The sequence below is a fragment of the Tachypleus tridentatus genome, chromosome 1 (genome assembly GCF_004210375.1).
Source record: "Tachypleus tridentatus isolate NWPU-2018 chromosome 1, ASM421037v1, whole genome shotgun sequence".
NCBI classification, from domain to species: domain Eukaryota; kingdom Metazoa; phylum Arthropoda; class Merostomata; order Xiphosura; family Limulidae; genus Tachypleus; species Tachypleus tridentatus.
In genome coordinates, this window is record NC_134825.1 from 52,872,512 (window position 1) to 53,003,068 (window position 130,557).

The 130,557-nt window shown below is 33.3% G+C and overlaps 3 protein-coding genes and 1 long non-coding RNA gene across 6 annotated transcripts in view; all 4 read left to right on the forward strand.

The window, feature by feature from the left end:
• Positions 1-14,514, forward strand: part of LOC143232447 (uncharacterized) — a 29,657-nt gene extending 15,143 nt beyond the window's left edge. Inside the window, exons 8-15 of the mRNA XM_076467915.1 lie at positions 2,827-2,904; positions 3,516-3,631; positions 3,841-3,996; positions 4,294-4,476; positions 5,003-5,142; positions 5,496-5,720; positions 6,416-6,475; positions 10,068-14,514. Of these exons, the coding sequence (XP_076324030.1) occupies positions 2,827-2,904; positions 3,516-3,631; positions 3,841-3,996; positions 4,294-4,476; positions 5,003-5,142; positions 5,496-5,720; positions 6,416-6,475 (958 nt within the window). The 3' untranslated portion in view covers positions 10,068-14,514. The remainder of the gene's footprint in view (positions 1-2,826; positions 2,905-3,515; positions 3,632-3,840; positions 3,997-4,293; positions 4,477-5,002; positions 5,143-5,495; positions 5,721-6,415; positions 6,476-10,067) is intronic.
• An 11,725-nt stretch (positions 14,515-26,239) lies between these two features.
• LOC143248747 (uncharacterized) lies at positions 26,240-27,959 on the forward strand. Its single transcript, XR_013027166.1, has 2 exons — positions 26,240-27,392; positions 27,714-27,959. It is a non-coding gene; the product is annotated as an uncharacterized LOC143248747 (long non-coding RNA).
• A 34,675-nt stretch (positions 27,960-62,634) lies between these two features.
• On the forward strand, positions 62,635-115,631 carry LOC143248752 (Na(+)/H(+) exchanger protein 2-like). 2 transcript variants are annotated; one of them, XM_076497439.1, is made up of 12 exons: positions 62,635-63,207; positions 88,653-89,113; positions 91,669-91,925; positions 95,202-95,419; positions 100,530-100,732; positions 102,547-102,636; positions 102,868-102,941; positions 105,687-105,902; positions 106,224-106,392; positions 109,517-109,727; positions 110,074-110,274; positions 111,064-115,631. In XM_076497439.1, exons 1-12 carry the CDS (start codon positions 62,853-62,855, stop codon positions 111,588-111,590), a joined length of 2,982 nt encoding a protein of 993 aa, XP_076353554.1. In that variant the 5' UTR covers positions 62,635-62,852; the 3' UTR covers positions 111,591-115,631. The 2 variants fall into 2 exon arrangements, with proteins under 2 accessions (XP_076353554.1, XP_076353563.1); XM_076497448.1 differs by lacking the exon at positions 62,635-63,207 and adding an exon at positions 79,376-79,672.
• Positions 115,632-122,380: 6,749 nt separating this feature from the next.
• The window catches only part of LOC143248766 (zinc finger protein 341-like), a 14,102-nt gene continuing 5,925 nt past the window's right edge, over positions 122,381-130,557 (forward strand). Inside the window, exons 1-8 of one of the 2 annotated variants that reach the window (XM_076497458.1) lie at positions 122,381-122,528; positions 124,653-124,739; positions 126,152-126,363; positions 126,531-127,175; positions 127,506-127,670; positions 128,292-128,378; positions 129,624-129,761; positions 130,332-130,531. In XM_076497458.1, coding sequence (XP_076353573.1) covers positions 122,498-122,528; positions 124,653-124,739; positions 126,152-126,363; positions 126,531-127,175; positions 127,506-127,670; positions 128,292-128,378; positions 129,624-129,761; positions 130,332-130,531 — 1,565 coding nt within the window. In that variant the 5' untranslated portion in view covers positions 122,381-122,497. Of the gene's footprint in view, positions 122,529-122,714; positions 122,773-124,652; positions 124,740-126,151; positions 126,364-126,530; positions 127,176-127,505; positions 127,671-128,291; positions 128,379-129,623; positions 129,762-130,331; positions 130,532-130,557 lie in introns of those variants that run through there. The other variant, XM_076497467.1, reaches the window with a different exon arrangement.

The window sequence follows — 130,557 nt, forward strand, 5'->3', positions numbered from 1 at the left end:
AAAGCTAAATTTTGATGCCAGGTTGTTGTTATGAGTAATTCCAATATTTTCTTATTTAAGAGAAATTAAACCTAGCTTGTTTAAATGGAAATAAAAAGACATCAAGGAAATTGTTAATATATAAGAGAAGCAGTTACTTATAAATTGTACTGTCTGTGGTTATTTTTAAGTTGCATAGCATTTGTTATACATGAAATAAAGTAACACACACACACACACACACACACACACATATATATATATATATAGAGAGAGAGAGAGAGAGAGAGAAATTAACACTTACAAAAGTCAAGAAAAACTCTGTCAAAAATGGGACTGTGTTAGCAAAAAGCAAGTACAAACTTGTGATAAATTACATTTAAGTAGAGAAAACAAGCTTAAACGAAAAACAAAAGTAAATTTAAAACTGTATAAATTAAAAGGATCCCCAGGGTTCAGTTTTTAATGTGGAATATAAAATATGCCCTGAGTTTTGGAGGTGACTGTGAAAGTAGGAGTCACATTGCAGTGGGGATACACCATCTGTCTGTCTTAACCTCCCTCTGCCATTCTCACGCAATGAAATGAGTGTTCTACTTCTACAGTCACCTCCAAAACTCAGGGCACATTTTACAGTCATGTGAAAAAGTTAGGACACCCTATGAAAGCCTATGTATTTTTGTAACATTTTTGGATATATAGGTACTTAATCTCAATTTTAACAATATTGAGAGATTATAGGAATATAACTAAACAATTAAAAGTGAAGAAAATACTTTTCAAGATCTTCTGTAAATGTAATTCTACAAAAATGCATATTCTAACTGAGGAAAAAGTTAGGACACCCCCACATTTATTCCCACTTAAAATGGCCCAACTCACACACAGGTGTATCACACCAGGTGCACATGATTAGAAGATTGTTACTCAGCATTTTGAATGAGGCTTGCCCTATTTAAACCTCAGACATTTAGTTTGGTGTGCTCCTGACTGTTGAAGTGAGAGTGAGCACCATGGTGAGAGCAAAAGAGCTGTCTGAGGCCTTCAGAAAGAAAATTGTAACAGCTTATGAGTCTGATAAGAGATGTATAAAGATCCCAAAAGATTTTGAAATCAGCCATACCACTGTCTGGAAAATAGTCAACAAGTGGAGGGCTTTCAAAACAACTGCCAACATGTCCAGGTCTGGTCATTCAAACAAGTTCACCCTGAGAGCAGACCACAAGATGGTAAAATAGGTCTTCAAACACCCTAACGTGTCATCACAGGACCTACAGCAGGCTCTGGCTTCTGTTGATGTGAAAATGCATGCTTCTACAATCAGAAAGATACTGCACAATTTTAACTTGCATGGAAGATGTGCAAGGAGGAAACCTTTGCTCTCTAAGAGAAACATCAAGGCCAGACTGATGTTTGCCAGAGAAAATGTAGACAAAGACTAGGATTTCTGGAATAATGTTCTTTGGACAGATGAGTCCAAAATTGAATTATTTGGACACCAGAACAGAGGACATGTTTGGCGTAAACCAAATACAGCATTCCAGGAAAAGAACCTCATACCAACTGTGAAGCATGGAGGTGGAAGTGTTATGGTTTGGGGCTGCTTTGCTGCAGCAGGACCTGGACAGCTCACAATCATAGAATCCACCATGAATTCTACAGTGTATCAGAGGGTGCTTGAGGATCATGTGAGACCATCTGTATGAAAATTAAAGCTGAAGCGGAACTTGACCCTGCAACACAACAACTACCCAAAACATACCAAGGACTGAAAACTAAGAAATGGAGAGTCCTGGAACGGCCAAGTCAAAGCCCGGATCTTAATCCCATTGAGATGCTGTGGGGTGACTTGAAGTGTACATGCAAGAAACCCCTCAAACATCTCACAGCTGAAAGAATTCTGCATTGAGGAGTGGGGCAAACTTTCTTTAGACTGATGTCAGAGACTGGTAGATAGCTACAAGAAGCATTTCACTGCAGTTATTTCAGCCAAAGGGGGTAACACTAGCTATTAGGGGGTAGGGTGTCCTAACCTTTTCCTCTGTTAGAATATGCATTTTTGTAGAATTACATTTACAGCAGATCTTAAAAAGTCTTTTCTTCAGTTTTAATTGTTTAGTTATGTTCCTATAATCTCTCAGTATTGTTGAAATTGAGATTAAATATCTATATATCCAAAAATGTTACACAAATACATAGGCTTTCATAGGGTGTCCTAACTTTTTCACATGACTGTATATCCCATGGTATAGTCTGTATACTGGGGATCCTTTTCATTTATGCAGTGTCTTTAAATAATTTTTTTTAGCTTATTTTGTTCTTTTATACATGTGTGTGTATATGTACATAGTTTTTCCAATTTTTATAGTATTATCTCGAAAGAAGTATATTTATTGAATATTCTACTAAATTTTGACTAAGAAATGTTGACTCCTTAGACAAAGATATTATTTTAGTAATTTCTAACAAAGAATCACATAAACAAGGAGTTATTGATTAATTTAGTCTTTTCAACCAAAAATGTGGAAAAGTTTCTATTAGTTTTCAGCTTAAGTTCTCTAAACAGATTTGTTAAAATGTTATGAGTTACTTAGATAATTATTCATCTGTAGTTATGGAAATAGAATATTGGCTTCTAAAAAGTTATCATACATATTTGTAATAAAGAGTTATAGGAAATGTATTTAGGCTAAATGTAAGTTAAATTTAAAAAGCAAATTACATAAAAAAATTAATTTGTATATTTGCTACATTTTTAAAGTTATATGCATGTATTTATGTTTATATAAGTTTGTTCTCTTGCTTTCTGTAATGACTAATTTTATAATGCATTTTTATGATGAATAGGGTGTTCAAGGTAAATGGTAGCAACTACAAATCAACAGTGACTCCTGAAACTGAAAGTCCTAACACTTTTCCCCCCTGGTAAACTTTCACTTTATATAAACTCATTTATTTAAACTATCTATGTTCCAAATTATTTGTGAATACGTGACTTTTTCGATTATTCTCTATTAACTTATGACTCAAACAGAAAAAAAAACCTATAATAGCAATAATAATAACTCATTCCTTTCTCTATTTTTCAAGCTTTACAAGTCATGATTTTTTACTTTGGTGGTCAGCATAACCCTAAGCTTATGCCTAAGTGACCTATGCATTAATTCGGCACTACTATCGATATTGCAAAATATATTTATTAACTACTTTTGGGATATCCAGTGTATTTTGTGTAGAAAAATTAGTTATTTCATCCATGTTTTATTAGTTCTTAACACTGAATGCTGTAGCAGACAAAAGTACAAAATTACTCAATATCATGAAGTATATGGACTGCACTGAAAGTGAATATGATAAAAACGAATTGATAATTTTAAGATTAAAATATTTTTTTAAAAATTGTATAATGAACAATAATGATGCTTTTACTGGTGACACATAGACATTAATAAGAAAAAGTATTAATAAACTTATAAATATATGTATATATATATTTAAGAAGTTTTTTAAATTCAAGTGTATGATACTTGATTCAGTATAACAACAATTAGCATAATAGCAATAACAATTTTAGTAATACATGTACCAAAACTCCACAATCTAAGGTACTTTTGGGTTCAGGTGAAAACTCCTTTCCAAAATACTAAAGGCAGTAAACTCTTCATCATTAAAATAAGCACAGAAGAAGTTAATTTGGTTCCCTTAATTGTATGACACCTCAAGCAAAACAAATTTAACTCAAATTTAGTGTGTGTTTTTTTGTATGAATCACTAGGACATCTGAAAAAAACATGTACTAAAATAATTTTGTCAAGCTAATAGATTTCATAAACTAAATAGTATTATTTTATATTTCTGTAGTCTCAAAAGCCCAACGAGTAAGCTTCAAAATTAATGGAGACTACAAGCTTCTAGTTGGTGATAGAAAAAGTGAATTTCTTAAAAAATTGAAGGAACAGCTAGCAAAATTACTAAATATTGCACCATCTGCTATACGTAACTTGGATGCACAACCTGGTAGGTTGAATTTATTTTTGACCAGTATATCATGTGTTGCTCTTGGTTTGTGATATTACTGTTATTTATCATAGCTTATAAAAACAAGTGTAGTAATAAGGTAGAAAATAGTAAACATATGTCTGGCCTTATCCAAAGCAATGGAACAAATAATTTATTTATTAAGAATTTAATTATTTATGCTTCATATTATAACTAGTACTATATGTGAATAAATATAGCTTGGATTTTCATGCTTTATATAATTTTATTGTTTAATTGAAAATAAACATTCACATATTTCTTTTCTGTAACAAGGATCGGTTGAGGTCTCCTTTGACTTGGATCCTAATCAAGTTGATATTACATCCATTATGGAGACCATAACAACAATGATATCAAATGGGGAGTTTCCCTTGAAGGATTTGAACAACCAAGTGATAGAAATTGAGATAGATTCACTAAGTTTTGCCACGCCTCGTCCTGCAACTTTATCACCAGGTAAGTTTGCAAAATGTCAGGGTTTATTGTCAAAAAATTGTGTTCGTGTATACATTGTACAAACAATCAGTCTTAACATAACATAATGTTTAGGAACATCAAGAAACATATTAGCTCATTCTGTCCCGTTCTCTAAACTAAAACTATTAAATAAATAATTAAAACATTAAAGTCAGCCCTTATTATTCATATAGTTATCAAGTTTTCTCTCAATCTCACTTTACAACATCCAAAGGTAACTCATTCCATAAGCCAATCACTCTAAAATATAAAACTGTATTCATTTTTACTGCATTTTTTAATATTTATGTCCTGAAAGATCTGTCTTCAGTACTCACAACTTTATAAGAGAAATTAAACTATTCCAAGAAGGTCATTATTTGCACTTTAAGAAATTATTTCTATGAGATGTGCATATTTTGTTTTTTACTGTTAACCTGATAAATAGTGTTGTAGAACTTTATGAATTAACGTTTTTTTAGTGTTTGGTAATTAAAACTTCTGTTTCATTGCATGTATTTACCAGAGGTTGAGAAAGCCAGAGAAAGTAATGCTGCAATTATTGCTGGTGTGATTGGAGGAGTAGTGGTCATATTAATCATAATAGTTATTGTGATAGTAGTGGTAAGAAAGAAAAAAGCTAGAGAAAGAGTGGAACCAGATATGGTAAGAAGTTGGTATTATTATTGTGATAAACTTGTAGTATCTTGTGACTTTACCATCGATTCAAAAGTACCTTTTCTTAAGTACAACAATAAGTGTATTTTTTCCCAAATTCCTGATTGCTGTTTTCATTGTATAATGTCAGTCCTTGATATGAACCAGGATATGACTGCTAACTTATTGCTTAAAAGAATAAAATTTATGAGTCAGGGCTTCTCAGTTATATCATTTTTTCTGGTTATGAAACTCTTTTGCACTTCTATATGCTGTAAGTACAAATGTTATTAGCTGATATGTAGACGTTTGATTTATAAAGCAATATGTATTACATAGTAATGGTTCAAATTTTTTATTAGCCTGTAATGAACACATTGAAACCAACGTATCGAGCATTTACTTATGCACCAACATTACCTGAAAATAAAAAGAAAAGTACTTCAGTATCATCTGTAGACAGTGGAATGAGTTCAGTAGGGAGTAGAAACTCTTCCAGGGGGAGCTACCAGTCATCATTATCGTACACAAGTCAAATTCCCAGCGAAGATGTAATTATAGGAAAATCTGTTGCTCCTCCAGATCTGGTGAGCAAGCTTGTTACTTGAGAGTGACATTGGACAACTTTATCTATAAGATCCTTAGAAGTCACTTGCGTCTTGAATACAGCTACAACTGTTGTAAATCCTCCTCTTATTTTAAAGTTGTGATCAAAACCTTAAATATCGACATCATTTTAAGCTATACAATGATCTGTTAAATGCTGTGTCAAATGGAATGTAATTTAAAAATAGGTGTAATTAAGGTTAAATATAATTGGATTAAAAAGAGTCATAATTAATTGGAAACTAATGATAACATCTTCCAAAAATTTACTAACCTCTACTTTTATTTTTAAGAAAACATTCAAAAATGGTGTTTATGGATCACATGACATCCTGACTACTTTCTTATAGGAAGCTGTTTGAAACATTGAGCAGTTGTAAATATTGTGAATTTAATGAATAGAATTAGAACTATAGTTAATTCTTGAACTGTGAATGAAGCTGTATGGTTATAACATAAAAACCAAAAGTAAGGTTTTTGTTTGTTTCATTACATTTAGCAAGAAATATTTATATAATTGGGTCTTTAACTTAAATTCAAAGAAGGAAAGATTAGTTGAATCTTTAATAGAAAATATTAATCTACTGATAAACCTATAAGAATCCTGAAATCCAATAGGTTATTTTATACTGAATAAAACTTAAAGGAGTAACATAATACCATACATTCTTTGTAGGGACCAAGAATTCAGATGTCATCTGTGCCCAGATTAGTGGCTCCAAGCTACAGAAAATAGGTAAGTAGGATATTGAAATTCGTTTATTAATCATTATTTGTAACACATTCCATAGTATGTGACTATTTTTGACTGACACATTTCTTAACTCTTTCTACCTGGATCTTCTTTACTACTCATGATAGAAAGTTTTAGTGTCTTACATTCAAAATTTTATTTAACTACTTTCTGTTTATGTGAAACCAATTAGTATATATAAAATCTTAGTTAATAATCTATACTTTAATAATATATAAGATATAAGTTCCTTATTCAACAATAAAATATTTTCAAAAACCTAAATTTCCCCTAGTATGACATATTTTCTCTAAGCATCTTGTCTTCTCTGTTTTTTCCCACCACCCTTTGAAAGAGTAAAACATAAAATGTGAATTACTCATGATAGAATCATAACTGCTCAGACAAATCATAATTTTTGTAGTTTTCAATTTTGTTTTGCTACAGAGCAATCAGTAAAAAATCAAACCCTAACCCTTCTGTCACATACTCTCTTTCAGGATATGTTCATAGTTCTCTCTTATGTTTAATTTTATATATATATATATATATATATAACTGATAGAAAGACAAGGTTTTCATACACCAAATGACATACTGCATAACACTATTTTATGAACAGTTAATATTCAGTTTCACTTAGAGTACAAGCAATATTCCAGTGAGAAACTTAATAACTAGCTTGGATGAATTTGAAAGAGTTCTTGCCAGACAAATTGTGAGAGGTAGGTTAAATTGTGTACTTTTTAAATTATGTTTTTTGATGCATAATTTAATTGAAAAAAAAATTATTTATTGCATTAATACCATAAGTATTAAAAAGTAGGCTTAAATTTTCTTGACAATCAATGACAAAAAAAAAGGTTAGTTAAGATTAGATTAGGTAAAATAAATAATAATAATATGATAAAAAATGTTTCACAAGGCAAACACACAAGCAGCATGTGGGTAATGAATTATGATAGCATAAAGTGAGCTGTGATTGCCCCGAGTGATTCACAATTTATAATGGCATGGATAGTAGTGAGATGCAGTTCAAAGGACATTAGAATAATAAAATTTAATTATAAACAGATGTGTACTATTATTAATTTAATTTCATGTTACAATTTAAAGTTATTCTAGAAAGAAAAAAGGGTGATTTAGATTTAATTTATATTTGGTGGTTACAAGGTTAGTAAATTCAATGATCTTGGTTTAAGTTAAGGTAGAGAAAATAACAGTTTAAATAAAAGGTTTTAGGGATAACACAAAAGAAATTTGAGAATTTGAAGACGAGTAAAAGTATTTTAATCTTAATATGAAAATTGCTTTGCATAGGAGTATTTAAAACAAATACTTAATATATTAATAGACAAATCTCTATTTTATTAAAATACTTCACCAAAAAACATTATTTTTGTTTGTGAAAGACTGACAAATTTTGTGAAGATATAAGCACTATATTGAGTTTGAAGTATTTCATCAATAAAGACTTTAAACAAACACAAAGAGGTCAAGTGTGATCAGTCAAATTTACCTAGCTCATGTTTAAAGAATTAAATGTTTGAAAATCTGATGGTACAGTCAGAGGTAACCTGGTATCATCAGAACAACCCTGACTATTTTAAACATAATGCATTTACATATCTTTTTTTTATATTCCTTCTCATTAATTTTTTTAAACTTTATTTTTGTTTCAGAATGCTGTAAAAACTGAGGTGGGCAATGGCATTATTTTAATTATCATGAGCATTCATAAAAATAAACTGTTGAACTTGTTTTAGAATTAATTTCTTTTTTAGAACATAAATTTTTTTTGGTTATGATGCTGTAAGTTTAAACAATAAAAAAATTAATGATAAAAATCACTCTAGACTGCTGTGTAATCTTACTGTAATGGACATAGCATGCATGTATGACTGTATCTAGGTATGTGACCAAAATAATAAATAGTGTGGTGCCATCCATGAAATGTCACCACAAACAAAAATCCATGAAAAACTTTCACACTTTAGGTATTAAACATTAAGGCAATTAGAAAAATAACTATGGTATGTGCAACACCCATTTCTTTTTCACAGGACACAATTTTAAATAAAAATACTCTCCTCACAATGAGAACAGTTTTCATTAGGACTTTACATAAGGGTCCAATTGTGTAAATTGTAAATATATTACTAAAAAAATAGAGTTTTTAAAATAAATCTGTCAATTTTTAATAAAGGATATCACTTTTAATATATAAAAACATTGCAGTTTATATCAGTACAATCGGAATACTTTTCCATGTAGTACTTTCCAGAAAAATCCTTTTTTTTAAATAAATGTTCACATTTTATACATTTTTTCAATTATGTATGAATACTATGATTAGTAATTACTAGCACAAACAGATGACTGTATTGTGACATTTCTTCTAGTTCTCACAATTATTATTTTATCTCCTTGATGTTATCTAGAATTATATTCAGTGGAGTCAAAATAGAGATTTATAGTTTGGGTAAATAATGTTTACAGTATCTAATTCCTATTTGAAGGTTTTTAAATTTCAAATTTTTTATTTAACTTTTTTTTGCAAGATCTTTTTTATGCCTAGCTGATAACTAACTTCAGACATTGTTATGATTATAAACATAGCTTATTAACTAATTGATATGGTTCATGATGATTTACTGTAACTATTGACTATTTGATTGCATTGGTTTAAGATGCAAAATATTAAACTACAGTTGGAGATTTGTTTGAAAATATAGTCAGCATTAATAGTTTGTGTGTAAATAAATTTGCTATGCATAATGCATAATAATGGGCTAATATGTATTTGGAGTAAGACACATCTCTCTAAATACGTATAAACTTTCATCAGCAGAAAAGTAGCCTTTTTGAATAAAACGTATATTTCACAGATTAAATAAACCTTTGTGTCTTTTAAAGTAATTATTCTACAAATATGTAAAGTAAAATTTAATATTACATGTACTGTTTTTCATATTACTCTATCATACATAATATAAGAGTTGGTTTCCTAAAAACACCAATTATATAGTGTACAAAGTGCTGAATATCTACATTTTTCAGTCATCTAATGTTCATCCATTACTGGCTGGTAATTCCTGTTTCACCCTGTACATAAATGTTTTAAATAAACACCAGGTATTGGTGAGAAAACTAAATTCAAGGAGTAATCATAACATCATTTAAACTAGAATTATGATGTTTTTTCAGCTTATGTAAAATATAAGAGAAATAAATTAGTTTTTCAATACCTCTACAATCTTTGTATTATCCCCTTCAGTATTATACAAAAGGTTTGGATACAATATACCAAGCTGTTTTTGTTGTAGAATTGCAAGAGAATAATAATGATAATAATAACAAGAATTATACGTTCTATTTTGAGCAGGTTTTATTTTCATCATACGTCTAATGTTTGTGTATTTTGTTTTCCTCCCTTTTTATATGCTTACAGCTTTAGAAGGTTTCAAAGTGTCATTTGTACTGAATCTTTGCTGTTGAAGGTGCTATTTGCCTGAACTTTCTATTAAGACTTTGTGTAATATCTGTAGAATGAGTGACAAATTAAGTCACTTAATGAATATTTTATATTTTGCAGACCCAAGGGGCAAGAAGCACAACTTGGCTCATCATGTGCACAATATCTTCAGTATTCAACTACTGTGTTGTATTCTATGTATGGATGTCTGAAACTAACAGTGATTCCATTCTCTTCATGTATCACATTATTTATTTATTTGCGAGATAAAGAATTATTTATAAAAGGATAACTACAGAACTGTTTCTAATGGTTACATTAATTACTCTCATTGTTAAAATGTGTGTATATATATATGTATATATATATATATATATAGAGAGAGAGAGAGAGGTTGGTATAAACTTTAAGTTATGAAAGATTATTGCTGAATGTTTTTGCAAAATGCCTTTGCATCTCATTAAAACAAAAAAAAGACTTAATACAAAACAGTAAATTGGATAAAAGAAGAACAAAAATACTTGTATGAGTATATAAGTATGTATAAATGCATGGACACACACACATACATACATATTTATATATATATTTTTATATAGATAAAATAGCATATATGTTAATTTTAACATCTGAGGGAAAGAAAGCATAACTTAGTGATGAACAAACAGGTGAACATCTCTTCACCTTGGTTAATATTATTAAAAACTGCAGAAATCTAGGCTAAACACATAAAGTTATGAATTAAGAACTGGCCCGTAAAACTAACGTACGAGCTTAATTGTTACAGTAAAATTGTTGCAATTATATATTAATCATTGTAATTATCTAAGTTTAATTGTTAATAAATTACTAATGTTTCTTAATTACTGAATATGAATTAGTAATTAGTATCAAGTTATTGAAAATAATTCAGCATTAATTAATAATAATTAAACTATGTTGATTGTATAGGGTGCTAAGCATGACAGTAATGAATTACAACTTAGAATGAGTAAAGGAAAAATGTGCCATAGTGTCAGAAGTATCTGTGAAAGTAGGGCCCAACACTCCATATCTAAAAGTACCATTCACTGTTTGCAACTATTTGTAAGAAGGTAGTTTCTGCTAATGAAACAAAAAAAAAGGTGAAGTAATTAAAAATGAAACTGTACAAACATACCAACAAACTTTAGGTTTATTTTATACTGTTCATATCCATACGTGTCTGTTATGGGAGTTGGAATGTTAACTTCAGTTAAAAAACTTTACTTACCAACCTCAATGATCCTTTTTTTTTATTCTCCTTTCTTGCATTCTTATTTCATTAATAGCAGTTAGCTCACCACATTTGATTCCATATGATAGTTTTAGACATGGGATATTGTGGGTTTCAACACCCGTATCTCCACTCTTAATTTCTATAGGTGAGATGTGTAAACAGAATGTGATTCTTCCCATTGCACATGTTTCTCCTTTTAAAGATGACTCTCTTACTACTGTAAATTTTACTGTTCATACTTTTTAGTTTGTACTGTAGTTTTGTTTACCTGTCCTTTATTTGTCATGCCTTTTTGTTGGTTTCATTTTTGGGGTCATTTCATATATCAAAATGAAAGGCATTCTTCATAACATACTTTTAATATAAACTTCAGTAAAGTTACAAGTAAAGTGAGCCATCAGCTTACACCTGGTTATAGTATTAAAAACTACTTTCCACAAACATTGTTGATTTAAATGATATTACTGCACTGAATAATATAATTTATGACACAAATTTAGTTTCATATTTTGCATACTTAATAACTAAAGTACCATGCCTTTTTTTTGGTTGGTATGTTGTAATACTGTATTAGCCTCAACAACTAGTCTAAATTTTTTAAATCAAGGTCACAAATATTAAATGTTGCAGAAGGCTTGTTATATACCTTTATCACAAGTGTAAAAATGGATTCAAATCTGTAACTCTTTCACTGCTAACCAAAAATAACTAAAAATTGTTTGAAATATTATGTTTATAAAGTTTGTGATCACACAATACATTTTTCATCATGTGATTTAATTTTACATTTAAAAAAATTTCTTCAAACACACTAAGTTCTTATAGAAAGTAAAACTTTATGTAAGCTATTATTACTTAAATGCCAGCTCATGAACGTATAGCTTCAACAAAACATAACAAAAAACTGATGATTTGATAAAAGAAACCAAAAAAAAGTATTACCTGTTACAAATTTTGAAGTAAAATGTGTGTGTGTGTTTGTATTATTTTTGTGGAATTCTTATGTATATGGATTAGACTGTACCCAAAGTTTTTCTTCACAAAACCAGAAAGAGATTGTTGATTGTTATTAATTGTTTTCATTACCTGAATTTAATATCTGAAAAGAGATCCTTTAAATATTGTTGTGGCTACACACAAAAAAATATCTTAAATGTTTTGTGGAGCCAATGTGGAAAGTATTATTGTATTTTTCAATAGTTCTTGTGGTGTTTACAAAAGTTAACATATCTGTGCAGTTCTTGCTGTAATTAAGTAAAAGTTTCTTTATTACTACTTACTTTTTTTTTTTTTTCAGAAATACCATAAGTTCAAAATGTATATTGAAATCTATGGCAAGATTTATATTAAGTACTTCTGAGTTACTGCTTTAAATGCATATCTTACAATACTACTTGATCATTAAGTACATTTTCATATGGAGTTTTATTTATAAAAGATTATGGTGCCTCATCCCTCGCATGCTATCCTAACTTTGTCATACTAGATTGCACTTATTATATATACTACAAACAACATTCTTAATCATCTATAATATGTGTAGTTAAATTTAAAAAATACACAGCCCATCCAAAGTTTAATTATGATTTTCCAGAATTCCTATACGAATTTATCATTATATCTTCTCGAGGCTTAATTACAACAAAAATGCCAAATTAAGCACATGTATATTTTTTAAACTTTACAAGTTTGTATAACTTGAATGTGTGAAAGAATTCTTTTGTAAATAAATGTTAACACTAAATACAATATGTAGAAATAAATACATTTACAGCCACTATGTACCTAAAGATGTGTGTATGTGTATATATTTCTCTCTTTGTACTTGCATCACTACTTGTAACTTACTGCAACCTTTTTAAACTGTTACTTTATTATAATACCAGTGGTCATTAAAGTATAAGAAAATGTCTTTTTTTTTTTTCTTAAACATTTATAACCAATAAAATTTAGTGACATTTCGCTATGAGGTATGTGTATATTTTAATAAATATATCTGTGGTGGAAACAGTTTTTTCGTGGAGCATTTTTATTCTTTTTTCTAATATTCTGATGTAATATCTACATCCAAATTCAAATGATTTAGGAATATAATTTCATATTATTATTGTCATGTTAGTGTTCTAGATGACACATAGAACATTACAATACTTTTCATTGCTTAAAAGTAGAAAATACAAGTATAAAAATAAGGAAACAAAGATAATTTTTTTTATGTTTTGTTAGATAGTAAACAATATCAAGTGTAATTTATTCTTACAGGCAGTTACTTCAGTATAACATTTTTTATGTCCAACTAGAGTCTGCTTAATTTTTTTGAATATCAGAGTTTTACTCAGATTTTACATTCTTGTAAGTATTTAACATGTTTCAGTGAGATTTTACATTCTTGTAAGTATTTAACATGTTTCAGTGTGTATCAGGTAGTACTTCACACATAAAATAACCTAGATAATTGAACTATTGTTGGTTTGGTAAAATCTATCATTATTAAAAAGTAAGTTGGAAAACAATCTGTTAAGTAAACATGAATGTTACAACTTAAAAAACATTTAATTTTAAATGTATTTTCCATTCCTTAATGTTGTAAATACAGAATTTTCATTTTGTTCTCTGTAGTTTAATTTTGCAATGAAAATGTTTGTGTTTAAATTATTCCTGGTGTAAATCCTTTTTAAAATTATTAGATCATGTTTTTTTACATTAAAATAAAACTTCGCTATTAATGGGATTGTATATATTTATAACTAGTAAAGGGGTTATCAGGTATATGTTTTCTTGATTCAGAAGAAATTATTACAGGCACAAGAGAAAAACGTTTATCACTGTATTTTAATCAAATTTCATAAGCATTTTATGAGATCATACTTCCAACAGTAATTAAAATCAAGTCATATCTGAATATATTCTTGAGAGGCACTTATAAGAACCTTTTGATATAAAGCCTTGTTTGTTTATTTATTAATGTGTTTTTAAGTTTAGTATATTAATTATAATAATGCACTTTGTAAAAACTTACTTCATCATTCAAGTCCTTGGGTTCAGGTTAAATAGGTATTAAACATGTGTAATCAACTCAAGTCACATGTTTTTTGAAGAAGGCTATAAATAGTTTGTTTCTTAATATAAAAACGAACAGATACTTGAAAGTGTGTAAGGAGTTGATAAGCAGACATTGACTTTTTCAAACAAATAAAAACATACTATCAGCTTATAAAAATATGGCGTGATAAATGATGCCAAAAAGATTCCTGGTAAAACCTGTTAAATATAAAAGTGTGTGTACTGTTGCATGTAACCTAATAAATATAAGCATATTGAATCTTAAATCTTCTCTTGTGTATTATATATCTGTAAATGTAGCATCTTATCTATTTAAGTGGTAAATCAAGACTTCTTATAGTTGCAGTCTACTAAATTGTAAGACTATACATATTGGCTAAACATTTTGCTAAACATTTTTAAAAGTTTTATTTTTCTTCTTCAAAGCCATGTAACTCAATAATTTATGCTTTCAAATTACAGATGCTTAAAAATCTTAAAAAACAAAACAAGTATTTTTTTCTGAACAGATCAACCGTGAATTAAAATTACAAGTTAAGAAGGAACAGTGATATATTATCTCAGTTTCATCTTACTGCAAAACACTAAAGCTAAAACGATGTCACCTTCTGTAACAAATAATCTTGCTTAATTTATATTCAGATTTATTCTTTATTGTTTCAAATAATTTGGATATATATTATTATCATAAATTATTACTTGTTTTCATGCTTCAGTTTTGAAATGGAGCACTTCTGAGTGAGCCACTCAGAAAATCAGTAAATGAGTCTAAGGGCTTATAATGCTCAAAGTTGGATTTTGATACCAGTGGAGGGTATAGTACAGATATCCCATTATGTAACTTTGTCTTTGAAGATATCTGAGAAAAAGAGAAGCATATATTTGCATCTTTTGAATAATATAAACTATCTGCTAATTCATAATTTTTATCTTAAGTCTTATCAGCAGGTTAGTTAGTAGTCCAAAGCCTTTTGTGATGTGCTTTTATGTTAAACAAAGCTGTTGCAATAATTTCCAGTTAGGTTTGTATTACTTTATATGTTTTAAACATGCATTTTACTAGAGAATAAAATGTATGATTTTATATCAGTAAATTGAACGCCCTAACTTTTAAAAACTCATTTTTCTTTCTTTCCTAATTACAGTTTTGTTGCTGAGGTATTATAAGGTACATTTAAAATGAACAAGTTACTAAAGCACAAAAACGAGAGATTTGCTAAGAGTTGTAACATGAAGAGGAAATATTTATGACTTAACAAAGATATTAGGGAAATTGACACAAATACTAGATAAATAAAAATTAAATTATTTTATTGATAAGTTTTATTTTAATGGGGAGAGCAAGTTATTTTATTAGATGTCTGTGACTTGGTGGTAATAAATTTGAACAAATACACAGACAGCATACAATCCATTTATTTTAAAATAATATATTCAAAACATATCAAACATATGTACAAAACTCTTCATAGAAAATCGCAGTTATATCTAAAGCTGTATCACAGTTCTAAATAATTATTTTTACTTGTCAAATTTCCAGGCAGGCTGGTTCAATTACTTTATAACCTACTTGACAAGAGAAATTTTTGTTTACTGTGTTTCCTACTTGCTTTAGAACCCAACTGACAAGAATAATTTTTGTTTACTTTGTTTCTTACTATAAAATCTCCAATAAATTAACATACATTATTCTGTGGGTTACCACAATTGTATCCAGAACTTCAAATAATTATCTTTTTTTTTTTTTCGTTTTTAATCAAAGTCAACACAGAAAGGTTCAATTACTTTAGGACACCATTTGACAAGATTAATTATTATTTACCACTGTCAAACTGTGATACCAATTTTATATATCACCCATTATGGTGGCTCAGCATGGCCAGGTGGTTAAGGCACTCGACTCATAATCTGAAAGTCGTAGCTTCAAATCCCCGTCACACCAAACATGCTTGCCCGTTCAGCTGTGATGGTATTATAATGTGATGGTCAATCCCACTATTTGTTGGTAAAAGAGTTGGTGGTTGGTGGTGATGACAAGTTTTCTACCCTCTAGTTTTACACTACTAAATTAGGGAAGGCTAGCACAGGTAGCCCTCATGTAGCTTTGCAGAAAACAAAACAAAACCCATTGTGGTTAAATTAACAATCTGGCAGTCTAACTTCACTTTCACTAACTTAACTTGTTTTCTGAATTAACCTCCTGTGTGTTCACTGGGTCACATATATATGCTTTGCCAAATTGAAGCCTAGAACTTTCTACAGACCACAATATTCTATGATATAATAATATTCACTTAAGGCAATTAGAAAGATACAGAAGGTTTGAGTAATGTAACATCAAATGTATTTACACAATGTATGACTCTTACCATGTTACTTAACAAAATTTGTCACAACTATCCCTTTTAAATACCCTTTAACACATTTATTATGAAAACTAAATAATCAGTAAATAAGATAATAATTTTTGCACTAAACTGTCTTGTATATCTGACAATAAATAGATGGCTGCCATAATAACATCTAAACTGTTCAATTGTGTTTTAAGATTGGTTAATCTCTGGTTGTGGATTAGAAACAGAAAACTTCATCAGATTAATATCGTTGCACCTCTGACTACAATATCGGTTAGCAAATCTAACTTTCAAAGCTTTCTTTAGAAATAAATATATATTTATTATAACTTCCCAATATATCATGCCATCAGATAAACAAAATTAATGTAAAAGGGAAACCAGGATTTCCAACTTCTCCATTTCCACACATAACCAACATCCCAGAAAACTCATTGAGCTCAGGTAAACAAGTTGTATTGATATGGAAAGTAGAAAATTCTTTCACGCAACTTACAAAATTGAGCAAATCATGTTTTTCTAGAACTTATGATTAAATGCTGACACCTATACTATAATGTAAACTGTGTGAGTAAATTTACATATATTCATAAGCTGTAATACGAGGCAGTTTAGTTTATGACACATTAATTTTAATAGTGTTTAGTCATCCCTAAATCGCCTATAGATAGATAGCCTATTGTATGGCTTTGCCCCCAAAAAAACAATCAATGTTTTTCACTTCTGTTATTTTTGGATGGCCCCTAACTTGGCAGATCAAAAGAGAAGTTGTCCCCAAAGCCCCATTGTGCTTCAAATGTATTTCTGAGTGGTCTTATAATACACAAAAATCGAGAAATCGGAAGTAGGAGAGAACAAACAAGTAGTTGTTTCATTATTTGATCCCATCTGAAAATATTCCTTCATTGTTGTTCTCCTCGTCACACCAAACATGCTCGCTCTTTCAGCAATGGAGGCGTTATAATGTTACGGTCAATCCCACTATTCGTTGGTGAAAAAATTGGCGGTGGGCAGTAATAACTAACTGCCTTCCCTCTAGTCTTACACTGCTAATTAGGTACGGCTAGCGCAGATAGCCTTCGTGTAGCTTTGCGCGAAATTCAAAAGAAACCAAACCAAAAGGTTCTATCTAGTGGCTAATTTAAAGAGTTCAATATATAAATATATATACACACACATGCTATATATATTTCTGCAGGGTCACAGTAAATGCTCTGTTTCAAGAGTAAATACAATTAAGAGTAACAAATGTTATTTCTTGCTTTTCAAGTTCATATATCATGCAGTGTTGTAGCCTGCAGAGTGCAGAATTCTTCTCGCGATTCAAGCAGTAAATATGGGATTACCGAGGCAGTAAAAAATTCAGAACACATTATATACAGTACAATATTTTATTAAGTATATATTATTCATGCCTTATGAATGAAATAATTATAAGCATATTTAGTTGAACAATTCAGCCAAACTTTGTCAAAATTAATATTTGGTCTGCGATTACCTTGTACATCAAGGCATCTTCAAGTCAACTATGTAACGACAGTAAAAAGTGCAATATTAGGCGTCCCTTAAGGGACGTCATTTTATTGTCTACTGATTGACTGACAGATAACACGCTACTGTACAGTGGTGCGTGTGGTTAAAATGGATGACTCCTCCAGGTGGCTTTCTGAAAAACAAATAACACAAAACCTCCCATATCTCTTAATTTTATAAAGAGTTTATGTTGTATAATATTCTAATATAAAGTCCTCCCAAAAAAAGCTAATAAGGTGCTCTCTCAGCTGCTGCGACTAAATGCACAAGTTAATTCTTGAACTTAGAAGTAAGTGGCACAACTGAGTCATCTAGCATGACTTTGATATTTGTTTCGTTCTTTTTAAGATCTTCAGTGACTGTTTAATTTCTTCACCCTCACAAAACAATGGAAAAGTTTGTATCACATGAAACTGGCTTGTCTGGTTAATAGACACTGTACACAGTAGTTGTGAATGATGATTTTGTTCACTTGTATTTGTTTATCTCCTTTGCTGTTCGAGTTCGACTTATTCTAAACATGAGGCTTTTAGAACCTGCATTTTACGTTTTTAAAACGTATATCATGAACATTAGTTGACCTCAATACTACACTAATATAGTTAATACTTAGTGGTATTTCCAAAGGATGATCCTCTTAGAAATATTTGCTTCTTTAATTTTGCACATTTCTACTAGAGGGCTATCTGCACTAGCCATTCATAGCTTAGAAGTGGTAGATTGGATGTTTGTTTTTAATTTCGCGCAAAGGTACTCGAGGGCTATCTGCGCCAGCCGTCCCTAATTTAGCAGTGTAAGACTAGAGGGAAGGCAGTTAGTCGTCACCATCTACCGCCAACGCTTGGGCTACTCTTTTACCAATGAATAATGTTATTGACCACCACATTATGACGCCCTCACGGCTGAAAGGGCGAGCATGTTTGGTGTGACGGGAATTCGAACCCGCAACCCTCGGATTACGAGTCGAGTGCCTTAACCACCTGGCCATGCCGGGCCTAACCATTGGGACAGCTGGAGCATTTTTTAATTTTATTTTTGTTAACACTGCACCAGGCCCAGCATCTCTTATCTCTTCCAGCAAAACCCACTACTTACTGATTGTTTCAATGTGAAAAGTGGGACATACTCATACCATATTAATGGAAACAACAGGACCGCTGTTCCTGCAAGTAATGCTTTGACAGGACATTGAATACAGATAACATCATATCTCGAGGCCTTATCACTCTGATCAAGTTTTCATATTCTCTTTCAAAGGTTGCCTTCTGGTTGTGTTATCAATGACTGATTCATTTTGTGTCCGACAGCATCTGTGAATGACTTTGTGTAAAGTTTCATAATATATGTAAGCAAAACTTCACAAACGTATTCTACAATACTCACTTACTAATTCCACAAGTCACTACATAGACAAGTATCTTTTGAGAGACTGCTTTAAGCATGTGTGCCCATACCATAATAGCCTACACAGGCTACTTTCATAAACTATCTATCAACAGTCACGGTTCGATAGTGTGCTATCTTTTTGTAGTGAAACTCAATAGTATTTTAATGAAATAATGAAAAAAAAATGTTCAAAATAAGAAAACGTACATCTATGACAAAAACTTGATATTACTTTGCAACGCTTTGATGCAAAAGCCCTTCATCAGGCGAAGGGCTTTTCCCCAAAATGTTGCAAATTATTAATATAAAGTTTTTGTTATAGACGCATGTTTTTACTTATTTTGAACACTTTTTTCGTTATTCTATTATTTTTCTACGTCTTGTGATCTTTTCTGTTGGTGAATATGATGCACAGCCTACTTCTACCTCGGATATGCCACAGTCTTCACAAGTTTATGTGGAACCACTGAGAATAACACTAATTTGCCCACTCTGATCTAGAAAAGACTGCCTTATGATAGCATAAAATCTATAATAAAACAGTCAAGAAAAGAACTTTCCAATATGGAGAGTGAGTCTGGCAGTGGTATGTACCTACAGCATAACAGATGTTAGGTTCTGGTTTGACTGATTTACGCCTAGTACTCATACAAGTTGAACAATCCATTGACATATGAAATCCAGCATTCAGAGAATAGTACTGGCTGATTTGTACAATCACTGATTAAAAGGAAATTATAATCCTCTTTCTACAACATATTATGCGATATTGATCTTGTAGTCTAGGCACCACAGAATGTGATAATTATTTAATTGTTATAGTTATTTGGTCGAGAAATCAGTGGCTGAAAAATCTTTGTTGTTTCTATTTTCCTTTCCAAGCAATTTAGTGATGTCCAGAAGAACATCATTCGATTATAACAACTAGAACAACGATTTGGTGGAAATTTCAATGCCTGAAGGGAAAAAGCTTCTGTGGCCCCTACAGTCCAAGCAAATTAGTGGTTTCCCACTACGAAATGTTACCCCAACATCTTATGAAAATCGCACCCTCTTATTAGAGTAGTAGAAATTTCCCAAACTGGTAACAAAATTCTTTAGAAATAAATACTTTACTGTTTACTTAACTACGTATGACTTCTCCATGTGCAGTGAGGAAGTTATATTCTTCACAGTGAGTAGACTGGATGACTGTAAACATCAATGAAGTATGTCTTACTGTACCATTTCCTTGCTATGACATAAACCAACAGGAGTGATACAGTGTTTCAACAGTCTGTTGTTGGCGGTCATTTTCAACAGTAAATACACACTTATTGTGAACTATTGTATATAGAAATAGTTAACTTGAAGATGTTTTTATGCATAAGATAGTCGTAGACCAAACATTATGGCCTCCCTCCTAAAGTGATGTCTAGGTATCGACAGTAGCTGCACTTACTACAACAAAGACACCAGCGAAATGATTGAATAGTTCTGTACGTTAACTAGGAAGCAACTTGTTTTGGGTAGGATCTCACCTATACAACTTCATCCTTCTCATTCTCATTTGCTCACTTTATTGTTGGTTGGCATTGCAATTCATGTTGGCAAAATTTATCCACCACTGACACCTTTTTACTGATTCTCAATGTGACTAGGCTCATCTCTTCTTAGATAAACTCCATTCTTTCCCACTGATACAACTCCTACTGTTTGCTAGTCATCTCCCTTCATGAAGTAGTTCCACGATTTGCTACCAGTCATCCTCATTAGTTTGACTTGTGAACGTTTACCATTTTCTCTGGTGGCAAAATAGCTCTTTTTGATGAAACTTATTCACTGATAGTACCACACTTCTGACTTTCTAGTAAAAACTAAAACTTGTAACAATTATTATGCAATGAATTATCAGTTAGTTATTCCTATCATTAGCCATGTTTTCGGCCCTATTTCTTCATGAGTATTTGTTTTCACTACGTGCTTCTTATTTGAACTATAATGTATTTCTTTTGAGCATTACTTTCAAGTTACTGGAATCACAGTAATAAAAGCTGCTAGTCGCTGTGAGTTTTAGCTCAAATTCGTATTTAAAATCTAGGAGAAGCAGGTCTTTTTATTACACACGCTCACCAGTATGGTTAAAACATTGCACTGTTGTGCCCAAAGTGTTTTGGAGAGAACTAGGTTTTATCTCGGAGTAGTTTTTCTTAATTATTGTTAATCTAAAAGGGCAATCAAATTACCTTAAGGAGCCAAAACCACCTGTTAATGTTCCTTCAAAATGGCCTGAAGCAAACCAATATTGATGTTACTTTATACCTTTGAAAAGAAACAGTAGATTTTGATACTTGTGTAAAGCATGTTTCGATCAATGGCTAACAGGTGAATTCAACATTTTACAATTGCCTTTTTCTTACAATAATGATCCTTTTATATAAGAATTTGAAGTTCAACTTGCCAATTAACGAACATACAGATTGTTAGGTTTTATATGGCCACAATTCTTTACACATGAACGTACCTTACTTATCATTTGATCATCACATACTAGACTGGTTGTCACTGCCGCACCCAGTATCTGGTAGGACTTTCACTTTCTTGTTCTCAATGTAACCTTCACCTATTGGCATGTTGTGACTTGTTGGCACTGATCGTTGTTTGTCACGTTTCAATAACTACTGGCACTGTTGATGCACTTGCTTACATTAGTTGACCATCAGTCATGGACTGTATAGTCATGGAAACAGCACATTTTTCTTGTGGTGAATCAGATTACTTGTCTCTGATCTATTTATTCTGGCAACAGCATCCATTGTGATAGTCATTATTTTCTTATTTTTTGTGAGAACCATCTTTGTAGATAGCTCCAGCTGCTTTATGTTAAAACTTCTGCTGTTGCTTATCGATGACAGACTTACACTTTCTTTGATAACAAACATCGCATTTCTTCTCCTTTTTGTCTGTTGATGTCTTATCATCTTTGGTTATTCTTGGACTTGCCAGTTATACTTCATTCATGGATTTTCATATACTGTTTTGCCAGTTTGATCATATCGTCCACATCTTTTGGTACTCTTGCCTTTAGGAATAGTGATATGTCAGTGGAGTATGAGATCACGAACTGTTTGCATATTAGTAGATCTGTCAGTTCTTCAAAACTCTTTTCATACCCTTTGCCCTGTCAGCCCACTTTGTGAAGCATCACCATAAATGTGTCACAAACTAAAATACAGTTTCTTTTGACGTCATGCTTGCGTACACTTGTAAACCTTTTCCTGTGAGAAGTGGGATGAGATAGACTGTCCAGTCACCTCTGTCCCAATTGTGACTTTGGGTATATCTTTCATATTTCTTCAGGAATACATCCATGTCGTCTTTCTGTTCATTAAATTTGGACAGTTTGGGTTGTTTAGCTCTGACTCCATTGTCATTCTTGAGTCCTTCATTTTTTTGGTGTATGAGTTTTGTGATTTCAGTTCTTTTTCTTTTTTTCAATTGTGCTTTTATTCTCTCTCTCTTTACTTCTAGTCCTTCCTTTTCTTTTCATTCTTTCTCTTTATGTTTATTTTTTTCTTTTAGTCTTCCTCCCTCTCTTCCCTGTTCCTCTTATTCTCTCTTCTCTCTGAAGTTAGTTCTTATTATTGTTAAACAAATTCTTGAATATCACTATCTTTTAGCCCAAGTCACTCTTCTCTCTCAATGTCCATTCACCAAAATCAGTCAACATGGTTATATAGCATGTTTGTAATATCTACACTATTTTCGCGAGCATTATCATTTTGTGCATATATTGGCCTACTTCCACTGCTGTTCACATTTTCTTCTACTGCCATTTACCGCTGCATAATCCTGACATGGCTAAAAAAATGTCAAGTTTTATGTGGGACAGGAGTCTTTATAATAGGTGCCTGTGATTTGCTGGCGATAAATTTCAACAATAAATAAATAGGTACGTGGTACACTTGTTTTAAATAATTTATTCCAAACAAGTTAAATGTATGTAAAAACAAACTTCTTTACACTATTGGTTATCATAGTTATATCCAGAACTTTGAATAATTGTCTTTTTTTTTTTCGTCAAAGTCAATATATACTTGTTCACTTTATGTCACCCTGTGGGTTACCACAATTATATTTAGAGCTTTAAATAATTCTCTTATACGTCAAACATTCATACCATTTGATTCAGTTATTTTCGAATCCAACTGACAAGACGGATTATTCTTCTTTACCTCTATTATTATAATTCCAGCTGTAAAACCTTCATTTTACCAGTCCACCGTTATAGCTATACTGATAATCGTGCAGTCTAACTTCATTGTCACTAACTTTCTTTCTGTATTTGTATTTATAATACTCAACAGAAAAATCTAGAAACTTACAGTAAGATAACATCAACGGTATTAAAAAGCCTAATACAACAGTTAAATTACAAACACAACGTCCGACTCGTAGAGAATTAAGTAAAGAAAGTGGTTATAACTATGGATTCTAAAATAATTAACTTTCATCACGCTTGTCTTGAAATTTAAATCACCTTTAAATATTAAATCACTAAATAAACAGAAATAATAACTTAAAACTGAACAGCAGGGGGGGTCTTGTTTGGGTTGAAGCTACCCCAGAATTAGACTTAGCTTCATCTGTAGCCCCCTGCACCAAATGAACAATTCTCACTGTTCACTTACCAAATAACACATTGCAGCCTCACCTGAACCCTCTCACCAGGAATAAGGTGACGCCTCCTTGAGAGTATTTAGCACTGATGCTACTAACTTATTTTCAAAATTTTTAGGTACATAGGTTTTTCTTTCATATGTATTTATCATCTTTTAAACAGCTTTTATGGTGAATAACATAACGAAAAATACACCAGACTGACAGCATACTTCCAATAAATATCATGACACAAACGTTTCCAAATGCCCAGCAATCTTACTAGTATAATGCTAAGATACACATTTTATGAGTTTCCTGGAACAATACAATTCACCATCATTAACATAGGAGACAAAAAGGAAAACATAATATTATTATTCACATTAAAAAAAATTAATGTTGCGATTTTTATCATACGACTAAATTATAGCTTTGTGTACGCTAAAGAATAAAGTTTGTTTGTTTGTTTAGAATTAAGCACAAAGTTACACAATGGGCTATCTGTGTTCTGCCCATCATGGGTATCGAAACTCAGATTTTAGCTGTGTGAGTCCGCAGACATGCCACTGTGCCACTAGAGGGCTTGTTGTTTGTTTTTGAATTTCGCGCAAAGCCGCACGAAGGTTATCTGCACTTGCCGTCCCAAATTTAACGGTGTAAGATTAGAGGGAAGTCAGTTAGTAATCACCACCCTCCGCCAACTCTTGGGGTACTATTTTATCAGTGAATACTGGGATTGACTGTAACATTATAATGCCCTAACGGCTGAAAGGGCGAGCATGTTTGATGTGACGGGAATTAGGACCCGCGACCCTCTGATTACGTAGTTAATGAATAAAGAGGGATGTACACTGAAAGCAGACTGGGTGTAAAACCATTGTTATAATCACGCGAGCTGAGTGATCAGGTCAAGGCATAGACATTCCTAACTTGGAGCTACTGAACTAAGAATTGGGTAACTACGTGGTTAATCATAAGATAAGGATTTGACACAGTTAATTAATGATTAAGATCATCAGATGGGGCTAGTGCATCAATGTGACTTTCTTTTATTGGTTACGGAGAAAGGATTTGCTCTTAAACATAGTAACTGAGCGTGGCTTAGTGGCCTTTCTGCATATTAGAGTGTATATTCAGCTTAGTAACTATGCCTACAACCAGTGGTGGGATTCAGGGGGTTCGCAGGGGTTCGCGCGAACCCGTTCTTAAAAATTTTTGAGCTTAGCGAACCCGTTTATGGCTTCAATTATACCGTCGAATTGTTGATGTCGTGGAAACTGATTGCGTCACACTTCATCACACATTTCGACAAGAAAGATTGAATGAGAAAATCACAGACCGTATTATTGACAAAGTTCGTCAAGTGAATGCAGTCAGTTTCTTAATTGTCCATACGTTGAACCCCATCTCGTCGATGTAGATGACACGGGGTGCGCGAAATGCCGTCTCCATGAACCACAGGGCATAGTCTTTCCTTTCAGCCTTCACGTCAGGCCGATTTCTGTCGGCTGGGACGGCTTGCAGTTTCTTCAGAGTGAAAAGCATTCCATGACAAATTTTCCCCAGATGTTGTGGGGTGACAGAAGGCTTATCTGGAAACTGTCTCCGGAGCTCAGCACCACAGATAATAGATAAAGTAGATAGCCACACTTCTCCAATTTGCATGTCGGCGCGTGTGACCGTTTTCCTGTTACCATTCCCGCTACGGGGGAAAATCGATAGAGTAAGTAACTCGCTTGCCTGCGCTGCAGTCATGTCGGCTTATGCACGAGTCATCATAAGCGTGCATTCGTTTAAGCCCCATTCATAAGTTAAAGAAGATCGTATAGTAGGCCTACATGTCTTCACATCAACGTAATAAGTAGATTTAATCATTTCCATACTTAGAGCTGAAATAGAGCACTTAGTTTGAATAAATTAAGACGTACTATATTAAGGCACTGAAAGGGCCTGAAGACCGAAGAATACCAAAGAGTGGCAAAGAACAAGGTCACTGTGAACCGCGCGCGGGCTACGCAACACCCCCATAACTGCGGAGGTGACGTAGGCTTTGTCCTTGTGCACTGACCGGCGAACAGGAGTGTGCTCTCCGCAGAGACCTTGAGAACAATAAAGAGTCACGTCCGGCAGGGAATCTGAGGAGGGAACGTCACAAGTGTGATTGAAACAATGGTCAGGTCACTCTAGCCTCAAAAAGTTTGTTTATTGCTTCTCGCAAAACTTCATGTAAAAATTTACCAGAAACTCCGTTAACAAGAAAATACGCAAGAGGCAATTTCCAATACGACTTAATCCCTACAGTTGAAGTTGAGGTGCACCTTTTCTTGATAGGCGGTTGCTGAAGACGGTCAGGGAGGTCAAAAATGCTGGGAACGGCGTTTCCATGCAGTCTTTTTCGCGATAATATAGAAAAAGAACAATCTGAATCGATAAAGCAGTCAGACTCAAAATATTTCGAACAGAGGACAGCCGATTTGGAAGGATTAAAATTTTCCCGCCGTGTGGCTAAAATCCATTTTGTACGTAATTCATGATCTGATGGAAACCGGTGAAAAGAAATTTCTGATCCCTTCACACGATAATTTCGGCAGTTAAACGCATTGCACGTTCTTCGATTTGTCCTCGAGGTTCGTTCAGAATTTACATTAGCCATTCTATTCAATCAATAAAAAATAAGAGTGGAGACGACGCAGATGATGCACGAATGACGTGAAGACCACAGAATGAATTCTACATTCAAGTGATTTACTTGTAAGTACGAAGGAAACACATGGGCAGACACATGTCGGTTGCAGCCGCTTGTGGCAAGCGTTACTTACTCTATCGATTTTCCCCATCATCAACTTTCTCAATAGAATTTTGGTCACAACGCGGAAGTCAGTCTGGCTATCTATATTATCTATTATCTATGCTCAGCACTCAACTTTGTCAGCTTATTCATCTCGTCATAATGCTTTTTCGGAATGCGCGCAGCTAGCTGTCTGACTGATGGCTGGCAAATCACAATTCAGCTAGTGTGACGTGGCATCGAATAGAATGCTTCTGTTGTTAGTCGATGTTCGACGTGTCTTTAGCCATCTTTGAAACAGTATTTACTTTAACGGACGAAGGGTCTAACTATGATTGATTTCTCGTTTCATTTGTATATAATCAAGTCCCTTGAAATTTGACTCATTTATTCTCGAATACTTTTCGTGGAAGCATCATAAAGTAAGTGAATTTCTATTTAAATTGTGTTTTCAATCCATACGTAAAGTTCAATTAAATTGTCCTAAGGCGGGAATTATAAACTACAGTTTCACTCAGCTGTAGCACATCTTTTATTTCGGAACAAAGAAAGGTAATTTATTATTTTCTTTTCAACTTTTCTGTGTCTAATTCCATTTATAACTGTATTGTTTAACTATCAGTCTAATTTAGTTTTAAATTATGTTTCAATATTTACGCCTCACTCTGTAAAAGAAAGTAATTTAACATAAAGACCTTACATAAGTTTTATAGTGAAGGTCTTAAAAATACTTTTCATTTCAGTGCTCGGACGTCGGACCCTAAAATGAAGAGACAAAAGGATATGGATAGCTTTTTTCGTAAAGTTCCTAGAACCGAACCTTTAAAGCAAGATGCAAATGACGATGAAACAAAGTTAATTTTACGGCATTATTCTAATGAAAGTTGTACTGCGAATGTCGCTGAAGGTAAATGTGAAGAAGTTGAAACACTCGATCTTCCAGATTGCTGGAGTATAGAACAGTATATGAACTTCAAGGAAAAGTACGATGGGTTGATTGTTCGTAGTAAAATGTTGGATGTGATATATGTTCCAAATTTTATTTTAAATTAGTGAACATGAAAGGAATTCACATGTCACAAGAATGGGTCACTTGCAGTGTTCAACCTTCTGGAAGAGATAAAAAAATTCAACAAGCTTCCCTAAGAAAGAAGATGAATAAACACTTTTCATCAAAAGCTCACAGCATTTGTATTACGCACCGAAAAGATCGTGCTAATAATTCGATTGAGAAATGCATTGACAAATTGAACAGCAAGTATGTGGATTCTACTAATAGAGTTTTAATACAATCTACAGTCTAGCAAAAAGAAATCGTCCCTTTTCTGATGTCAAAGATGAGATTCAGCTTCAAATGAAAAATGGAGTAGATTTGGGTATTGGACTCCATTCTCAAAAAACTGCTGTGAAAATAACAGATCACATTGCAAATGAGATAAGGAAAGAGGTATTCACAAAAATTATTGAACAGAAATTAAAGATCTGTGTCATCATTGATGAAAGTTCAACCATATCCAGTAAGCCCGTACTCGTTACTTTCTTAAAGATTGAATACTGCTATATATCTCCAACTATTTTTTTGGATTTGGTCGAATTGAATGGACGAGGAGCAGAAACAATATACACGTCATTGTTGAACAGTTTGCACCGTGCCGGATTCGATAATGAATATTTGAAAACTAATTTGATTGCTTTCTGTTCAGATGGGGCAAGCGTAATGCTTGGCCGTAATTCTGGAGTGGGCGCTCGATTTAAAAGCAATTTCCCAATATTATCATTTGGCATTGCCTAAATCATCGATTACAACTTATTTTGGATGATTCTGTCAGAGAAGTAGAACAAGTGAATCACTTCAAAATATTCATGGATAAAATCTACACAATCTTTCACCAATCAAACAAAAACCAAATGGACCTTTTCAAAATTTCAGAAGAACTTGGTCATCAAATTCTGAAGATAGGAAGAGTTTTGGGACCAAGATGGGCTGCTTGCAGTTTGAGATCTGCACTTGCTGTATGGCGTGTTTATCCAGCATTGTACAGATATTTCTCTAGTGACACGAAATTTTCAGGAATGGCTGCGCGTCTTGGCAATACATATTTCTTTCATGATTTGGCACTGATGATAGATATACTGACAGAAATTTCTTTACTTTCTGATGCCCTTCAAGCTAGATGTTTAACCTTGTCAAGAGCTGAGAAACTGATAAAGAGATCTATTAAGGCTTTTGAAATACTGAAAGAAGGTATTGGAACATTTGAAAAAGAAATCGACGATAGAATTTCTTCTGATGAATTTAAGGATATCCATTTTATCAAAAAATAATAGATTTGTTAGACTTCCTCGTAACAATTTACTTGATGTAATAATCGAAAATATGAAAAAAAGGCTGATGGACTGCGATCATTTAATATCCAAGAACAATGACCGGGAAGCTGACAACAAACTTCATGAATTGCTGAACTTGCTGGAACCAAATACTTGGAATATTCAGGAAATTGTTGTCCCATGGAAAGCTGCGGAAGAAAAGTTGAATGGCTTCTGTAAAATATTTCATCACAACATTCCCATTAATGATTTTCGTGATTATGTGGAAAATGTCCTGAAAGATTTTAATAATCCTGTAATTCCTGAGAGTATACAAAAGGCGAAAACCATTATGAATACGATTGCCATCAGTTCTGCAGAGGCAGAAAGAGGGTTTTCAAGAATGAATATTATATACTCAGATAAAAGAAGCCGCCTCACAGTAGAAAATGTCAGAAACCTATTGACGATTAATCTTATTGGCCTTCCTTTCGATTTATGGGATGCTACTCCTTTTGTTAAAACATGGCTTCGCAATAATCACAGTGCAGATGATAATAGAGTGAAACAGAAAAAAACGGACAAATATGATGACAATCAATTGACTATTTGGAAATTTTTAAAATGAAATAAATAAAAGATTTTAAAGCACTTTTTCCATTATTTTCCTTTTCAAATGATGTATCAGTATAGACTTCCGGAAAAGTAAGAGAACCCGTTATTATTGAGGCCTTCCCTTGAGAGAACCCTTTCTTAAAATTTTTGAATCCCACCACTGCCTACAACCAAGGAAAGACAAAGGCTGTAATGCTAATAGTTTATACTATTATCTAATTAAAATTGCGTTTTATTTATTAGCGATTCTACTATTATTATTTTAGTAACAGTACTCTTCTGGAAAATTATTTACTGAAAATATCTGTTACAACAAAACATCAATAATGGCAGAATGTTTTACTTGTTATATATCGAATATTTAAGAAACATTCCTGGCAAGTAGATATTATATGGAAACCTTTCTTTCCTTGTTTCTTGCCTTCCATTGACACAGTAGCATGACTGCAGATTTACAGTGTTGGAAATCGGGTTTCGATAGCTGTGGTGGGCAGAGCACAGATAGCCCATCGTGTAGCTTTGTGCTTAAATTTAAACAAATCAACCAACATTTACTTTCACAAAACACATGAGTTAATGCACAGTGACTCATATTTATTGTACATTTGAATAACAATAAAGCATGAGTAAATTGTATAGTCATCAGATATTATACAATATTGCCTTTAATTGTGGCATCTGAAAATTTCTTAGTTAATCTACTGGATTACCACCGAGTTATTCAGCATCGCTAATGAAAGTCTGGAATACCAAGGGTAAGAGGCAACTAAAAATATACTTCAGAATTAGAATCGAAATGGGCGGGACACATCGCTCTGACCAAAAGACAAGAAATGAACCGAAAGAATCATAGAATGTCAGCCCCACAGAGGGAAGAGATCAAGAGATAAGGTACACAGAAGACGGCATGATGACATCATAGAGAAGAGGGCATCACATAATTGAGGAATACAGCAGATAGATGTATTTATACGTCTTTGGCGGAAGGCTACACCGTGCAGTGGCGGGCACAGCCTAAAGTGAATGAACAAAACATCTGTACCTGTCTATTTATCCGTTATCTAGTTATTCCTAGGATCATTCTCAACCAAACTTTGTAGGATGATAGTTTGGTTCAAGGGGTTAATGAAGGGTTTCCAACACTTCTATTCCCATTATTGCTGTTATTGAGCCTTTATTATCTTTGACAAAAGCTAATGTTAACTACATTCTTAGATATTGCCACGTCCTTACACAAAACAAAAAACACGTAAGAAAAATGTGTGTGTGGGTGGTCACACAAACATCTTATATATCTCAGAGAGTGCGCTAGCACTCCTATATTTCGGAGTGCAATAAAAGCAAAGTGATTGTCATTATCGCAATAACGGTTTTATGACACAAACGCAGCTGACGTTTCAACTGCAACAATCATAATAAAGTTGGTATGAAGAGCTGTTTCTTGAATTATATCCATTTCCTATTTAGACTCCTAACCCTTCAATTTTTGCGGTCAACAAACGTCAATTAATTAATCACGTAAAACACTGTAAAAGGATATCAAGAGCTAGGTGTTCAAACAGAATAACAGACATACACCTATCGTATCTTCTATCTCTTTCTACAAAATCATCTTGACCATTGCACACTGTATACCATGTTTTAGGTATATACACATCAAGCTCTTAAAGTTTATACAAAACGTATGGTAAGGTAATAATGAATAGTATAATAATATGTTATGTTGTAAATAAATTGGGAGAAAGTTATAATTTTAGTGCTATTTATTTATGATAGCATCCACTTCAACGTTTAAAAACAATCACAGCCTAAAGGAGTACCTAATTGTTGTATTGACTTTTTAAGTTAAGCACAAAGCTACACAATGAGCTTTCTATTTTTAGCCCCCCACGGGTATCGAAACGTGATTTCTAGCAGACATACCGCTGTGCCACATACCGGGTACCTGAGCTTCTTTATTATAAGATACCACTGGTTACTCTTTTCAGAAAGTATGCAATAAGTAATGACGCAAAATCGTTGATATTTTTCTTCAGAGCTCTACCCTACTGCGGATGTATTCATGATTACAAGAGGAGTTAGTTGTTTTGAAAGTCAGCTTCTCACATTTTTACTAATTTGGGGATAGAAGAACACATTATATTAAACCACCAAACTACATTGTTCGCTAATATACTAAGAAAGCCACAGCTATATCAGGTTGCACAGTGGCCTTTTTATTGCAGATTTGAGAATATATATATATATATTATTTTATAATATAAGTAATTTGGAACATTAATTTCTTCTCGACAAACACGAATGAACATAAAAACATAATATTACTCATAAACTGTCCATCTGTGGATCAGTACTAAGCCTCTGGGCTTACAAGGCTAAAATCCTGATCTCGATATATGTGGTGGGCAGAGCGCACGCAGCTCATTGTACAGCTTTGCTCTCAAAACAAGTATTCATATACTTTTTTTATTTAATTGAGGCGTATTGTTGAACATCTGTCAACTTCTATGATGATCAGAACAAACCATTCTATCTTAAGAAACATCCTATTTTATGAATCAAATTCAAAATAAAACTAGTATAAATGTTGATTTGTAACGATTCATAATGCAGTTACAAATTTGGACTTATAGATATAGAAATAAAATATTTTTACTTTATTGAAACATTCTTTATTTGTGTTTAGTATTAGTCCCGTCCTACTAACTTATAAAATAAACTTACACCTTAACTACCACTTCTTTAATATGTGGAAATTATCACGAAAACCAAGTCCGCGTCAGATAACAGAAAATACCTACTGTTGAGAAATCAGTTCAGGAACGCCAACTAACTACAATTTTATAAAATAAACCTCTCTCTTGCCTTGTATTTTTAGTAAAGTCATTCACTGTCGCTGTAAGAAAAAGGCTCGAAGTTTTCAAAAAAGGAATAAATGAAAGAACCTTCAGGGATTGCGTTTCAATAAAAAGTCAAGAAATCCTCTTTTGATTTCTGAGTATTAGAATATTAATAAATTGGCAAACAACAATTATAAGCATAATAAAATAGCTTATTTTGTAGGAACGTACATATTTCGATAGAATGTTCTGTAGACACATGAACTATGATTTTCAAAGTATATCACTTTATTATGCTTATAAGTCGTTGTTTGTCAGCTTATTATTTGTTACGTATTATAATTTATCTCGGACGAGCTTTCAATTTATTATGCTATGTATTACGATTTCAAATATCCTGAAGCTCAGTTCAATTATGATGTAAATTTAGAAGTTAATTAAATATCGAGATGTATTAAAGTTATGATATTTGCCAACAAGATTGATGCACGCAATTTTCTTTCTTAATACAAATATATTTTCGTATAAAAACAATAATATAATTTAAAATAATAGTTTTTACAAATAATGAATTATATACAATAGTTTTACAAACTTATAAACAATATTGAGTATTTTATTTGATCTGAAACTTCCTTAATATCTTATCGGGGGTTCACGGTGCGAGCGAATTCTAAGCTGAAATCGGTGCAATTTACTTAACGTCTCCTTAAAAATACTTACGTCCGACGTTAATCCTTTAAAGTTAAACTATTTGTAAGGTTCGAAATCTATAAACGTTCCTGGTCAAATATCTGTAGTTTCCCGATTAATGAACTTAAATCACAGTTATAGCTTCCGAGGTTTATAGTGTACAAAACTGTGGCAAACCAACAATTATAAACTTTAAGCGAGGTTCTCGAAATTTCAGTTGGCAACAATACCAGTAATCACTAGTATTTACATACACAGTACATTGTTAATTTTTACGTTTGAAAATCTTATACAACTTTAGTTGATAGGCGGGAATTTTGCAATATCGACTTAATAGTATAAGTTACATGCATTTCTAAATATATATTTAACTAAAGCAAACATTGATGATAAAATAAATATATAATTGTAAATCTGTCACACCTCCCTCCTTAGACAATTTTTAACTAAGATATTAGATATATATATATGCATTGATAATAATACATTAATAAAGTAACGTACAATTTCAGTAATCAGTCAGTATATAGCACAATCAACACAACTAACCTTATGAGCATAAAATTACATAGCACGTGAGAGTGCATCAGCACAGATGTTATCAACCTCTTTGACATGTATTATCTTCAAATCATACTCTTGTACTGTTAAAGGGGGTTTTATAGATTATGCAAATGAAATTTGAGATTTTTTCTTAACAAGAAATCACTTTACACTCAGACTAGTTAAAATAAAACTCGATATATTGACAGACAATTTTTTTCTAAGTTTAAGAAAACTACTTCACTAAAAATATGATTTTTTATGTGTAAATGAGTTATAATGTTTACTGAAAATCTGCCAAATTTTGTGAATATATACATACTATGTTAAAAGTTAGTAGTATCAAAATTATAAATAATTTAAACGAATACAAACAGATCACGTAGTCGGTTAAATTGACCGAGACTATGTTGAGAGAATGACAAGTGAAATGAACTAAAAGAGTCCCCTTCAATGTTAGACGCACACGCTGCATCCCCTAAGGGCCGGCCCTCTTATTAAGCATTCTACATTTTAATTTTGATATTTGTCATATAATAAAACTGATAAGTACGAATGCAAAAACACAGATTAATTAATATAGTACTGAACAAGTAGCAGAGGTTCTCCTAGATATCAATGATACTTCTGGCTGAAGCATCATTAGTACTGGATGTTATTATTCACAACTAGAATAGGTGATATTCTTTGATAGATTGTTTAGGTAGAGTATTCATGATGAAACTTTGTAGAATGGACGGCAACTGCCTGTTGTGGATATACAAGCGTGGAGGGTGACGTTTCGAAAGCTTTCCACCTTTTGTCTTCAAGTCAGCGTGTATGTAGGTTCTGACGGTCTTTTACAGTATCCTGGTGGATTGTAAAGAACGTGTTGTGATTGGTTGGATTATCATTGTTTCTGATTGGAGGAGAGATTTCCTGTAGATTCACTAATGGCAGCCACAGATTACTTACCTCTAATCCGGAATTTCTGTTAAGTGAAGGCTTAATAGTGTTAATATAAAATGATTCATTGATATTTATTGTCTTCCAGAATTTGTCTGTGTCGATGACTCTAGTTTTCTCCCAGTTTATTCTGTGTCCAGTTGACGTGGCATGCTCTGCAATGGCTGAAACGCAAGATTCAATATTGTTTGTAAGATAATAAAACTTTTGTAAATAGATAATTGGGCCTGGCATGGCCAAGCGCGTAAGGCGTGCGACTCGTAATCCGAGTGTCGCGGGTTCGCGCCCGCGTCGCGCCAAATATGCTCGCCCTCCCAGCCGTGGGGGCGTTATAATGTGACGGTCAATCCCACTATTCGTTGCTAGAAGAGTAGCCCAAGAGTTGACGGTGGGTGGTGATGACTAGCTGCCTTCCCTCTAGTCTTACACTGCTAAATTAGGAACGGCTCGGTGCAGTGGGCTAACAACCTACTCACTTAAATACTTGTTGAAGAATCCGCAAGCGATTGCGGCCCTATGTTCCTAGATAGAATCTAATGGTGATAATTAACTAACTAAATAGATAATTATTTGTAATAACCGTTATTGTAAATTGTATTATTATTTGTATATTAAAATTATTTCTATTTAAAAAGAAAATTTGTTTGTAAGTATCATAAATTGGATACATATTGACATTTATTTCACTTCTAAATGTAAATTACAATTTAACCCAGTTTCAAGCTGTTTGAAACTGCAATACGTAACAGGTTCAATAAGTTATACTTAGGTTAGAATTTTCTTAATTATGAAAAAGCACATTAGTCTATTATGTTCCTTATAATATTCAACACATAATGGCAAATGCCTTTTTAATTGAACAATATGAACGTTTGGGTATAAAGACAAAATTTTCATTCAGTTGTTTGATGTTTTCCTTAAATTTTAAATTCAATTTATATGTTTTTGTCAAATGAAATGGCCCGGCATCGCCAAGTGTGTTAAGGCGTGCGACTCGTTCGCATCCTCGTCGCGCCAAACATGCTCGCCCTTTCAGCTGTGAGGGCGTTATAATGTTACGGTCAATCCCACTATTCGTTGCTAGAAGAGTAGCTCAAGAGTTGGCGGTGGGTGGTAAGACTAGCTGCCTTCCCTCTAATCTTACACTACTAAATTAGGGACGGCTAGCACAGATAGCCCTCGAGTAGCTTTGTGCGGAATTCAAAAGACAAACAAAAAATTAAATGAAATAATATATGTTCATTTAATTTATTCCATGTTTTTACTTCTGTGTTTTTAAATATATTTTTATATCTGTATTGGATCGTTTTTTAAATCGTGTTATTGATATCTTTTAGCCTATAATTCCGCTTCTGTTTCTGACTGTTTTCGTTCATTATAATTTAAATATTCTCACCTAAGGTTGTGACATGCGTAGGATTAAATAGCGCGTTCTGAACACAAAGATAATAGGCATTTCCGGATATAATCTTAAACGGAAAATGTGTAGGTGAGGATAATGTGCTAAAAACTATCAGAACCGTCGACAGTCTGGTGCCTGTCACATTTAGAATTGATACAATTAGAAATTGGTATTCTCAGCTAGCTGTTATACGTCATCAGATGGTGAAATTATTCTGTGTGAAAACTTAATAATCCACTCATGAGTTTTATTTTGAAAATCTTTATGAAAGAAATGAAAACAACAACAACAAAACAAACAAACATGGCAGTAGGTATGCTAGTACATTCTAGAAAGTATCTGGAGGTGGAGAAATATGACTGACATTTTATTACTAAGAATATCTAAATAACTTTTTATTGTAGAACTATAAGGTATATTTTAATCTATGCCACAAAATGAAATGGACGTTTCTTGTTTTGCTTTTTACAGAGGAAAGAAATAGAAGGTTTAATCAGAAGTAATACATCACAAAACTGTTTGCTAAACACTTTAAGTTTGGAATTTTTATTTTATTTTTTAAATTACTTTTTGTTGTTATAAAGGCGATGACATACCAAGGTTATTGCGTCAAGTCAATGCAATTTCCTGCTAGTTATGGAATTAAACTGAGTTGTTGTTAAGTGTTATCTTTATTTCGTTACGGTATGTTTCATTCTTTTGCTAAGTATGTAATATGTCATTATATTGATTGATTTTAAGGTATTCGTAATACAGCTAACAAATAATCTAACGCTTCACTTATTTTTTGTCTTTAATATAGGTATACATATTTTACTTGAGTCTGAACGTCATCTTATCTCAGGCTAAACAGCAATATTGTAGCTCCTCCATTCACTTCAGGTCCAAGCACAGCTATCTTCATTTAAAACTGGTGACCAGAGGGAGATTAACCACTAAACAGCTCACGTCTTTTATATAGCTACCTTAAACCGAAGAATAGAAATGACTGTCATTATTTTAACAACCCCATATCTAAAAGTGAGAGCGCGTTCAGCGATTTACCTCATCTCGAGCCTCAGACCTTGCGACCACGAACCCGACAATCTAACAACTAGACTACCGCTTGCCCACAAATTTCGCTGTAGTGCTAAATATATAATATACCATTTCTCGTATTACAGTCATTAGAAATTCAAACAATTCAAAAGGTTGACTACTTTTTTAAACTTTACGTTATCCAAAATTGAACAGTAATTTTGATATACTAGTGTACATGCTGTCATTTTTTTATGTTGATTTTTTACTCTTCAATAACATGATATTGAAGTCGCCAGCTGTGTCTGTTTTGGTTTTTAAAAATTAGATGTTTTTAGACATATGCTTTGAATATTTTTGAGTTGACTATAGGTTCAACTTGGTGACACTCCCTTTAAGGGTAAGATTCAACTGTATGCTAGTTGAGATAACGGGGGAAAGAATGTACTAGCCTTTGATTTAATAAAGTTATTGATACTCTGGCTAGCACATGTTTTTATGCCTACACAATTATTTATCCTCTTAAAATTGTGGTACTACATTCACTTGTAGGCTATTGCTGTTTGTACTGTAAACCGTGGTAACTGTCATTAAAGATTTCTAATGAAATATGTAGTCTGTCGTATTCTCTGTGGTACAACTGCCACACTTGTTTGTTTGTATGGCACTACCTCATTTGGGTGATAGTTGTGACAGTTGGTTAGTTGCGATACTAACAATAAAAGGAAAGTTGTGTCAATCCCTTTCAAGGCCTGATAAATCTACCAAGTGAAAATTTCCACCGTTATTGAAACAGTAACAGTTAACCTGAACAAGCTGCGTGATCCTCCATTGGGCAAAGTCTGTGCTGTGGATGTAGTGCTTCCATATTATGTCAGGTTTTATGTCTCATAATTTGTTTGATGTGTGAGATAGTGACATAGCAAACGTTTTAAGTAATGGCATGCCATCTGTGGTTGAACAGTGGCTCAGATAAATTATACAAATGGTAGTATATTACCGTCAGAAGCCAACTTATCAAAGTGGCCCATGTAATTGTAATGTTCAAGATATGCAAAATATATATATAATTTCATTCATATATGTTGACCAACACAAAGCACATCAAAGAAATAGAACATGACTAAAGGTCAACCTGTACTGGAGAATACCTTAGTTTGATTAGTGTGTTGAGACTTTATGAAAAGTAATTAATAAACACAAATCAAAGAAGCAGTAATACTGTTGGTTTCGTTAGTGCAAGGAAGGAACAATACAGTTTTGATATTGTAATGTTCCATAGGTATTGAATATTGCTGGAAGAGATGAAATTAGTAGTGTTCTAATACATGTGCACATAAACATAGTTTGAACCATATTTTGGAAGTGTTGGTGGGTTGTGTTTTAGTTTCGAGGTTTTGAAACTCAAGTGTAAATCTCAATGTCTGTGAAGCTCAAGAAGAGCATGTCTCAGTGTGACGAGTCTATACTCAGGAATGTTTTGTTTGTTGTGCAGAAATATTTTAAACATTCAGAATTTAAAATAGTTTTGTGGCCTAACAGAGCACATTTTGTAATAAATGTTTCTGTAGACTTTTTAGATGTTTTTGAAAGTTTTTTTACTACAGTTACGACAGAAAGTGTTCGTACCCCTGCGTCCCAAGTGGTTTTGCTCATAACTTAAAAAGTATCGCGAGTAGTCTAATAGACGTATAATATATTATACATATCATACTAATACACATCTACATACATTTTTATGTAAATTAAACGACAAATAAACTGTTTATACACAAATAACCAAAAATAGGAGAAGCAGAATGTGTTCGTACATTTCAGAACGTGTGAAAAAACTGATATTCCCGTTAAAATTTTGTTTAGTTTGACGAATAAACTACATTATACCATTCCAGAAATAGACACTGGGTTCATAATTATTGTAATTTAGCCAGCAAAAAATATACTTCCGGCAATTTAGCGCCGTCTCCGTCATTATCTGCTTGGTCATCATGGCGAAAGAAAACAACTGTCCAGTGATTTAAAAAACCCAATTATTGTAAAATTCAAGTCTCGTGTGTCTCTTTTCGGTATTGCTACACAACTTAATGTGCCGAAATCTACTGTTAAAAGCATAATTGTCAAGTTTAAGCTTACAGGATTAACTGCTGAACTCCCTCGTTCCGGACGCCCCACCAAAATTCCAGAGAGAACCAACAGGAAAAAGTTCTCAAAGAAGTTAGTAAGAACCCTCGTTTAACACGTAATGACATACAGAAACTGGGAAGAGAAATTGGGGTTGAAGTAAGCACCTCTACAATTACGAACATGTTACGCTCTTCTGGGTTCAAAGCATGCCGTCCTCGTAGAACTCCATATTTAAAGCCTGTTCATTTTGAAGCACGATTGAGGTATGCAAGAAAGCATGTAGATAAACCCTTTACCTACTGGAAGAGTATTATTTGGTCAGACGAGACTAAACTCGAGCTTTTCGGCCATAATAATGTTCGCTCTATTTTCCGTAAGAAGAAGGAACGAAATCTTCCAAAGAACACCGTCCATACAGTTAAACACGGAGGTGGCTCGATCATGCTATGGGGTTCCTTCAGCTCTTCTGGTGTAGGCAGCCTTCACCGCGTCAACGGAATCATTAAAAAAGAAAAGTGAGTTGATATATTAGACACTTATATCAAGAACGATGCTCGAAACTTGTGGCTTGGGCGTCGTTGGATCTTCCAGCACGACAATGACCCTAAGCACACATCGAAATATGTGCAATCCTGGTTGCAGAAGAACCATATAAACGTTCTAGAGTGGCCATCTTAGTCACCCGATCTCAACCCAATTGAAAACGTTTGGCATGAGTTGAAAACCAGGGTTCATCAGCGTCATCCGAAAAACTTGCAAGAGTTGGAGGCATTCTGTAAAGAAGAATGGAAGAAAATACCATCGAGTACTGTCAAAATATCATGGAGGGCTATGAGGAGAGATTGCGCCAAGTAATTCACCTGTTGTCTACTGAACTTTCGAGAATTTCGCCTAAAGATTATAAATCGACGAGCCAAGGGACAGAATATGTTGTTGATCAGCTATAGTCAGTATGCTATAAGCCTCGGAAACCATAATTGTGATTAACGTTTATTAATCGGAGAACTACACAATTTGACCAGGAACATTTATAGGTTTCAAACATTATAAACCGTTCAACTTCAGTGAATTAATTTTGGACGCTAGTGTTCATATGAGGATATTAGATTTACCCTGCGGTAAAAAACATACGTGTTCCTGTGAAGCAGTTAGAGAACTGTACCTGCGTATCAACAACATAAAATTAATTCTCTTTCCGTGAACGTCGATAAAGGGTTCAGTTCCAGACCAGATAGAAGACTCAGTATTGTTTGTAAAACTATTCTATATAAACCATTATTTTTTGTAATAACTGTTATTGTAAATTGTATTGTTGCTTGTATATAAAAATATATTTGTGTTAAGAAGGAAAATTGCGTGTATCAATCTTGTTGGCAAATATCATAAATTTAATTCACATCGACATTTAATTAACTTATTAACATTCAATTAACTTCTAAATTAAAATTAAAAATTAAAATTTCCGGTTATTCGAAATCGTAATACGGAATGTACGTAACATAATAAATCGGAGAGTCGTCCACGGTAAATTACAGTATGTAATATGTACTAGTCTATGTTACAAGGGAAAGGAAACGCAGTTGTAGGGCATTTTGGTATTTGATGTTCTGGCTAGCCATACTCTTATTTTTTCTTTTTACACCTACACAGTCTCTTTTTTTGTTATAATTTGCGGTATTACCTTGAATTGTGTTACTGGCTATCGTTATTTATAATCCGTGAAGGCTTTCTTCAAACATATTTCAACATATTCTCTGTAAAATATGTGACCTGTCTCATTCTTTGTGGCCCAGTCGCCACACCTGTCGTTAAACAAACCAACACTCGAGATTCGCGAACCTCCTTCTTAGTGGGCCTGGACTTCTCTTCCCTGCCGGAAATCCTCAATTCACTTATTTTTTATTTTAACATATTTATATAAAGCCCAAGAATCATATTAGTTATGCAATGAATGCTAGTTAATCATAGTGAGGGTTTTGCAGAATTTGTTTTTTTCTGTATTTTAATTTAACTTTGCAACTCTAATTCTAACTTGGTAAAAATAGATTTTCACAGAAATTATGCTCGTGGTACTCGGATCCACAAGTAAACACAAATCTAAGTTGAAACACAAAAATTCCTTATTCACACAAAAACAATGTTCTGTTATCCAATTAGCCGATTTTCTTTCCTTGTTTCGTCTGGCTGCTGGGGTTAACAAGTGAAAATTAATAGTCCAATATAAAGTAAGAAGTAACAGAAAGTGACGTAATAATGGAAACACCTGAATAAAATATGGTTGCAAAACAAAGAACATCAGCTTTATCCTGTGATACTACGCAGACGCAAGCTCATGCTTTCGACTTGTTAATTAAGACACAAAAGTATAATTAAAATCAGTGAAGGTATTATAATATTGATCAACAGCATATTCATCCACAAAAAATTTAACCCTTTTCTTTATTTTCGGAAATAGTTTATTTTGCTCTCCAATGGCAAAGCGGTATAACTGCGAACGTACAACGCTAGAAAACCAGTTTCGATACCCGTGGTGGGCAGAGCACAGGTAGTTCATTGTGTAGCTTTAGCTTTATGCTTAATTTCAAACAACATTTCATTTTTGTTTTCTTTTAGACTAGAATAGGCCTAAAGTGTTCTTGATTATTAGGTTTTGCCTTCGCATAATCGTGGACGACATCTTACTGTATTATTCCCGGTTGTCACCGCTAGAAGTGCGCAAGTTGCGACAAATGTCAACTTGTGTGATGCGCTTTCTCGGCCCTAATGAAACTAACCTCGATCGAGCCAAACGAAATATCTTTTGTCACGTAACGAATATTCGCTTGCGTAATACGGGTATAAGGCTATTTTGGCTTTCTTCCAAGAAGTCCATCCCACATACACATACATAGCACGCTAGCTTGAGAATTGATAACACAAGACGCTAAAAGGGTTAGCACAAGTTTACGACCTTGAGACATCGTATCAACGATAATTACATATCTGTGTGCAGAAATTGCTTGGAAATGTTATAGATATATACTACACGCATATAACTGAATAAAGATGCATCCTGTACTACTTATCGAAGAGTGGAATATGTAACTTACTTATTACACGTTTATGAGGCATCAAAAACAAAGCCGATATTATGATCACCTTAAGATTATTTTCAAGTAATACCAATTCTCATTAGCCCTTGCTTCCTGATATGTATTTTTTATGAAGAGTTAAAGTTTAAGTTAATTCTAAAGCTGGCAAGACTGTTTTAACTCTTCTTTTTCGGGATAGAATACGATTAATTTGGGTAAGTTGTAGCTACGCCACCATTTTCCCTGCCTTAAAACTGACTTTATTCTTGTCACGAGTAGTGTTTTATGTTTGTTTGAAGTTAAGCACAAAGCTACATAATGGGCTATTTGTGCTCTGTCCACCATGGGTCAGTCTGCAGACATACCGCTGTGCCACTAGTATGGTGTAGGATATGTTCTATGTTAGCTAGCACGAAATAAAAAATACCAACAAAAAACAACTAAATACAGGTGTTAATAATCACGGGTGACTCCAGAAGAATGTACACATTAGTGTGGAGAATTTGTCCAGCCCTGCAAGACTTCCTTTGCAGAGCATTACTCACTCAAATATTAGCTAGCACGAATTATAAAAAGAATTATTATAATTTATTTACAGCACTTATATTCCAGCTATATATATATTACATACAGTTCAGGAATTCGTTTATTTTTTGTATTTTCATGAACATTAATTTTTAGTAATGTTGATTACGTGTTGTTTGTTATTTGACGCCACAATTAAATTGAAACATGTTGTAGCAAATTATCTGAGTCCTCTATTACATTGTTGTAGTTGTTTAATTGGTTTTCGTTGGCCAAAAGATACTTTCACAGTGGACTGTGATAAGATTTTCTTATACATAATTATCCTGATGTTAAGTTGTTTCGTGAACATCAGAACCATTGCAGTAAGTGAAATCAACACCTTGTGTTTTGATATTCTGTAAGTGAGGTATGCTCTGTTATTTCTTCATTGCTACTTTAGTATTAACTAGAATATTTTTATATACCTCATATAGTTTTATTATTTATTATTATATAGATTGTTTTTGCATTGTTAGCTTAGAACACGGATCTAGGGCTAACAAAACTCCTGAGCTGTCTGAACTTCGTGAAATATTATTAGATTTACGACTTGATTTTGATTTGGTTTGAATTTCTCGGAAAGCTACACGAGGGCTATCTGCGCTAGCTCCCTAATTAAGCAGTGTAAGACTAGAGGGAAAGCAGCTAGTCATTGCCACCTACCGCCAACTCTTGAATTGAAAGTAACAGTGTCAAGTACAACGGTATGTCTCTGCTTACTTTTTTTGGATTTTTTTTCGTTAATGAATATAACTTCCATAGATTATCTCTCTTTAAAATATTTGATAGTTTGTAACATAGAAATACTAAATGAGTCTTCTGTGTTACGGGTACCATATTTGTATAGGAAGTGTTATTTCTGCTAGAGTGGTTTTGTGTTAGTCATACGTATCTAACGCACTGATGCGTTCTGAGATGTGCGGGTGAAAATTCTTCCTCGTTATTCTATACATGCGTCTCTATACGTATTACAAATGATTTGATAGACTACATTCTTGACATGGCACATTTGTCCTGCTCCGTTTTCTCTAACCTAGCATTAATGTTTGACACATTGTGTTTGTGACAATGAGGAATAAACTAATAATTATTTCAGTGTTTTACCTGATTTTGTGTTATGTTGATCGTCAGTTATTACAAATAATGAGCCATATAATAAAGATTTACGAACCCGCAAACTATACTGAGTCTTCTATCTGGTCTGGAACTGAATACTTTGTCAACGGTTCACGAGGGATAAGATACTTTTGTGTTGATATACAAGTGCTCATCGTTTGACAGGAATACTAGCTTATTAGCTCTATTCTTCACACGTGAGCCTTTTCTAATGAAAATATCTAATTTCCTCGTAGAAATACTAACGTCCGAAGTCAATTCAATGAAGTTTGTAATGTTAGAAATCTATAAACGCCCCTGATCACATACTTGTAGTTTTCCTATTGTTTCTTTTGTTTTTTTGAATTTTGCACAAAGCTACTCGAGGGCTATCTGTGATAGCCGTTCCTAATTTAGCAGTGGAAGACTAGAGGGGGGGCAGCTAGTCATCACCACCCACCACCAACTCTTGGGCTACTCTTTTACCAACGAATAGTGGGATTGACCGTCACATTATACACCCCCACGGCTGAGAGGGCGAGCATATTTAGCGCAACGCAGGCCCGAACCCGCGACCCTCAGATTACGAGTCGCACGCCTTACGCGCTTGGCCATGCCAGGCCCGTAAATTTCTTGGAAAGTATTCATTATTTGCATTGTTCAACGTAAATTTCTTAGAAAGCATTTATTATTTGCATTGTTCAATGTAGATTTCTTAGAAAACATTCATTATTTGTGTTGTTCAACATAGATTTCTTAGAAAGCATTCATTATTTGCATTGTTAAACGTAATTTTTTTTAGAAATCATTCATTATTTGCATTGTTGAACATAGATGTTTTAGAAAACATTCATTATTTGTTTCACGGCTGAAAGGGCGAGCATGTTTGGCACGACGGGGATGCGAACCCGCGACCCTCAGATTACGAGTCGCACGCCTTAACACGCCAGTTTTCCTATTAATACGCTAATAGACTGCGGTAGACCAAGAATATTATTATTAAACTGTCTCTTGGCGAGTCTATTTATAATCTTTAGGCGAAGTTCTCGAAAACTCAGTTGGCCCAAAAATGCTGGTAATCATTAGTATTTTACATATATCGTACATTGTCGATTCTTACGTTTAAGAATCTCCCATAAATTTAGAAAACAGACAGGACTTGAGCAATACACATTTAACAATAGACGTTGCACACATTTCTAGATATATATTTAACTGAAATAAAAAATCAATATTAAAATAACTAAACATTAGTTAATCCATTACATTATATATATAAATTTCATTAATATATTTACTAGTGTTGCTGATGTGTAAAAATTTATTATATTGCAGTTCTCACTATTATTAAGCGTTACTATTGTTTTATCCTCAAAAAGTTTAATTTTTCTTTAAATTGAATGGAATTACTGATGATACTAAAAAAATAATACGGGTCTTCTCTTTGATAATAAATGCTTTTTTAATAATTTTCAGACTATAACTTATTAAAATTAACAAATTATTAGCTTTATTATTTTTAGCTCTAGAAATAAATCTGTATGATTATGGTGCTTTGTGTATTTTAGGTCTTAGATAAGAAGATTTAGCAGAATGCACATCGAAGTCTAATAAAATCACAACGTATTCAATATAATATATTTTTTTAAATCAGTGTTAATGTTTGTGTACATATCTATATCCGAAAAAATTAACATGTATTTTTATAAAACCAAACACTATCTCTTTATATAATGTTGTAATATTCATACATTTACACATTTACAAATGAAAACAAACAGCTGCTTTATCGTCGGCAGTGGCGCCTAGTAAATAATCTAAGTATTCAACCATATATTTCTTACTCATAGCATGTTCAGTGTTATTAACAGTGAATTTCTTTACGTATCCGACGCCTTTTTGGATTTTGTATTTTACTTTATTTATCTATTTTTCTAAGTGTGATTAATTTTAAGCTCTCCTTTTTTGTACTACAATTAATTAAAACTTTTCTGAATGCTTACTTGTTTAGAGTGTTTCCAATTAATTGTGCGACATACTCAAAATTGAGGGGCCTGCATGGCCAGGTGGGTTAAGACTTGGGTTCGACTCCCAGTCACACCAAACATGCTCGCCCTTTCAGCCGTGGGGCGTATAATGTCACGGTCAATTCCACTCTTCGTTGGTAAATGAGTAGCCCAAGAGTTGGCGGTGGGTGGTGATGACTAGCTGCCTTCCCTCTAGTCTTACACTGCTAAATTAGGGACGGCTAGCGTAGATAGCCCTCGTGTAGCTTTGCGCGAAATTCAAAACAAACAAAATTGAGGACCTTTATTATTATTTGTTGCTCCGTCATAGCGGGTCCCCCGCTAGTACAGCGGTAAGTGTCCAGATTTACAACGCTATTATCAAGGGTTCGATTCCTCTCGGTGGGCTCAGCAGATAGCCCAATGTGGCTTTGCTATAAGAAAACACACACACACTCTTATAGTGGTATGTTTCTGCACTTACAACACTAGATACTGGGTTTCGACACCCGTGGTGGGCAGTGCATGGATAAATAACTAATTGTGTAGCTTTGTGCTTAACTTCAAACAAATTAAGGAGCGTAGTTTTTTGCTAGTCACAACCAGACTAACAATCCAACAACTTGTTATAGTGTAAATTGCGATGTTGAGAAAATATTTGTTTGTTTGTTCTGAATTTTGCTTAAAGCTACACAAGGGCTATCTGTACTAGCCCTCCCTAATTTAGTAGTATAAGACTAGAGGGAAGGTAGCTAGTCTTCACCGCTCACAGCCAACTCTTGGGCTACTCTTTTACCAACAAATAGTGGGATTTACCGTCACACTATAACATACCCACGGCTGAAAGGGCGAGCATGTTATTGTGACGAGGATTCGAACTCGCGACCTTCAGATTACGTGTGAATTGCCCTAACTACCTGGTCGTTGGGAGAAAGTTGCATTTATTGCTTACAAAATAAGAACATTTTGTTGTTTGTGTTGAAAATTTGAAAGGAACTGAAAAATCTGCTCCCCTTCTCTTTCTGTGACAAGTTGTTGGCCATTGGAAGAATGCTTTGCTGATCTAAACTTTGATCATATAGATCTAATAATCCAAAATCAGAAACAGTTATCTGCAGATAACTCTTATATAACTTTGTATCAACGTACCAAAGTAAATAAATAAATTACAGGAACTTCTAAAATATAACCAGTGTTATATGAAATAACTTATCCCATTTGGCCTCATTTATTCAATTTTTATTATTATTATTTTAATTATTTATTTACTTCAATAGCTTAAAAACATTTTAAGGTTTTTCTTACCAAAATAAATTACAGGAACTTCTAAAATATAACCAGTGTTATACGAAATAACTTATCCCACTAGGGCTCATTTGTTTAATTTTTATTGTTATTATTTTAATTATTTATTTATTTATTTACTTCAGTAATTTAAAAACATTTTAAGGTTTTTCTTACCAAAACGGCGCAGATAACCTAGTTGCTTTGCGCCATAAAACACCAAACCAACTTACCAAAATAATTAAAGAAATTACAGGAACTTCTAAAATATAACCAGTGTTTTACGAAATAACTTATCCCATTAGGCATCGTTTGATAATTATTATTATTATTTCAATTATTTATTTATTTACTTCAATGGCTTAAAAACATTTTAAGGTTTTTCTTTACTTTTAGCAAATCTGAAAATTCTTCTTCATGTTCTGATGTTCTTCATGTTCTGATGTTCATGTGCATATGATGTATGCACCCATTTGAGTTAATTGAGTCAGAGTGTGTTATGGCAGCAAATCTTCGGACAAGCCATTAGAAAAAAAAAGTGAAACCTAACAACTTAGACACGATAATTTATTTTTAAGGGGCCTCTACTAGCACATCGGTAAGCTTGACTGCTTATAACATTAAAATCCGGGTTTCGATACACATGATAGACATAGCACAGATAGTTTATTGTGTAACTTTTTGCATAACGAGTAACAAACAAAACCTTTAAAGGTTTGATATTTCTTTACGGCTCGAATTTTTAAATGCCATTGTTAATTTGTTATAAAACTACAAATGTCCCCAAGTCACCAGTTTGGATTTGCCTCAGTGGGAACTCAAAGAATTTAGCTTGGATCATGCTTGCATAACTAGAATTTACCAAAACAAACGTCAAAATCGCATGAACATAAATTCAAAAATTTCATTACATACGAAAACTTAATAATTTCAATACACTTCTAGCTACAACAACATGTTATACATAGACAAATTTGAGATTTATAATAAGAAAAAGGTAATGAGTTAAATTATTGCTGTTTACTTCCTAAACTGTGGTCTTTTTACACCCTGAACTTAAAAGTGGTTTGTTAAATACCCGAACTTACTTTGGCCAGTTTAATTCCTAAGTTATCAGTGGTCTATTTAATTCCTAAACTTACTGTGGTCTGTCTAATCCTGCCAGATATAAAAGGCTGTTTAGCATAGGTGGTATTAAATAATTTATTTTGTTAGTTAATACTTCATTATTGTTTAGTTTTTTTCATAATAAGAGAGTTGAGAACAGACGAATAGTAAAGCAAGTCTATATATGCGATAAACAGACGTAAGTAATTAACGTAGAGGCTATCCAACGTTGCATACAATCCACTAATGTTGAGGATATAGAGATTTCTAGAAGGCCTAACTGATATTCGTATAAACAGTGGTAAAGCAGACGAAAAAAAAAGCAGAAGAGAGTAAAGACTGGGTTAAATGATAATTTAAATTTACAAGCTCATTAAATGTTGATATGTATCCAATTTATCATACTTTGCGATAAGCCTCTGGTACTAACTCTTATTAACCCGGCATGGTCAGTTGATTAGGGTGCTCGACTCACAATTTGAGGATTGCAGGTTTGAATCCCCATTATACCAAACATGCTTGCTCTTTTAGCTGTGGTGGCGTTATAATGTTTTAGTTAATCCCATTATTCGTTGGTGAAAGACTAGCCTAAGAGTTGGTGGTGGGTAGTGATGACTATCTGCCTTCCCTCTAGTTTTACACTGCTAAATTATGAACGGCTGGCGCAGATAGCCCTCGTATAACTTTACGCGAAATTCAAAACAAACAATACTAAGTCGTATGCTTTGAGAATAGCATAATCCGTATAACTCTTGAGCTACTCTTTTATCAACGACTTTCACACTATAACGCCCCCACGGCTGAAAGAGCGAACATGTTTGGTGTGAGAGGGATTCAAACCCGCGATCCTCAGGTTACGAGTCGAGTACCTTAACCACCTGGCCATGCCAGGCCATTTAGAAGTTAAATAAATGTTGATATGTAAATAATTTATCACATTTGCTAAGAAGATTTACACATACAGTTTCTTTCTTCAATACAAATATATTGGAATATACAAACAAGCCCTCAGTGGCACAGTGATATGCTTGCGGACTTACAGTAGCACTAAAATCTGGGTTTCGATACCTGTGGTGGGCAGTACACAGATAGCTCATTTTGTAGCTTTGTGCTTGATTAGAAACAAACAAGCAAATAAATACAAGTAATAATACAATTTACGATAACGGTGATTACAAATAATGATTTATGTACAAGAATTTTACAAACTTACAAACAATATCAAGTCTTCTTTCTGGTCTGGAATTTCCTTGATATCTTATTAGGGATTCATGATGAGTAAATTAATTTCGAGTTTATGTATCGAGCTGTTGCATATGAACTGTCGGATTTGCATGTGTCAATTTGAAACTCGATTTTTAGTGACTGAAGAAAAGTATTGTCGTAAATTGGTCTGAATAATATAGTACCTTGTCTGAATAATATAGTACCTTATCAGAATAACATAGCACCTTGTTAGAATAATATAGCACCTTGTTTGAATAATATAGTACCTTGTCTTAATAATATAATACCTTGTCTGCTTCATATCAAGCTCACTTTATTTGAGAAAATATTTATTTCATTTTATCACCATGGATAAAATTGATATTCGTGTCACTTTCTTGTATGAATTCAAACCAATGGGGCAACAACAGTTCGTAGTATCTATCATTCATGCATTTGGTGATGACACAGCTAATGACACACAGAACAGCGTTAGTTTAGGAGATGTCGATCTGGTGATAGATTCCTTGAAAATGAACATCGTGGTCAGACAGCTAAAGCGTGAGAGAACTTACTGAAAAACTTAATAATCATTATTCAACAGTTTTCCGACATCTTGAAGTAATTGGTAAGGTGAAAAAGCTTGATAAATGGGTACCTCACGAATTGACTAAAAACTATCAAACAATGTACTTGTTCCTCATTCTTTACTCGCAACAAAAACGACCCGTTTCTCCATAGAAGTGTCACCTGTTGTGAAAAATGGATTCCTTATGACAATTCACGACGATCCGAACAGTGGTTTGACTATGAAGAAGCACAAAAACGTATGTCAAAACAAGTTCTTACATCCTAAGAATTTTATGGATAGTGTTTGATGATAGTCGGCAATTGTGATCCATGATTCGTTCTTCAACCCAGGAGAAACAATTACAGCAGAGAAATATTGTTATGAACTTGAAATTATTCGTCAAAAGTTGTCACGAAAACATCCAGCAACAGTCAATTGCAGTGGACCCACATTGCTTCATGACAATACCGGACCTCAGTGTTGGCAACATGCCCATGAAGGCCTTCTAGTTTCAACAACTTGTGTGATGTTGAGTTTTTGAATGTTGTCCAAAAATGTTACAGAAAATGACAATTTCATAATAACATGAAGGTCAATGATTAGATGGAAAATAAATTTTATTAAAGTTACTCTACATTTTACGGAACTGCAAGCAATAGATCGATTTTACGAAGTAACCAAATTATCGTAAATAAACAAGCATAGTAGATGCACTATTTATATAAATGTGACTCTCACTTAAAACTTTATCGTATATATGTTTTTTTTTAATTAAGATGTTTATATTACTGTTTATCCGTAGTGATATTTTAATAACACGTGAACTTAATGACTAAAGTTTTATTGAAAGATTAAGAAATTATTTTTCTATGGTATAGAATATGGATAGCTAAACCGCGGCTCTTTGAATTATGATGTGCGGCTCGCGGAAATGTGTTGCATGAGCTCCTTTTTGCATCACAATTAATATAAAAGGTAAATAAAAATGTTCAAGCTTTATAATTATTTACTAGGTATAAACTGAGAGTCCACTGGATTAATACGTAAGTTTAATGTTCATAATGAGTAAATATATTAAATAATTTACTTCCTAATTTTAATGTTCATAATGAGTAAATATATTAAATAATTTACTTCCTAATTTTAATGCTAGATTTGAGTCAAGGATTTAAAAAAAAAATTCAGATCAGCAAGGATTACAGAGGAATTGTGCTGGAAAATCAGTAATCGTACAAGGTGGTGCTGACAATGTCAGTCTTAGTAGAAGTGGCTTGCGATCGCGTGATTGTGGCATGTGTGACTGTGTTGCGGGCAGTGAATTAGCGGAGTGTTAGTGTGATACTGGACGCTGTAGAGTTTGGTTGCATTGTGGGTGTTGGAGATAATTGTTTCATTTCACTTTAATTTTTTAGAAGTGTCTGTGAAAATTTTGTGAAGGAAAATGGCGTCATCAAATTGTAAGAAGTGAATGTATGAAGATGAAAACAAAAATTTTAAGCCAGAGTGGGAGGAAGATTTTGCATTCACCGTTAAAGGAGGCAAACCTTTGTGTCTTATCTGCAATCTGTTACTCAGTTATTACAAGGCCAGTAACTTCAAACGCCATTGTAAAACAAATCACAAAAACTTTTCGTCTGATTATCCACCTAAATCAGAATTGTGGAAAAATAAGTTGTGTTGAAATCATCTTTAAATAGCCAGCAGACACTGTTGACAACGTTCAGTAAGGAAGTTGATACAACGACTGAAGCTAGTTTTATTATATCATGAAATATTGCTTGTGCTACACGCCCATACATACTGATGGTGAATTTGTTAAGAAAAATATCGCTGAAGTTGTTGGAGTGTTAGATCCAAATGACACAAAATTTCAGCGACTAATGGCACAAATACCAGCTTCGCGTCACACTACAGAAAGACGTATCTCCCAGATCAGTGCTGATGTTGCAGGCAAAATGATTTAAAGAATAATCTTGCATTCAACTTAGCCTTTGACAAATCTACGGACGTACAAGAAACCCACAACTGGCGGTAATTGTTAGATATGCTTCCTCTGATGTAACTGTGAAAGAAGAGATGTTGGACTTAGTGGCTCTAAAAGAAACAACTCATGGTGTTGACATTAAAAATGCGCTTGACAGAGCCTTAACAAATGCTGATATTCCACTGGATAAACTCGTCAGTGTTGCAACAAATGGAGCACCTGCAGTGGTAGCGAAAAATGCAGGATTAATTGCACTTATGAAAAGTGATCCCAGCTTTCCAGAGTTTCATCCTATTCATTGTGAACACCTGGCAACCAAATACTTCAAGTATGAAGATGTTATGAAATTTGTTCTTAAAATTGTCAAGTTCATTCGCTTAAATGGGAAGACCCACCAACAGTTCAAAAATTTTATTGAAGAACTGGAGCTTAAAGATAAACCAAGTGAAGTCTCTTTCTACTGCAACAGAGCCTATTATTACTTATCTTGAAGAAAATAAAAGATTCTATCCTCAACTGGGAAATGATGAATGGATGCAAGATCTATTGTTCCTTACTGATATAATGAACCATCTACAAACTCTAAACTTGGCACTCCAGGGGAAGGATAAGATTGTTTTTGATCTTACTCAGACAATTTTCAGCTTTCAGAATAAAATAAGGCTTTTTCAAAGAGACATATTGTCAACAAACTTCAGTTACTATCCTAATCTCAAAAGGAGAGTAAATACATTTCCTGATATTGAAATAAAAGACCTCAAACTGGAAGAATCCAAAGATAAGTTACAAGGACTGCTTGATAATTTCCTAGACAGATTTGAGGACTTGCTGAAGCCCTGTTTCGCCTTTCTTGTAAGTCCATTCATGATCGTTTTCTAAGTCTAGAACCTCTGGTTACAGAATCATCTCCTGTGGAAATGGAACCAATAGAACTACAGGGAAACCTGGGTCTAAATATGATCTAAAATTCCCATTCTACAATTGAGTTCTGGAAGCAAGTTCCAGAAATAAAATATCCTAAACTGAAGAAAACCAGTGTGCGACTCATCTCAATTTTCAGCACAACATACTGCTGTGAATCGTTGTACTCTGTAATGAAGTTTGTGAAGTCGAAGCATCGTGCAGTCCTTACAAATCAACACCTGACGGAGCTAATTCATACAGCCTTGACAACGTATCAACCGGAATTTCATCGACTCACAACCGAGATGGAAACTCGCCAGATCTCTACTAGCAATAAATAGTCTGATAATTGTATCAATGTCTGTTTGTGTCAGAAAAATATCATTACAAGACTAAACTTGTATAAAATGGTATCTGATTAAAGTATATCCAATTTTATTGTTTTACACATTTTTCTCCGTGTTTTAACCAGATATTTACTAAGACAAATAAATATTATTAAAAATATCTGTTTCTATCCCTTTTATTTTTGGCAGTCTTATTTAATGTTAATGAAGTGCAAATTTGCATATTTTTCTTAGATGTTTCCTAGTTCATTACCGTGTGAAATACTCTTAATATAGTTAAAACAATTGTGATTATTGAAACTAATATAAATTAACAGTTTTAAAACTACTCACATTAATAAATATTATTACGTACATGTATTTCTTAATATTTATATAAAATTTATGTAACAAAATGTACACGTAACAATAAAAACGTGTGTAATATTTGTTCATGTCTTGCCGCTCTCAAGCATTTGAAGTTTATTGTATGTGGCTCTTATGTTAAGAAAGTTTGACCACCCCTGGTATAGAACAATAGTTAGACTAGTATTGGTTAGTAAGCAATGTAAATATTTAGTCAGTGAAGAGCGTGTACGAGTAGTTAGCAAGAAGGTAAAATGTGTGCAGAAACATTATTTGTTTATGAAGTTAGTTTATTGTAAGTTGCTGTTACCCAATAGGAGTTGTAAAAATCTTGAGGTGGAAAAAAAACACTTTCGTTATTTTAAACGGTCATGGATTGTACTGTTTTGTACTGAATAAAAGAATAAAAAACCCTTTGCTATTTATTGTTAAAGTAAAATATCAAAGGACATTTTTATTGTACAAACTTATAATAAAGCACCTTATGAAAATATTTCTTAACTTAACAAAATAATCCAACTATTTCTGGCGAAAGTTTCATATATTCTATTTAGTTTGTACATTTTTACTATAATATTTCATAGTTATATAATTTCATAGTTTAATTACTTATTTCGGTAAAACAACATAGTTTTCTGTTACACATGAATTGTTTTTGCCTTACTCTCTCCAAACGTACACCTCTATATTTAGATTACATTTTCACTATTTGGAGAATTTCTAAAACTCCCCAATATTTCCTTTACTACCAATCTATTATAATAATACTCAGTTTTCTGGCCTAAAAATGAGCGTGCACGTTACCATCCAAATGTACTTGTGCGCACAATTCAAAGGGTATAAACAAAAGTACGGAGGCAAATAAATATACTTGAGTAGACATTTTGTGCTAAAACATAATAAAAGGTCATTATATGACCTAACGTTAGTCCTTTTTATAAATTTTGGTAAATCGTAGAACAGGAAATATTAGGTGCTTTCAGAAAGTAAACTTTTCCTCTTCAAGGTGAAAATATAAATAAGAAGGAAGTGTAGAACGAGAAAGTCAAAGTAATCTTCACTGTTGTCATGGTACCGGGAACAGGTTGCAATGATGAGAAGTATTTTTAGGCGTGACTGATTTTTCAATCTACGAAAAGACGTGAATAAGGGTGGAAGTTTTGCGTATTTGGTATCGTATGTATATGTATATTTTGAAAATTATTATTTATGGTTCGGTGACTCAGCAGTAAGTTTAAGGGCTTCCAACACCAAAATTCGGGGTCGATTCCCCATGGTGAATAGAGTGCAGATAGCCAATTTTACGTATACATTTGCACTAAAAAACTGATATTCATCGTCAAAGCAAAATTTTCAGAAGACATTTGTATTGTAAAAATTTAAGATGAAACAGTTTACAAAAATATTTCTTTTCTTAACTTAATGGGGCCTGGCATGGCCAAGCGCGTAAGGCGTGCTACTCGTAATCCGAGGGTCGCGGGTTCGCGCCCGCGTGGCGTTAAACATGCTCGCCCTCCCAGCCGTGGGAGCGTATAATGTCACGGTCAATTCCACTCTTCGTTGGTAAATGAGTAGCCCAAGAGTTGGCGGTGGGTGGTGATGACTAGCTGCCTTCCCTCTAGTCTTACACTACTAAATTAGGGACGGCTAGCACAGATAGCCCTCGAGTAGCTTTGTGCGAAATTCCAAAAAACAAACAAACTTAACTTAATAAAATAATCGACATAATTATGGCAGAATTATCACATATTATATTCAATTTGTACAGTTCTAGTTGCCCTCCCCTGTGATACAGCGATATGTCTACCGACGGGTATCAATACAAAGCGGATTTAAATAAGTATTCTTTAACATATATTTTATACAACAACATACTAAAAGGTTATTAAACATTGAAAATGGTCTGACGTTATGTCGTAGAATAACGGTTAAGCTTAGCTTTAATGACTCTAAAACAAAATACGTATACAAGATATAATGTTAATTTATCTATTTATCAAATATAACCCGTACTTAATAAATAATGTCAGGTCTGAGATACGTGGAGTTATAGATCTCGGTGTTTGCAATCAGAATTATTTTGTATTATTCTAGAAACCCTGTATTTAGAGAAGTTCTGTTGTAATCAAATGGCCGAGTGGTTAAGGCAGTGAACTCGTAATTTGAAGGTCGCGGGTTTGAATCCCTGTCACACCAAAATGCTCGTCTTTTCAGCCATGTGGGCATTATAATGAGACGGTCAATCCCAATAGTTGGCGGTGGATGGTGATGATTAGTTGCCTTCCTTCTAGTCTTACATTGCTAAATTAGGGAAGACCAGCGCAGATAGCCCTCGTCTAGCTTTGCGCAAAATTCAAAACAAACCTGTTGCAATAAATAGACTAGTATACTAATTATATATATACATATATGTATATAATTATCAGGTCATCCCTGAAATAATGTCCGATTTTAGGTTCAGAGAATGGATTTCAAACCCTTTTAATGTTATTCAATCAACAGTGTACGTTCTATTATTATTAATTACTTCTTGCCAACTATTCAAAGTTTCTGAATGCCACTTCTATAAATTTATTGGGGTTTGGAGGAAAAGAATGTAGAGAGGGTAGTTTTGACATCATGTGTTCCAAGCTCTTTTCCATCAAGATAGTTCTGCAAACTTTGGAATAGATGACAATCAGATAGGGCAAGGTCTTGGGAATAAGGAGGATGTGTAAGTTTTCCCCAGTCTAGCTCTTCAATCTTGGCAGATGTGATCCTTGGTGTATGGGGCTGTGTATTATCCTGGTGTAATACAACATCTTTACGAATGATCAAAACAGGCGTCTTTTCTTTCAGTGCAACATTCAAGCGGTCTAACTGTTGACAATAAAAATCTGATGTAACCGTTAAATTGAGTGGCAGCAACTCAAAGTGGATCACACCAACAATATCCCACCAAACGCTGAACAAGATTTTCCTAGGGTGGAAGTTCATTTTGAGCTGTACTTTAACCAGTTTACCTGCACTGAGACATTGTCTGCGGCACTTAACATTTTTTTAAATAATATATCAGTTTTTCATTTCAGTCACTAACCTGTCCAAAAAAAGGTGTGTTACGTTCACGAGAGTGAGAGAAGTGGAAATGTTGGCTTCTATTAAATCATGGGAGACCCATTTACCAAATTTTGACACCTTTCCAAGCTGTTGCAGATGAAAGTGAACTGTTGAATAGGTTGAATTAAGCTTCTGTGCTAGTTCTTCAACTGTTACAGCACAATCTTCATCAAGTGCAGCTAGCAGCAAGTCATCATTAAATTCAACAGGACTACCTGAACATGGCACATCACTTAAACTGTAATCACCTGATCTGAACTTCTGTAACCACCTTCAACATTTTCTTTCATTGAGATACTCCGTACCATAAACACCTTGAATGTTTCGTGTACTTTCTGCTGCACTATTGCCTTTTTTAAACTCATAAAGCATTATATGCCTAATGTGCTTCTCAGACACAACCATCTTCATAAGGGTTTAGTTGATTAATGATCTGAAAAAAGTGGAGTTGGGTTAATTTCCTTTATTTGTCTGAACATTTTTATACCTGTCCTGCTACATACTTTAGTCATTAAAACCTTCTACAAAGAGAGAAATTATGATGCACTTTCTGTATTAAATTTTCAGACATTACTTATGGGATGGCCTGATAGTTGTAACAGTTTCTGATCTTGGTTTTGTTATTTGATAAGAGAATCTTTCTGAAATATTTATATCTAAAACATGCTTAAACATAATCAAATATAAATAATAAACAAACGCTTCAATAATTTACTATCAAATTAAGTTTTTAGCCTAAAAAGAGAATTAACATATAGCAACAACTTTTTTGCTACAACAATTCTGGTAAGTTAAGTAACAATAAATAATTGCCAAAGATGGTCAGTTTCTTGAGTGTTTCGATACTCTGGATATTATCTCATAAAAGGTAGTTGTAAAAACAATCATCTGAGTTTCGCCTAAAGTGGCAGAAATGTACAGTCTGAAACACTACCTACCTCTCACACCTTCCATTCTAATTTTTTTTTCATTCGTAAGTTAAGTAACGGTTTTCACGTTATAAATTTATTTTAATGCCTACGCCTAATGTTTAAGTATACTTTCCTCGTTTGGATGTGACGTATAATCTTGATTATATATTGCGCAAGTTCCGCTTTTTCTCGAAATTTGTATAAAATTCGCTAGCGTAAGAATAAACAATATTTGTCTTACGACATTGTTAGAGCTTCGAGAACATCACGTGATTCGTATAAAACAGCTAGTCGAGAGACTGAAGAAGATTATTATTAGACAGCTACAGTCGGTATGCTTTAGACCTCGGAAGTTATACTTGTAATTAACGTTTATTAATCGGAAAACTACAGAATTTGACCAGGAACGTTTATAGATTTCGAACATAAATATTTTAACTTCAGTAAATTAACTTTGGACGTTAGTATTTATGTGAGGATATTAAACATTGTCGTCGACGAAAGTTTACGGACGCTCTATGCAAACTAGCCATGTGTTTGTGTGTGTTTTCTTTTAGCAATGAGGGCCTGGCATGGCCTAGCGCGTTAAGGCGTGCGCTTCGTAATCTGAGGGTCGCGGGTTCGCGCCCGAGTCGCGCCAAACATGCTCGCCCTCCCAGACGTGGGAGCGTTATAATTGTACGGTCAATCCCACTATTCGTTGGTAAAAGAGTAGCCCAAGAGTTGGCGGTGGGTGGTGATGACTAGCTGTCTTCCCTCTAGTCTTACACTGCTAAATTAGGGACGGCTAGCACAGGTAGCCCTCGAGTAACTTTGTGCGAAATTCCAAAACCAAATTCCAATCTTTTAGCAAAGCCACATCAGGCTACCTGCCGAGCCCACCGAGAGGAATCGAACCCCTGATTTTAGTAACTAGTCGTCAAAAGAAGTATAGAAGTATACAAACAAAGAATTAATTTGCTCTCTATAAATGTCGATAAAGTATTCAGTTCTATACCGGATATATAAATCAATATTGTTTGTAAAAGTTGTATATAAACCATAATTTGTAGTAACTAGTGGTATCTGTTATTATAAATTGTATTGGTTTTGTTTGTGTATTAACATACATGTGTTAAAGAAGGAAACTGTGTGTATCGATCTCGTTAGTAAAATCCTAAATGTGATATATACATATTAACATTTAATTAACTTCTAAATTCAAATTCATATTTCCGGTTATTTGAAATAATAATTACTAACGTACGTAACATAATAAATCAGACTCGTCAGAAATAAACTACAACATGTAACAGCTACAGAAAAGATATGTAATATATTAAGTCTTACACCAGATTCATTTTAACCATTCAAAAGAAAAGTTCTTTTCCTAATTTGAGAGAGGACCAAGACTTGTTTGTGTCTTCTACCTACTGGTCGTGTGCACTTTTCATGATTCTTTTCTTTTTAGATCTATGACAAACTTATGTAGTATATAGTATTACTTTAACTTTTAAATGTCTCATCTCTTTTTATTAACTGTAGAAAGTGTTACGATGATAGATTGCTGTTCAATTTTTCAATTTACTTCTACCCAATATTCAATACGTCTCCATCACGCAACCCCAACATGGTCAATTTTGAAACCATGAAGATAGTGTAAAACAAAGAAAAATCGAAGACTATTTATATCACTTTTTGGGACTTTCAGAGAGGCATCTTTGTACTAAATCCAATATAAGTTGTTGACACATTTATGAATATTTGACGAAAACCACAAATTGTACTTTTATCACCGAAGAATTGGGCAAAAGACAAAAATTCAAAAATTATCTACACCTCTGTTTGGACCCGTAAAACGAATATTTTTGTATCAAACTCTGTAAAAATTGGCCGAAATACAGCGGTATAATTGACCAAACTCTTCAAAATTATCATTTTTATGAGCTCAGAACACTCTCAAAAACTCTTATTTTTTATGATAAAAAGTAAAATTCGTGTCAATCTCCATCTTGATCACTCTACATATGACTGCACAAAAGCCCGAAATGTTCATTTTAGGATTGTTTGGCATTTGACCCTACAACATCCTTAAAAAAAACTAATTAAAAAATGGCAACTGGTCATATGGGTCCAAGGTCTATTAATTCTCGCACATATCAACCAAGAAATGAAGAAATTGTGGTCGATTATAGAGTGTTTGGAAGAAGAAAAAATAATAGAAAACTAGTATGTCTCTCTTGGGTGACATAATAAAACACTTTAACTTCAACACTGTGTTTTGTCTATTTCGCTTCATCTGTAACAATTGTTATACCTGTCCCTTTACATATTAGATCCACCAGCATCTATGATGTAGGTTTACCCTTAAAATACTACACCTGAAAGTGAATGTTTGACGTCAATTTGATATCGAGTTGTCTTGAAAAGTATATTCTAACTGTTGCTTATTTGACAAAGATATGTGTGAATTTTGACAAATATTTATAACTCGTATATAATTGTTGTCAAATAGATACATGTAGTTCAAAAAAGTTTAACTACTTTTCCTTAAACTAACATACTCTGCTATGCTGCGTGATATCAAAACCTCACTTTGATTCACCCGCGGGTTATCTGTGATAAGTTGTAGTATTCTCTTAAACCGGTTCTACCCAGAGTTTGTTTCATTTTCTATTTCCTTCATGGCCCAGCATGGCCAAGCGTGTTAAGGCGTGCGACTCGTAATCTGAGGGTCGCGGGTTCGCATCCCCGTCGCGCCAAACATGCTCGCCCTTTCAGCCGTTGGGGCGTTATAATGTGACGGTCAATCCCACTATTCGTTGGTAAAAGAGTAGCCCAAGAGTTGGCGGTGGGTGGTGATGACTAGCTGCCTTCCCTCTAGTCTTACACTACTAAATTAGGGACGGTTAGCACAGATAGCCCTCGAGTAGCTTTGTGCGAAATTCAAAAACAAACAAACAAACTATTTCCTTCGTTAGAAATTGTGAGGAAAATGTTAAAAAATAACGCATCTCACATAGAAATCTAAAAAGCTTCTACAGCTTGCAAAAAATGTGAATTACACACCATAGTACAGCTTGGAAACAGTGCTGCTTTTGTTGTTTTTTTGTCATTTATCCTACAAGAACCACAAAAGTTTTGATAACATATAAAAGTTATAAAGTTCTTTCATTTCGTTAAATTTACAAAGCGTGTATATTTTTGTTTGAAAATAATGTACGTTTCTTATTAAGCACAAACCTACACAAACAACCATCTATGCTCTGCCCAATACGGGTATCGAAACTCGGTTTCTAGTGTCGTAAGTCTGCAGACATTCCGCTGGGCCACTGTGAGAAGGAAGAATATTTTTATTTGTTTTTAATTTCACGCAAAGCTACACAAGGGCTATTTAGGCTAGCCGTCCCTCATTTAGTAGTGTAAGACTGGAGAGAAGGCAGCTAGTCACCACCACCCACCGCTAACTCTTGGGCTACACTTTTACCAACGAATAGTGGGATTTACCGTCACATGATAACGTTCCCACGGATGAAAGGGGCGAGCATGTTTGGTATGACGGGGATTCGAACCCACGACAGAAAGAAGATGAACGGCTCTGTTTATTATGGCACGCGATTAATCTAACGTATAGAGCAGCTTATAACTGGCTAGTCATTAATATATTTGGATTATTTATTGTTTATCGGTAACATTAATTATATAAAAAAGTGTTTAAAATACAAATGTCAAGATACACATTCAAAGGTTTTACATGAATGAGTCCTAATGTAATAAGGAAAAGACTTTTTCGTTCTTTACAGCAAAATATAATTCTTATTTTAAGTGTTTTGTAGAATGATATATGACTAAATCTTTGTTGTTAACACATCAGCAACAGACAGGGGCGTAGATTTTTTACACCCGATGGGGGGGGATGATTTTTGCAACCACTTATGTGGACTGTTCAATTTGCAAATTGGTAATCTCTGATTACGTGAACCTGAAAGCTGTAAACATGCAGTCACAGAGTAATCTTGTTGCCACGATACTTGAATGTATACTTAGGCCTACTGACTGATACTTATGAAGTTACGAACTATAACTTAGATCGAAAAGCTTAGAAACACGCTTATATTAAATATGTACATTTCGGCTACCTAAAAAGCCTATATCTAGGCCTAATTATGTAATTCGATTGGTAAAAACACGAGAATCACAAGAACGAACACACAATTTGTAGGCCTGTGATGCAATAAAACAATTCAGCAGACCAAACTGTAGGGAAGGATTATTGTATGCACCATACCCCCACCTAAAATGAAGGGGGAATGTATACCCTCCATCCTCCCCAGGATCTACGCCCCTGGCAACAGATTATCAACAAAAAATATTTTCAGGGTACAGCTTCTCTATCCGTTTTATTACAAGATACAAAAAAAAAAAAAACACGTCTGGAATTAAAAAGTGATTAAGGCTAGAGGAAAATATACTTTTATTTTTAAAATAATATATTCATTGGTATTTAAACGAATAATAATTCTCTAATGTAACAACGATGTTGCGCACATTTCGCAAGTCAACCCGTCCTTGTAAACAACGGTAGCGAAAGAATCATACCTGTTACAAAACCACCTGTAAGTCACGTGCTCGTTTTTTCCACTATACGTCATTCCCTACGAGCCGTCCAATAAGAAATCATTGCACAAAAATAAACGACACAAAAGAGCGTTGAGATGTTTCAATAGTTCATACAATCAAGAGTAGCGAAACCTATCGGAATTACTTCCGTAGTTAAAACATTTACCAGAGTTTGTGATCATTGATATTAGTGTCCAACTCTTAGACAGCTGTGAAATAATTTACCAAATGAGCTTTAAAGAACCTGTTTTATTTTGTTGTTAATTTATTTTAGACTTTTATACCGTATATAATCATCTTAACAATGATGGATATTCACAGCAGAAAGCATTCAATGGTTATTTTACTTACCTTGATTTCAAACTTAGTTATGGTCTTAGTACTGGCAGATGAAACATCAATTAATGGTGCAGGTCACCTCGATACAACCGTTGGAAGCCCTTATCAGCCCATAAAGACCAGTAGACCAGAAATTTCGACAGAATTTCACACCGATTCCGTGGAAATTATTCCGCGACACGAACAGGATGAAGTTGTAAATCATGACCACGAGAAGCACGAAACCCATCGTTACCATGTGGCCAAAGTTGACTTCCCACACGTTTCTACTCCTTATATTATAAGTATATGGATCTTAATAGCCGGATTAGCAAAAATTGGTGAGTTGTGCTTGTTTTTTAAGAATAAAAATTATTGGTGCTATTTTTGTCAGTAATAAAGTGATTAGTGCAGTGTTGATAGTTAAACCGATTTCTGTGTTGCTCCTGCAACGTATCAATAAACGTTTCGTATTTCAAACTTAGTTAAACTTTAGAATTCTCTTCTCAGATACTTTTCTGACAATTTTGTAATGTACCGGTGGTTTTTTGTTGTTTTACTTGTGCATCAAATAAGAATTGATGAAATTTGCTGTATAACATTTACACCAGAATGGCTCTTTGGAAACTCGCACACCCATTGTGGTATTTAATCATACATTCGTGGTTTTAACAGTTTTTTTTTTATTTTATTGTCGCTAAAGGACACTTTGTTGTAACTTCGTTTTCGCTCCTGTCTTGTTTCGTTGTCATTTTTGTTTTATGTGAAGAAAATCACAAGTATAACCATTTAACGAAACTTAACCGCTTTTTTTCTTGCTGTATCTTTAACACTACACGTTAAAGTGTTCATCACTTACAGGTAGCCATCCGCCCCTAACAACTGAAGGGACAAGTCCATTACTGCGTACTGTAATACATACTTAGTGATGCTTTAACTAATAAGTAAAATAACCATCTAAAAATAAGCTATAGCTACCCTCAGAACGTTCAATAATTCACAACTATTACAATGACTCCTTTAAAAGAACAGAATACAAAGGAACGAGCTCTGCTAATGTTACAATAATTTATATTAAAAAAACTCAAATGACCAAAGTATAACCATACGACTTTTTAGGAAACCCAAATCACATTTATTGCTTGCCGACAAGGCGGAGATTTTCCATACATGGAATGTTATAATTTAACATAGTTAAGATAATTATGCCGCGAATGTTTGCGCATTGTTTCAACTTCTTCCTGTTCGTCTAACCCAAATATTAAACTCTTCTTCATCCACGTATAGTTTAATATAAATTCTTGTGACTGCTGGGTGGCTTAAAATAACATTGATTTGTTATCTCTAATTAGTTTAGGGCTCCATGATGTTGGATTGTGGCGACATTAAATCGAGAGTGGGCTTAGGATTCAAGGCCACCTGTCTTCATTTGTATGTGTACCATTACCAAGTTAGAGAGTTAAAATAACTATGGGTGGGAGATAGCTGGACATATTTGTATACATACAAAGCTATAAGCTGAATTGATATAGTATGGGGATGCTTTGTTTTCATACTTTTTTTATTTACCTCGCTCAAAGCTACTCGAAGGCTATCTGCTCTAGCCGTCCCTAATTTTGAGCAATAAGCGAGAGGGAAAACACCACCTACTGCTAACTCTTTGGATACTGATTACCAATGAACAGTGGGATTCATCTTAACATTATAACGCCTTCATAGCTGACAGAACGACCATGTTCGGGGATTTTCCGCAATTTTCACACTACAAGTCGAGCTCCCTAACCATTAGGACATGCTAAGCGTCGATTTGAGTTATATGAATTAAATACTTTCTAAACTTTAAATGATTAAAAATGTGATACTCTCGTCTTTTATTTCATAAAGAAAAAGTTAACTATTTGTGAGAATCATATAATACTTTCTACCCTTTGAATGAAATACATACACTTCATTTTTGTTGCATCCTTATGATTCTCTACCTTTTAAGCATTACTCTAACGTGTTATATCACTAAATGGTTCTTATTGATCAATCCACAAAAGTAATGAGAAGCCTAGTCTGTTTAACAGAAGCGAGTTAACTTATTTCTTCATTCATTTTCAGTATAGGCTGTGTTCGTTGATAGCTGTTACTTCACAAACAATGCTTCAACAGAAATTCTTAAATCACAACTAAAACTCATGTCACTGCTTGCAAAATGTCCTCGCTAACCAATCGATGATAAACATGCTAACTTACTCAAACTCTAATCACTGAATAACTAACTCAATGATTGAAACCCTCACGAATAAACTAACTTAACTGACAAAAAGGCTAACTTACACTAATTAAATAAAAATTTATTGACTGTGTACTAATTAACAAAATTTAACTCTATCAATCCGGCGTTTCTACATTTTTCTCTAATTATCTCACAAATTGACGCATTAAACCTCACTTCTAACATGTAGATAACTTTACCCAGACTCAACTCACCAACTCAATAAATACTCATTAATCTCACTAACTACCTGCTCATATTTATAAATAATTTATCTTTGTCTTTTCAAATTAGACAAAGCTTCGCGATTATTACGTAATCATGATTAGTATCTCCCTCTACCAAACAACTAGCGTGCAATATCAACATGGTTTTAAAATCGTTGAGAACTCTGTGTTTTAACAGTAACTTGTATAATTAAATTACAAAGATGATTTGTCTCGATCGATCTATTTTTATTGCATATCAAGTGAGACTCAGAGTACTGATTTAGTTGCACCTCTCTTGTCAAAGAAAACTGAAAATTCTATATTCTTCTTTTAAAAACAACAAGATATCGTTTTGTTTTATTATGAGGTTATTATTAATGTTATTATGCTCGGTTCATTATAAGAACTTTGTCGTGGATAAAACAACAGCGGCTATTTCATATAAACACTGCTCGTGATGAACTTAACATCTGACATGAACAACGTGTTATAAAAAGATAACTGTAAATCAGGTATTAAATACTACTGTAAACACACTGTAATTCGACAAATATAGAATATTTCCACGTGCTTAACATGCTTATATGAACACGACTTTGATGTTTTTGTAAAATGTCTTTTAAACAGATGTTACATAAATTACAATATGTACAGGGTGGCCCGTATGTCCCTACCCATCCATATGTTATTATGTTATATTTAATTACGCATGTATTATAAATTTGTTGTTTTGTTTTCAGAGAACTATGGCCGATGTAAACCCATTTACACTTGAAGAGCGTATTGTGACAAGTACGTGGGTACATGAGCGCTAGAATACTGGTGACACCACACAGATACATTGGATACATGAGATATATGGATGGGTAGGGACTAACGGGCCATCCTGTGCATAATGAATACATTTTACATATCGAGTGAGGCAAACACTATCTATTTGTATGATATTTGATACTTTAGATAATGTTAACTAAATTGTTTCTTTTAACAAAGTACCTAACAGTTTCTGACTGAAGTAACTAAGTAAACGTTTACTTAATAATACTTAACAGTATTACAGTTTCCTAGTTTTACCAGTTTAGTGACTAGAATGACTAGGTTACAGCTACTTAATTGTAAAAATTTTTGAAATCGAAATATTTATCAAACCGAGTGGAAAGATGCTTAACATAGAAGAGGGGGAAGTACTATCACCTCTTCTACGTCACAGTTTTTTTATTTAACTCCGGTTGCACAACGGATGGCGTATCTCTCTATGAAACAACAACAAATAACTTGATTGAAATGTTGGGAAGACCCGATATGGCCAAGTGGTTAGGGCGCTTGACTCGTAATCTGAGGGTCGCGGCTTCGAATCCCCGTCACACCAAACATTGTCGTCCTTTCAGCTGTGGGGGACGTTATAATGTGACGGTCAATCCCATTTTTCGTTGGTGAAAGAGTAGCCCGAGAGTTGGCAGTGGGTGGCGATGACTAGTTGCCTTCCCTCTAGTCTTGCACTGCTAAATTAGAGACAGCTAGCGCAGATAACCCTCGTGTAGTTTTGCCCGAAATACAAAAACAAACAAACAATATTGGGAAAGCCCTAACATATGTTCCTATTTCACGAACATCAAAAACAAAATCGTTGACATGTATCTAAGTCTAAGCTAAGCTCGCAGCAGTGATTACGAATAGCAGCTTTAAGATGTTAAAATACTCACTGTATTATAGCTTATATAAAGCAATATGAAATCAAATATTTAACAGTCATATGCTTCGTTGCGCGATAATTCTTTTCTTGTTTACACTGCAATACAAACTTAAGGAGTGTTTCGACAGCATCTTAAAAGTCACAGCACGGCCTTGTGATTGGTTACTTCGTGAATCATGGTTTTATCAGTATCCAAAAGAACAAAAAAAAAGTGATTTCCCTGTAATTTAGTATCATAAACTGCCCTTTATGTTTTGTGATTCGACGTAATTGTGTTATTTTTACTTGAACAATTACTCTATTATTTAATGATAAAATAGTCATGTATCTGGAGAGTTTATGCTTATCAGCACTCACAAGCGGAATTTGATCTTTACTGTGCTTATTTACTAGATCCTTAAGATGAAGATCTTAGTACTAATTATATTAGTTTACAGTAACATATATGTATGCAATGCAAATAAACGAAGTATGTTTTATTTAGGTTTTATATTCCTTTTTAAATCCACGTTAGATATGCTTTAAGTCAAAAGGAAAAGAAAAAGTGATATTGTATTCTAGTTTAGTCTGATTCTAAACAGCAGTGGCCATTTCGAGTAAAATACTGAATGGAACAAGTATTTCTTGAGAAACCTGGCATGGACCAATCTATCAAACTTATTGGAAGTATGTATGGGTACTTAACGTTATGTATTACACAAATGTGTCTGGTGGTTAGGGCACTCGACACGCAATCTGTCAGTCGCCGAACGTAATCGCCCTTTCATCTATGAGGACATTATAAAGCGATTGTCAACCCCGGTATTCGTTGGCCTAGAGTTGCCTAAGAGCTGATGTTGGGTGGTGTTGTCTAGTTGCGTTCCTTCTTGTTTATCATTTGATAATTAGGAGAGGCAGGCGCAAAAAGCCATCGAGTAGTATTAAGCGCAAGTCAATGAACAAACTTTAATAAAAATGGACCTTCTCTTCAAACTTATTGGTAGGGCTAATTTCTATACGTACAATTAAAGTTTGAAACCAATTTGTTGAACAAAATACTGGAGGGGTGTGGAGGGCGATCGTAGTGAGATAATTAAAATACTGGAACTACGTTTATACCTTATTTAAACTTCAAATTATGCAAGAAGTTAAAGGGTTCGAGTGTCTTTAGGTATATTCTTAATTCAGATATTTGTATTGTTGTTTAGCCAGATGGAGATTTTACGTCATGTGAAGGACGATGATGTATCAGCACCAGTGACTTTTAAAGACAGAAAGGTTATTGGTTATCAATGTTATCTTCTGATCAGAGCAATCTACCTATTTAGAGCAAAATTAAAAATCAACCTAGAATTGAATATAGCTGATCAAATATACTTTTCTTACTTTCTTGCCTTTAAAGAATAGAATGCACTGTTTCGTTAGTTAGCCACTCTTGCTGTTATTGATATTTTCGATCGTAAATCCAATAATATTGCAACAGGTTGAGCCAGCTAAGGAGATTTAGGTTAGTTTTAAATGCATACGATAAACTAAGAAACAAGAATATTTTTATGATAAAAGTATAACAAAAATAAAAAGAACAGAATAAAGGAATGAAAGAGCACACCTTACTTACAGAACACCTGAACACCAGATGGTGGCTTCAGATAAGAAAGAGCTTACATTTAAGCAGATAGTGATACTCAACCCACTTTGAATCTGTCAACAAAAACTTATAACCCAGAAAATGCAACTTTTTTTTTAGAAAATAAATGCTTCGAAACTGTGACAATGCACTAAGTTATCAATTAAAAATAAAGATAATTAGGATTCATGCTTGTTCAACTGTGTATTTTATACATGGATGTTTGTTATTCGAATGCTGTGAAAATTCAGTAACGTGTCTTTCGACTGAAACATGAATCATTTACGTGGCATCTATAACAGTGTTCTTTCGTAAAATGTTGCTTCATGTTCAAATTAATATAAAACGAGAAAAGGGAAGCAACGTTTCTTTACATAAATTAATATCAATGAGATTTAGTGAAACAAATCGAACGTGTTTTAGCATCTCCAATTTGCCATTGTTAGCCCAAATGGATATGTACTACTGGCTTTATCAGTTTCATTAAAAATACGACTAATTATAAAGAAGTCGTTTCAACTGTATGATGACATAGTAAGAAACACATTGTACTTCGTGTATTTCACAATAGATCATCAAACTTGTCTCCGTTTTAAAATTTTTCTCCAATAACTAATGTTTGTAAACTTTGTTAATAATGTATCATGCGTTTTTAGAAACATGAAATTCATGTTATAAATCTTGAACAAGTTCGCCTCTATCTTTGTATGTGTGTTTTTCTTATAACAAAACCACATCGGACTATCTGCTGTCTTCACTAAGGGGGATCGAATCCCTGATTGTAGGGTTGTAAACCAGCATACTTATCGCTGTCACAGTGAGGGAGTCTGAGAAATTATTATATTTCAATATCCATGGATAAGTGTTCGTGCATTAGATTTATGTTGATGATTAGTTTACGTCTGTTTACTAATGACAACAATACTTATATTTATCGTAAATTTGTCTTAAATGTTTGTAGTTTCATAAAGTCGCAAAAAATTTCTATTCCTAGGAGTAATAATTTACGTATAAATATGGATATTCTTCATAAAGTTAATAGTACACATGATATAAACTGTGACGGTACATTCACTATTAAAAGTAAAGCTCGTTTGTGTATATATTAAATTGTCATGGTGTTGTTTCTTGCTGCCAACATCTTAGAATTTACCTAAAATCAAATGTTGTAACTGAAATACAGAACCTGTTTCGGGTTGTTATTTTCAATCTAAAGCCGGAAATACGATACTTGTAAAAAAAAACACTCGGTTTTATTGCGAATTGATATTCTACTAACGATATAAACTGCATTACTCTGATCCATCTATATCATAAATATTAGCCTCAATAACATTTAAATTATTATCTTCCAAAACTCGCCTTCCATCCACTCATTAACAGGAACCTTGTACCTTTTTTCTTTAAATACGTTAAGCATGAGCTGAAGTCCTTGCTATGTTTACAGGCGTAAACATCGACCAGGCATAATTTTGAAGCAGTTCTACTTCATCTACGTGTTACTTGAGCAAGTCCCCCGCTGGGACAGCGTTAAGTCTTCGAATTTACAAAGCTAAAATCAGGTGTTCGAATCCCCTCGCTAGACACAGCAATTAGCCTGATGTGGCTTTGCTATAAGAGACACTTACAAACACGCATACTTCAGCAAATATTCGTGGGAGAAAATGATATTTCTAAGTAAGTTGGAGCATGCGCAGAAGCATTACAATGCTTATAGGTGTGATTTGGATGTACAAATTTGTCATCCTGTGAAATATTATCGTTGATGCCAAACATTATAAGGACAACCTCTTAAGACACTTTGTGCTACCACATACTAGCGCAGCTATTTCTTATTTCAGCTTAATAAATAACACTCAATACCGTTAAAATAAACTGCCTTGATTTCACCACATTTCAATCATATCCTGTCACGCGACTTAATACACTAAAGATGAAAAGAAAGTGGTGTATTAGAGGTACCTAATGGTCTTATTAGTATTGAGCATGAATTGTTGATATCAGGTTGTTCTTACCTGTCTTCATAGCTGTGCTCCACATAGAAGTGAAATGTAATGAAACTGAAAAACAAAACCTAAAACTACAATCCCCAAATCTTCATATACGAGCAAAAGGCTGTATAAGAAAATATGTGAACTTTAAGTCACATCACAGATCGCTTTATTTTTGATTTACATACGTATGAACTGTGGAAGATGATGGCTTTATTTTGTAATAGTAGTTTCTGCATTGTCATCGATATTTTTCCTGTGCAATACTGAATGACTGTATACTTTTGCCTGCGTAAAGTATACCAACCTAATCTGATGGGACTTGTTTGTGATATCTAATGAGTAAAATAGGCTAAAACGTTTGTCGTCTACCTGTCCTCCCCTCTAGTATCCACTAGTCCACGTTCTGCTGTTGGATATTAACCATATTTGTTTAGATACTGGAAGGCACAAAGAGGACCAATTCAAACTTAATACACAATGATCAAATGTCGAATAGCTGTACATGTTTATGAAACACTTTAAGTATTGTCCTAGTCTACGTAGTTTATTTTATAATTCAGGAGTTTGTATTGTTTTTGGTTTACAAGGATTTTTTTATGTCATGGTTGGCACTTTATATCCAAACTGCAGCATGCATGAATTTGCTTTAAGATTTATATAAAAAAATGTATAGTAGGATAGATGCATGAACATACATAATATTCCAAATTTGGCTTTTAAAAGACAGTTTGTAAATAATTAATTTGTACAAGTATTTCGCCAATATATCATAAAACGAACGGTTTCTACTTAACTTGTCTAATTGTTGCAACTATAAACCTATGAATTAAAGTGTAGCGTTCAGTAAACACTTTAACAGTAAATAGCGCAATTGTTTAGTGTTCAAAATGGTCTATAATGCACCAGAGAGCCCATAGAACTATTTGACTTCAGGAAGTTGTCCAAGTTTCCTGACCCCCGACCTCCATAGACTGAGATCCAGTACCAGTCAAAACTTTAATCATAAAAGAAACTGTTACAGAAGTGTTTATCATATGTCGATCTGTGATGAAATTGTTTGAATGTAAAATGTGGAAAAAATATGTTTCAAATTGTTTTTCTAAGTAACAGAAGCGAAAAGTTTAAAATTAAATTTTGATACAAATTCATTTTTCTGCCACGATATTTGGTTATGCATATTTTGATATATATATATTTTTTTTTATAGCCGATATGAAATAACTTAGCATTAAGTAGCTGAAAATTAAAGTAATAGCTTTAAATTTAAGCATAATTTGGTAAACCTAGGTTATTTTTTAATGGGCATTGTTATGCTGAAACAAAAAAGGGCTTTCCCCAAACTGTTTCCACAAAGTTGAAAGCACACAATTTTCTAGAATGTCATTGTATGCTGTAGCATTAAGACTTTCCTTCACTGGAACTAAAGAGCTTAGCCCAAACCATGAAAAACAGCCCCAGACCATTATTCTTTCTCCAGAGGATGTTTGGAACTCGATAGTGAGTGTTGCAACTGTGGACAGACGACTTTTACGCGCGATGTGCTTCAGCACTCGGCGGTCCCGTTCTGTGAGTTTGCGTGGCTTACCACTTCATGGCCGAGCTATTGTTGCTCCTAGATGTTTTAACTTCCCAATAACAGCACTTACAGTCGACTGGAGCGGCACTAGCAGGGCATAAATTTGATGAACTGACTTGTTTGAAAGGTGGCATCCTATGACAGTGCCACGTTGAAAGTCACTGAGTTTTTAAGTACGACCCATTCTGCTGCCAATGTTTGTCTGTGGAGATTGCGTGGCTGTATGCTTGATGTTATGCACCTATCAGCAGTGGGTGTGGTTGGAATAGCCGAACCCACTAATTATAAGAGATGTCCATATACTTATGGCTATCTAGTGTATTTTTGAAATTGTGTTCTAGTTAAATTTATATATACTGAGTATATTTAAATGAACTGTGTGATTAAAATTAGGTTAGATAGATAAGTTAAATATGTGGATGAAATATTTCATTTATATGTAAAATTGAGCTTGTAAAATATAGTTAGAAAATTTTTACTAAAACTGGATTCACAGAAATCCTTTTCTGTTGTTTTATATATAATATTTAAAATAATGTACTTATTTGAAAAGCCATTTATAATTAGAGAAATGGGTTCCTCAGTGGCTCAGCAGTATATCCGTGGATTTACAATGCAAAAAATCGGGTTTCGATACCCGTGGTGGGCAGAGCACAGATAGCCCATTGTGTAGCTTTGTGCTTATTTCAAAACAACAACAACAATTAGTGAAATGTACTTATTTTAAAATTCCAGCGTAGTTTCAGTAAAATTTTGTCAATAGTTAATTCATAGTGATGCAGGATATTATATAAGGTATTTAAATGAAGAACACAGTTGGTATGACATTGATAAAAATATTAAAAACAGTTATTCAGCTAAAACACACTACTCAATTTTGTAAAGTTTATTTAATTCAATTTTTCAAACAGATAAATTAATAATTGAAGAGTTGACTTCTTAAAATTAAAAACGTATTCTCGTCGTGATTAGGTATTCTTTTGTTTGTTTGTTGTTTTGAATTTCGTGCAAAGCTACACGAGGGCTATCTGCGCTATCCGCCCCTAATTTAGCAGTGTAAGACTCGAGGGAAGGCAGCTATTCATCACCACCCACTGCCAATGCTTGGGCTACTCTTTTACTAACGAATATTGGGATTAACCGTCACATTATAACGCCCCCACGGTTCAAAGGGCGAGCATGTTTGGTGCGACGGGGATTCGAATCAGCGACCCTCAGATTACGAGTCGTACGCCTTAACTCACCTGGCCATGCCATACACTTTTGTTTAATAGTTGGTTCGGTTGTTAATCGCAAAGCTGTACAATGGAATATCTGTGCTCTTCTTTTCACAGGTATCAAAACCCGATTTTTAGCGTCGTAAGCCTATGGATTCACCGCGGAGCTACTCGGAGGGGGCATTGAAATGTAATAACATTTATTGAAAGGCAGTTGCACAATCGACTTAGTATTATATATTTTTAAACACAGTTTATAGTTTGTTTCTTAATCCAAACTACTGAAATATTATTTCTTTCATGATGTTGCAAACACAGTCAACTCCATGATTAACGTAATAATCTTGTTACAACAGGTCTAGAAATTCTGAACAATTTTAAAATCTACTGCTTAAGGCGTATTTAGATTCAAATTTAATTTAAGACAAATATTTGAGAAATCCAATATCTGTTTATATCGGCCTTTATTCTGTTTTGTTTTGTGTTGTTTTTTTTTTCGGTATAAATACTTCTTACCCATTCTCTGTATCACACAATAAGTCTTTAGATGTGATTTTTTTCATAAATTTGTATCGAGTAGAAACTAGCTATATAATTCGTTGCTAGTAGCAACAAGTAAGCCTGGCACTTATTTCCAACACAACAATGATCTACATGCTCTGTTCGAGACTTCCTACACAACACTGTATCTTCCATACCCGGTAGTTGCCATGACGACCACAGAAAGAACTAAATTTAGCGTGTGTGCTTTGACTGTGATGGAGTTGTATATCTGTAGTGACGTCTAATATGAAAAAAAAACGCATGATCGCTTTACAAATGGAAACAATTTATTGATCACCTTACTTTTATTTTCGTGTTATTTGTTTAAATAATTATTTTAGTTAAAAAAGCGTGCGAAACAACTAGAGTGCTTTCTCTAATTATATTTAACATTTTATCCATAACACTTTGTAAATGTCAGGGCGAATTATTATTGGCTTACTATAATCTTAACAATAGAAGGTTTTCTGTATCTAAATACAATGTTAATAGTTCACCACAGTAGATAAGCAAAAGTAATTTTGTAAGTGATGTATTGAATTAAAAACTTTTACCACATTTATTTTCCTTTGATGTTATCAAGAAAACGATTTTAATTCCTAACCTATTTGGATCGTTTGTTCCTTGTCTTTTCTGTCCTTCTACAGACAGATGTCAGGTACGTTATATAAAATCCTTCTTATGTCGTTACAGTCAATATTGTCACGTATTTATATATCTGCTGTAGTAAACGGCCAAGGATCTTAGCAATAGCTCTGCGACGTTGTCTTCATTACAAAATGCTCTACGGTAAGACTGTCATGTACAAGTTATACCACTCCTATCTGCTCGCTTTCCATGATCCACCTAACGTACGAGGATGATGGTTTCCATACTCGATTCAACAGTTTGGTTATTCAAAAATCCCTAAGCGCCGAGTCTGGTGTCTCGACTCTTATGTCTTCACACCCATTTAATTCTATAGATGCTTAATGTATGTTACATTGAACAATAGATATAACTGGAAACCTTACTTACCAATACCCAGCTGACCTAGTTACCAGTCTAAAGTCCTTCTTGATTATGTTGAGAACTGCTGTCTGAGATAGGCACAACTTTCATCACTGATCTTTACGTTCGTGGATTTTCACCTGTTTCACGGTGGTGCATTTTGTTTTCCAAGGCTGGGATGCCACTTGTTGCAAGTCTCTTTATGGATGGTTTTTTGTTTTCCAATGCTGAGATGACATTTGTTGCAGGTCTCTTTCTGGATGGTTTTTTGTTTTCCAAGACTGGAATGACACTTGTTGCAGGTCTCTTTCTGGATGGTTTTTTGTTTTCCACGGCTGGGATGACACTTGTTGCAGGTCTCTTTCTGGGTGGTTTTTTTTGTTTTCTAAGTTTCTCTATCCTCCTTTCATGTGCTATTAAGCACAAGGGTTATCACCGTTTTAAAAATTCTAAGTCTACGAAGTGTACATTAATGTTACACACCATTACAAAAAAAAAAAAGCTTTTGTTAACATTACACTGTATAACAACTCTTAACAATATTAAGATGTAGGTCTGATTCATTTCGACTTTATATCACAAGTGTTTGTCATATTATTTTCGAAGCTGCTTATTCAAAACCATTTCAATACATAAAATGTCTTCAGCCCTTTCTATATACTGACATTGAGAATTATACCGAATGATTACGTCCATTCTAATTCCTAATAAACATAAAAAAAATCTATCTCAACGTCAGATTTGTTGCGTGCGTACAACATTTACAGTTCATTTTTTAAATAAATAAATAAATATTGAATTATATAATCAAAATTATTACATTGTTTCGTCCAGATCGTGCTTTCTAAAGTTAAAAGGAATAGCTTCCACTTGTTTGATTGTTTCAGAATTGCACGTGAAATTACACGAATATCTGTGCATAGTTACACAAAGAACTGTTTTTGAACTAATTCAGTTGAGGAAATGCGGCTGGCCAAAGCACCACCCGCCAAATCTTGGACTACTTTAATCAGAATGAATACTGAGATTAGCTCACTCATGGCTTTGAACTACGGAGTGCATTTGTGATAATGTGACATGAACAATGACTCTGCCAATTCAAATTCTGGGCTCGCTAAACACTAGACTATGTCAGTCCCATTAGTGTCAGAGATCCAGCACGTTTTCCTCGCGTATTCTTATTATAAAATTCGAAAGTGTTCTATTGTTTTTGTTACGCATAAAACATGCGATTTGTGTTTTATTTGTCATAGACATGCTACAACTGACATATCAAATATAGTATGTTATTTCACAGTTTTACTGGAATAGAAGATGTAGGAAGTCAGAGAAATACATACCCGGATAAAAGTGATAAGAGATGATGGATGGTTGGGGAACTCTTTAATAAGTGGAAGCTCGTTCACACGAAAATACTGGTACATTTACTAATTTATCTCTGTATGACGTTATCGGTTTCGTTTTCCGTATAATTTACGGTTGAAGGTTTCACGTAGGTTGAATTATAACTTCAGGTCACAAGTGTTACGCTAAAAATTTGCTTCTCTTTTTATAGGAGTTCTTACTCTATCAGAATTTGGTAATACTTATGTAGAATACACTTTATCACAATAACCAACAGACTCACGAAATCACGTCGATTCATTATAATATTATAATAAGGCTTCTCTTACGTACATTTTATTTCTGCTCTTTCGTTTTCTAGATTTCACGTAAAACTACACGAAGGCAATCTGCGCTAGACGTCCATAATTTAGCAGTAAAAGATTAGAGGGAAGGCAAATAGTCATCACCACCCACGGCCAACTCTTGGACTACTCTTTTACCAACGAATAATGGGATAAACTGTAACATTATAGCGCCACCCACGGCTGAAGGGTTGAGCATGCTTGGTGTGACGGAGATTGGAACCTGCAACCTCAGATTACGAGTCGAGCACCCTAACCACCTGGCCACGCCGAGCCTTTATTTCTGCTATCAAATACGCCAAAACTTTGTTTTGAATAACTATTATACGAATCTTGTTAGAAACGTCTTCATAGATGAAACAACATTTGGCTCGGTATGGCCAGGTGGGTTAAGGCGTGCGACTCGTAATCTGAGGGTCGCGGGTTCGAATCCCGGTCGCACCAAACATGCTCGCCCTTTTAGCCGTAGGGGCGTTATAATGTGACGGTCAATCCCACTATTCGTTGGTAAAAGAGTAGCCCAAGAGTTGGCCATGGGGGGTGATGACTAGCTGCCTTCCCTCTAGTCTTACACTGCCGGCTAGCGCAGATGGCCCTAGAGTAGCTTTTCAAAAACAAAAAAAACAAACAGATGAAACAAAATAAAATAGCATATCTTGGGAAATAAAAAGAAATGGGGGACTCTCTAAGACGTTTTAGAAATAGTATTGTTTTGAACAATAATATTATCTGGTCCCTACTATGTTGAAAATTTTTACTTTTATTTCTACAATACAAAACTAATCACTTCATCATGTCTCTGAATCTTGCTGTTGTCCTCCACAGTGAGTTTTAAAATGTAATATACACAATTCGATCCACGCTAAGCTTGAAAAAGTATATGCCAAAGCATATTTCTCATATTTCAGGGCAACGGCTGTGTAACTTGCCTTTATTACGAGTGGTTGTTGAATTTGATTTCTAACATTTAAACAGAAAAATGTGGCAATCCATCTTCTCCGTTTTATTAAGATAAGTAGTTCACAATTCTAAAGATAAAGGTAAACGTATTATGATTGTGAGCCTGTTTGGATATAAAGTTTCACTTTGTACATCAACTCATGCTCAAATGTACTTCAGCGAATTAATATAGGATTATATTTTATTTAGTTAATTAATGGACTACTTTATAAAATTTTATTTATAAAAACAATGAAGCAAAGGAAAAGCTTGGTTCTGTTTAAAATAATACAGGCATCGCTTGAAAACTGTTTGTTTGTTTGTTTTGGAATTTCGCACAAAGCTACTCGAGGGCTATCTGTGCTAGCCGTCCCTAATTTAGCAGTGTAAGACTAGAGGGAAGGCAGCTAGTCATCACCACCCACCGCCAACTCTTGGGCTACTCTTTTACCAACGAATAGTGGGATTGACCGTCACATTATAACGCCCCCACGGCTGGGAGGGCGAGCATGTTTGGCGCGACGCGGATGCGAACCCGCGACCCTCAGATTACGAGTCGCATTCCTTAACGCACTTGGTCATGCCGGGCCGCGCTTGGAAATAATAGTATAGTGCATGTACATCATCATGTACATGCACTATACTGTTTTCTGACAAGTCATTTCCAATCTTTATATATCATTCAATGCATTTAGTTTATACATAAATATATATGATATAACTTAGTGTCTACTCTTGTGAAGCTAGTAGTCCACGTGACAATGTTCCTTTTCTTCTGCAAGTTGTATAAACCTGCAATAACTGGTGATTCATTCAGTTAGTTCATCATGACTAGCTATGAAAATGCTACCTTATTTTCGGAAAACATAAGTCGCATATTATCTCCTACACTTAATGATTTTGCAACTATATTACCAAGACCAAGATGTTCCATATTCTGGTTGAATATAGAACTAAGTAGACAACAAAAAGCAAAACTAGTTGGATTTATGAGGCAAAGTTCAATTGGAAATACTCCACTTACCCCAAATGAGAAACGTTCATTATTTAAGGAAAGCTGTCCACGAGTTCATGGACTTATTCATGACAAACCTGGAAGTAGTTGACACTGGTTCCACAGCTACTATTTTTTCACGTAACTGATTAAGGAAAGGTGAAAATTGCTTCAAGAGATTAAGAAAGAAGAGAAATTTGTGAATACAGCAAGTGGGCATAAAGTTCAAGTAAAAGGGAAGTTCAAAAATTGCCCTTACTGTGGAAACGTCGCTGGCTTCATGGTATGTGGGTTATTGACATCAAGGAAAAGTGCATATTGGGAAATGGCTTCAAGTGACGACATGGATTCAAGGTTTTGCTAACATCATGAAGCTTCATAGAGTATGACCAAGAAATCTCTATGTACTATATCAGAATTACTACATCGAAAGTTGAATTTCCAGTGGAAACAGTGATGATGGTCATTTCACAATCAAAAAGTAAAATACTGAGATGATAAATTATTTCATCTCGTGACTAGGATGTAGTGGAATCAAATATATCAGAATATCCTGATGAATTGGTAATCAGAAAAGTTCTCGTTGATGTGAATAATAAAACATTAACACAGAACTTTACCCGAAAAGAGATTTAAACCAATTTGTTATAAAATGAAAGGTTGTTATAATGTTAATATTGATAAAATGAGATTTCAGCAAAAAGATATGATAAGGCTACAGACTTCTCATTAAAAGAGAGGAGTAATTGTTCGGCAGAGCCATACATTGTACTACAAAATTGATGTGGATTACATAATCTAGAACTATTAGCAATCCAAAATAAAAGGCATCCACTGTGATTGTCTTTGGAAGTATAGTGTTAAATGGTGGCTAATTGGGTAACTCAAGAAAATTTTCTAAGCAGACACTCTCAACCTGTCGAGAAGCCGAGGGTTCAAGTCAAGACCACTTCATTCAAAGATGACCCCGCTAGTGAATTCAGTCGATCATATTACCAAAGGGAACGGACAGCCAGTGACAACAAGGAAAAAAAGGCCATCCCATTTGTACATCTGTATGCCATAAGAATAAGAGAGAAAACCACGAAAGAAACCTGGTGAATGAATTAGCAAAGTGTTTTGTTTTTATATTAGTATTGTTCAAGGAACTCCACAAGATGTAAAGGTAAGTTTATTTATTTGTCAATGTAGAACAGTTGGTAAACTTGGCCGACAGTTTACAAAATGTACAAGCCTATAAAAACGTTAAGAGAGAAATGAACTAATTTTGTATCGTTACGTAGACTGGATTTTGAATTATTTGACAAGGTAAGTTAACAGAATAATCTAACGAAAGAAAGTCCCTTTAACAATATTATTTACTAAAAATAGATTTGTAATAGATTTAAACACACTCACTGTAAGAAGTAAATAATTTTGGTGTTGATAATATTAACAGTGCTGATAATATACACTGTCGAGAAAACTTCTTCATGGGGCGGTTTTGCGTGTGCTTGAAACAATTAGTCTCTTACACTCCCGAAGAAATATAATGTTTTTAAAAATATTTGTGATGAGTGTATAATCATGAAACGGGGAAACACATGGTGTAGGTGTGTTTACTTTTCATTCCCTTTTACAAAACTGTTTGTTTGTTTGAAGTTAGGCATAAAGCAACACAATGAGCTATCTGTGTTCTACCCATCACGGGATCGAAACCCGGATTTTAGCGTTGTAAGTCTGCAGACATACCGCTGTGCTACTGGTGGGCTTTTAAAGTTTTTCAGTCTACCAGCAGGGGCAAAGGTTCACATTTATTGAATATTCGTGCATAGTACTGAAATATAACAGTACACTCAACTTTGATGAAAATGTATGTTATATAGACACATACAAAACAAAAAAGTATTCAAAACTGAATAAAAGTGATCAAGTATTTGGTGTATATAGTTGCTGTTTTTTATAATAATACTGACAATATTTAAACTAAACTGATGCGTCATACCCATAGTCAGGAATGTAAATATTTGTTTTTTAGAAGTTACTAGGGTTTGTCGAAGGTATAAGCTGTCAATTTTTATTTTGGTACTTAAAACTTGTTACTATATGGATCGTAACTTGACACCTTTATAATTTAACAGGAGAAATGTTATTTCCTGTATAAAAAATTATACGTCAATGCATGCATATTAAATATTAACATCGCTGGTTTATCATGTTACAATAACCATAAGTCATGTAATCTAAGAAACGATGACCTATACGTGCGTTTCTCTGATTTTGAGATTTTTCTTTCAAACTCTAAATCCTCTTACAATCGATTTTAATATATTCTCTCGTTCAGTAAGTTTTTTTCCACTTTAATAGCTAACTACATATATTCATAAATAATGTATCTTTGTCTCTAAATCTTAGACGAAGCTTCACGAACTGCCCCCCTCTCGCAGTGGCACAATAGTATGAATGCGACTGCGGACTTACACGCTAAAAACTGGATTTCGATATCTGTGGTGGACAAAGTACAGATAGCCCATTGTATAGATTTGTGCTTAACTTCAAACAAACAAACAAAGCTTTTCGGACTATTTAATCATGATTAGCAGCACCCTCTAAAATATACCTGAATTATAACACTGAAGATGTAGCTTATAACAATGTGTATATATATATATATATATGTGTGTGTATTTATTATTAGAGCTGGCCCGGCATAGCCAGGTGGGTTAAGGTGTTCGACTCGTAATCTGAGGGTCGCGGGTTCGAATTTATGTCGCACTAAAGAGGCTCGCCCTTTCAGCCGTGGGGGCGTTATAATGTTCGGTCAATCACACTATTCATTGATAAAGGAGTAGTCCAAGAGTGGGTGGGATGGTAATGACTAGCTGCCTTCCTTCTAGTCTTACACTGCTAAATTAGGGACGGCTAGCGCAAATAGCCGTCGTGTAGCTTTGCGCGAAATTCAGAAAACAAGCAAATAATTATTAGAACTAAATAAATGCTTGTTTTGTATACTATTTATTTGGTTAATGTTACAACTAAACTTGACTTAATAACAGTAAATGGACGTGGATTATCAAAAGATTTGTATTTTGATATTCATGACAAAGCATTCGTAATCATTAATTTTTGTCAAAATTTCTGTGAAAGTAATTTGTTGATTTATTTGGAAATCTTTCTTACAACATAGAGTTGTTTAAATAATTATATGAAATGTTGTGTCTGTACATCTAGAAACTCTGTACGCTATAGTGATTATTTAATTTTGTATTATTTATAACTTGTTTACATGTGAGTTGGGTACATTTAACCGTGCTAGGTAGGCGTAATCTGCCACAGGGCGTATTTGGGTTTTATATATTTTGAGTATATTTTCTGTTGTTGCGCCGTTGTTGTTGTCAGTCAGACATCGTATATAATTTGCTCTCTTCCAGATTTCGCTTCTACTTTCATTTATATGTTTAGTTCAAATTAATTTAGTCATAGATTAGACCTTGGAATGTTGACTGACGTGGCTACCTGGGGAAGAGCTCTGTAATTGTATAATTTTGGAGGCTGTTCGCTCTTCTTTTATGATTTTGTGAATAATATGATTTGTGTTTTAGTACCGTTTATCTTTATTTTCAATTTGTTTCAGTAGTTTTCTATTTAATTTAATCGTGGTTGTAAATTTCTCGCTGCTGTGGTTGGAGTGTAAATAGCCACATCATCAATAAACTGGAAGAAGCAGAAATATGATCAAAATGAATGGAATATGACTAACTACCTTTCCTTTCGGGATATCTGAATCCGCGATAAAATACTACAAGAAGGTGCCCAACACATTAATTCTAAGTTATCCTGTTGTCTTGAGTATCTACGTCAATTATGGGGATTTAGGTTTTGAAGAGTGGACCCCTCCCTCCTGTACTATAGTAATTCGTACTGTTTTCGTTGTTTTTTGATTTTGAAATTGTATTTTGTTGTTACTTACTCATTTATTTTCTGTCTCCTTCTCAGGGCGGTGTCAATGTATTTTTTTTTATATCTGCTATGTAACTGTGCTGACATATTTTATTTCTTATGTTGTTGGAGTATTTATTGTAATAATACTCAGCTTTTCCATTCTCTGAAAATGCTCGCGTACTGTGCTATCTAAATGCGCATCTGCATGTACTTTATATCAATGGATGTAAACATAATGCGGATGTAAATATACTTCAGCAGACATTTTGTACAACAATATATTGAAGGTTATTAACGTTGTTTTTTTAAAAGGTCTAATATTAGGTTGTAAAATAACGTTATAAATTGATTTATTGATAATTACAAGTATGGGAAAGTATAGCATTAACTAAACTAAAGCAAGAAAAACAACAACACATAAAATACAGTGTTGATTTATCTCTTAACAATTATAAGCCGTTCATAATAAAGGCTTAGGTAGAGTTAGGCCCAAGACATGTGGTCTTACAGATTTCGGTATTTGCGACTACAATTATCTTGTATTATTCTATAAATTAAGGGGTATTGTTGCAATAAAGACACTAATGTAAGAAGAAGTGTTTTGCAGGTTTCTGAATACATACTCCGTACTATCATGATAATTTTGGGCTAACAAACCCCATCTCCACCTCAAAAAATCAATTTTAAAGTTGCTATATCCAAACAGTACAATAAGAATGAAGTCTTAAGCTGGTGGTTATCAGAAAACACAAATTCTCAAGTTGTTGTCATTTACTGACTTCAGTCGGTATTATTCGACATAATTATTTTTTTGCCTTTTCAACTTTTGAGCTATCACAGCAAAAAAATCAAAGTATGGAATAAAAAAACCTATTGATTAGTCAGTCATACAGACCATCTTTCATTATTACATATATTTGAACTTTGTAATAAAATATACCTTTTACATAACAGTAAAAAAGAGTAATTTAATATAATTATATTGCTATTTAACCTGTGATTAAAACAGCACGGCTTAATACCTTGATACGGTGTTCCCAAACTTTTTCATGGCAAGAAGACTCGATAGAAATATCCCCATTGCTGCGTCCCAACGTTAGAGCCACCTCAAGAAATTGTAAAAATAATTGCAATGCTTGGAGTAAAAATGGATGTGGATACAATGTTAAACTACTAAACTATAAAAAAACCATTACATCGGTTGAAAGATTTGGTAGGAGAATTGTAAGTTAACACTTTTAATACGCGCTTTATTTTTTCGAGTATAGTAGTTTCTCAGTGTTGTTTTAGGCTTAGTTGGTGTAGTTCTGTCACCACGTTTCGTTAAATTACACAGTAGTATAGCGGACTTACAACGCTAGAAACCAGGTTTCGTGGTGGACAGATCGGAGATAGCTTTTTGCCCTTAATTACAAACAAACAAACAAAAGTAAATAAAATCATGATTTGAAATGGCATTAAAGAAATTTCATAAATTTATTCTTATTATATAAAATAATATGAAATAAAATATTGCTTTTTACCTGAAAAATTTACAGGAAAACATAATTTTTTCCTAAGTGTTTGCGACCCAAATTCAAATCTCCTGCGACTCACACTTCGGTAAACCCTGCCTTAGTGTCTTTAACTCGTTAAGACCTTGTTAATTGTAATTTATTTTATTTGGATCATTCTTAAATGATACAAGTACTTCACAGTTAAAACTACCCACGTGACCATGAACATCTCTTTTTAGTGCTAAATAATGTTTGCATGCTTAAGTTGAAACTTTGGAAATCCGTTTGTAATTTTGTGAACTAGACAAAAAATGGAAAACCCGAATTGAAATACACAGTTCTTTCTTTCCCAAACGATGTTTTGTGTTGTAATGACATCATCTTTATTGCTTATTTCAAAGGGGGATTCCTGCTAATTCATTGTAGTTATATTGATGTCACGCAGTCATAATTTCAAAATATTAGTGACCGTGTTGGTATGTTGCTTGTAGAGGTAGCAAAACTGTTGTACGTTTTTAATCATTACATTAAAAGAAATATTAATGCGTTTCTACTCTCAATATATTTTATAGGAGTTTAAATGCAAAATAAATAAGAGATTGAGACAATTTAGATAAAATACTAAAGTCTGAACAAATATTTAAACACAGTCACTATATTCGTGAAATTCCATGTTGGCATGATAGTTCCTGAAAGGTACAATATTGCAGAAAATAATGGACTTCTAAAGAAAGAAAAGCTTACTTAACAATACTAAAAATTGTTAGGTTATTGAAGTGAAGAAAAATATCTGCATTTTAAAGTAAAGGTTTTTTTTTTTTTTTTTAGCTTCGCGCAACCCTTGAACTTCTTCTACCAACAAATAGTGGGATTAGCTGTGCGTGTAACTTCTTCCTCATGGCTGAGGATGATCGAGAACGAGATTCGAATCCTCGACCCTAAGATTACGATTCAAATTACATAAATTTAATATATGCAATTCTTATAAATACCTAAATTTCTAAGGTAAAGATAAAAATCTATAAATTCATAGAAAGGTTTCTTTGTTTGTTTTGAATTTCGAGCAAATTTACACGAGAGCTATCTGTGCTAGCCGTCTCTAATTTAGCAGTGTACAACCAGAGGGAAGGCAGCTAGTCATCGCCACTAACTGCTAACTCTTAGGCTGCTCTTTTATCAACGAAAAGTGGGATTGACCGTCACATTATTACGCTTCCACGGCTGAAAGAACGAATATGTTTGGTGTGACGGGGATTTGAACCCGCGACCTATCCACCTAGCCATGCCAAGCCATACAACGTTCGATTGATGACCACTAGCATGTGTATTTTAGTTGTGTTACAAATGAGCTTTAAGATTAAACGTGATTTTTAAATTATGTTCGACTATTTTAGGGAAAACACGTCAATCGTGTTATTATTAGTGTTTATACTAATATAATAAAAATGATAATTTCAAATTAATTTCGTATTGTAAGTTGTTATAGTTTTAGATAAAATTATCATTTATATTATCGGTGCGAGATAAGAATAAGAATAATCCATAGCTCAAGCAATTAGAAAGAAAATGCTATATAGTCTTATTAATAGACTGAAATCAAGCACTTATTTGCATAGTTTTCACAAAACTCTCCTACATTTTTAAGATGGGAAAACCCATAATTAGAAAATATATGGTTTTCATTACTAAACAGCTAAGAGACGATACTATTCGAAAGTGCATCTTTTTACCAGTGATTATATTAGTGAAAAGGCTGAATAATCCGAAAAACGTACGTGTTTCTAGTAATGCTCCGGTAAATTTGTTACCAAAAACAAAACAATGAAAACACTTGTGTGAGGTTTACATAAATCAACATTATTTTTTATACACATTGAAAACATGCGAGACTCTGTGTTTGTGTGTGTTTTCTTATAGCAAAGTCACATCGGGCTTTCTGCTGAGCCCACCGAGGAGAATCGAGCCCCTGATTTTAACGTTGCAAATCCATAGACATACCGCTGAACTAGCGGGGGGCTACATACGAGACAAAACCAATTATAGAATCGGCTCAGTATCATTCAATAATTCATTTATACGGATTGTTCAAGTTTTGAATATCGGCCTGGCATGGCCACGTGGTTAGGGTGCTCGACTCCCAATCTGAGGGTCGCGGGTTCGAATCCCAGTCACACCAAACATGGTCGTCCTCTCAGCTGTGAAAGCGTTATAATGTTACGGTCAATCCCACTATTCGGTGGTAAAAGAGTATTTCACGAGTTTGCAGTGGGTGGTAATGAATAACTGCCTTCTCTTTAGTCTTACGCTACTAAATTAGGAACAGGTAGCGCAAATAGCCTTCGTGTAAATTTGCGCGAAATTAAAAAAAAAAAAACAGTTTTGAATAATAGTGTAATTTTTTCTTGAATTCAGAGTTCAAGTGCATTATCTTACCACTTTTTGAAAAGTGAAAAGAATCTTTTGCATGGAACTACTTAATACATGTGCGGAAATTAATTTTACCTAAGCATGCCACAGAAGAGGAAGAAAAGAGACATTTTGTCGCAATGACCACAGAATGTATTGCAATTTTGTGCTTTTGTTAGTGTATGTGTTAGCACTTACATGATTTATTGAACTTGAACAAATTTAAGTAAATATTTTTACTAAACAAATGGCATATTCTCAATGTAGAATTACTCCTAAACGAGAGGAAGAATTTGCTTTCAGAAAGAAACAGAGGTTGGAGAGATAAGTGTTGTTACAAATAAGAAATGCGCTCTCCTTTATATAGGGCTTTTACCAATGTTTGGAAATCTTCAACACTGATCAGCTACAAATGCAAGCTCTGGATGATGTATAAGATATAGTGGCGTCACTATATAACGAGTTTCTTAAAGCAGTTACTTTTTTTACCAACCTGAACTAGGGACTAATTACCAACCAGTGTCAATCCAAGAGAGTATTTGCCAACCTACACTTGCAACATCAGTGTAATGTCAGTCAGGCATTGGAGTGTTTATTAGCCCACACCAAGACAAAGCTGATTTTGCCACTAGTGTTGGAAGCAGTGAAAAGAGGACTAAAACATGTTCATATTTGAGTTGTGCTGCCAGTTCATTGGGTAAAGACTGGCACTAAGAGTTTGGTCATTTATGTGGACAATCTGTATTTTTCTTTACCTGATAAGAATTGCAACGCTGTATTGTGATGGTATATCCATAAATACGTTTGTTTAGGGACTTTTCTGCAAAGCCATAAAGTACTTGTATGAAGTTCAGGAACATTTTCACCTTAACAAAGAAAGTTTTCATTGTGACTTTGAACGAAGTAATAACTTTGAGCTAGGCATTAGTGGGAAAAATCTTCGACTGTAGTGGCTATACCTCAAAAATTGCTGACCTAGTCAGGTCTCTTACTTTATCAAACTAGGACTGCATTTACGGTTTACAAGCCACTCAAACATCCTGGCATTACAATGCAGGCACGGTGGTTACTAGCTAATGGGAAGATGTGCCAAGGTTTGGCCATGGGGTAAATGCTACAGAAAAGTAAAAAACCAAAATCAGGCCTAGCCATCAGATTGATGTACCATGGGAGGGTTTAATGGTCAGTCCATTTTTCTCAGGACTGGCCAATTACGTACTGTCCAGAAAACAATCAGCGTTACGTTATTTGTATAATGAGAGGCTATTCAATGTTGTTTCGTAATTATGAAATAGGTATAAGTATAGGAAGTAACCAGAATATAGCTGCATATATTGCACCCAAGATTAAAGCAAGCATGGGACTATCGATATATCTGAGTAGTTGGTTGGTCGTTTAATTGTATAGGTTAACAGTTTAAACTCATCTCAGAAAAAGCAATTCAGTGACTTGCTGATTAGATATGCAGATGTATTTGTGGACCAGATGACCAAAATGGATTGAACAATGGTTACTCTTTCCAACATAGTTACTGGTCATGCTCTCCAATTTAAAAACAACAAAAAACTACTGTACAGACTTTTCTGAACTAGTAACCACTGAACAGGCTTTCCTGGATGTTCAAGGATGCCATTACCACAGAAATATTTTGGATGTTAATGAAATCATACACATTTGGAAAAGTACTTGAAGTTTTCGAGAGGAAGAAGAAGGATGCGCTAAAGTTCATTGTTGAATTTAGTTGAGTTAATGTGGTAAATTGCATTGCTTCCTTTCTTTTACCATGAACAATTGAGGCAATGGATGAACTAATAGGTTCTCACCGATTCAAAAGTTTGGTTTTTATGTATTAATAAGTCAAGCTGGACGACGAGAGCAGGATGGAGTAGAATGTGTAATTATTTATGCTAGTTGTATGTTCATGGCTCCAAAACAAAGAAATAACTACTTGCATTTGTGATTTTTCTCAAACACTATTAATGACGTATGATTTGTCTGTTTGGACTGTGCTTTGTTAAAATGATTTATGAACTTTAAAAATGTAGAAAGGATGATGGCGTGTTGCATTAAAACGTTTTTTTTTTAATATCATTTAGTAAATCATAACTAGTTCAGCTAAGATGTTCATTAACCATTAAATCTAATAACTAAATAATCAATAAAAATTAACAATCATTGTGATTTGGTGCTATCTTGTAAGGAGATTAAGGAATGTATAGAGGAAACTTCAACGTTTAATATTGTTTTATTTCAGGTTTTCATGTTACCCCAAAGCTCAGCGTAATCTTTCCAGAGAGCTGTGTACTTATCGTGGTTGGAGTAATCATTGGATTAATACTCTTCTACACCGGCATTGAACAAGTTGGACCTTTGACCCCAGAAGTATTCTTCTTGTACATGTTACCTCCAATTATTTTGGACGCTGGCTACTTCATGCCCAATCGCCTCTTCTTTGATAACATGGTATCCATTTTGGTATATGCTGTAATCGGCACTGTCTGGAATGCCTTAACCATTGGATTCTCCTTATGGGCAGTTGGATTAACTGGTCTATATGGAGTGGACATTCCTCTTCTTGACATACTTTTATTTAGTTCTATCGTGTCCGCTGTTGACCCTGTAGCCGTTCTGGCTGTTTTCGAAGAGATTCATGTGAACGAAGTATTGTACATATTAGTGTTCGGGGAGTCTTTACTAAATGATGCTGTTACAGTGGTGAGTGAAATACCATTAAAACAATATCCAGTTGTCATTTTATTATGCTAGGTCAATTAGAATCAGCACTTAAACTTGCTCGTGAAACAAATTGGCGTTGTAACTGATCCAGTTTAACTCCTCTGCAGTGACACTATATCAAGATAATCGTTTACAAGTTGTTTACATCAAATAGTTTATCTGCTTTAACTGTTTGAAAATTATATTTATTAATGTCTGCCTCATTACGCCAGTTTTAGTGTTTGAACCTCCTCGTAATTATATTAGAAATCTAAAAACTTTATTCTCGACAAGAAAGAAAAGAAAACGAACCAGTCTGGATTTTCGAAAAGCTTTGATTCCACTAAATTAGTCAAAATTTTATTTTGCAAGGCTATTTTTAAAATAAGAACGAACATCATTTGAATTTTATGAGTACGATATAAAATTATGTCAAATTATGGTAAAATACTATTGTGCAACTGGGGGGGGGTTAAATTTTAAGAACTATTGAACTCGTAATAAACGGTTGGTAGCCGAAAGAAACTACAAAAACTAAGTTGAAAATGTAAAGAGAATATTTAATTTGACTTTCATAATAATCGCCATTTTTTGAAATTCGTTTATAAGGTTGTGAAAAAATTCATTTTATACCATGTTTATCGAGAACACCATCAAGAGCTATAGTTCGATTCTAATGAGAAATATTGAAATGATAATTCGATTTCCTTCAGTCCTCTATTTGTTAAAAATGATGTAATAGTGAATTCAAAACTGTTTTAATGCATCACGAATCTTTAGATGTTGAGTTTACTCATGTTTGTAAGTAAATTATCATTTACTGCATCGAATTTGTTAAATCATTCACGCGTCTGCTGAGTAACTACGTTGGCGTTGAATAGGCCTCAGAGACTGTAATCAAACACAAGATATTTTGAAATACCTCACTTGCAAACAAGGCCAATCGGACGTCCATGTGTCGTCATTGAGCTCTTAAAATAATCAAATAATTTTAAAAAATAAACTTAAAACTCATGGAAACATTGACAAAACAGAGCATGGTAAATGAATACAATAGGGTTTCATTATAATATATTCAGTTTATAAAGCTCCAACATATTCTGTCTTCCAATATTTTTCTGAAGAGACAAAGAGATACCTTAATAGGCGCTATTTAGATTGTTATCGACAAATATTTGAATGCAATTTGTATGCCAAGGTTAATCGATACAGAAAAGGTCAATAGTCTCAAGAGACATATATGTGTGAGTGTAACAAGTTATAGTTTAAGCAGATTTTCTCAACATAATTGTTTGTTTGTTTTCAATTTCGTGCAAAGCTAATCGAGGGCTATCTGCGTTAGCCGTCCCTAATTTAGCAGTGTAAGACTAGGTAGAAAGCAGCTAGTCATAACCACCCACCGCCAACTCTTGGGCTACTCTTTTACCAACGAATAGTGAGATTGACCGTCACATTATAACGCCCCCACGGCTGAAAGGACGAGCATGTTTGGTGCGACTGGGATTCGAACTCGTGACCCTCGAATTACGAGTCGAACGCCTTAACACGCTTGGCCATGCCGGGCCTCTCAACATAATATCTTCACTTGAATCTCAGTAGTAGGGTATATATGTCAGAAATAGTGGGACTCGTTCATTCCAGAAACTTCTTAACTTTCTAAAACTTCAACGTTAGAATTATGTAGAGCAAAATACCGTTGAACAGTAATAATGCAAAGAAGTAAAACAACAATAAACTTGATCACTTATGGCAAGAATTGTTACATTTACTATGCACGATGTGGCCTGGATTTGTTCGTCAAATATTTTCAAACATTAGTTTGAGATGCTGGTATAAATGTTTACTGTTTGTTTGTTTGTTTTTGAATTTCGCGCAAAGCTACTCAGGGGCCTATCTGCGCTATCCGTCCCTAGAAGGAAGGCAGCTAGTCATCACCACCCAACGCCAACTCTTGTGCGACTCTTTTACCAGCGAATAGTGGGATTGACCATCATATTATAACGCCCTAACGGCTAAAAGGGCAAGCATGTTTGGTGTGACGACCCTCGGATTACGGGTCGAACGCCTTAACTCACCTAGCCATGCCGGGCCATAAATGTTTACATTTTAAAATTAGATATTAATGTTTCTGATAATTGTTCTTGGAACAGGAATTGTTTAATTCACATGTAAATTCGTAAGAAGCTTTGCCCCCCCCCCGCAATAGATATATATAAATTAGCTGTTACATAATTTATTGACTTTACGACGAAACTAAACACTTTGTAGGAAATTAGTTTTAAAGGATGAACTGTGGACAAAATTAAGAATATATTGTGTTAAGATGTATAAAAATATTTTTTGCTTAAGTGAATGCATTGAAATTTATATAATCACTCGACAACAATCTCTTAAATAAATATCAAATTCAACTCGATTAATAATTTAATGTAACCGAACACTTCTTGTCTTTAATGTTAGTGTGTATATAGATCTTTAAAAAAAAAAAAAGCACTTAATTTTTCTAAAAGTTTTAAGCATATATGTTATTGTAAGTCAACTCTTATCACTTTCAGGTTCTGTATCATATGTTCGAAGGCTATACTGAAATGGGACAGGAAAACATCATACCCATTGACTACCTGGCGGGTGTCTTGTCTTTCTTTGTTGCATCGCTTGGAGGCGCTTTCTTTGGTGTTATATGGGGTATCATAGCGGCATTTTTGTCCAGATTCACTCATCATGTGTTGATCATAGAGCCACTGTTTATTTTTGTGTTAGGATATCTTTCTTACCTCACCTCTGAGCTGTTCCATTTATCTGGAATTGTGGCGTAAGTACTTAAAATGTTATTTTGCTACGAAGAAAGTTGTTGTTAATGAGAATCTTTAATCAACGTGATCATTAAACACGTATCTGTCAACGTAATCATTAAACACGTATCTGGAGGCATACATTTTTAATGTACTTGAAGTTGTTTGATCTTAACAATTAGTTCACAATTTCCTTGAGTTGAAGACTTTTTTTTCTTTCACTATCAGAAATCTCTTAATAAACAATCAATAGGATAAATTTTCATCCAGCTCAGACAAGAAACAAACATGACTTGTAAGAAAGTTTCATTTTTGTGTTTTTACGTTTACCTCGACATAAACCTTTTTGGTATTTTGACTTCTTACATTACACTTGGTTCTGATTTGTTTTTTGGTTTGAAGTTGAGCACAAAGATACACAATGGGCTATCTGTGCTCTTCCCCCATGGATATCGTTGTAAGTCCGCGGACATACCGCTATGTCACTTGGGGAGGGTGCACTTGGTTCTGACAATTATTCGTTTCGAATAAAGCTGCTACAATAAATGAAGTCCAACTGATGTAATATACCTACATGAAAATGTCTTTACAATTGTTCAAAGCTAATCTATTGTATTTGTAAGCGTTGTTGGCAATTTCAAATGATATAATTTTAGTAAATGCTCGGGGTTACTTGTAAGTATTTATATAGGTATTAATAGCAACTTGAAAATGTGTGTTTTTGTTGATAATTGATAACTCTATGTTTTATTTGCTAGTAATACACTTAAGAGTTTATATATGTAAATATCCATCGCTATTTAATATATGTAGTTCACAAAACGTACCATCAGATAATGTTGCTTGTGTAGCAACTTGAATAATTGCTACATAAGACTATTTAGGTATACAAGTTTTAAAACTTATAGTGTTTTCTACAAAATTTTAGCAATCGACATTTTGTGATACTAAAACAGTGGACAAAGCTATCAACTCTGCACTTGGTGAAAAGACTTTGCAACAAATTCTTATCATATTTCTCATTTTCTAGTAGAAAAAAATTATCTCTCGAATACGAGATGGATTATGTGTACCTCCTGTTTACTGGCGAAACTGTAACAATAAACAGTTTGTAGTATTTAATTAATTAATTACAAAAGCCATTACATAAAAGCACGCGAAAAAAATGTCTATCATGACAAGTACTATGCCAAGTTATAAATAAGCACTCATTCAAGTATTTAAGCTTATTGAATAATATGGTTGCAAACCTAGTGACATATGTTTCTGTTGTTCTTAAATTGCTTTAACTTTAAAATTATGTTTTTGTGAAAACATTTTTCTTAACTATTTATGTACCAAATATCTTCCGACTCCACAATTTTGTTAGTTACGAGGTCTCTAATAATGTAAGTCACACAAAAAATTTAATGAAAGTACTATCAATATTGGCAATTAATCTCATTAATTATTACTGAGGTAATTTAGTAATGAGTGATTTCTTCAAGTTATAAAAAAACAGACACAAAATATCTTGTTTTAAGAAACCATCACAGATTACAATCACGAGTTACGTCAGTAAAATTACTACACGCAGAGGAGGACTTTAATTCATTGAAAAAGTATACACGATTACCAGTACGTATCTAAGCAGGTTTTTTTATTTTTCTCACACATTATAAAAACTAATTGGGTATTGTATTCCCAGTAACGCTACAGTCTGATGAACCACCACACTTTAATATACAGGGTGTTCGAAAAGTCACTGTGCACTTATATATTTATAAACAGACATGTTTCAATATAGAATACAGGAGGTAAATATGAATGACAATTACAAACAATGTTGAAAGTGACTCCCGTTGGCATCAATACAGGCCTGGATCCTTCTTATTTTGTTTCTAAACACCGCTATCAGTTTGCTGGCGGCCTGGCATGGCCTAGCTCGTTAAGGCGTGCGCTTCGTAATCTGAGGGTCGCGGGTTCGCGCCCGAGTCGCGCCAAACATGCTCGCCTTTCCAGCCGTGGGGGCGTTATAATGTTACGATCAATCCCACTATTCGTTGGTAAAAGAGTAGCCCAAGAGTTGGTGGTGGGTGGTGATGACTAGCTGCGTTCCCTCTAGTCTTACACTACTAAATTAGGGACGGCTAGCACAGATAGCCCTCGAGTAGCTTTGTGCGAAATTCCAAAACAGTTGCTGGCTTGAAATAGACTAAATGAAATATGATTACAAAACTGCACAGTGACTTTCCGAACACCCTGTATTATATAAAACCAAATTAAATTTAACATTTGAAGTTAAAGTTTAATGCTTGGCTTAAGGTATGACAACACAATTACTATATGAAAAATGTTTTACGTGGGTGATTCATTCTTTTAAGTTATTCATTCTGTCACGTTTTTAATCAGCGAATTTGTTAGTTCCACTATTTTAATATTTATCTAATGCTTTTCCAATATTGAAATAAATTATTAAATGAATACTCAATTTGATGCACAACATAATAAACTAATATGAAATTATTAGCTCACGCCTCCCCTCCTGCAACGGCATCTCTGCAGACGTACAACACTAAAAACTCGGTTTCAATACTTGTGATGGGCAGAGCACAGATAGTTCATTGTGCAGTTTTGTACTTAACTAGAAACAAACGATCATCTATTTTGTAAAGTATTTGCAGTTTTAAAATTCCAGGAGTGAGAATTATAAATGTGCATCTTAGTAAACAGAAATAAAAAAGTGCATCTGTAAAGAAGTATCCTTGTAACAACTTAGCTTGTACACATTGTTGTAGTTAAGCCACTATAATAACCAGTAACTTGTAACAACTTAGCTTGTACACATTGTTGTAGTTAAGCCACTATAATAACCAGTAACTTGTAACAACTTAGCTTGTACACATTGTTGTAGTTAAGCCACTATAATAACCAGTAACTTGTAACAACTTAGCTTGTACACATTGTTGTAGTTAAGCCACTATAATAACCAGTAACTTGTAACAACTTAGCTTGTACACATTGTTGTAGTTAAGCCACTATAATAACCAGTAACTTGTAACAACTTAGCTTGTACACATTGTTGTAGTTAAGCCCCTATAATAACCAGTAACTTGTAACAACTTAGCTTGTACACATTGTTGTAGTTAAGCCACTGTAATAATCAGTAACTTGTAACAACTTAGATTGTATACAATGTTGTTTGTTTATGCTTTAAAATAGGTATTGGTATCTTAGCCATCTTTTTTCTGTTTGTATTTTCTTTAAATTCATAATGTGAAACGAATAATACAGAACTAACATGAAATTCTATTTAGGCTGACATTTTGTGGCATGACCATGAAAAACTATGTGGAAGAAAACATAACATACAAATCTCACATCACATTAAAATACGCTATGAAGATGTTAGCTAATTCATCAGAAACCATTATCTTCATGTTTCTTGGGGTATCAATTGTAAACGACGAGCACGACTGGAACACGTGGTTTGTCATCTTGACTGTTATATTTTGTACAGTATATCGTGCGATTGGTGAGTACTACCAGTTAAGACTGAGTACGCGATTTCATTGTTATTGTTGCAAAAATCTAAAGTAAAAAGTAGTTTACACTAGTGTTAAATGATATACTTAAATAACTTATCAACACCCACATGTAAACATGACAAAACTATCATCAGAAATTGTTGTTTAGAACTACTATATTATTTTATCCCTTCCTTAAATACGGTCTTTAACTTGTTTTCAGGTAAAGTTGCAAGGATGGAGATTGCAAGCATACATGTACATTTCTCTTCCATAATTTTAGGTACTTAAAGCTATAACACACTTTTACAGCAGTTACAACGCGTATACCATAAAGAGTGTGTTATACACATATATACAGTAGTGTAATTCACGTTTAAGGCAAGATGCCAACATGGCCAAAAGTATGTGGACATCCCTTCTAATTAATGGGTTCGGCTATTTCAGCCACACCTATTGCTAACAGGTGCATAAAATAAATCATACAGCCATGTAATTTCTATAGATAAACATTGGCAGTAGAATGGGTCGTACTGAGTCACTTAGTGACTTTCAACGTGGCACCTTTTCATCAAGTCAATTCGTCAAATTTCTGCCCTGCTAGAGCTGCCCCAGTCAACTGTAAGTGCTGTTATTGTGAAATGGAAATGTTTAGGAGCAACAACAGCTCAGCCACGAAGTGGTTTGCCACACAAACTCACAGAATGCGACCACCGAGTGCTGAAGCGCGTAGAGCGTAAAAATCATCTGTTCACAGTTGCAATACTCTCTACCGAGTTCCAAACTGCCTCTGGAAGCAACGTCAGCACAAGAACTGTTCGTTAGGAGCTTCATGAAATGAGTCTCTGAAGCTGAGTACCTGTACACAAACCTAGATCACCATGCGCAATGCCAAGCATCAGCTAGAGTGGTGTAAAGCACACCACCATTGGACCCTGGAGCAATGGAACTGCATTCTCTGGAGTGATGAATCACGCTTCACTATCTGGCAGTCTGACGAATGAATCTGGATTTGGCAGAACGCTATCTGCCTAAATGCATAGTGCCAACTGTAAAGTTTTATGGAGGAGGAATAATAGTCTGGGGCTGTTTTTCATGGTTTGGACTAGGCTCTTTAGTTCCAGTGAAGGGAAGTTTTATTGCTACAGCATACAATGACATTCTAGATAATTGTGCGCTTCCAACTTTGTGGAAACAGTTTGGGGAAGGCCTTTTTTTTGTTTTAGCATGACAATGCCCCCATGCAAAAAGCGAGGTCCATAAAGGCATGGTTTGCCGAGGTTGGTGTGGAAGAACTAGACAGGCCTGCACAAAACTTTGACCTTAACCCCATTGAACACCTTTGGGATGAATTGGAACGCCGACTTCGAACTAGGCCTTCTCGCCCGACATCAGTGCCAGACCTCACTAATGCTCTTGTGGCTGAATAGGAGCGAATCCCCGCAGCCATGTTCCAAAATCTAAAGAAAAGTCTTCCCAGAAGATGGAGGCTGTTATAGCAGTAAAGGGGGACCAACTCCGTATTAATGCCCATGGTTTTAAGATGTTCAACAAGCACATATGGGTGTGATAGTCGGGTGTTCACATACTTGTGACCATGTAGTGTGTCTTTAAATAGCATATATATGTGTGTGTGTGTGTGTGTGTGTGTGCGGCAAAATCCCTAATATAGCAGTGTAAGACTAGAGCTAGAGCTACTCTTTTACCAACGAACTGTGAGATTGACTGTCACATTATAATGCCTCACGGCTGAAAGAGCGAGCATGTTTGATGTGACGAGGATTCGAACCCTCGACCCTCGGATTACGAGTCAAGCGCTCTAACAACCTAGCCATGCCAGGTACAGGCAAAGAAAGAGAGAGAGTAAAACTCAAATTCGTCAAAAGAGAGGATTGTTTCGTATTATTTCAGGTAAACACAACCAGTGATGATTTTCTAAGTAATTTCTGTTATAATCAGTGATGTACCAGTATAGTGGTGGATGTAATGCTGTGTTAATTGCTTGTGTTAACACAAGATATGTAGATGATACGATTGCGGGATTCACATCTACAGAACACACACTTAATTTTTTCAATCACATTAACGCTATACATCCAAACATCAACTTCACATGTGAACAAGAAGAAAGCAATCAAATATCATTTCTTAACCTCAAAATTACAAGAACCGATACACAATTTAAAACAGAAATCCACTGAAAAATCACCCATATTGGACTATACATTCCTTGAGACTCAGCACATGAAACAAAACAAAAACTCAACATACTAAGAAACTAAATAAACACAGCCATAAAACTATGCTCACCAGATAAAATTAACGACGAATTAGATAAAATAAAACAATACTTCATCAACATCAATAAGTTTCTTCCACAAACCGTAGAAAACATTATACGCACACACCTAGACAAAAAGCAAAATCAACTAACAAAAGTAAATATATTCCACGAATTAAAAAAATTCACGAAACCATATACTGCTGTATACCATATATTCTCGACATCAGCAGAAAAATAACCAATATTTTGCAAAAACTAGTAACAAAATATGGCATTCCAGTTAATACCCAATTTATTCAAAAACCATGCACAAAACTAAGGTCTATACAATGTAAAAACTACACTGACAAACACCACACCAACATTATTTATAAAATACAATGTGATAACTGCCACGACTTCTATATTGGAGAAACAAGTAGGAAAATGGAAACCAGATTCAAAGAACATAAAAAGTCACCTTCATGCATTTTCGAACACTGGAAATCAAATAAACATAACATAACCATAGAAAACACTCAAATACTAAATAAAGAAACAAACATAAGCAAACGAAAAATTAAAGAAGCCTTACTTATACAACAACTCAAGCCCAAAATAAACCAATACAAAGGAACACCTTTATACCCATATTAAAAATATATTCAAACATCTAAGCATGCCCTCTATATTCCTACACTCAGTTACACAACCCCCTTCAAACATGTGGTCAGCTATCGGTTAGTTACCTCTTTCTTTCTTTGTGAACCTGACGATGACCGAAGAAGGTCGAAACGATGTTCGCTCCTCTATATAAAAAAACTTTCTCAACCAAAACAGGTGCACCTGTTGGCTAATAAATTCTCAAAGTATGCTTTTCAGAAACTGTTATGGTCTCATTGCTGTTACTTTGCACCAATGTAAACCGAAACAACGATGTCCAGGAAATGTTTTTGCTGTATGGTCTCCAGAAATTGCCATTAACTAATTGAACTCTGGATTACTGCATCATTTTTCAACAAGTGCTCAGGCGCGGATTTACGGCTAGGCGATCGTTTAAGTTTCGCGCTTACTTATTAGAGATTTGTCTATCTATAAATATTTTTACTTTATAATTTATAAAGAATAAATGCGATATATAATGTCATTAATGATTATGTTTATATTGTTCGTAAATTTATTCAACAATTCTAAAAATCTAGTTGTTTTATTTCATCTTTTGTTCAAACTTTATAAGGAAAATTGTTTTTTAAAATGAAAACTGGCAACGTTGAATATGTCTTCAACCAACTGGGTACTTGTTTCAGATGACAGTTTCCATAAAGTACAAAGGGGTATCGTCGTTTGATTTTATTTGTGGCATCTTATCTTTATCGTCATAAATATAAATAACACTACATTGGCCAGTCACTACACTTTATCATTGAGGAGCATGAGTGCATGCAGCTGCCATTGCTTTGTGTTGAATTTTGAACTGGCATATAATGTAAAAATGGCTGAGAGTGCTAGTCGTCCATCTAAGTCATGACCCAAAAGAACAAAGTGCTGTATTATGCAATTAATTGTTACACATACAGTAACGATGAGTCGACTATGAGCTTGACTGTGTTCACAGATGAAATATTAGGCTATCTGGTTCCAACTTTTCCTATTTAATGTACTTTCTCAATTGTAACTCTAAACAGTTTTTATTGGTATTTTAATTCCAGATATACTAAGGGTGTTACGCGAGTGGTGCACCTGTAGGGGGTGAGAGTATATCTTTGAAGGCTAGGATAGATTATATGTCTTTGAGGATGGTGTACATCATCAGAAATTGGTACTGCCTTGTTCCATTGACATAATGTATTTCTGAGCTTATTTAGAATTGATGTTTAAATTATTTGAATTAATTATCTTAGTATATTAATTTTTGTTATTAATATATTATCCTAGTACCATACTTTTAATCTCTTTAAGTTACAGCAAATGTTCTATCTGAGCGTAATGTTAAATGCTTACATTTCCTTAAGAAATTCTAGTATATTTAACAATATATTTTCAGGACTTATTTGTGGATAGATGTGTGTGCATGCATGTGTGTGTCACTATGGGACTAGAAAACAAAGCAACAGACATGAATATACATACTCCAGTGAGATTATACAAGCTAATTATAGATTTTCAGATATATATATGTAATTCATAATGGTTAAACTACTCTACAGGCTTATTTCTAACACAGAAATAGTTGTTCATAAAAATGGTTATATATACATTAAAATGTTATATATATTACTCGTAATATTTAAGTATTTCCATTTCGACCTTATTATTCCATGACAACATCTCTGATACCATTCATATAAATCTCAATAAGCAATTTATAATATTTCAATAGTTTTATATATCCTAGTCAAGTTACCTTCATCTTTACTGAAAAAAAGTGAGTAAAGAATAATTCCTTTACACACAGCAAATATGAACAAAATTTGAAAGTCATAAGATTAAATATCATGTTAAAGTGAATACTTGGTCTATATTTAAAGAAAACTTTTCATCATTCAATGAGCTATAATAACATTTGAAATAGTTCTTGTTTATAATATCTTTTACTGAAAATTTAAATAAATAAAAAAGACAAAATGGATTGATATTTTCTGTGCCTTGACAACAGTACAGTTATTACATCATAATTTTATGTTCACAAGTTATGTTAAAGTAAATCTTATATTTTAATTATTTATGTGCTTCAAAATTATTTAATTAAATATTTTTGGACCTTGTTTACTCCATGGGTATTTTAATCAAGATATATTTTTCTATGTTTTTATTGTTGATTAGCCAAAACTGTGTTTTTATTTTATTTGAAATAGGTGTGGTGATCCAGACCTGGGTATTGAACATGTTTCGTATACACAAAGTGAACTGGATGGAGCAATTCATTATGGCATATGGAGGGCTTCGTGGTGCAGTGGCCTTTGCACTAGTACTTGTTGTCTCAGAAGATGTAATTCCTTCCAAAAGGATAATGGTTACAACCATTATAGTTATGGTGTTTTTCACAGTTTTTGTTCAGGTAATCAAAGGAATACACGTTACAGTAAGCGTAAATATGGAATAATAATAATAATATTCTTATTGTTAAGTTTAATTTCGTTTACATCTTAATTCCACGTTATAATTGTGAGATAACATAGTTATGTTTGATTCCATCAAAAACGTTTTTATTCCTACTTTCCTTTAATGTCAATGGATAAAAAGAAGGAATCTTCAGTAATCACGACATTGAATTTCTTTTAGGCAGGATTAGAGTAAATTAATCTATGAGATTTTGTTTTCCTTTTTATTAACTATAGTTTTGTGCACCAATAATACCAAAACTTATTGAAATATCTACCAGTCTACCCTCAAATTGAAATTCTTTCAAATAGGATTACTGTAAATTAATCCATGAGACCTTTGGCATGGTTAAATACATCAGTGGTAGAGGTTTGATGTCCTGAGTCTAAAAGCTGTAATTAGATTTCAACTCGTTCAAGAGGTGACAGAGCTTTGTGCTAAAAGTTTGTAGTTGAAAAACCCAGAGCCATTATATAAGCTACTATGACGTGAAGAAAAATACATCATTATTATAGGAATCAGGATGTAACTAGGAGTACAGTTTAGTCGTTAAGCCTGTTATTCAATAACTTATGTAGAACTATACAGACTAGAGGCAAATAGAAAAACTTACCATTTGAGCTTATCAACTGAGTCTGGTCCCTTATGGTCAGGGGGTTAAGGTACTCGTCTCTTAATCTGAGTACCTCATATTCGAATCCCCGTCACACCAAGCATGCTCGCACTTTAAGCTGTAGAGGCGTTATAATGTTACGGTCAATCCCACTGTTCGTTTGTTAAAGAATAGCCCAAGAGTTGGCGGTGAGTGATGATTACTAGCTGCCTTCTCTCTAATCTTACACTCTTAAATTGTGGTCGGCTAGCGCGAAATTCAGAAAAAAGCAAACAATTATCAACTGAATTAAGCATGACAACTGAGTTCCCACCTTCAACCTTCAAGTTCTTCAATTATGTCATCTCATTCTTGAGCTGTAACATATATCATCATAATTATTTTATATTTTCTAGTGTTATGGTGTTTACCATGGTGCTTTTGTAATAGCTATACATTTTTAGCTATCATAATCAAGTTACCTTTCTCTTCAAGGAAAATGAGACAGTGAAGTATCACTCCTTCACACACAGCAAATATTAACAAAATCGGTTGATCTGGTTTTTATTGTACTTATCATTGCTGAAGTAAAAGCTGAGATTTACTGCAATTAAATCCAGAACATTATTTTATTTCGGTAAATCAGTTATATTCTGGTAAATATCTTTAAAATATATTTAAAGATACTCTATGTGATGTGTGTTTTCTTATAGCAAAACCACATCAAGCTATCTGCTGAGACTACTGAAGGGAATCGAACCACTGATTTTAGCGTTATAAATCCGTAGACTTGCCGCTATATTAGTGGGAACCTATATGCAATGAAAACAATTACTCTTGATGAAATGGTAACCATGAGTAACAAATTAATTCAGCGAGAATGCGTGCTGTGAAAAGGTTAGGTATACCTAAAGTCAAGTACAATATATCATAGAGCCTCTGTAATCTGATTGATATGCACGAGCCATAAAAAGAGAGGGGAGGCACAGTTTGTGAAACTTCCCTAGAGCACATAAAAAGACTGGTTATGGCTCTGATAGAAATCAGTGGATGTGAGAATTAAATATTTTTGGAATGTGTATAATTTTCAAATCACAAAGAAAAACATGTAACTTAATATTAAGTAATATTTTCAGTTTAACGTGTGCTAAGATTACTTTTTATATCTATTCTTGCAGGGTATAACAGTTGGACCACTAGTAAAGTTACTGAAAGTTGCGAGAAGTAATAAAACAAAACCTTCTATGAGTGAAAGGTTACATACAAGGGTAAGAACACAAATTGTTAAGAAATATTTGATTTTGCTCTAAAATGTACATAAAGAGAAACGCCAGCTATTTTCATTTATTACTTTGGTTTTTATAAAAATATTAGAACTTAACTGACGGTTTGGTCATGTATAAAATAGAACATTAAGAACCAAATTGTATTAAAAAAGAAAACAGTTTTTTACCTTACAATTTAAATTTTTGTGTATTTTGTCTCCATTTTCTTTCTAGTTTATTGATCATTTAATGGCAGGAATTGAAGACATTGCTGGCCACAGAATTGGGAATTACCTTCTACGTGATAAGTATGTTAACAATAAAAATGTATTAATGACTATACAAATTCAAAACCATGTGAGGTGATAAATATAAGCACATATACAATTTAGACTCGATAAATTAAAAATGAAGGATATTTTAAATACTTAATATATTAAGACTTTAATCCATGTAAATTTTTAAAACGTTAAAAACCACACTGCAATAATATGATGCAAAAAAGTAAATTTTGATCTGATATGAGCTAGCCCTGTTAATTAATTTTTTTTTTTTGAATTGCAATCTATCTCTATATTTCTGACTATTACTGAGTATTATTTATTTTGGACGAGTCTACATGTTTTTACGTTATGCACGTTACTACCTCAGATAACATGAAATTTGAATTTGAACTTAGTAGTCAGTTAAACGTTGATATGTATTGAATTTGTTATTTACCAACAAGATCGATGCGCACAATTTCCTTTTTTCACACAACTCTATTTTAATGTACGAACATAAAATCAATGCAATTTATAATAATGGTTATTACTACCAGCTATTACAAATGGTGGTTTATATACAACAATTTTACAAAATTACAGACAATACTGAGCCTTATAACCTATCTAGAAGTAAATATTTTATCTAAGATCTAGGTCCATGACGAACAAATTAATCCCTAGTTGATATTATTGCACATCGCTTGAGCTAGCTAGGCTTGATTGGCCTCACACTGCTCCAAGTTTTTTTTTTCTTAACGATGAAAATATCTAATATCTTCGTAGAAATACTGATGTCCGAAGTTAATACATTGAAGTCAAACAGTTTGTAATGTTCAAAATCTATAAATGTTCTTAATTTAATTGTGTAGTTTTCCTATGAATAGACGCTACTCACGATTATAGCTTCCTAGATCTATAGCACACTGACTGTGGCTGTCCCACAATATTCTCGTTTGTGGCGCGTTAATTTGTATACATATCGCACGAGTCTGTAGAACCTTCATCAAATTTCACTTGAGAACAATGATTTAACGCGTTTTCGTAAACACTATACCCCATATGCAAAAAGAAAACTATAGAGAAAAAAGCGTAGACCCTAAAATAAATACACAATAGTAGATCCGTTACACTAACATAGAAACATATATGAATTAATTTACAAAACTATTGTAAGGTTTCCTGTCAGCAGGTGGATTCTTTTAGATTATCTAGTAAAATAGTACAATTTCCAGTCTACATAATTATAAAGTAATTTGTTTCATTAATAATGCTTTATACAGGCTATATTCACTAATAAACCTATCTTCATAATAATGTTTCAATACAAATTATGAAACTAATAAATGCTTAACTTGCAAATACACTTACTGGATTTTTTTCATCAATTAATCAATAATAAACATACTGACTAACTTATTGTTCAGGTTACTAACTGAGTTAATAACTGACAGTGAAATGAATAACTTAAATAATTCATTGAGTCTGGTATTTGTATACAATCTAGTTTTTATAATTGACATAGAAAGCCTTCAGATTCTAAATAGGCTTTCATTTTCATGAAATTTTTAGATATTGTATTATCATGATGTTTCAAGAAGTTTTCACTAGCTAACAAACATCTAAATTAAAATATGAAAAGAGTAACTTAAAATACACTATCATTACCCTAATAATGACAATCAATTTATGTTCAACTACTGTGTATCAGAAATAGCAACAGAAAAAAAAAATTATATAACAAAGTTTGTATTACTTGAATATCTTATACGAGTAGATATTTTTTTTCTTTATGTTTTAGTTTGTTTCTATAAATGATGTCATTAGTATTATTCTACTAAATGTATCCATATGGGAAGGATAGATGTAATAATTGTGTATGTACAGATTTTCTATATTCATTTGAATAAATATAGATCTGAACTTCACCAGATAGGTGTGCAAAACAGAAAATTCATGTAATCAAGATATTAAATTATGGACTAATACTAGAATGCTTATTAATTAAGATTATAACAAATGAAATAAAGGGACTGGATAAAAATGTAATGAACGAAATGAAAAATATTTAATAAGTCAAAGAACACACACAAAAACATTGTGTATCTGTTTGCTGGACTAGAGGCTCAGCCCTCTTGCTACATTTCAGGTTTTCCCTGCTGTCTCTCTACTCTATCTTGATTTTAAATTTCAAGAAACCCTATATTTATACAATTTCATTGGTATTACCGTGTAACAAGTTATTTCCAGAATACATATTCTTGGTATAATCTAAGTAACCACCAAAAGGCATTACTAACTATACCCTTATAGAAAGTTGCATTTAGTAGTGCTTGCAAGAAGTGATTAATAGGATGTATTTATCCTTGACAAATAACAAGTAGCAAAGTTAACTTAAAGTATGATTAACTTAAAGGCTATTTTTGACCATCTTTTTATAAAACCTATACATATTAAAAACAAAGAAATAAATCTGAATATTTAAATCTATGAGAAGACAGATACCTATGTTATTTCAATATACGATATATATGTATAGATACACCTAATATAAATCTCTATTATGACAAATTTCAAATGTATGAATTATTTTAGGTAAGAATAAATTACTTACACTTAATCATATTGGTGAACTTCATAATATTGTATAGTAAAAATTACATATAATTTTGTACCTTATAAACAAGTGGTTCAAATTTACAAACTTTTAATGGGCATCGTGCAAGTTTCTTGTTATTTGTGTGTTATTTGTAGTATTCTGAAATTTTAATCATATTATATTATTGCCAGGTTTAGGCACTATAACAACAGATTCATCCGGCCTCTCCTCACACGTGATCATCATGTTAGGGAACCAAAGATCTTTGAGACATATTCCAAGCTAAACTTGGCAGATGCAATGAATCTTGTGAAACAGAACAATAGCATGGTATCAGTAATAGGCAATGGTCAGGGTATCTCTTTATCAAACTTGATTAAAACCTACACCCAGACAAACTTGGTAAGGTAGGTAGCTAACATAATAAATTGCTATTTAATATGTTATGTAAAAAAAGGAGAAAGTTTTCACAAATAAGATTAGTCTCAATTTTTTAACTAAGATATTCATTATATATATAAACCTTTTATCTCGAATAAAAGGTTTTGTTGTAAATTGTTGTTAAGTTTCAACTAATACCAAAAACGTCATTTTTTACAATGTATTTTGATTTTGTTCGTGATTTCTGTGTAAAATTCTGGCTTGCATTAATATTTCTGTAATTAAATTAACTGCAGCTATTTCATATGAATTTTTCTATTCAAAGTTAATTTTCTTTATATCCTCAGATATCCAAATGAGACTGTTTCAAGTTCAGGAACTTATACATCTCAAAATGAGTCAAGTTTTGTAAATTTGGACATTGGTGAACTTGAGTACTCTCCAAGCTGCAAGGACCTTGCTGATGCAGAACTTCACCACATTCTGAATGATTCTATGTTTAGTCCACCTCGTAGGGTAAGTCTGATTTCTCCTCTATCAGAGAGATAGTTGCTAGAATAGATTAAGTATATTCAGACCTTTCTGCAACGTAACTGTAAACATTCAATTTTTTGTGTCAAAATTACTTTACTACTGACATAGTCCTAATTAAAATCACAAGTGGAATTCCAGATTTGTAATACAACATTTCCTTTCAGAATTAAATACTTTTAGTGATTGTAATGCACATATATAAAAGGATTTCATTTTGTTAATTTAAAAGCAGTTCACTTAAACAACCAAAAGGCCTTAGACCACAGGTATTACTTGTTAATTCAAAACCAATCCATTATCTATATTTTTATATAATTAATAATACTTTTTACATTCTGCCTAAGTAGTCACTCAAAACTTCCATTTCTAATCATCTTATAAAAGACTGTTCTTCTATGTCAGTATTTCATGGCCTCTCTGAAACTTTTCTTTATAAAAGGAGCATGATTATCTTATATTAAATGAACTAGAAATAACAACATAATCTTTCCAAACATTAAACGTAATTTAACAATTTATGCTTTCTTGACAACAAACAGATATGTTCCAATAAACCAGAAAAGATTTTTGTTTATATAACGTTTATTTATAACTCACTAACCAATTACCAGTAATCATTTATTGAACATACTAAACTAATAAAATTAAATCATAATTTTAAATAATATTTTGGCAGATTAGTACTTTATAAAGAAAAATTGCCATTAAAAGTTGTTTAAAATCATGTTAAACTAAAATAGGTTTGTGAATCAACCATAATATAAAATTAAACAAATATGAAACAAATGGTATATTGAGTAGTACACCTTAACCTTAAGTAGAGGAGAAAAAATATTATACTGCTTATTTTTTTGCATTCCTTTCTGAATATTATTTTTATTGAGCTAATCTTTCTTTGGATTATTTTTTTTTATATTTTTCATCTAATTGTTGTACTTGTTTTACTGGAATGTATTTGAAGCTATGTGGTAATTGATTTAACTGTTTTGTTTATTGTTTTTCTAAGAGAAATAAAAAATATTATTCTCTTGATTCTACTTCACTCAAACATGATGAAAATGTTTTTCTGTTTATTCTTATCCTCCTAGAAAATGTTTGATCTCACTAACTGAAAATGAGTTGTCTTTTTCGTAATACCACAATTTACTTTACTGCTATCTAGTATCATATGTATATGGAAATATTAGTTGCTAGTTTTGGTTTTTCTGTACTCAATGTAAGTAGTATTATTTCTGAACATTTTCTACATATACACTAATAGTCACTAAAATAATGCAAAGTGATAATTTAGTGAATCACGAGAATAAACACTTTGATCATTATTCTGCATTATCTGTACCAGTTTTTCACCTCTTTGACCATGTTACTATACAATTATATATATTAATGGTATATTTATAAATTAAGAGTAACAAAATCTTGATTTAACCTAATAATGTTTAATTTATTTGCAAATATGATTATTTTAGTAGTGGTAAAAATCTACTTGAGTTTATTATAAAGTAGAATTGCAAATATTAAATAACTGAAATATATATATGTATGTTTAATATTTCAATTTATACAAAAAATAAATTCAACATCAGTATATATTGGTATATATTTTGCAAATGGCTAAATTATATCTTAAATTATTAATGAAAGTGAAATTTGTTTTCTTAAAGCAAGATAATATATCAGAACAAGCTGTGAATATGGAATTAGTCTGCAGTAGTATTCTGACATGTCAAATTATTTTCAACTATCCATCATAATAATATGTTCATTCCTCAACAGCCAGGAGGTTAGGGTGCTTGATTCAAAATCTGATAGACACAGGTTTGAATCCTTGTCTCACCAAACATGCTCACCTTTTCAGCCATAGGGGCATTATGATATGGTAATCAATCCTGTTATTTGTTGGTAAAAGAGCAGCATATGTGATGGTGGTAGGTAGTGATGACAGGATGCATTCCCTCTAGTCTTTCACTGTTAAATTATGGATGGCTAGTGTAAATATTCCTCATATAGCTTTGTACAAAAATTCAAAACAAAACAAACCATTCCCACACATAACAACAGTTGTAATGTAATGCAAACTTAAAAGTGACACACTGACTGTAAAATAGTTAAACATGATTTGGGATGACATTCAGAAAATATGAGACTTCTGCTCACATAGATGTATGTATTTTTACATTATTACAAATGATGTTCAGAATACTTTAAATTACTTTCTTCTTGATTGATAATAAAACTTGTCATTAGTGTGCATACTCTATCACTGCCTCTCCTGAAAAGGAAACTATCTTGAGAACAGACTTATCAGTAACTTCTTAGACTACTTCTTCACATTAAGGATTAAGTGACTAATTTTATATATACCATATTCACCAAGCAGTCACACTAGATTAGCTGGGGAACATCTTTGTTTAGTAATAGAGAAACATTCCTCAAAACCAACAGTTAATCAATATATATTTGTTATTTAAGATAAACATAAACATGTTGAAAAAACATCCATGGTTTTATTGCAAATACCATCTTCACAACTTGTTGTGTTATAATTTTGGTTTGAGAGAAAAATAAAGTTAATATCATTAACAGTTTGGGAGTTATCATCTAGCTACTTGCAAAATATAATTCAGTAATATTTTCCCAAATCTATCCATCATACAAATGCTGATTTTATTTTCTAAATTCATAGTTTTCTAGCATCTGTGGTACTAGTATGTAAAGAGGAACTTGCTATTTATAAAAATGATTAAAAGTGCATTGAACAACAACTACTGCATTTCATGATAATGTGAAGAATTATCATAAAACAGTATTGGTCATCACCAGCAAACAATTACTCTAATGCTACCACTTTTCCTAGTTTCTTAAAGTTGGTGCATTATAAGTTTGAAGAATATTATAAGAGATAAAATAATGTGCATTCTTAGTAATAATTTATGGTTCTATAAAACTTTCAATTAGTAGTGTTTTAAGTTAAAATTCTGAAAGTTATGTGTGTGTGTGTGTATATATATATATGTTACATGTTTTTAATAGTGGTTATGTTTTGGGTTTGGAGAAAAATTCTTGAATTTTTAAATAGCAAATAAATAGAATAATGTTATTGTAGGTTCGTCGATATAGTCGTGATATGATTGATGAAACTGCTCCACATCCTCCTTTCCACCACAATACCCGCATGCAAATCCGTCGTGTACTTCATGACAAAAATAAGAAGAAACGGAAAGGAAACCATCATAAACACGTTATGAATGGTCACTTTTATAATGGAAAAGAACTTACATCTCATAAAGAGAATAGCCAAGGAAAACTTAATACAGGTAACAGTTTATACTTTTGATAATTGAAAATTCTTTAACATAGCAGTTAACATTTTATAGTGACTTACTGAAACTGATATTTGAAACTTGTGTCAATTTAGTTTCATAATGTAATGTATAAAACAAAAATTAAAATACACAAAGCTTTTGACAGAAAATATTTTTATTTTTTTGTTTTCATATCATAGTATTTTGTTTTTGTATCAAACTATCTAAAATTTACTAAACAAATTTTAAGTATTACTTACCAAACTTGTTCAAAACACCTTGTTACTTCACACAGCTTTAGATTTTACAAAATATTAAGTTTGATATTTGCATAGCTTACATTCTCCTTTTTTTCCAGATTTGAAGCCCCATAAGGCTGGAATGTTAAGGTTCAATCTTCCAGCCAGTATATCCGAGATCTCAGAGGTGGAGGCCAACTCTCCTAAAGATCATAATTACTCATATTCTAATAATATGTTTATTCAAGATGATGAAGAAGGAATTACTTTTACTGCACCAACACCTTTACCTGAAAGCTATGAAGCTGTTTCAAATTCTGGTAAGCTAATATGAAAATTGTTGCTGTTATTTTGTATGAAGTCTAGCTATAAAAAAAAACTTTCCTCACAGAAGTTTTTTGATTTACAAAATTAGCAAAAGACAACATAATTTCATTGAAAATAATTGATATGTGTAATTAATGTGTCTATAATAATTTTTGTTTTTTTTATACAATATATATTGTATATTTCAAAATGCATGTCCAGCTTGAAATATTTAATGAAAATGTGCTGATTATTTCAGAAAGCTTCTCTTTTTGACATTTTCTGTGTCAAATATTTATTTGCTGATATAAAAATATTACGATACAAAATCTGAAACTATAAACCTTTTTTAGTCCACTGTTGTTATACATTAATTTAGCAATATTAGATTAGATTAACTTGGAAGATATTAAAAAACAAATTTGAATTTCTGCTGCATATGCTCATTAGTCTAATATGAATGTACACAGGTTCAATGTATTAATAAACTGTGAATTTTATAATTTATGATAAAGTCCTTACAAGTAAATTTTTTAAATGTTTGTTTTTCCATTGTAAGCCCATTTCATGCATTTTAATGGCTTGCAGAACAATTAAATACATCATATATAATCTTAAAATGCTTTCGAAATAAGTTATATGGTATAAACATTTTTTAATATTTTCAAAAGCATATTTTAATTAATGCTATACAGTGAATGTAAAATTTTAAAACTGTAAATTTTCTTACTATCTATGTTGCTTTAAATTCACAATGATCGTTTCTTTACAACATAAGCTGCTCAATTTTGTTCCCTTTTTAGATTTCAACAAAATATCTCATCCAACAAGAGAACTCCAACCTCTTACATTAACTGAAACAACTTTGCCTTGGAAACGGGAAGAAAACTGCAGTGATGGAAGATGTGTACAAAAACAACAGGAATTTCCTCCATGGGTTGAAAATAAAGAATATCATGCCTATAGTTCACTGACGAAAACGTTTTTGGGTAAAATAAATCCTAATTCTGATATTAAACCACCTAATGTTTTTGATGTATTTGGCATAGAAATGCAAATAAAAGATGGAGAAGTTAACATGGGGAGTGGAAATATACAAACTATAGATAGCTTCATCAGTCAAACAGAAAATGTAGATACTGCAAGTGCCAAAAATAGACACCTCCTTGACAAGACTCAACCTGAGAATCTCAAGGAGGAACAGTTTGAGAAGAAAACACAAAATACTGGGGTGAATGATGAACAAGAAAGCACATTACATGTAGAAGAACCACATGATTTTGTGATTGATATGAGTGATCAAAAAGGCTTAATAAGTAAAAAAGTGTAAAAAACAATCCTCAACTCTCAACTTTAAGAAGTTTGCCTCCCCCAGTGGCACAGTGGTATGCCTGCAGGCCTACAACACTAAAAACCAGGTTTCAATACCTGTGGTGGGTAGAGCACGGACAGCCCTTTGTGTAGCTTTGTGCTTAGTTACAAACAAGAACTTTTTTTAAAAAAAAACCTTTGGGTTTTGTATTTAGCCAAGGACTTACAAGAAGAGTTGTTTTTTTTCTCATACATTACAATTAGCTCAGCACGTAAGGAATCTGAATGACTGTGTTTGATGTAATTAATATTTTTAGAATAGTCCTAAGTGGTTATGGATCTTAACTTGTACATTGTATGTAGGAAAATTACTTTGGCTGTAAAATATACCATAGTTTAAAAAAATATTAAAATTATAGTTAGATTTTAATATCCCTGATAATCAAATACCTTTTTGCTGGTATTTTTGGTGTTTAAAACAGTTCCCAAATCTTTTTAGTTTTAATAACGTTATAAATCATACTTTTTTTTATCAAAATGGTACTACTTTCACCCAAAGTTCTCTCAATCCTGATCTACCCTCTAAGCATTGCTAAAAATATTTTGTTACAGCACACTGGTCTTTACCCCATCAGTTTAACAGTATTACAGAATACACTTCTTCAATTGCATTGTGCCATCTATATTGGTGTAGCTAGCTCCCTCTACTATTCTAGAACAATCCTCACTTTCTTGAGTGACATGTGTTTTAACTTAGTCTCCATGTGACCACAAAATTTTAATTATACTTGAATCACAAATTTAATCAGATTTAATTTTCATTTTTGATTTCCATTGTTTTTGCTTATTTCTTTTTTAAGTATTTCTGTTTTCTGAATTCTAATTCGTTCATCTTAATTCAAGATTTAACATGGTGGATGATGAAATTCTTGTGACAGTCAAGAATGGTTTTGACATAAGTCCCCAGGTCTCATGGTCAACAATGTCTGTCAGGAAATTACAGGCTTTAGTTCACAGGGAGATTGTCTTCATTTCCTATCTTAGTCAAACCCAGCCTGACCAATGGAACTTTTCCTGTAATACCATGATATTGTGTCACAGAGTGATCCCTTCTACCATGGGTGTTTGGGAAGGTGTGTTCTCCGCTGGGAACACCATATATAGATATATACAATACATAACAAAAAGTATGTGGACACCCGACCATCACACCCATATGTGCTTGTTGAACATCTCATTCCAAAACCATGGACATTAATATGGAGTTGGTCCCCCTTTGCTGTTATAATGGCCTTCACTCTTCTGAGGAGGCTCTTCACTAGATTTTGGAACATGGTTGCAGGGATTTGCTCCTATTCAGCCACAAGAGAGCATTAGTGAGGTCGGATGAGAAGGCCTGGCTCAGAGTCAGCATTCCAATGCATTCCAAAGGTGTTCGATGGGGTTGAGGTCAGGGCTTTTTGGAGACCATACAAGTTTTTCCGCACCAAATTTTGCAAACCATGTCTTTGTGAACATCACTTTGTGCATAGGGGTATTGTTATGCTGAAACAAAACAGGGCCTTCCCCAAACTGCTGCCACAAAGTTGGAAGAACATAATTCTATAGAATGTCATTGTATGCTGTAGGATTAAGATTTCCCTTCACTGGAACTAAAGAGCCTTGCCCAAACCATGAAAAACAGCCCTAGACTATTATTCCTTCTCTACAAAACTTTACAGTTGGCATCTACCAAACCCAGATTCATCTGTCAGACAGCCAGAAAGTGATGCATGATTCATCATTCCAGAGAATGCTTTTTCACTGTTCCAGAATCCAAAGGTGATGTACTTTACACCACTCCAGCCAATGCTTGGAATTGTGCATGGTGATCTCAGGCTTGTGTGCAGCTGCTCAGCTACAGAGACTCATTTCATGAAGCTCCTGACAAACAGTTCTTGTGCTGACATTGCTTCCAGAAGCAGTTTGGAACTCAGTAGTGAGCATTGCAACTGTGAACAGAGGATTTGTACGCTATACACACCTCAGCACTCGGTGATCACATTCTGTGAGTTTGTGTGGCAAACCACTTTGTGGTTGAGCTGTTGTTGCTCCTAAACATTTCCACTTCACAGGAACAGTACTTACAGTTGACCGGAGCAGCTCTAGCAGGGCAGAAATTTGATGAACTGACTTGATGGAAAGGTACCACGTTGATAGTGACTGAGCTCTTCAGTATGACTCATTCTGCTGCTAATGTTTGTCTATGGAGATTGCATGGCTGTATGCTTGATTTTATGCATCTGTTAGCAATGGCTGTGGCTGAAATAGCCAAACCCACTAATTAGAAGGGGTGTCCACATACGTTTGGCTTTGTAGTGTATATGTCACTCACTAGAATACCAAAATTCATCCACTTTGATCTCTGATTCCATACCCTTCAACTCTATGAGTAGAAGCATTTATTTAAGGTTGGAGGGGTACTCACCTATAAGCTTACCTTCTTATCAGACTCCTCTTCAAAGTGTTTACCCTTACCTCGATCAATCCTTGTTGTGTCTTGCTTGTTGCTCTGTATTGGCCTGCTCAGACATGGTTCTCTGATCTGACCCTTACTGGACAATATCCCCTTCCCTTACCTCTGTCCCAGTCTCTCCTCAGACAACCACAGTTGGATGTAGTTCATTCCAACATCATCAAACACCATCTTTATGTGCGGCTTTTGTTCAGTCTCTTGTTTCAGTTTGGGGACTGGCTTCTTGTGTAGCATCTTTCCTTTCTGGTTCTATTCAACCTTTCTCCTTGTCTGTATACCAGAGATGGTCTACCTTCAGACCTTGGTCCATTCGTTGTTGCTTCCACCACCCCCTCTCCTTTGGTACCTCAGTCTTTTTAATTCTTCACCTATTTGTTTGATCAAGGTTGGTCCATGTCAACTTTTATTCTAGTTATAGGGCTGCATTGTTGAACATGTTGCAATTTTCTCGTTTACATAAAGCATTTCTTCCCATGTTTATTCTCTCCATTTTCCTACTCTATCCTTCACATCTCTTTGTTTTCCCTTATTGAGTCTCAGTCTTGTCCTTCATGCTGTACCCCACTGATTCTAGCACACTCCTTCTTTCAGTGAAGTCTCTTTCTGCTTGATTTGAGATTGATACACCTTCACCAGCTGCTTCACCTTGGCAATGTAAAATTCTAGCTTTGAGTGAGGGGAGGTAGAACCATTTTAGAAGTTAACATTTTCTTACTCTGAAAATATATTTCTAATACACAGTTACCTCCTCTCATCCTTTCTCTTCACTAACATGCCAGCATTTATGGTTTGTACCTGTCAGTTCTCAAAAGTGAATATTGTTTCAGAATAATAGAAGGAGCTAGCTGCACCATTATAGATGGTGTAATACAACTGGTGAAGAGTAATAATCACATAACCAGCACATGTTCTGAAATTGCACAGAACTGATGGAGTATAAAGACTGGTGAGCTTTGGCAAATTTTATTTAGTGAAACTTAGAGGGCAGACTAGTATCAGAAATAAATTTCAGAGTAAAACATTGTTAACTTTTATCTAAAATTTCTCCATCTATACAAGCTTTTCTTTCATTTTCAAAATATATTTTAACCTACATATATTACATAAAATATGTAATTAATTGCATAGCTTGGGTCCTGAAAAAAAAAGGAATTCTTAAAAACTATTGTATTTTAGTATACATGTTACAAACTCTATTTGTATTTTCCTAAATTACGATCCAAATTTTAAACAGGTGATAATATTTAATGCTACATCTTATTCATAAAATGAAAGATAATAAATTAAAGTATATTCTAGACATTATCAATAATTTGTCAAATTTGCATTTGCATGTACATAATTTTAACTTTATAAACTGAATTATGAGTGTGTATATACATATCAGTACAGTGTAAACAAATTGTGTCTCTGTTTTGTATTTTTACAAAACATGTTATTTTAAATGATTTGACTATAGATGAAAGTTTTTCAGCCTAATTTAAGTGTAGCTTTTTAAACACTTATAATGTACATCTCTTAATAAAGAGATTGTAATTTACTTTATATTTTTGTCTTTTATTTTGACTCTGCAGTTATAGTAATTTGAAATAAATTTTTTATTTTATTTTTCAAATGATCTTAAGGTATATTTTAGCTGGAGGAATATAAGGGTTTTACTTTTGATAATAATTTTACAGTTTTAAGGAAACTTCCTTTAGAGTCAATGGAAAAAGCATGTGACTTGCAAGTAATTCTGGATCTGTATGGACCATTATTAAAAAAAACATTTGATATTCAGAGGAAAAATCTGTTCTACAGTAGCAAGAAATTGAATTGCTGTATATTGGAAACAATGGTATGATTCTAGTTAGGAGAAAGCTGAAAGGTCATTTTTAAAATCGGAAATTTCTTGGTGTAACATGATATGTTGGATATACAGAATGTTAATTGCACTTTTTTTGAATAATACATACTGAAACATCATCCTGTCACAAATATATGATTCATGGTAAATTTCTGACCATTTCACAGGCCTATAAATTTAAATTTCATAAAAAAAGTTGTTTGGGTTTTAAAAACAAATTTTCCATGATTCAGTTATGCAGATTACAAAAGTAATATTCCTTTTCTCTGTCATGTAAAGTTTTTTTTGTAAATTGGGAATATAGAAACTCTTACTTGGATAAAATTTACAAGAAGTTTACCACAAATATAATAAAATATTTTTGGGTCATTTACACAATTTTTTGATGGCATAGTGACAAATAAAGAATATTGAAACGAAAATAATAATGTAAAAGTGCATGCTCAAACAAATACTATCCAAAAATGACAAGTCCTTCAGCCTGTTAATGATTTATATGCTAGTGGTGTGTATCTTACGGGTTTTAGAATGATCAACAACTCTCGTCATGATTACTATAGAGAAGTCTCCAGCCAGTGGATGTTGGCATTTTAATACAAAATGTGACCTGATTTCACTGAAAAGATTCACTTGTGTATAAATATATATGAGGTTTTGAGAAAAAAAATCTGTGTCTGATAGATTCAGATTTTGGATTCAGCATACAGGAATTATTGTTCAACATATAAAACCTTTGCAGGCCTGTCTTATTAGTGCATGCTATTGTAGTAAACTTAATGGAAATATATGTCACAACCTTTCTGAGAAAGTTTATTCACATAGATAGATTACATGGCTAAAAAACATGATATTTTTTAAAAAACACCTTTAATGTTCTCCTTTGAAATGAAAAAATTCTCGCAGCAAAGCACTTAGGACTGAAATTGGTTCCAAATACCACATAAAGCTAATTTATAGCAATTCCTTTAGCTGAAAAGTAAAGGCTATAGTTACAAAAAAAGAACCATCTGACTCGTAAAGCCAATGCAAATAAACTAGGCATATCCCCTGGTATGAATAACAAGTCCCCTGATTCAACTTCATTCTCTGGGGTGCAGAGTTTCTCAGAAGCCAAAGTCCAAGTATAATAGAGGATCTGTTGAAAATTTATCAACATGTGAGATCTAAGATTTATCTTGCCATCTTTTGCAGCTAAAATTTCTTACTATAGAAATTGTAGTTGAGAAATAGTGCATTATCATAACAAGGCCACATAAAATTATTTAATTTTTTTCTTCCCATTTCTCTACACCAAAAGGAAGAGCCTACAGAATAATTATTAATATTGCATATATACCACATTTCTTACATGTATATTACCTCCATTCATGTATTAGTTTTCCTTGATTTTGTGCTGCTTTCTATACATGTGTTTTTTTCTCGTGCCACTAGTTATAAGGTTCCAACCTAATAGTGGGAGTATTTACAAATACATTACCTCATCTAAGAGATTTTGTTTTTGCCAATGTTGGTCCATGGCATTGTTGAATCTAATGGTTAAGATCACTATTAGAAATATTTCCCTTTTTTTGTCCAGGATTTATTCCCATTTTCTATTTGTTATCATGGAATCCATAAAGTTGGTCCAGTCTTAGATATTTCATGTCTCAGTTCCTCAACATCTTTCAATTTACCATGAGAACGTTTCTCACCACATGGGGTCTCTTGCTCCAAGTGTATGGATGACAGAGGTGTATGTCTCAGATGCTTATTGTCTCATTTGGCTCTGTTCCTTTTTCTTTCTCTTGTTTGGCTTTTTATCTGTTACCAAATAACTACTTGATGACCTAAGGACTCCACAACAGATAGTCCTTTCCTATCTATTTTTTAGACTTTAAGGCAGTACATCAGTTTTTATATTATTTTTCTAGATGTCTAGTAATGATACATACAATCAACTCTGCAGTTGTCTTCCCCATCAGTCACCTTGGAGGCATGCAATATCACTCTGATTCCATGTTCTCAACCTTCTTTTCTGGGCCCATTGTTTACATATACACCTAATAGCCTGTTATATTCTGATTCCCCTGTATCTTATTGCAGATCCTCTTGAGGCTTGTCAAAATCTAACTACAGTGTTCCCTCAATCCTTTGATGATCAAGTGGCTATGCTCTCATCTGAGCATTCCTCTTATAAATTTTCTTGCTATTCATTTCAATTCATTCATTTCTTATACTTCCCATTATCTGGTCTCCTGTTTCTCTTCTCTCAGTTCTAGCTTTAGATATATTTAGTCAAGACCATTTTACCCTATTTCTCTGTGCATGTCCTCCTATTTATCTTCTCCCTTGAATATGTTTTCTCATTCAGAACATTCCTTTTTGAGTCCTCCTGATAACCCTGTACCAGTTGGAACAACTGTGGCTTCTTCTGTTGTACTATTCAGCTCATTTTTTTTCTAATGACCTTTCACTAGTCCTTTCCTCCTCTATCATACTCCCTACTCCTTCAACCTCACTCCTCCCTCTCTCACCTGGTAGCATAATCACTTTACCTTAATGTGTTTATCTCTTGCTCTTTGTACCATCTTTGACTTAAGTCCTATGTCTTACATTTTACCTATGGCCATAGGAGATCTGATGCATATGCAATTGTTCTTTTCCCTTATTCTTCTATTCTTTGTTTTCTTGCTTGTACTTTTTTACCTCAAACATCTGTGGCTCATGAAAAGGACAGCATATTCACTTCTACTTCCTTTCTTTCCATTTCTCACTTTTATACCCATTCTGATCTGGATCATTATCTCTGTCCCATCTCTGTGGTTTACTGTCATTTGAAAATCTATGCACATTTTAATGGATCATACTTCTGTTTATTTATTCATTAGAATTCCTCATCTCCAAAAGATATTTTTCCTATTATCCTCACAGAATGGCTACAGCTCATCCATCTAGCTTATGCTTCATTAGATATAGATTCACATGGACTCTTTCCAGTCTTCTCTCACCAAATCCACACCTTACTCTCACTGGCTACTCACTTTTATCATCCATTGGGGAAATTGTGCAGACTGATGCATGGACTACCTTGCATACCTTCATCTGCCTGTTTCTTCTTCTTCAGAATATCGACTTCTTCCTGTCACTATTCTACACACACACTATGGACTCTGACTGGACAATTTCTTTTCTTTCTCCATTACCATTACAGGGACCACCTTATTGTACTTCCTAGGATACCACTGAGTGTCATGTGGTACCTGTCAGGATATACTTAGCTTTAAGTCTGCACGATGAAGCTATTTGGACTGAAATACTTGCTGATGTAATGGAATGTTCCACAAAGCCACAAGAAGTTTCTTCATAGTATATCATTTACTAAACAAGGCCTGATACAGATTGTACCTACTCATAGACCACCACAAGCAAAACAGTGTTGGAATAACTGCCCATCATAAATGGATAAACTTGGAATAGCCCAATTTCAAAAAAAGGATTTGGTGGTCACGCATTGCACAGTCTTAAGATTTTAAGTTCCTCCTGGTTCCCCAGTGCACTTCTACCATCCTCTTCTAGTGAAGTATAGGAGTCTTTGCTACTTGCTGGTTCCTATCCAGTGAGGTAGTGGACAGAAGACTTCCTTCTGACTATAAGCAATTCCACTCAATATAAGATAGGATGGTATTGTTCTTTGGGGTAGATGGTGTGAACCATCCTCCTACCATGAAACAGATGAAAAATTCCTGCCTCTGTCTGGTTTTGGACTAGAAATGATTCATCAAATATATTTCACCTCTCAATCTGGTTTTCCCCATCCTATAACTGCCTGTATGTTAGTTCCCAAGCAATCTGGTGTTGGATCAGCACAGGGCCAGCTAACAAAGATCCTCATCCTACCATGGACTGAACAAAAAATTCCTGTTGTCTTCTGGATTTGGACTGTCTTACAATTGCTCAGATGTCAGGGTGATTACTCCATAATCGCACTACTGATTCAATTTACACTGTCATGTAACAAATAGCAACTCCTAAAACTAGCATTAAACTCAGTGTATAAACTACTTAATAAAATGGTTCCTAATTTTAAAATATTTTATACTGTATGCAACTCTTAGTTTGGTTTATTTTGAATTTCATGAAAAGCTACATTAGAGCTATCTGCACTAACCATCCCTAATTTAGCAGTGTAAGACTAGAGGAAAGACAGCTAGTCATCACCACCCACTGCCAACCCTTAGGCTACTCTTTTACCAATGAATAGTGGGATTGACCATTATATTATAATGCCCCCACAGCTGAAAGGGCAAGCATGTTTGGTGCAATTGGGATTCAAACCCGCAGCCCTAGGATTATAAGTCAAGTGCCTTAACCACTTGGCCATGCCAGGCCTGTAACTCTTAGACTTAATCTATTTTAATAAGTTACTTTCAAAATGCTGCTATTTGTTTTTTTGGCAACTAACTATGTTTGAAAGTGTGGGTGGTGGGAAAAATAAAGGTAATTGTAGAGTGTATCAAGGTGAAATATTTTCTTTTTTTTCCATAAGAAACTTAGATAAACCTAGTTTGTATTGTTTGACCTCTGATATGTTACTGTTTTTGTGACTGTAAACCTTTCCAACTAAGTAAGTATTTCATCAAGTGCTTGCTAAGAATTTATTAAGTATAAGTAATATGAAAGGAACCTTTCTGCCTCATGGGTTAAGCACTTGTGATTGGTTTCTCCTCTTTCTTTATAATACATCTGAAGGGTTTGATTATATTAAAAAGCTAAATTATAAATGCTAGTGTAACTTTAAAATTTTCTCCTGCTGAAAGTGTAAAAATTCCAAAACTAAAGTGAAATCAATGAAACACTAAAGAGCTTACTGAGCATTTGTCAGTCATATTCCTAGGCTAAAACCAGTCTTTCACTAACGTTTCATATGTCATATTTGTGCCTAATGGCCAATATACACAAGGAAAGATATTTCAAGACATGATGTTTTGTCATCTGTAAAAATTATTTCCACATTTTTACAAACAAGGAAGTATCTGTCACAGAGTAGAAGTGGCCTCTCTTCTGAAAAACATTTTAATTTTGATCAATTAGGAAAGACTGTTAATGGGAGTTTGTCAAATGACCTTGCAAGGTAGCAATTTGAATAGAATATAGAATGCTTTGAAATTCTTCTTTTGTCAAAATACATTTTATTGAAAAGTACAGTGACAGACTATATCTGTTGGACATACAAGACAAGAACTACTATAAGTACACAACTGAAATGTGGAAAACACAGTGTATGAATTATGAAAACTTAAGTGACTATTTAAACTTACCTTTTTTAAAAACTATGGCACACTTCTCTCACTTGGTGATTTAGGATCTACTTCCTTGTCCAAATAACTGTTTCTTCACTTCTTTCTATTTTTTACAAAGTTTAAATGCAATTACAAGTGCAGCATCAACCACTGCATTAAATCTTCCATTGATTTTAAAGCATGTTACAGATATGACCATGCACTGCTTGAATAATTTTCCAAGCATAGTTTGAGGAAATATGTTTGGGAGAATGTTTTTCTTGAAACATGTTTCACTGTATATGCCAGCCATCAGTTAGCCCATTGTGAGTTGTTCAACAATCCTTTACAAAAAACACAGTTAATTAACAATGGGACAAATGAGCATTAATACAATAAAAGCAAAAACAGAGTCATTATAGTCCAATCATTATATGCTGGACCTAAACAAATTTCAATTGTTATGAAGCCTGGTGCATTGCATCCATTCAAATATCCCTTTTAACAAAACAAAAGACCTTACAAGTCTACATCATTTTGTAAAAGAAGCATTAGGTTTTTTTAAATGTAAAATTTCAAGAAAAGTGGAACGTTCTTGTAACTTTGCTGTCAATGGTAAGATTTGAGGGAAATGAAACTTACTGTACAAGTGTAATTTATAACATTAAAAATATATTAAACTCCAATAACCTAAAAATCATTATTTTTGTCTTTAAAGCGGGCCTGGCATGGCCAAGCTCGTAAGGCGCGCGACTCGTAATCGGAGGGTCGTGGGTTCGCGCCCGCGTCGCGCCAAATATACTCGCCCTTTCAGCCGTGGGGGCGTTATAATGTACGATCAATCCCACTATTTATTGGTAAAAGAGTAATCCAAGAGTTGGCGGTGGGTGGTGATGACTAGCTGCCTTCCCTCTAGTCTTACACTGTTAAATTAGGGATGATTAGCGCAGATAACCCTCGTGTAGCTTTGCGCGAAATTAAAAAAAAACAACAAAAACCAAACGAATGCATTCTGCGTTATTCAGTTTACTACTTGCTCCCTTTGAGACAATTATATTTCAAAATTACTAATTAGTTTTTATATGCATTCTCAGTATAATATTCTAAAACAATTATTGTTTTTTATTTTGATGTGGTGATGCTAGTAAATTTAAATTACATTTTTGTGGTAGCGAATACCTCACTTGACAGCATGTTCACAAAATAAAAGAGGTAACATTAGCGCCAGACTAAACAAAGTGAGCAAAATTGCATTTCACATGCTATCATATATACTTTGCATACATCCGGGGTCTTGAACATAGAGAATGTCGCAGTTATTGTTTGATGCCCTATCTGGTAAGATTACTTTTAAAATGTAAAATTCTACTCCTAATTTGAATTTAATTATAAATTCATTCACAATATTTTATTTCAATAAAATTCAAGCAAAAGTTATTAAGATAAAGTCTATGATCAAATTTACTAGGCTTAGGTTACTCCGAGTTGACAAGATAAATGATAATGTGATGGTCAGCCATTTTCTCAAAATTTCCTCTTGTACTGTAGATTTTACTTTTACTGTACCACGAGTAAAGTTGAGGTAAATAGCTGTTGTTTCAGTGTTTTATACTATATAATATATAGCCAGTACTATATATAAATAATATTGCAACTGTCTGACGAGTAAGCTTATAGCCACCGCAACATCACCAGAGCATGGAATAAAAAGTCGGGAGTTGGAATCGCTATAATAAAAGCCCAAACATTGTAGATGTGTAGGGTATTTGTCCATACTCCCCCGAGTATTTATATTTGTTTAACAAGTGTGTTTAATACGAGTGTGAGGTAATTTAAAGTAGTATACTACTTAACGTACACGTTATGTGACACGTGAAATGTATATACCAAAGCACATCACATACAGACATATTTATGTATGCATTATTTTCAAATGAGATTATTGTATTTATAATCTGTCCGTATTTTACTACTTAAAAATAAATGTACGTAAATGTAACTTTTTTCAAACATCAATCATTTATTTGCTGGAAGAGTTTTTGATACTGAATTTCTTGCTAGCCCTTAGATAAAACAAATGTATTACACAAAAATGCTTCTCTAACTCAATTTTTTGTTTCATAAAGATGTATTTCAATAATTTCCAAACTTCATAAAATGTAAATTTCACATGGATGTTTATATATATATTGTGAATTCTGTCTGTCTTGAAGAGCTCAACATTTACTTTTGAAATGATAGGAGAACAGACATGAATTATTTTAATGCCAGATTTTGTTTTGCATGTAAAATATTACACACTAAACTGTTAGAAACTAATCACATTATCATCAACAATTGAAAATGTGATGCAAGTTAAACAATCAATTTGTACATTTACCACAATCAATCATCAGTGGATGGTACAAGTAGCTCAGAACTTGTGCTCGGAGTGCAAATCAGTTACCTTTTTAAAGTCCATGAAATAATTTAAATTGATAGATTAACATACTTTTTCCCATCACAGGGGGCATGTACCTTTGCTTGTGATCAGTAATATTGACTTGTGTGTTAAATAAATTATCCAGGAAATCTTGTTATTAGTAACGTAACCAGTATTCAGCTTTTTTTTCTCTATGCAGTCTTCATTTTGCCTTTACTTAAGAGGTGTATCTTTAACAATTAATAGTTCTGTAGTAATAAGATCCATTTTATTATAAGTTATCATTACTCTGCTGTTCATTGTGTTATGAACATAACTAAGAAGTTTGTATGGTAGAGGACTTTAGTATCTCATTTCCTGTCTTTAATAACTTCATATTCACAAAAGCTTGTTGTACTGTCTTAGTTAAAATTGTCAAGACCAACCTTTTAGTCTTACTTTTTCTTTGCAAAGTCATATCCCAGAATTCTTAACTTATTATTCAGGAAGTATGTCATCATTTTTTAATTTAAAAGACATTTGTATTAACTCTTAAGATAATATCAGTGTTTCCATGTCCAGTTATTTATAAGTAGAGTTGGATCTTTCTTTTTTTTTCCCAAGTATTTAAATTTTTTTTAATGTCACTCATTGTGTTTCTTAGATATATCCTATCTTTCTTTCTCCTAGTGTTATCTTTCACAACTATTCACCTGTGTTTAATGTGTTATAAATTATGCTGTAACTGCTATATACTTTGTGTTGTCATAAATGTATAGCAAGTTAAATTTTATTAAGTGTTTGAAGTTATAGAATTGCTTTATATACACTGAAATGTACATGTAGGCTTGCAGTTTCTACCCCAATCCTGTATTGGAAGTCAGTTGTGTTTCTTTTTGTGATCTGACTTTGTAACACAAGAAAGACATGTTGTCCAAAAATATAGCTTAATATTACATTATCCAAATGACTTGAATGATCTGTTGGTTAGCTAATTCCTGTTTTGAGTTATTAATCTGTATTACATGTGTGAAAATAAATATTTCTCTTTATCAAATTAGGGGGGATGACTACCATAGACTCGCCCACTGTGCTCACAGTGCAGTCCTTACTGGATCCTCAAAACATACTTAATTCCCCTGACTCGGGTAAGAATATGTTTCTTTGATAATTCAATTCAAAGTCTATAAATTATTATTCTAATTGTAATATGAACTTGTGTTGGCACATTTCATTTATTAGGTTTTATTTTGCCAAAATTATTTCAGTTACTTTTTTTCTTGTTTACTAGGAATTTATGAAAATTCTTAGAGTTACCATTTTAACAAACATTGGTATTTTTATAATTTTCTAAGAAAATATATTTTGTGAATATCATAGTTTGAGAGGAAAGCATTGTGTAACTTGTGTTGGAACCAGGAACTGGATGTTTTCGTAATATTTGATTTGTTTTTTTATATTTTTATAAAAAATATAAGCAATGTGTAAGAAGACCATTTAACTGATTGAAGTCATTTCTTCACATTGAAACAACTAACCAGAAAACTACTCAGTATGAATCTAACCATTTTGTATCTGTTTACTAATGCAGAAAAAAGTTTTAAAATAATATTTAATTGGAAGTACATGTATAACAGTATAGGACAAGTTTTTTTCTACAATTTTATATAACATATAAATTAAATCTTGCTAAAGAGCAAGCCTTGAACACAACTTATATTTACTGCCCTTAATTAATTTATATTTTCAACTGTATCATTCCTACATTCAAAAGATATTCTTTCCATTTTATCCAAACTTGTGACAGGTTCAAACCATATAATATTTAGTTTTTCTGCTATCTAGCAAAAAATAGTTCATGTTTTTATATGTAATTTCTTAGCTTAAATATTTTTCATCAGTTATCAATCTAGGAACTAGCCTCTCTACTCTCTCCAGTGCTAATATAATTACTGTGAAAAAAAAATTGCACACAAAATTATAAATAAGGCTTTTCTATAATCTTTCATGCAATGATAATTGTATTTTTGCACAAAAATTCAGTTTTTAAAATAATTTTTTATAAATCCATTCAAATGAATAAAAACAAAGATGAAACAAATTGGAAACCATTTTCTAGGGCCCAGTAATACACCTAACTTCATCTTAACTGCTCTGTTTCCAACAAAATGATGTTGTACAGTAATTTGATCTTAGACACATGACTTCTTATGAAGATTTGTTAAAACATGGAAATTAGAAAATATTAGAACAAATTACCTAAATTATATTATCAATGTTTATTAAAACAACAAGTTCTTTAGTAGTAGTATAAACCCCCCCCCTTTCCCAGTAACACAGCCGTAAGTATATGAACTTATGAAGCTATAAACTTGGTTTTGATACCTGTGGTGGACACAACACAAGACAGTGCATTGTGTAGCTTTGTGCTTAACTACATATGTTTTGATAGATAAATGAACAGTACCATAACAAGTTCTTTATTTGTTGTAAATTTCAAAGTTCATTGGATACTTTGCCAGTAGATGCTATGTATTGTATTGCATTGGTGTTTTCTTAGGTATGACTATTACCCCTGATGATGAAGACGTGTTTCAGTGTGGTCGTTGTAAGAAACAGTTCAGTTCACTATCTCAGTTTATGAGTCACAAGAAGGAACATTGCTCTGTAGGCAGTAGTGGTAATGCCACAACAATAGTATCCCAAAATTCCTGTCTTTCTCAATCAGCACAAACACCAGGAAGCTTAAGTCGCCAATTAAACCAAATGCAGGTTTGTTTTTATGTTGATTTTAACCATAGAAAAAAATATATTTTTTATAACCTTTGCAATAATTGTATATGACTTTTGTTTTTAGTTGAGATGAGTTTAATTGTAATTATAAGAAGTTTGCAATATTACTATATTGGTTCAGTTTTATAAAATTGTTATACACTTAGATCCCAGGATCTCCAGGTCTAGCAGCTATCACATCTGGAGTTGTCTTGAATGAGGCAGATTTACTTTCTTTTACTTCAACAATGGAACAAGGAGTTGGTACAGCTTCTACAACACCAACAGCCACCAGCTCTTCAACTCAGAATTCCTTCTTGTCCCAGTTTGTTTCTTCAGCCCGGAATGTTATGTATGACCATCATGTTGTTAGTTCAGAGACCCAAATTCAGCAGGATAATGGGGCAGTTCAGACACAAGGACAAGCAGTAGGATTATCATTGCTAACTAATACACTAGTACCAACTCGATTGATTGTAACAAGTCAGTCCAATTCCTCATATACTACGTACTCATCAAATATGATTATGGGAAACATACAAGCTGATAAATCCCTAAATATAGGAACATCTGGAGATTCAAAGCACACCTTCTCTCCTAGGAAAATTGCTCCAAATACTGCATCACTTTTAACAGAAGTAACAGGTGGAACAAGTACTTGCTTGCAGAAAAATAACGATGAAAAAGATGAATTAGGACAAAGAACTAGTGGTCCAGTGCATATTGTTCCAGATTTAAAGGGCTCTGTTGTTCGTTCTCGAAAAAGAGGAGGAGGTGTCAATTGCTCAAATTCAGAATCAGGAAATAAACAAGTAATTCAAGTATTTGGAAATATTTCTAATGTAGGTTGTAATAAAATGTCTTCATCATAACTATTATGTCTAGTATAATACTATTTTGTTTCTAAGATTTGCTGTATTCATCTGATAAATGTGACATTGTTATGTATTCTAAATTTATAATTAAAAGTAAATTATTTTTTCTTCATGATTTTTTATAACAATTACTAACAATGGTTAGTAAAGCAAGTATTTCTGGTAATTTTAAGGTTGAAAAATTTTAAACATCTTAATGTTTTATGATGTCATTTAGTCTTATGTCTGTAGAGTAGATTTTCACATTTCTGATTTTGTCTCTTTCAGTCAAGAAAATTGAGATGTCCCTATTGTTCAAAAGAATTTACCAAAAATTTTGACATGCAACAGCACATTCGATGTCATACAGGTGTTAAGCCTTTCCAGTGTATTGTATGTGGTAGAGCTTTTGCTCAGAAGTCTAATGTGAAAAAACACATGCAAACACACAAGGTAATAAAAATTTTCAAAATAATAATTACAAAAGTTTGTTTTAAACAACAATACCTTTATTTTATTTCTAGAACAAGATTAACAATGTAGCCCCACATATGTTTGTTTTACTAGCTATATAAACAATTTTTATTGAAATTAATTTTACTAGAAGGTGAATGAATTGGCAAAGATTTTTTTTACTTTCTTATTTACAAGTAAACATTTTTTTTATATTTGAAAATAATAAAATTATTTAAGATTGATGGTCTTGAATATTAACAAAATTATTAAATATTTTCTTTTCTTCACCATTCGTTTTTTAAAATCAATATTTTAGATTTAAATACCTGAAAAAAAGAGTTGCTTAGTATTCTAATAATTAAAAAATAACTTTCATGTATTTTAAATAGTTTCTGATTTTTTTTTCATTTTGATATTAGAAGGTGTTAGTTGGTTAATGGATTTGTTTATTACATTGACTCAAATTGTGATTTAGATGCAACCATTGAATTTCTTTATGTGCTTCTTTCTACCTGTTAGTAATACTTCTTTATTTGGGAGGGAGTGGGGGCTTTTATCTGATTGGATCAGTTGTGAATATAAGACAAGTTGTTATGTTATTTTTGCAATTTTTTTAAGGTCTGGCCTGATGGTCTTGCTCACACGTTGCCTAAACAGCCACTAGGAGAGAATAGTTCTTCAAATATTGAAATTGATACGAAAAGTGTAAGTATTTCTTTCAAGCATAGACTGTTTGTCAGGTATGCATTATTTTTTAACCTGGACGTTTCAGCTTGGCTGTATATAACTAAAACACTTTGCTGATTTCTTAGAAGCTTTCAAAGCATTCTTAAATTGATCACAAAGAAGTTACCTTAATTTTATTCAAGATATTCAACAGCAATTTGAGATTTATAGATAAAATGATGTTTCATTAAGCTAAGCCTAACTTGCTATATTCTGTTATAAATATATAAAGCTACCAAGATGTTTAACACTAACAATTTTCTTTAAAAGTTAGTTTGAATGCTTAAAACTTTAGAAACCAATAATCCTAAAATTTATGATAGAGAGAAATCTGAAGTACTATTTTATATATCTCTAATTTTGAACCCAAAATATATAAATTAAAAGGAATATAGAAAAGATACATACATTTTACATGATTTTTATTACAAATATTATGCCTGTTGACTTCCTGTGCTTCATCAGTCTTGAGTACTTAGACTAGAAGTTTTAAAATATTACACTGCATATATAAATAGTTTTTCACGTAATCTTTCTTTTCTTCTCATCATCTGACCCACCTGAGGTTTCTGGTATTAAATAAAAGGCCTTTTGAGCAATAAACTTTGGAAGACAAAAGATAGATTGAAATGCTGTTTCTGTGTATTGATTTTGAATTTGTAGTAGACAAATATATATGTGTGTGTGTTATTTGAGAAAAATAAAGATCTTAAGTACTATTTTTATACAGACATCTCTGGTGTTGAATCCAAAAAACTTCCATAGTTTATGTGATTGTTATCACAAATTCTAGGCTTGTTATTCTTCTATGCATTAATTACTTTGTATCTATTGTAAATAAAAAGCTGTATGTGAATGTAGCTTTTGAAAAAAGTTCAGTCTATCTCAATATTAAACAGTTAAGTAATAATACTTTTAACTAGTTCATATGCAGAAGTACATAAAAATATTAATATGTATGTCTGTATACAAATGTTTAACTTTTTCTAGGATGTATTTTTTTATTGATTTAGAAGGAATATTTTTATTAACCTTATGAAAAGCTAGTTTCATTTTTATCTTAAATAGAAGAAATTATACTTTCACTGATCATTATTTTATTATAACTATTTTTGAAAAATAACTACGCTTAATTTATGGGAATTGTAAATATATTAACTTTTCATATAATTTTGTTTTCAAACAAAAACTATTTGGCAGAAGACTTTTTTTCTTTGTTGAAAGGATGGAGCAGAAGCTGACAAAAGTGATTCTGAGAAAACCCAAACAATTGATAACAGATATGTTTGTTCCTACTGTAATTTTAGTAGTAAAACATATTATGAATTGAAAAGTCATATGACTCAACACAAGGAGGAAAAGGTTGGTAATAAACGAATTATTTTAGTAAAATGTTTCAACATAAATTAACATTGGCAAAGCACAGTTTTGATGTATCCCAAAACTTCAAGTTTGATTTTGTTTTGTTTCATCTAAAATGTACTTATATAAAAATATAGTTAACGAAATAAATATGGTAATATTATATATTCCTACATTTTGAAGAATTACTTAATTTACTGATGAGAAAAATAAACTTGCAATTTCAGCCCATTTTTGACTGTTTCCAGGCTCTGTGTAACCAAAGCACCTGAAATATGAGAATAAACTCCATAAACGAAACATTGGGATTAGTTACAGTTCACTCAAGATAGTTTTTATTTATTTTTATTATGAGTTGAAATAGTAATATTGTTTACAAATAACCTAAAACACATGTTAAGTTTCTTTTGTACATGTGAAATGATATAACAAATGAAAAATAGTGACATTTTATGTTTTCTCTTATATATTAGAAGAAATATTCGCACAATTTATACTCTTTCTTCATGTTGTAAAAATGATCATTTCTGTTATTTTTGTGTTCACACCAATGTTTCTGATGTCTTATAGGTGTACAAATGTATATTAAAATCGTGCAACATGACATTTCAAGACTTGGAAGCTTTTGTTGAACACACACGAATGCATGAAAATGAACTGACATATCGATGCCACTTATGCAACAAACATTTTCAATCACTGTATGATCTTGGAGTACATCAATATTCCCATAGCTTATATCCGAACCAAGGACCTCGTGTTACATCTCGGTATGTTATGATTTCACTTTTCTCCA

Excerpts from the sequence above, each read along its gene's own strand:
- LOC143248752 (XM_076497439.1), top strand. The coding sequence starts at position 62,853 with ATGATGGATATTCACAGCAGAAAGCATTCAATGGTTATTTTACTTACC. Across the intron at positions 109,728-110,073 it reads CCAAGGAAAACTTAATACAG|ATTTGAAGCCCCATAAGGCT; the intron begins GTAACAGTTTAT and ends CTTTTTTTCCAG. Across the intron at positions 110,275-111,063 it reads TGAAGCTGTTTCAAATTCTG|ATTTCAACAAAATATCTCAT; the intron begins GTAAGCTAATAT and ends TTCCCTTTTTAG.